Below are 110,000 nucleotides of genomic sequence, written 5' to 3'. Positions count from 1 at the left end.
TGACTGTTGGACCACCGGACCTTCCCCAAAACCCCCTCCTCTCCCACAGATGTGCAGCTCTTGTCCCAAGTTTCTTTGTTGGTGGCCAGGAGGGAGGAATTACACCAGGGATGATCCCGTATTACTGGGCCTGCCTGCCTTTCAGGTTGGGCTTACTTTTGTTGGCTGGGTCTGGTCTTATCCTCCTCCCAGTGCTGCCTCCACTGAGCTGATCCCTTTGATGTCCTCATACACTGACCACCACATCGCAACAATTCACATTTTGTAACTTCTGAAAACTGGAGGCATTGTGTTGGATTCTGTAACAATATGTAACACAGAGGGTGAAAAAACTGCAGTCATGAAACGAGGAAATTAGCAGCAATACGAAGTGAACCAAACTGCACCTTCTGCGACAAAAACACTGCTGGGTGGAGAAAAGCTCACTTATTTCGTTTCAGTCTGGTTAAACAGTGGTGTGCTTCATTTTCTGTCTTGCTTGCTTTAGTCCCTCTGACCTTGTTTAACTATTTCTTCTAAAGATGAATGATAACATGTAAAATGTATGTATTTCAGTTCTGTGTCCACCTTCAATACCACACCAACACAATGACACTTTTTACTAAAGCTTGAACTGAGCTGCGCCCTGCCTCTATAGCGCCCCCTGCATCCTGCAGCTGTCCTGTCCATTTAGACTGTATTAACCTGCGACCCACAACTAACCCCTCATCTTCCAGCTGTGTGTGTGTGTGTGTGTGTGTGTGTGTGTGTGTGTGTGTGTGTGTGTGTGTGTGTGTGTGTATGAAGTGAGGTGCCTTGTGTATGACCAGTGGTCCATACCTTTTATACCGTTCAGTGTGCACAGCCAGAGGGCTTGTGGGTGTGTATGTTACTACAAATGTGTGTGTGTGTGTGTGTGTGTGTGTGTGTGTGTGTGTGTGTGTGTGTGTGTGTGTGTGTGTGTGTGTGTGTGTGTGTGTGTGTGTGCGTGTGTTACGGTGGAGCAGGAATGGCCGGGGGTCTCGCTCTGACGCCCCTGTGTGTACTCATTCAGCACAGAGGTCGTGTGTCAGGGGTCAAAGGGTCTATGTGGGGAGGAGGTCGTGGTCGGAGGCGGTGACTGGGCGGGGGGGGGGGGGTGGAGGCCTGATATGGTGCACATGCCCCAAGGTAAGTAGACTATCTTAATTGGCCTCTGGAGACCTTGGGGAACGTGTGTGTGTGCTGTGGGTGTTAAAATGTGTGTGTGTGTGTGTGTGTGTGTGTGTGTGTGTGTGTGTGTGTGTGTGTGTGTGTGTGTGTGTGTGTGTGTGAAGATAAACCTGCAGTATCTTTATGGATGTGATATGAGATGTTGATGGTGGTGTGTGTGTGTGTGTGTGTGTGTGTGTGTGTGTGTGCTTTCTGTTTGTGAGTAGGAACGCATACAGCGCAGCAGAGTAGGCCTACAGGTGTACTTCTGATGCAGGACATACATATATATTGTGCTAAGAGGGAGGAGGTGGACAAACACAGAAATGACAGAAACATGTTTGAGATGTTTGTTTTCTGAGTCATACTTTTCATGTTTAAGGTTTATTTTCATATGTATTGTTTTTACAAATGTTAACTTTTGAGGTCTCATTTCATATCTGTCGCCTGTTTTATGGGTTTTAAGATGCAACACTGCTAGTCAGCCTTTTTTAGTTGATCAACTTTATTACAAACATACATGTATTTTATTTTTTTTCTCCTGAGCTGCACACTAACGTCCTCTTGATGTACGTTATGGTGTTAGTGGAACTGCTGACACTGACTGTGTTTTTTTTGGTATTTGCCACTGTGAATGAGGATATGATATAAACTGAAAGTCAAGAAACAGATTAATTAGAACAGACAGAGGAGGACGTTAAAAAGAAGAAGAAACAGATGTGAAGTAAATAAAGATAAAGCATTTTAAAAAGTACAATTTGTCTTACAATTAGATTTTGTAGTGTTGATTATATTAGTTGCTCTTTGCTGGTTAAACCTTGCTAATTTGGAATATAACTATACCAGAAAAGCTGATCCCAACGCCCTGAGTGTTTGTGTGTGTGGTTGTTGAAAGTGTGTGTGTGTGTGTGTGTGTGTGTGTGTGTGTGAGTGAGTGAGTGAGTGAGTGAGTGAGTGAGTGAGTGAGTGAGTGAGTGAGTGAGTGAGTGAGATAAAACACTAAACGTATACATTTCTTATTTACGTCCTTTATATCTTCTGTGTTGGAGAGCTATCGACCAATGTGTGAATGGGTGTGTGTGTGTGTGGGCTAGTATGGCCCTGTTTGCTCAGGGACAGTCAGTCTTGTGCCCTGTGACAACATTATCCACCTATTAAAGTCCTGCCATTATTTACCTTCCTCCTCTCAAAGGGACGGGCCGTGTCCGTCTGATAAAAGGCTGCAGTGTCTGTTTCACTCAAGGCTGGAGAAAACGACGACGACTACAGTCACTGAGTGTTGGCAGAGCAAACATTCCTGAGTACCCAGGATCACACACACACACACACACACACACACACACACACACACAATGCAAAGGAAGGACACACACGTACAGCTGGGAAAGAAATGATCTATAGTCTCATTAACGCGCAAACATGCACAGCATACATGCATGTGAAACTGAAGATATTAACTCATAAAGAGGACAATAACTGTCTCAGTGCTGTACTATGCAGAAGTAGCAGACCAAGCATAGTTTTTCAGGACAAGACAAGACATTTATTTATTTATAGTTGTTTTGTTCTGACAGGAAACTGACAGGTGTCAATCAAACTTAATTTTTAGAGTGCCACCTCCATACTAACTTGACAAAAACAAAGCAAAATATGATGAATAAGATGTCACTTATCTAGCCACCATTCACAATTTATTTCACATTGTTGCAGCTTTGAGCAGCTCTTCCTCTGTGCACTGCAACATCAACAGCACACTGGCAAATTAAGTGGACTTTTTCAACTATGCTTACCTTTGTTTTGCTTAAATGAGCATGCAGTATGGATCTGGGACATAGCTTGTGATTTGATACAGTGTGTGCACTGTCTACATGCTTGAAGCGCGGTACACTATAAGAGATAAATGTAAAATAAGGATTAAACATGGTTGTTGAGCTGGTCCTAATGAGGAATCCAGATTTCAAACTGGTTTGAAATTGAATAAAATGAGAAAGCTTAAAGTTGAAACTGTCACCTGGATTTTAAACTTTGGACCAACAGGGCTGGTGTTAATCTTAGAGGCTAAACTGAGACCTAAAGACAGGCTTCAGATGAGCCTTGTTTACTTCAATACTAAGTTTAAAGTTATGATGTAACGATGGAAGAACCATCAGATAAACCACAATTTTATCCAGATTTAATTTTAGTTGGTACAACCCATGCTTAAGGTCCCAGACACACACACACACACACACACACACACACACACACACACACACACACACACACACACACACACACACACACACACACACACACACACACACACACACACACACACACACACTCGGGCATGCCGTGGCCTGCTGTTGCTGTTGTCCGACGGTGGTGAAGCTGCTCTCTAGCAACAGTCAAACACTCAGTGGGCAGCAGAGCAACACTGACTGACTGGTTCAATATTTGCTGGTCCAGAGAGGAGGCGTGTGGAGGCTGCAGGAGGTCAGGAGGTCAGCGGGGCGAAGCAGTGGCCTTTCAGGCCGGACACGACTGACCTGCAGGTGAACAAACAGAGAGGCTGCAGCGGAGGAGGAGCACAGCGATGACACGAGAGAAGATGGATTTCACTTTAAAAAATTTTGCTTTGCAATATGTACGAATGAACAATCAACCCCACAAAAGCTTACAAGCTCAGCTTCTCTTTTAAATACAGCTGTGTGACCAGTGTTAGTAGAAATGTGTCAGGAATGGCCGGACTGAAAGACAGAGAAACGGACAAAACGGTCACACACACTGATGACTACAGTGCTTTGGTTTCATTCATTGGGCTCCTCGTTCACTCTCACACCTCCATGTGTGTTACACGTACATCAGTAAATCAACAAGATGCTCTCTAGACAACATATATTGTCTTCACTTTCCCAGACTTCACCCTTTCTGAGCTGTTCTTCATTCAGCTCAACATCTTCTTAAATCTTATTTTTAAACTCCTATTTGTGCAAAGGTCATGTGAAAAACAACCTTTTTTTGTGTGTGGAGCAAATGCGCAAGAATTCCTGACAACGCTGAAAATGTAACGTGGCAATTCCCTGGTCTTAATCCGACGTGATGTCAGGCAGGTTGAAATCGAAGTATTCTGGGAAAACACTGAACTATTCATTCAGATAAGCCTGTTTTACTGTTTAACTCCAAGAACACATGTAAAACAGGCTCGTTAGAAAATGCAAATCTAATTAAAAGTATACGCTCAGTGAAAATCAGATCAGGATTTCCTGAAAAGAGACAAAAGCTCACAGACTTGATCACTTTACCAGGCCTGTTGTCATTTCTGCTCTGCTCTACCACACGACGCTACAGAGCGTCAGCTCAAACATTCACACTCAGCCTCTCTGTGTTTGCTTTCGGTTTTAGCGCCTGCTAAGATACTATTGATGGCCAGTCAAGTAATGTCACCAGACCGTTTTTGGTCCGGCCTCACTGTGGCACTTAGACGATGAAAGCTGGTCCTCAGCGTCCCCCATACGGCAACAAGTGCAGCCTCCCGTCAGCGCCACCCTGCAGGATGAGGCAGATCAGCCTGACTGACGTAAGTAGTGTGGACAGATACAATTTCAGCCTGGCAACACAGCCAGGATCTGGCAACCCTTCACTGTGTTTACCTAAAGGCTAAGGCAGCTGAGCCAAGGCCTCACCTGCTGGCCTCACTGGTTGCCATGAATGCTCACATAATCCCACTAAGTCCATGCAAACCCAGAGCCGCTTCTTGTGCTAAAAGCTCCGAGTCCCTCCCTCTCACTAAGACCTCCACTCGATTAAGAAACAGTTTGTGCAACGATCACTTTTTCCATGGCAACTTTGCATAACTGCATTCTGCTGAGGAAAGTTCCCACCCCTCTCTTGTTACTTACACACACACACACGCACACACGCGCACACACACACACACACACACACACGCACACACACACACACACACACACACACACACACACACACACACACACACACACACACACACTTTTCATTTCTTCACCCACTGTTTCAGCCACACTTTACCTATCATCTTGGGGAGGCCTTAAAGTGAACTCCTGTCAGCGTCACAGTCTGTCTGATTTACTCTACAGACTCGATTCTTCTTGATATCTCATGTTTATGAGATGGGATTTAACCAGTATGAGTAAAAATGCATGTTTTAGTACAACTTTCTTGCTTGTTTCCAAAAGCATTTTTGACAACGTAAGGGTATTTTACCAAATCATAATCAGGCTTGGAAGGGTTACTTTAAAAATATATTCCAGTACAATTACTACTTGTTAAAATATGTAGTCAGTAATCCAAGTATCACAATATTAAAGTGCTGTTACTTCATTACTTTCTGCTACTTCTGGTGCAAATAAAGACAAGAGAAAACAAATAGGATGTTGTTACATTTATTATGCTATGCACAAATGCACATTTAAATTAATAGCAGTATACTAATATACTAATTATTAAATGCACTTTGTTAAGAATGCCAGCACACTTCACACTCAAACGTCAAGTGTATTTATTCCAGTTGTGTTTTTGCCCACACACCGTCCCATTCACCAGCATCACCATCTACTGTCTCCAAATACTTTTCAGTAGTCGTAGTAGTAGTACAGTAGGCTTGCAGTATTATAGACAGGTTAGCTGGCTAACTAACATTAGCTTTAGCCAACTGTGGTTTCTGTACAGCTAGCATTAGCTGCTGAATGGAGTGGCGGAAGCAGAAAATATTTGTACTTGAGGAAGATCCTCAGCAGACTGACCTATCATCTGTTTTGTCAATAAAATATAATGTAACCTGCAGACAGTGTGTGGGATTCTTTCTTCATTCATTAAAAAATATAAGTCAAATTTCTAGGATACATAATGTATGGGGTCAAATTTAGTAGTGCAGGTAGGGAAAAAGAGCTCCTTCATGCAGGTTTTGGCCGTTCCCACTGATGGCCAAACAATGATTGGGATGTGAGGATGCATTTTAAGCAGTGCTGTGATGACAGTCCAGCTCTTGTTTGTGTTTTTTTGGGTTGTGTGGGGTGCGACCCCGTGTCTGAGCGGACACCCTGAACCTTAGGGCATTAGTAGGAAAATATAGATCCACCATCAGGGATTTATTAATGGAGGTCATTTCCCTCCACAATGGGCTGATTCATTTATGACGTCCCGTGCCGTGAGACGATGAGGTCATTTTATGGATTCTCTCAGGGAGGACGTCAGACTTGAATGGTGAGAACATGCAGCGGTCCTGTGCCCGGCCACCCCCATGAAAACACACACACACAGATACAGGACCACCACAGGATTCACACGGTCGAGCCTCCTTCAATTCCTAACATTTAAAGTGCTGCCATAATTTATAGCTCACACAGAATAAGAACGGGGCTCTCTATATATGTGCGTGTGTGTGTTGGGTTTGTGACAAGAAGGGTCACTGACCTTTGTGACTTGGCTAAAATCCCCATGGGCCTAATTCAGCATTGGAATGGACCCCACAGCGCAATGGGAAGATGCCTCCAACATAATGAACACAAAGGCCAATTGTGACGCTATTCTCTGCGGGGCAGAAAGCAGCGGGCCCCGGGGACAGTAGAGGGTTTTGTTGGCTGAAACGGAGAAGGAAGCCTGTTGCTTCAACAAGCCTCTGATAAGATTCATCAGTGATGACTCAACAGTGGCAGTTTGTCTCCCGGGGCGCAAAGAGTTAGATTTACATCCACTGTATTTATCTGCACTTGTTGACTGAAGTGCTGATAAGTGACTCTCAGAGGCCAAATCAGTGTCTTTTATGTGTTATAGTGTCTCCTCAGATATCATGCAGTGTCTCTTGTGTACTAAGAGTACTCTCCATATTTGTTATGGTCAGTGTTCCAAACTGAGCCATTCTGGGATCAAGTGCTCCTTTTCTTCACTGTCTAATATAAAAACAAACTGGTGCTGCAGTGGTCTTTGCACACCAAAAACAAGAAAATGGCAACATGTGTAGTAGGTTTACTGTGCATGCATGCAAAGCAATAACTAGAAAGGAAAGCAAGGGAACAAGTACTGTTCAAATAAGGCTCATTCTTTTGGCAAAAGTGAGTGACATCAAAGTCATGACATAATCCTAGTCATCAAAATGTTATTTTTGTTATTATAGAAACCAAATCGGTTCCAACCAAATCAGCTTTTAAGTTCATTCAATACTTGTGACTAGAACTAGATATGCAACAATTAAAATGAAGCTTAGAAATGATTTGTTATGTATGAAAACTGTCAAAAATGATTAAATTGTGCTTCAGCATGTCTCGTGTCTTTTTTGATTTAAATACAGCAAAACTGATTGGTGCAGAGAAACACACTATCCAACTTCAAATCAGTGTGAGGAGCTCAGAGGAAACACGAAATACAGAAAGTCTCTCGTGAAATAACCCAATGAGTATGAACTTGCCCAGAGCAAACAGCTGATTGAGAACATATTTTTTTTGGACTTTAATCACTAATTTCCATCAAATTCTAAATTTACAGATAATGCGTGCACAAAGCGAGCAAAGGCTACATTGGATCTACTTTTAGAGCTCAGTACATCCAGATTTTCCAAACGTCACTCCACCTTCTCTTTTATATAATGTTAAAGAATAAATCTTTCCCTTTGTGGGCTTGTAGATGTCCTTGTTAGCTTTATGACAGGAGACCCTTGAGAGATTCAATGATCTTTAAACTGGACTTTTAATGGCCTTAGAGTTTTGGTGAACGTCCACCTGAGGATGCTTTAAAGCAGCTGTGCCGTGCCAAACAGCCAATTTGAGCCAGGATCCCATCACTTGCCGTGTACATTAATCTGGTTGCCAGAATCTCTGCTTCTCCCACAACCTCCGCCGACAGCTCGATGACAGAGGGAACAGAAAGACGAGAACAAAGCCGGCATGGCCAACAAGAAGGCAAACAAATGCTAACACTGCCGCTACTGCCAAAAAACGCCCATCCCCACAATTTATTGCCCTTTTCTAAGACTTATTCAGCGTTTTCATCATATACCGACCCGCCACACCCCCTGCCAAAAGACCCAGAATGTGTCTGTGTGATGAGGTGGGGGATTAAAAAAAAAACCCAGAAGAAACAAGATCGGCCCTTTCTTTTTCCTAAGAAAGACTAGAAATGAAGCTTTGTGCACGTCCGCTGCTGTGGCATATTTGAAAGGTCTGGCCCGGCTGCTTTTGTGTCACCAGCATAAAGGGGATTGAGGGAAAACACAAACTGAATCACTGTGCCGTTGTGGCTCTGGCTATTAGTCAACGTGACGGCCTTTGCAGATGCTAATGGTGTATAGTGTGTCCCTGCCGGCCTCCCTCCTCCCAGAACGTGGCTATCTGATAGCACAAAGGCCTTCAGCTGGAGGTTGACTTTTCCCCCTTTCTTTTCACGGCTGCTACAAAGTCATTAGGCTTTTTTCACTCCTTTTCCCTTGTTTTTCAGAAAACAGGGGAATATAATAGCCAGACAGAAAACAGAAAGTTGACATGAGGCAGTTATCTCCATGTGTAAAGCCTCAGGTGATGGTAGTGAGAATGAGGCCTGCCCCCCTCCTACATCCATCCCTCCCCACCGTGCTGCCCTCTGAGCAATGTGGAGATGACGTTAACAAACAGGCTCTTGTGAAAGAAGAGAGGATGCCCAGGAGTGGAGGACCTCTGGACTCTGACTTATTAATCAGTCAGGCCCTCAGCTGCCTGCCTTCCTGCCTCTCCCTAGCTGCTGCCTCAGGCTGCAACATGTCTTAAGCCTGCTCTGGGTTGAGATAACAGCCTGCAGAGTTAAATACTCTGAGGGTTTGCTCAGACCTGGGGCAGAGGCCTCATCACATCAGCACATCAGCACACAGGTCACTGCATCCTGAAGCAACCAGCTGTAGGATAACAGCGGGCCATGTAGTGGAAACACACGTACGTGCAAAACAACTCCCCAAGGATGAAAGTGAAACCATGCATCAAAGCTGATTACCTTTATCGAGCCAGGTTTTTATTTGACTGAAATATTTCAACTATAAAAAGACTGGAATGGAGTTTGTTCTTTCATCAGCCTCTGTTGTTTAGAGCTAATTAGCAATTGTTGGCATGTTGACACAAGATGGTGAACACGGCAAACATCAGCATGCTTAGTAGGTTATAATACTGCCATCATGAGCATGTTAGCATGCTGATGTTAGCATTTAGCTCAAAGCGCAGCCTCAGGGCAGCTAGCATAGCTGAAGACCCTTTGACTTTCAGTGCCCATTATTGACCTCGGAAACATCATTCTGATCACAGCGTCCATTTAGCAGCTGTTTTGGTCAGTCTCTTCACATGATCTTCATCAGTAGATGGAGTCTGCAGGTGCAGGTGACTTCAAATGTGCAAACAGGTTTAACACTGACTGCGATTGGACAAGCTGCACACGTCATGAAAAAGGTCATTTTTATTTCTGTCAATTTTATTTTGACTTTTTTCTCTTAAACACAAATTTAATAAATAAAGCACATCTGATGGGGTACACCATGCAAACATTACTTTCTACAACATGAAACATTTTTATGAACCAACTCACCGATTTTCTGTTACACAAGTGGCTCACTGCACACGTGCTGTACATGATGGCATCTCCACGACATCCCATTAACTTTACCTGTACAGAATGCACGGCATATTATATATTTATAGCCATATACACATAGGACTAACAGTTTCTCACCCCTGTTTCAGCCAAACAGACTGTTTTTCAAGATAGAGCGAGTGGATGCCTACATGGGCGATGGAAAGAGTTCCAATGACGGAGGTGCAAACAGAGGGGATGTGAGATCAGTGATTAAAGACGAGAATGAGGAAGAAGCACAAGATCACGAGCAGTGTGGAAACACCCAACCCTGGACAGAGACTTCTAGATGAATCAGTGAGTTGACGAAAGCATAAATTTTCTGTTTAAAATGACCCCCCAGCATGTTTGACATTTTCCTTTTCTGAACAACCATTCAATCGCAGGCAGAGGTGGACAAGTACACCTGTGCTGTGTAAATAAACATAAACATAACTGACCTGCCAGAAAGACAAAGGACATCAAACCTGGTGCAGAGTGGAAATCACCAAGAAAACCCACCTCCCCATGTGTTACTGGAGCAACTGGTCAAGCTGGACTGGATAGTACACTGGGGATAGACTAAAATCCAGGTTCACAAATGAGATGTGATGGAGAGCATCATAGCTTTTCAAACTCAAATGAAAAGCCGCTCTAATCTAGTCGATAATGTTTTTTTAAACCGTCATTATGGCAAACATTTCTAACTGATGATGCGATGTGGCTATTGAGTAATGATGAATTCACATGATCACATAATCAGTTAAAAAGCTGCAGCACTTCAGCCTGAATTTATGTTCAGTGACATTTTACATTTTTCTACTACTTTTTAGGGTGTCGTATTATTATTATCTGTCAGTGCAACAAGGGGGGAGAACAGATGAAACGTTAATGTACGATGATGGAAGCGCAAACACCACACACACACACACACACACACACACAGACAGAAACAAAAGGTAGGTTGTGTGCATTTGGCAGAAATATAATCAGAATTGTTGTAAAATAAAGCCCATTATATCAATATAATATGAAATACCTCTATAAATAATATTGTTTCCAACACCTTCAGAGCTGATCGTATCCTGTTGATGAGTGGTGTTACAATGAAGAGTGCTGATGGGAGGAAGCTGCATATTGATCCAGTTAGTTACTTTCTATTCTTATGGATTTAAGTTGAAATGTCTCTTTTAGGGCTACATGTTGAGTAAATGTAGAGTACAGCTGCAGCTTGGACAGAAAACCTAAGTGCTTTGGATCCAAAGTGCAACAAAAAAGAACTTGTTATCTACCAGGCAGGTATCATGGCGTATTTTAGGGGCACCAGGTGAGATAAAGGTATACAATTCTAGACTATGTGACCCATGAGGAACAGTGCCAATGGTATTTCTTGGTACAGAGATGACTGAAGACACACACTCTTACAATCACATATACACAGACACCATCAGCAGCAAAGGAAAAAAAAAAAAAAAACTGGCGAGATGAACATGTACACACTCCCCATTTATTGAAAATGAGAGGTCAGATGTCTGACAACACTGTGCAAGCTTCTCATCTTCCTCCTGATGTGGTGGTGTTCCGGCTCCTGTGCAGAAGTCCCAGGACAGTTTGCAAGAAAACAAACCAAAAAAAACAAACCAGGAAACTGGAGGCGAAAGCTTGAAAACTCCATCTTAACCTTCTGTTCAGGTCTGTCTGTCCATCAGCATCAGAGGGGAACAGGAAGCCAAGCGGTGGGTATTAAAATCAGATGAGTGGTGGAGCAGGGCCAGAGGGTGATGACGGTCATTTACAGATTTAGTTGTCTTTGTTCAGTGCATTTCTCTGTTGTGATCCATAGATTTACTTTCAATAGTTCTGTAAAGAAAAGGGAAGAAGAGCAGATCAGACAAACTTACGGTGTGCTGTTACCATGTCCCCCCCTGCCTGTGCTCATCATACTGTTATTTAACAATTGCTCAGTTCATAATCCAGCACTAACTGCAGGTGACTGTGAAGTTTAAATATACAGCACAGAGAGAGAAATACCTGGTTCTCTTATTTTTCCTTGTGAAGAGCTTCGATGAAGGCTTCAAGTTTCTCCTGGATCTCACGAACTTTCTCTGCAGAAAGCACACAAAGTCGGTTTGTTGATTCATAAATGCACATAATACTGACACAATGCAAACACAAAAACACTGAAACAACATGAATTAATGGATCAGTTGACCAACAGGAAATTGTCAACAATTCTGATACTTCATTAAATGTTAAAGTCATTAAAAAAAGATCAGAATTCACTTGTTCCCACTTTATAAATGAGAACATTTTCAGCTTTTCTCCTACGATAGTTACCTGTAGAGGTGAAACAATTAGTTCTTTGATGGACTGAAAATTAATCAGCAACTACTTTGGTAACTGAGTCATTGTTTAAGCATGTTTTCAAATAGAAAAGCCAAATACGTTGTGGTTCCAGCTTCTCAAATGTGAGGATTTGTTGCATTTCTGTGTTTTAAATCATGTTAAAGGAATTATCTTTTGGTCAACTTGGCCTCTGGGAAACTGCAATGGGCTTTTTTCCCTAGACAGGTGTATGTCTTTAGCTTTTGGGCTGTTGGTCTAAAAATGCAAGACATATGAAGATTACAAATTGGGATCGTGGAAATGCTTCTTTAGCGTGATAGAGAGCAAATAATTAATCAAGCCTTAGGAAAATAACTGTCAGGTTCATGTAACTGTTATACATAGTAACCGTTAGCTGTAGCTGTAAACATTTCCAATGATTTATCTCTGGTTGAGCAAGTTGCTAAAACACAGTAAGTGCTAAATGACAACAGCGAGATGAGTAGCAGGTCATAAATCTGCTCTTTAAGCAGAGAAACAATTAAACAATATTCCCATCCCTACTGCGTATTTGTACAGGTGGAAATTCCCTCACATTTTTCACAAAACACCAGATGGTCCCCTCTGACAGTGACAGCCAAACCTCAAGGCAGACCTTCACACATCTGATGGTGCAGGCTTGTGTACCCTTTCCCAGTTAGCACAGACCACATCAAAGCCCTCGCCCTCCCCTTTTCATGGCGTGTACCTCACGGGCACGTTGCTAATGGACAGAAGGAGATACCATAACAACAACTTTTCACATGAAGGGGGGGATCTACTGGAAAAACAGTCAGTCACCTCTCTTCATGATTACACTCCTATTGTCCAGAGACTGCATAAGACGAGCAATCCTTCCACCCAACATGTACTGTCACACGAGATGAGCGAGCCATCTAAAGCAGTCTTAATCGCTGATTAAACAGTGGCTGAAGGAAGTCTGTGGGCCAACACAGAGAAAAGGAAGCTGTGGCTCGCAATGCCAGCTGCACCTCCAGGCCTGGCTGGCTCTCCAGCTTCCCTGTCACCCTCACTAATCTGTCTGGATCTCCCCCAAGCACAAACTCAAACACCGGCTCTGGAGGACAAACTAGCACTGCTCCATCTTGATCAATCAGCCACACGAGATCCATAGGAGACCTATTGTGGATTGTTTTCCTACGAGGGGGCCCAATGAAAACACAGTTTTAAAAAGACTTGTATGTTTTCAGGGAGATAAATCATTGTGGTTTTGGACCTCGGAGCACCAGTGCCCCAAGTGTCCATTTCAGGTCGACACAAAGGTGATAACTATGTGCGTGCTTTGGAGTGAAACTAAATATCGTACTCAGGGGCTTGTGTGCAGCCCCCTTTTGATGGGAGCACGGCTGCTGAGGTATCCTTTTCCTGACGGATGAAAAGCACAGGGTTGTGAGAGATGCAGGCACACCCCAACACACGTCTTGAAACACTAGCAGAGCTGAGACATGCTGGATAACACACACACACACACACACACACACACACACACACACACACACACACACACACACACACACACACACACACACACACACACACACACACACACAGAACTGGAAAAAAAAAAAAAAATTAACTGACAGCCAGAGAGACACACAGACCCAACCACCCTGATGTCTTGAAAACCAGAAAGAGCTGTACAGTCATGCCACCTCCACCTCTTTTCACCTTCCTACACACTGACTGCTGGCAGGTGGGGAGAAAAAAAAGGCCTTTGATACTCTGTTAACACACTCAGGCAAAATGGCAGGGCGTTAGGTGGAGATTACAACACCTAATGGAGGCATTAAGGGGGCCTGTCGAGGGGCATGCTGACAAGTGACTGCAGCAGGTGTTGGGTTGAATGAAACATAACCCTGCGGTACGCCACTCCAACACACAGCGCACCGCAGGGCACAGCTCAAAGGCAACTGACAGAGCTCAGCCGCGTGGGCTGTGTGCCCTGACCACAGGACATCATAACTCAATCCAAGCCAATCAGAGCAGGATTACCAACATCTGTCTGACCTGAAGGAAAAAAGGACGTGCGGTGAGAAGGGGTGGAGCTTTGGTTGGCGTGAGGAAAGGAGGGCACTGACTGTCAGTTCATCAAAACATTGGAAATCCCCTGGCTCGAGCTTCAAAGCATCTAACTGGGTTTAGATGTGGCTGATGATATGGTGCTGGGTGTTTCTGATCCAGACCGGGTCAACCATTAAAGATCAACTGTCGGGCAGAAACAACAGGCTCTGCTAATTCACCAGGGGCTACAGTGGTCTAGCGGTTGGATTAGAGGGCTTGTGATAAGAAAAGACACAGGTTTGATTCCTCAGATTGGAGGGCAAAGCTTAGAGGCTAAAAATCACTTTTCTTCAACACCTGCTGCTGAGGCAACTGAAACTCATCATTGATCCAGAGCCTCAGTGGAAGAAAGGGCAGAACAGACATGGGGTTGTACTGACATTTTTCTACAGCCCAAAATCACACACACACACAAAGTCACACATTCGCCTCACAACATCACACTCTGCACAACCATGGGCCGCAGTCAGGTTCACTTTGGCACAGTGTGAAAAAAACGCTTCTCCCTTCATTTGAATGAGGCCAATCTGACGGCAACACAGCAGGATGTGAACCACAAAGTCCTCTGTGTGTGTCACAATGCTGAGAAAGTGACCAGCCGCCAATAAATATGAGTTTTACCTGTGCTTGGCTACCTGCGCAATTAGCTCCACCACAACATTTTGGAGAGAAGACGGCAAAGCCATCAACCAGCCCCCTGACAGCGAGATGCTAATGACTTATAAATGAGCCCTCAGCAGCTTTTCGGAGCCCAGGAGGCCACCAGTGATTGTGAATGGTGCCTTTCAGAAAAGCCAATATTCTGTGGATAAAAACTGTGAGAAACAGATATTTATTCCCCCCAGCACCATCTGTTTGCCACCAAAAGACAGCAGAAAGAGGAAGAAAAGGCCACAACAAGCCTTTCTTTTCACCGTCCTGTGGAAATGCAACAAAAAAAACAGTGGACAGAGTCACCATTGCCTGTTCCTCACTGAGCAGCAGTGGGAGTAGCGATCTAAAACTCCATTTAGGCCCCTGTTTACCTAAGAGATGAGCCCCAAAACACAGTCATTCAACTGCTCACCCCTTTATCTGGTCATGAATATTCCCATAATCCTCTGGCCTCTATCCCAGAGGCCCCTTCTTTAAAATGCTGGGTGCTGTGTGGGTTGGCGAGGGTGGAGGGACTCTCGCCCATTGAGGGAAGGAGAGGGGGGAGAGAGAGGAAGAGAGGAGAGCCCAATCCCCTCTTTCAAGGCCTTCTCTCGGCTGATCTCCACATGAAATGATATCTCATTCACTCTCACTCTGTAGAGTCTCCTAAGCCTGCTACGGCCAAAGCACCGGCAGAAGGAGGGCTGAGCCACAAAGCCTTTAATTGACCTGTAATTAGACTGTGAAACTGCATGGCCCTGCTGGACAAGTAGCCAACACAGAGGAGAGGGAGAACAGAGGAGAGAAAAAGATGAGAGGGAAAGGACAGAGAGGACAGGGAGGCCTGCAACTTACAGTGAGACAAAAAAAACTAATCCTCTTAAAATGGGAGATGGCCACTCCTCTGTAAAGGAAGGGTGGCTGCTATGAAGAAGTGGCAACAGAAAGATTTCAGCAGATGAGGTTTGGTGCCAAGGCCGAGGCTGCTTCAGCATGCTGCTCTTAAAATGCTCTCCTGACAGCCGAGCAGCAGCTCACTAGAGAGCGTGGGGCGGAGGGTTTGGTTCCTGTCCCGACCTGTCATCTTTCACGAGGAAACTTTTTATATCTCATGACTGCCAGGGTCACAGTGTAGGTGGGGACACTGAATGTTTAAAGGCTCTGCCGTTTCCTTCTTTGAAAGCCGATCTCTTAATGTAACAAACAGAGAGGCCGTTTTCCTCAGCATGCTGCTTGATTTGTCACTAAATCTGGATTGTCACGCTATAAAAACTGGACCATGGGAGACATGGGCCGAGGGAGAGCGGGGATGTCGACGGCACAAACGCCATGTCTGTGACAGGGCAATGAATCAGCCCTCGCACTCACGGCTCTTATCTAGAAAACAGATGCCTGGGAGAGAGCCGAGCAACCTGTGGAAAGACACACAAAGATCTCAACAGGTCAACGCTGGGGTCAGCCAGAGGGCAGACTAAACAAAAACAGCAAAGTGCAGGGAGAAATCCTTTGAAAGAGCCAGGTGACCACTCTTGTTGGCTTATGTGGTGCAGCGTTTATTGACAAGCATTGCCTATGCCTTTGAAGGGCCAGATATTTTGAGAGTTTTTAGTGCAGGGGGTGATTAAGATGAAGACTTAGCTCTTGGCCTGATGGGTTTAACTGAGGAAGCACTATAAATGTATTTGTTAATACAGTCCATTGGAGCAAAGTCAGGGGTCTGAAGTTTTCCAAGACTCACCTTTTTGAGTCAAATGGAGCCCTGTGCTGAGGCTAAGTGGCAATCAATCCTGAGTAGCCACATGGGCTTGGGGATGGAAGGCTGACAGGTCTGGTTTAAACTATGATCCTGTCATAATCCCTCAGAAAAACTCCCCTCTGCTGAATCAGTCACAGGTGTGCAGATCAAGTTAACTAATGCTGAACTCCGGACTGAGCAGACAGCACAAACACACTCGAGTTTGAAAGTGCATGCATTCATTCAGCCCCGTTGATACGTGGTCCTAAATGGAAAGGATCAGTTTTTAATCACCTTCTCTCAGTCCTTTCTTGACACGGCGCTGACGCCAAACCAGCCAATCAAACAAGACGACAGAGAGAGAGATAAGGAAGGTCAGCTCTCCTCTTCCTTTTGCTGCCCTAGGGTAAATATGTGTTTCCAGCTGCTCTGGACCCCACACACCGTCATGTCCGTAAAGAGACAGCAAACGCACCAGGAATTCCTTTGAATTCCTCGAGCAAAGGCCTGTTCAGGCCCACAGGCTGGAGCCACTGGACAGCAGGTGTTTTACTTGCAAGACAGACAAAGCAGTACCTATGCCTCAAAAATTACCTGATAAAGGTAACATTACAACACTAGAGATTTCAAAGACGTCATCTTCTCAACACTCAAGAATGCCAGCATACAACAAATTTGTACACTACATCAACCGTCATCAAATTTCCAAAGAGATTTGGATTTATTTGTCCTCCTGCAAGGACAGCTGTTTCCACCTTCTGTACAACCGCAGAGTACACAAATACATAAAACCGGACAGAATACATCAAACTTGACAACTACATACACGAATCCCACAACATACACCCACTCCCAGCACATCCTCAAACTTTATACACACAAACTCAGACATTACAGTCTGGATGTTCTCTTCAGTTCTGTTATTCTTCCATGCCAGCGACCTGTAACAGCAATTTTGGGCACTTGATGTATACATACATGCTTGTTTAGTATGACTGGACAATTTTGATGAAAGCCATTCCTAATTACTTTCATAACAGCATAGAGGAAAGACATTTCACAGCGTTTTCCCCCTCTTAAAATGAATAACTGAAAACAAAATTTGCCCTATCTGAACAACATAATCTTTGCCACACAACTGTTTTATAAACAAGATCCAAATTCTCCATCTATCAACTAGACAACAATAAAACAAAAAAAACCTCTGACAGCTGTGTGGTCATGACATGAGAAAATTACAAAGTTTGCATGTTTTCACCTGTTACACAGAGGGAGTATGTGGTTTTCCTATTACCTCATCCTAAGCAGCATCTGATGTCAGGTCTTTGTGTGTGTGTGTGTGTGTGTGTGTGTGTGTGTGTGCGTGCGTGCGTGCGTGCGTGCGTGCGTGCGTGTGTGTGTGTGAGTGACAGGAGAATCAGTGGGAATGGGTCCCTGGTGGCCACACTGTGCTGAAAACATGTGAACAGAAGCCTCGCTGAAGTTCCCCTCCCATCACACACCTCCTTCTCTTTCCTATTTTCCCACACTTTCTCTCTCTCTCTCTCTCTCTCTCTCTCTCTCGCTCTCTCTCTCTCCCCCCCGAGGAGAATGAAACATGGCTTCACATTCGCTTTCATAGTTTTATTTCTTAATCACCACTTCCATTATCACCTCTTGATCGCTTGTCATCACAAACACACAGCTCTTTTTCCTTGTTTTCCTCAGTCCTTAGAGTCTGGAGGATATCCAGAAACAGCCACATCACCTGCAGATTGTTTATCATCCAATTAAACTTTAGTGTTCAAGCAACATCACTAACATCCGATAATCAATCTCTACATGTTATCCACAGCTTTAAAGTTAGACATTTGGTGCATGATTAAATGGTAGAGAGCAAACACTGTGCGTAAGACTTACAGTTTTAGCACTGCACCAAACTTTTTCAAAATAGCTACTAAGCAAAGATACTTTAGTGCTTTATATAAGCCTGTTTCAACAACTGGTCATACTGGCCAGTGACCAACAGCTGTGTTATCAAGAGCTTGTCAATCTGAGGCTGGATAGCAGCGTGCAATACATGTCTGTGCCAAACGTCTTAGAGAGACATTCCTGGTTGTTGACATGAGAGGATGGATGGATGTACGGGAATGAAGGGGAGGATGCAAGAGAGAGACAGGGATGGAAGGAGGGGAAGAGATGGATGATGGGAAAGTGGAAAGCAGGTCATGTCTTTGGTAAACAGGGGCAGATGGCTGGTTGAAGCTTTGATGTAGTGAAGTGAAGAAGGAAGAGGAAGCAGAGGTGAGAGAGACTGATGTTTTACAGCTATTTAAAAAACACTGACAGAGTCTCGCAGAGTATAACAGACAGATGACAAATGTAAAGAGGAAGTGAATGCAGAAAAGGAACAACAAAAGAGAGAAATGACATATGGTTAACATGAGCTTCTTAAGATCTGTCTTGTGAGGAGAAAGGGATGAAGCCAGAAAAGAGATTCTGAGGAGCAATGAAAAAGTAGAAAGAGGAGCAAGTACGAGAGGGAAGCAAGCAGACAGCTGGAGGAATACAGTAGTAAAAAACTATATTAATAATGGAGACATCATATTTCTGAAATTATGTGTGAGTAATTTCAGAACAAGGGCAAGAAGAAAGACTATGTATAAGAAGCGGACAGTTTTCCTTAACCCTCACTAATCCAATAGTGGACAGAGTGCAAAGAAAGCTGTCATAAGATGAGGAAAAAGACACAAATGCTTTAGGGTGCCTTGTAATAATTTTGGAAGTCACTTCCACACAACATTAACAGGACAAGATCAGATAAGATGCGGGAGGGGCAGCTTCATCTGTGCCAGTGTTATGACAACTGTGGATCTACTGTTTGTGTACTTGATGCTCCGGGGAGAAAATGGATCATTTGGCAGCAACTCGGCAGCCTGAGGTTTCCTCCACCGTGGGAAAAAACAAATCTATCACTACTAAGCCTGCTTAGTTTACAGAGCAACACTGCTGACTAACTAGAGTCTGTTTTGTTGCAGAAAGAGCAAGAGAGGTGGAGAAAAAGAGGGGGCAAAAGAAAAAGACAGGAGCCAAGGCAGGAAAGACAAAGAAGCTCGGCAGCGCGTTAGAGGGAGCGATGTGGGGAAAGGCAACAACAGAAAGAAGCGTTGATGGAGAAACAAAACAACAGACGAAGTAATTCAAATTCATAAAGGTCATATTGAAGTAAGAGTGCATGTAAGGGCAATGGTCCCCAACGTGCCAAAGAGCAGACAGTCTGCCCACTATCTCACTGCATAAAACCACCCCCGCATTCCAAAATGCAGATCAGTTGACTCAGGCAGTGTCTACAATGATGTGGATAAATGTGAATGTCTTTTTTTCCTGTTTTGGCTTCTCATCCATAATGAGGTGGATTTTCAAGCCCTGGAAAGAGACTTTTCAAAAGACATTATCCCCAGTGAACGGTAATTAAGAAGACACTGGACTGTGTTGTAATGGATGGTGAAAACTGTCAGACACGCAAACACGATCAGGTATGAGCATCTAGCTGCAACGCTGAGAAGCAAACTTTCTGTGTTCACTCAGTTTGCATGTCAGTACAGTCAAAACGCTGTCTGACAAGTACTGTGGAATAAAACAGTGATTTCATCTGTGGTCTTAAGGCAGCAGGACAGAGGTTCAAGACAGTGTTCCTCGCCCTGGTGAAGCATTTGTAAACTGATCAAATCGCTTTTCTATACAATAACAACTGTGTTAATGTATGGATGGATTGGTTGCATTCCCTGCTCAGGGTGTTCAGACAGCTTACAGTAAAATACAGCCATTAAAGCAACAGAAGCCCTAATACATAGGAAACAGAACTTGTCCTTATTAAGTCTCACGTGCACAGAACACCTTAGGACGATACGTCATTCCTTACAGCAGAGCACTTCTCATTGAGCCCTCACTAATCACTCTGGAGGAAGCTTCTCAAAGGACGAGGAGGGGGAGGAGATGAAAGGGAACGAAGTGAGCGTGAGGCTGAGAGGGCATTCCGGTGTGCAAGCCCAGACAACCAGAGCTTTATTGTATTCTGCTTCCACATGAGAAAGGAAAAGGAGAAAGTGACTGCATGTGCAAACATGCAAACACTTCACACATTATCACTGTTCTTGAGAGCACCTTCTGTTGACACCTTTAATTCCTTAACCCTCAAACAGCCTCAACACAAATAATGACATCCATGATTTTCTGCACATTGTCGGTATTCATCTGTGGCAACAAGCCTACAGTGAAGATGGTAAACTTAGAGCAAAAAGGCTGTGTGTTGGCCATATAGTGCCTTCAAATCTAATCTAAGAGTGATTGTTAGGTAACATAAGTGATTAACATTTATAAGTCTGGAAAAACACTCTGTCTCTTCTGTGGCTGTATAGTACGGCACCACATGACTACTCTCGCCAGGATGCAGACGATGGAGGAGGCATGTGAGCAGACATATCCTCCATGATGTTCATGTTTTAGACAAAGACAACAATTGTATTTAATGTATCATATAACCTAGGACATACAAAGAAGAGCCTGTTTCTCCTTTAGATAAGTGGGGCGACAATAGGTTGAAGGAGAAACTTGTGATTTGTTTGTGACTCCTTCCGTCTCAGTATAATTTTAGTGTAAACTGCCTGCCCCGTTAGCCTGGTGTGTATGGGGTGACTTTTGCTTGTGAACATTAAAGAATTCTTTGGAACTAGAGACAAAAGACATATGATGTTCAAGCATTTGATTACCATTATCTCACCACCACTAGACAGCATCAGGTTTTCTAACTACACAACCGTCCTCACTCATGTTATAAAAAAAAAATGTTCTCATAATATTAAACAACAAAAAGAACACAGACATTCATACAGGTACAAGCAGAAGTAGACACACACACGTGCACACCCATATATACTGTATATACTCCATCACGGCCTCTCGCATAACCTCTTTCCCATGACTACGGTTCTGAAGTCAACAACTAACCTCAAACGTGCACTGAAGAAAAGAGCTGATGTAATAATGTATCAATACAAGCCATAGTGTGTGTGAGTGTGTGTGTGAGTGTGTGTGTGTGTGTGTGTGTGTGTGTGTGTGTGTGTGTGTGTGTGTGTGTGTGTGTGTGTGTGTGTGTGTGAGAGAGTGTGTCAACTTGCCAACACTCTAAGCAAAGTGAAAGGGTCACTGGTAGACTGAGAAACAACGAGTTACATACACAGTCCTGGTAATAAGGTATTAACTCAAACTAATACTGGAGGAATACAAACATGGTTAAAAAATACCATAAGTTGACATTTACCATTATATCCCACTACCAGTGCCTTTGAAAAGGGTTATAAGTTATAACTGTCCCATATGACCATAATTTGCTGACAAATCTTTTAGCAAAATGGCGCGGTCATGATTTATGTTCACAAACTTAAAGTGTCTTCAAGTCCGCAATATTAAATATGACATCCAACACTTCATAATAGAGCAGCAATTGTGGAAACACTCTGGTGTCATGCACGTGCTCAAATCAGGCAACACAGTACTTTCTTCCAGTAACTAACACACACACAGACACACACAATTTGTACGAGGGGCAATGAAGCAGCCAAGCGACATCCCAGTGGACTCCTGAGAGGCCTGAGCTTGAACATTAGGCCTGGGCTTTGCTCCAGAGACGGCACTGTGCCATCCAGCTGGTTTGGCACACGCTGACAAACACACACACCTCTTTAAAATGTACATTGTACCACTCATTAACAGTGCTTTCACGCTCTCACTCATTGACGCACACACCTGACCTGTATTTGTAACCTGAGCAATTCTGAGCCTGCCTGCGAGTAGAGGCAAATTGAGCTTAAACACAGGTGGCTCCTGGGAGCACATGTCTGCCTTTGTTGAGAGTCTTTCTCCTTTCTCCTCTTTTCCCTCTTTTCTTCTCCCCTTTTCCTAAAGTAGAGGTTGTAAGGTAAAGGTGGGGTCTCCAGTCAGTCTCCCTTTTTTTTTCTTTCTTTCTTTTTTACTCTCCATCTGTGAAGGACGGGTAAAGGGAGAAAGGGACGGGGTCAGCTGGCCAGAATTTGACAGAGGCACCGAAACAGTGGCAGAGATACTGCGAGAGGTGGAAAAAAAAGCTAGCTGGATCAAGCACGCTGTGGTATTAGCTGGCTGACCTGTGGGGTCAGGCCATAGTTTGGGCCTGAGGCAATCTGAGCTGCCTGTCTTTTAAAAGGCTGAAGAATGGGGGCGGGGGGGACACAACAGCTCTGAGGAATGATGATTTCATAATGCATCAAGGCTGCTTCATAGACAGACATGAACAAAATCCCTTTTCATTTGGAACACTGCCCGGCTGGACAGAGGTGTGTGCAGCTCCCATCAAAATTTAAATGATTACTGCACAGGCTGGTGTTAAAGTTGCAAAGACACTCCACTCTCAAGCCACAGGTTCAATGCCTGAAATGTGTTTCAGTATAACACACTGACTAAGTGATATGTTTGTCCTACATGTGACTTCAATTTTACTGAATCAAAGTTTCTGCAGACACAACTTTTTGGTATGAACTTTGTGGTTCAAAAGACTTTTGAACCCTCAGAAGCTCGCTCACTTTGTGCTTTGAGGCGTGTCAGCAAGCCAGCCCATCAGCCATGCAGTTCAGTCTAGACTGATGGACCCACATACCCACGCCCACACACACGGGTCTCGGCTGCATTACACAGAAAGGCCTGCGCAAAGTGTCAGAAAGCTAATGACCCAGATCCTCCACTCACCCACTAACTCAACCTGACAGACTGACAAAGCGAAAGCTCTGAAACATACATTTTCTGGGTAGGAGGAAAAGAAAAATCTGACATCACCATAAAATCAGGGCTAAGCGATATAGGCATGCTGAGAGGTATTTTTGAAGAATATTGCAACACTGCAGTTAAAAGGGAAAAAAAACAGTGGTGCTTTCTAAATATTTATCAGGGCATTTTCATGTATCTACTGGAGAACAGATGGCAGACACAGACAGGAAATGAAGACAGAGAGACAAGTGGAATAAAATGCCACAAAGGTCCCAAGCCAGACACAAACCAGGAATGTGATGGTTCACGATCAGCACCTTAAACCCGGACGTCACCTTGGCACACAGGGTGGTGCTAGGAAAGGGAAAATGGCTGAAAAAGTGACGTTTACTAGAGAGCAAAGTTGACATGTTCCCATGCTGGACCCCATTAGCCTGTGGGAGGACAGAGTGCGCATGCAAAGGTGTGTTTCTTCCCTATAGATCCCACGATAGATTCCCACTACATTCCGACATCTATCAGTGAGCAGTGAGTCTTTGGCGCTGGGAGGTGGGAATGTCATGCCTGTTTGGGGAAGTTTGGGATCGCCTTGCCTTATAGGACTTGCAAGGCCAGGCAGGTCTGGGCATTCCTGACGGTGTGTGGAATGGAACGAGGACTGTGTGTGTGTGTTCCCTCCTCTCCCCTAGGCTGGTGTCACAGTAAACCTGACTCCACTGCAGGGAAAGTGAAAACAGTCCCCTGCAAAATAGAGTGTGTGTGTGTCTTTTCTATGTGTGTCTCCGTGTTTGTCTGAGCCTTTATGTACTGGTGTGCTTGCTGAGATTTGCATGTGTGCATATGCGACTGTGGACTTATAGTCCCCTGTTTGTCTACTCAAATGTACTATATATGTATACTATCAGGGTACATGTGTGTGTTTACACTGGTAGTAAGATCAGGAAAATTCATTGAAGGAGTGTGTGTGTGTTTTCTCAGGGCATAAAATGAGTCTTGGTCCATGGTCACTCAAACCCAACACACACACACACACACACACACACACACACACACACACACACACACACACACACACACACACACACACACACACACACACACACACACACACACACACACACACACACACAGACCAACCACTCAAAGCACTGCGTCACTCATTTGTCGGACCTTCCAACATGAGTCCCCTATCAGCAGTCAGGAAGTCCATGTAAAGGTCGAAAACAATGTGGGTTGTGTGCACTTGTAAGAGTTGAATAAATGCAGGACAACCTTGCAGGGTTAATGTTTGAATGTCTGAGTCCCCAGCAACACCCATCAATTAGATTCTGTATATAAAAGCCAAGAATATCTGGCAGCAGGAAGTAGACAGCAGGATGAGATTTCTCAGGGCCAGAGGGCAAAACACTGCCAAATGAATCCTGTCACTACATGGCCAGAATCGGAAACATACCTAATGTACACGTCACAAGGTGAGGGTGTCTGTCAGTGAGGTCAGGTCTATCAGCTGCAAAAACACCTTTTATGATCCTTAAATTTCATGTTGCATTGGATGTAAAACCAATTAAAAAATCAAGTGCCTATTACTGATTGAGAATAGCAAATGAAAAGCCCTGAAAATGTAAACTTTTAAGTATACTAATACAGACAGGCTTGTGTGTTGAGTTCTCTAGAATCAGTTTTTTTATAAGACAGCACAGATCTACATTTTCCTGTCTTGTTTCAATACACATATACTAATTCTTTAGATCAAGAAAAAATTGAACACTTCCTTCCTGAAAGAAGTTTTCTAGATGTAGTTGAGACTGACTGATTGACTGACTGACTTGTTAAGGTTAATGTTTTTGTGGTCAAAGAATATTTACATGAATCATACCTTAATGTACTGAAAGCGTTTTACTATTCTTAAATCTCTAAAATTTAGATCATGGAAGCATTTTCAGGGGTTGTAAGGATTTGCTGGTGTATATGAGAGAACAGTGTTGTGTCTGTGCAACTTAAAACTTTGAGGAAGGTGTGTGTAAATTATGGCTGCCAGTATGTGTGCCTTTATGGTGACAGGAACTGTGATTATGTGTGTCATACAGAGAGTTCTACAATGGCGGCGAGCCTCACGTGCCGCTTTGTGAATACATACTTTGCTTAACAGGCAGATTTTTGCTGAGTAAGGCCAAAGCTGGGGACAGCTCAGCCCTCATTGTACTAGCTGTTAACAGGAGCCTTCAGCGAGCAGACAGGTAAAAATTAGCGTATGTATAGAGCCCACCCCCAAGAAAAGTCTTTCAAAACTTACTGACAATGCAGACAGTACATGTGTACAGTGTCATTGTACAAACACTACATACATCCAATAAAAATGGAACAAACAGCTGTACATTCACTGATTCTGAATCCATTATGTAAATTTTAACATGGGCAAAAGCACAAGTTTGCCACAGATCACGATTAGGGAAAAGGAAATCTGCCATAATGGCCTCTCCACAGATGGTTTCTGGCTTGAATCCAGTACCAGCAGGGAAAACTTAGGCAAGAAATTCTCACGTATAACACTCCCAACTCCTGCTGTCAGGGGGTGCTAACAAGCAGTCTGTGTGCCTCAATCTCCTCTCTGTAGATAAATCATGATGTAGATATCCATGGAAACACCAGACAATATGTACAGGTCTGGTCATGTCACTGGTGGTACCGTCCAGGACATGAATAATAGGCAGCAGCTAGAGGGGTAGTCTATGGTGCGTGTGTGCCAAAAGCAAAGAAATCTTCTCCATCCGTCTCTGGTTACCATTAACACCAGACGCAAACTAAGACCAGAGCCATACTGGTGAGTCTGACTCATAGAAGCCTCATCCCACCCGTACACAGAAACAATGAGCACACCAGGCATATGGGATGTTGTGTGCTTTGGTCCGTTCATGACCTCTGAAAACACAGGGATTTTCCAAAATATGATTCACTTATTTCTAACAAGTGTGTAACAATATTTTCCTAAAAAGTCTGAAAAACAAACAAATAATTCCACTAATTTCACGAGTCTCTTTGAAAGTAGGTGTTGATCATTTTAAGTGGTGGATATCTGATTTGGGATCCAGATATTTTCACGAGTTTGCAGTAACACCTCCAGGCTCATAGCACGTTTTAGGCAGCGTTTTCCAATCTGAAGTGACTAAAAACATTTTAACAAGTTCAGAGACATGCCATTTGGTAAATGGCAATGGGAGTGGGTGTCATTCTAATGTATGCATTGTAACTGAATAAGTAACTCTGATGCTCAGATGTGTGTGTGTGTGTGTGTGTGTGTGTGTGTGTGTGTGTGTGTGTGTGTGTGTGTGTGTGTGTGTGTGTGTGATGGATGGATGGATGGATGGATGGATGGATGGATGGATGGATGGATGGATGGATGGATGGATGGATGGATGGATGGATGGATGATGGAGAGAGAGAGAGAGGGAGTGAGAGAGAGCAAGTCTGGGCTTGTCTTTTAGGCATGTGGGCACTCTGCAAATAGCACTGTGTTCAAGATTGTCTCAAACACACAAAAGCAATTTAAGACTTCAAATGTCTAATAAAAGCACTTATTTGCGGAATGTCATCAGGAACAGTTACGTCAAGTATACACAATGTTTAGTGTTTGTTCTCATGGGACCAGCCAAACATACATAAGACCATAAGATGATAACTTTCAGATTTTTACACCAATGAGTCACCTTGTGAGGCTAGTGCAAACCAGCACACATCACCTTGTTCACGATGTGGCAGCATTACTGTTTATTATATGAAGTCTTGCTACCAAGTGTCTAAGAGAAAAGCTGTGAATCCACCTCAAGAAGAGGCTTTAAAGGCAGTTTGCTGGTTCACATCCAAGTTATTTTATCAGCTGGATGGTTTAACTGAACACATGCTGCTGTATCAGACTAGTCAATACCATTTCCTTGAGCACTACTGCCACCTACTGACAACTTCAACAGCTCCTATAAAAGAACTATTTCCTAAATACAACATACCACAAGTTGAGCTATGGAAACTATAAAAATCACAACCAATAGGACAAACTGCCTCCTTCGTCATTTTCATGTTGACCTTCAAGTGTATGCTTGTGTTTTTTTATCATTAACTTAAACTTAAAGGTCTGATGTTTCTGCTGTAAGTTTGTTTGTCTTACTGAGGTCCTCGGCCAGCTGGACTCGGCGGCCAGTGATGAGCTGGGTCTTCCTTTCCATGTCTTCTCCGAAGTCATCCAGCACCTCCTTCACATTTTTCTCCAACCGGCGCACTTTGACGACAAATGGAGGAAGAAACACAGACACACACACACAAAGCATAACAATCAATATTAAGTCAACAACAATGCATCTCATTTTTCCCTCGATGTTCCCATTGATGATATGATCAACACATTTTTTAATCAACATTAAAATGGCTGAGAGAGCAACTGTCTATTCTCACAACAGATGCTTTCATGATTGGATGGCTATCAGTCAGCTGTGTTACTGGTTATGGATGGATAAACTAAGTGCCCAATCCTTACCCTCAGTGTTGGTGAGCTGCTGTCGGAGAGTGTTGGCTGTGATGACCAGCATCCTCTGGATCCTCCAGAACAGAACCACGTCATTGCACTCCAACTGGAAAACACATGTAGTCATACAGTTTAGCGTTTCACATACTGACCTTGAATATAACTGAGAATAAGGTGGAAAAGAAGAACAACTAAGGATTACTCATCTTCTCTCCTTACCTCAGAGTCAACAAAGTGTCTCTGGTAGTAGTAGAAACCTCTCTTGCAGAGGTTACAGTGGGACAGCGCATTCTGTAAGAAGTGTCGGCGATACAGCTGGTGCCACGTGTCCTTGATCTGTCCAGGTAAGGAAGTCAGTCAATTAGCAGTTCATGGATGGTAAGACGTAATGAAAGAGGACACGCACACTGAAGGTACAGCTGTTAAGATTTTAATTGAAAAATAGCAAGCTTGTGCTTTAAATTAGTAAAGACCAAGATGTTGGAGCACTGGATTTTCACTATTGTCAGTGTAACATTAGCATTTTTGTCCCATCTCTACAAGCTAAGAGACACAAAAGGTATTTTGATCTCACCAGCACAGGGTCAACTTCAACCCCTCGTCCCTCCAGATTCTTCCTCACTGTGGTGACCTCATCGTTGGCCAAGTAGGCTGTGTGGTCATCGTGTAGCTTCAGCAAGCGCTCCAGCTCATTTTTTGTTTCATTACGAATGTGCTAAAAGGTCGAAGAAAATGAGGTGAGCACGGTTCTCATGGTGAAAAATGGGTGTTTAGATGTAGATGATTATTTAATGCTCTGTGTGCATCTCAGACTCAAATAACTGTGCATGGGGATCTGCACTTATGTGGAACAATGCCCATTACAGAAGTCTAAGAACTGCCTGATAGTCCTCTATGGTGCCTCTAAAAAAAAACAGCACAGTTGTATCCAAACCTGATCTGGTGTGCGATTCTTCCAGTGCAGCCACCTCTGCTTCCAGTCTGGACCCACCATATCTGTGATTACCGACTCCGCTGTAAGAGAGAAGAGCAAAGACACCAAAGAGATTTAACCTTGACCTGATTATGTTTGAACACTAACCTTATAGCCCAATGGGAAGATGGGGAAAAAATGCCAGACAGAACCCATAAATGCTGGTGGAAAAGGCACCGAACACTGATGCCAACCATTCTGCCCACAGATGTGTATCTTTGTTTTTAACATCTTAACATGACAATAAATTCCCTTGAACTGAGTTATCTACACATCTACTGTAGGCTTTGAAACATTTTTGACAGGCATGGTTAGTTAGCTAAGTGACACAGCATGAGCTCAGCATAGCTGACGTACTGTCTTTGAGGCGAGACTGCAGGGTTTCCTCCATGAACTGAATGGCTGCGTCCCACTGGGGCTTGTCTGTGATGGAACGGTCTTCGAGGGCATTGTGCTGGATCACCCTCTGAGACACAAACAGGGCAAGAATAGAATCACATTATTGAAATTGCATATTAAATTCTGTACCAGATGTGCCAGCTGTTAGCATCACTGGTTACTTGCATCAATGTGAGCAAGACCAGTTTCTTTATATTTATCACACGTGATCATGAAATTGTGTCTGCTTCGGGAAGTGTTAAATCAAACAGTGTGTGTGCTCTCTACATCCCTCCAGAGTGAGTGGATTTACTGTGTGTTTACCAGGCTGTCCATGGCCCTCTCATTCCACTTGTGCCTCTTGATGCTCTCCTCCTTCACGGCCTCCTTCAGCTTGTCAAAAATGTCGTCTTGGTCTTTGCCTTTGTATTCAGCCATGAAACGGGCAAACTCTTCCTGCAGTGTCTCCCAGGCAACCTAAAGTGAAGTGGGGAAAAAGAAGACTTGTATCATAATAAAGCCATTGCCTGATTGAATATTTCTTGTATTTCTGCAGTTTGTGACACAGAAATTGAACCAAATATAAGTAATAAAAAACAATGAGAACATTACAGTGCTAAATTATGGAATTTGAATGTTGGTAAAATACAGTAATAACTCGTTTTTGGAACATCATGATCTAATTCTGAAAGAAATATAACCACATGGACAGATTCATACTTAAAAATTTCCTCCTGTCAGCAGCCGTGCAGAGGATCTGATTTAACGAAAATCTGATGTGATTTCAAATAATAGTCAACCTCTCTCTTTAAACAAGATGAATTATGTAATTATACATGAAGGCAAACAGTCTGGATTACCTCCAGTGCTTTGTGTGGAAGCTGCTTGTCGGTCCACTGCTTGAGCTTGATGTCTACGGTGGTGTTAAAGGTACCGGAGTCAATAGTTTGGGCAGCAGGCAGGTAGATGTTCTCAATCACATGGGTGGAAACGCGTTCCCACAGCTTCTTCTGCAAAATGGACTCCCTGGGAGAGTAAAAGATAAGTCCAATAGTCCAATAAGTGGAAGGAAGAAGGTAACTTTTCACTGGCACCTCTTGCTGTTGTGACTTGTGTTCTGACTTTTAGTACTGTAACATGGCAAGGGTGCGTTGACCATACCTCAGATATATTTTTAACATTCTAATCATTATTTTTACTTTGTTTGTAACACAGTTGCTGTCAGGTGCTCAGTTCAGTGACCTAGTGGAATGAGAAAACAATGAGTGATTCTTGGCTGAGATGCCTTCACTTATACAGTCAGAACTGCTGCAATTGCACTTGACTGTAGATTCCAATACAGCTCAAGTCTGACCCTGTTAGCAGCTACCAGCCTCCACACTCCATCTCTCCATGGCTGTGTGGCAATAGAACAAAACCCTCCCCAAGTCCCATTAGACCAGACCAGTGTTGTGCCTCTCTCATTTATCATAAACGCACACTCATATTTCATTAGGCTCCCCTTTTGTTCAGGCTAGCACTCCTCACTGTCAATAAGTGCTATCTCCAATAGTGCTGGCTGGCCGTTGGCCGGCTAACAGGGCCACCCTTGTTCCCGTCCATGGGCCATTCATCAAGGTATTGATCTGGGAGAACTGATGGCACGCACACTGGGGACGGCCACAACACGATGCCGGCACAGGGTTCCCACTTCTATCTAGAGATCATTTTCCAGGACTTTTCCAGGACTTTTTCAGTGATGAATCTAGCTGGTAAGACAGACCGGGTGCGCGCTCTACATGAATATATTCCTCTTTAAAGCTCTGTTTTAATATTGTTATTATTTTTTTTGTAGCATTTCGTCATTGTAATTTATTTTGTTTCTTTTGGAAAACTGTTTGTGCTCTATGCTTGCCAAGCGCTATGTAAACAAAATTTATCATTGTCATTATTATCAATATATAATCTGTATCCTTTTTTCTTATGAATTATATTAAAGATGACTAATTATGAGTTTCTGATGTGGTTTTCCACCAACAAAGTGAAATTGAAAAATATTCCAGGACATTTAACTTTTTCTCTTGTTCTCTTCTCTTTTCTCTAATATTGGACTTAAATTCTGTATTACTGAAAACTTTTCTGATTGCTATTCAAAATTAATATTAACAGCGTTGATGTTTTTATGATGGCAACATAAAACAATGAGCCCTAAATATGAGCTCATTAGTAACTCACCAGTGTTGTGGGGTCACTTGACTCAAACTAATGACTTCATCCAAGATTTCATTTTTGGCCTTTTCAAAAAGTTCATTCTGCAAAAACACAAAAATAACATCTGTCACAATTTCTGTGGTGTTCTTCTATAAACAACATTTATGACAACAGAGCCACCAATGAGCTCCCACTTTAGTTTTTCCTTCCCACTTTGGTTTTTGCAGAGCCTCAAATAAAGAGTCATGTAAAAGTTTGTGTGTCTCACCCTGTCCAGCTCTCTCAGACGAGGGTAGTTGTTCTTCCATTCTGTTTCCAGGTTGAAGCGCGATGCTTGGGTGAGGAGGGACAGAGAAAATGAATATTTGACTTCAACAAACCTTTGTAACATCAATATAAGCAACCTCTAACTTTATAACAATTATACCTGACGATCAAAGGTTACAGAATGAAGCCTTGTTAGAAACTTACTCTGTAAAACCCTTAAAATATCTAAAGAAATCTAGCTTGATGTGTCATTCAGCAAGTGTTCATTCTCAAGCCTGCATGGAAATCATCTCCTGCATGTGTCTATTGCTTTTACACCTATGATGTTATGCTCCATCAAGCAGTAATTCTCTACAATCAACAGGCAATGACCATACATGGACATGACTGGCTTTGTTTTAACTTGGTATGATATAAAGGCAGCTTTCAGACTGCTAATGGTGCATATCCTTTAATAAAGGTTGGTGAGGACACACTCACTGTCTTAACTGGTCCCTCAGGAGGAGAGAGGAAGGGGCCAAACACACTCTCTTTATCAAAAGTCAGAGTTTTAGTTCTCATATACGCACACACAAGGACACACATGCACACATAACAAGCCTGCTGTCCCTTTCCACAGATCCCTATCCACAGTGGAGATTAGGCTAATTGCTGGTTTGTGGGGCCATGGTGGCGCCAAGCATGGAGGATGGAGGCCGGCTGTGTGTGATTTGATGGGATATGGATCGATACACCACACAATAGGCCTGTGGGAATTGCAGTCTCACAGCCATAAATCTCCTGTGCTGTTAGCAATAGGCTTGTGATTGTCTAGACTAATTGCAGTTGGAAGGCAGGACTGTGGAAAGGTGTAGCAGGGTGGGCTGAGTAAATATAGGGAGGTGAGAGAGTCAGAAGAAGAGGAGTAGCACCTGTTCCCTGTACAGTTAATGGATAAAATCCAACCGTGTCCGACTGTAAAAGGTATTGCATACAAACATTGTGCAGGCATACCTTTGAAGACATCAGCCTGCTGCTCAACAGACTCCCTAACCATCTTCCAGAAGCAGTCAGAGACGGCCAGACTCAAGTTCTTTGTGGTTACCTGGTGGGCCTTCAGCATGCCGTCCCTTGTTGCATACAGCACATACATTCACTGTTAACTTCAAATTCATTCATTTGACGAAGCATTAAAGTTTGGTGAATAAGGTGTAACTTACCTCAGTAATCTGGAGTTCTGGAAGAAGTCTTCCTCGTAGTCCTTAATGGAATCTATGCTTTCACCGCTGCTCCCTGCAGCAAGACAACAGAGCAAGTATGTCATGACTCATTTACTGACAGATTTATAGTAAGTTGGAAAAACTCCAACTAGATCCTGACGAGAGGTGTCATGAATGGATGAATAAGGACATGATCACAACCTGAAAGTCCTCATTAAATAATGTGAAATTACATGTAGCGCAATATATTACTCAACAGTACTTGTTACCTTTTCCTGTGACTACAGCAAAGTAACCCAGAGCCTTCATGGGAAACAGCTTGCCTTCCACTATTTGTTGGATCTGAAAGAGAAAATTAAATTATTAAATTCAATGAAAAATAAAATAGTCTCATGCCAGCCCACTTTGTAGTACGCGCTTCTTCAACACTGGCTCATTGAGAGGCGATAAAGTTAAAACAGAAGTGCTGAGCTCCCTCTTGTGGAGCGGCTGCATATAGCTTCACTCACAGACACTTTATCCACAGGTTAGAAGAAATCTGCAAATGTAGCTGTTTTACAGATTAAATTCATCGATAGGCTAAACCTTTTTGATGATTGTCAAGAGACACATCTAAGCTTTGGATGAAATAAGTGACTAAGTGCCACAGCATTAATACTCAGTATAAAGTCAGTATAACTGTTTACCTGTTGTATTGGATTTTTGAGACAGTAAACTTGTCTTACTCTGCTCGGGCTGGCCAGGTTCTTTTCAGCCAAGTCCACCTTTGTCAGGACGAAGATGGTCCTCTTCCCCTGGGGGTCCATTTGGCTAACCAAGTCTGTTACAATGCTCCGCTCTGCATCCACACTGCCATCTGGAGGAAGACAAGGAAGGTCACAGTGCATGTGATAATGGTGTATGTACTGTATCATCATAATGAGGATGGTAACGAGTACAAAAACACAAATTTGGTGTTTTGCCTAAGAACACAACAATAATTGGGAGATCCCCCCGCTCACTATGACAAATGCTGCATTTATACAGGATTATTACAGCTGCTAATAGTATACTCACCCTGAATACAAAGGATGATTGCGTTGGGGTTCTGCATGTAGGCTTTGCTGATGCTGAAGATGGTTTCCTTAGTATCTGATGCCATGCCTGCAGTCACCGTCTTAAAGAGACATAAAAAAAAACTTTGAAAAGCTGCATTTGTATTACTGTGCATACAGAAAGAAGTTTGGACTGTTGGCTTTTACGTTAAAGAAAATTCAAAATGAAACCAGGATAATAAATCACACAAACATAACACATACCTCGTTAATACCACAAAAAACTTAGAGCAATGATGAAAGAGCAAAATAAAAACGCATATGCTTCTAAAGTATTGACAGTATTCAGAACACAGTCAAAAACTTTTGCAAACATTTCCATCCTTATTAATTTAAGAATGCATACTCACACTGATGACGCCTGGCAAGTCAACGAGCACCATCCTCTGGATGCCGGGGCCTTTCACACTCAGGGATATTGTCTGTCATGCAAAAAATAAACAACGTTATTCTATGAAGCATATCGGAAGTGAATCAGAAATCTGAATGGAAACACCATATCCAACCTCAGAGCTGACTGTCTGTCCCTCTTTCACGCTCTTCCTCATCCTCAGCTCAATCTCATGCCTCAGGGCAGCCAGCTGCAGGACAGAAGTAGAGATGCCAGATATAATGGTGTATACACGTAAAAACGTTACTGCTGAAAGTCATATTAGATGGACTGAGTGAACGACTTTGTGACTTACATCCTCCTCCTTGGTAAGGTCAAACTCTCGGCCACTGTCCTTAAACAAGGCAACATGGTGGGGGCCTTCGCTTAGTGTTACCTGCAGACAGAAGATGAATATTGTCAAGGCCTCAAATACAGAAATGCATCAAAACTGGGTTCCTGATAATTTTCCACTCCCAAAAAACCTTAATTATGCATTTTTCAATTACATAACAAAATTTGACTATATGTGTGCACATATATATATGGAAGGCTTTTTTTCCACAAGCATCAGCCAGTCTGGTCCCATGTACCTTAACAGGAGAGCGGGTCATCATTTCTCCTGAGCCCCTGGGGAAGATCCTAGCCTGGGCTATCATCTCCAGCACACTGGTCTTCCCTGCGCTCTGATCCCCAACGACAACCACCTGAAACAGAAGAGGAGGAGATAGGTGAGGAGAAGAGGAAAGGAGGACGGCTAAAGTCAGTTGCATTAAGACAAAGTGGAGAAGGAAACAAGAAGTATTAAATGAAACAAAAGAAACTCTACCACAAAAAGAAAATAACAAGTGGATTAGCATTTTTCTTGCCCGATCTGTATCAGAAGCAAAAAACTGGTCAAAAAATAAATCCTTCTGACGTAGTGTGAACGGACAGCAAACAAACAAACAAAGGCCCTCTTTGATACAAAGCCATTTCCCATGAGTACATCTGAGTGCGCCTTACCCTGGGCAAGTGGTCTTGTGTGTTGTAGTTGGCATCGTAGTCAGACAAGATGTCCAGAACTTCAGAATACAAGTCAATAAGGGATTTCTACACAACAGCACAGAACAGTGATGACTATTAGTGAAATCTACCTTCACTTTGCAATTAGTTTGACACTCTTATCCACAGTCACAAAGACAGCGAGAATAACTGAAAGGACACATCTGCAGAATGATCATGTTTGCTAAATCAATCCAAGCCTCAAGGAAAAACTTTAAAATGAAATTTTAGTATTTTCGTGTGTTTACTTTGTGTGTGTGTGTGTGTGTATTGTGTGTATGTGTTCATATGTGCAGCCCACCTTCACTTTCCTTTGGTGAATGCCCTTGTCATCTTTTTGCAGCACCACCTTCCTTAGCTCTTTGTTCTCCTTCTCCAGCCTCTCTAGCATGCGCTGATATTTTAGCTATGGGATAAACAGCAGAACACAATCAATCAGCATCCAGCATCAGCAGCAGTTCACATCCTAAAGAAATTTCTGCTGAAACCTGCTGGCGATATGTGATCTAGTGGCGCAATTGCAAACTGAGCTAACAGTATAGTACAACTAGGTATCCATGTAGGTCCAGCAAAGATCTTAGTTGACTTTTAGGCCAATTTGATGAGTTTTAAGGGCAATTTCATTTCACTGTGAAACACGAATTGTATTACTGCAAAACTCTGGACAATAAAATTGCTAAAAATTGGGATTACTTGCACGACATAACAGTTCTCTGTTGAAAGAAAATCTGTTTAAATTTCATGAAAGGTACCACTCAAGCTTCTGTACTGTACCTGTGTGCGGAGCAGCTCTTCTTGAAGCTGATCTACCTTTTCTTTGTCTGATGACTAGAGGTTGAAGTAGAACAGAAAAAGAGCAACAGCAACAAACTGAGTTAATGCCTGCTTTCAGTCTTGAAGATAAGGGCTTCCCGTTACTCTCACTGTGCAACTTCACAAGCATGAAATCCCATCAGCACCATGAAGGCTTATTACATGCACACTGTATTACAGAGAAAATCATTGTTGAGAGTCAAGTTAATGCATAAAGAGAGAGAGGAACAAAAATCAGATTTCAGGCAGACACTACTCGTTCTGGTATTACTCAGCTTTGATCACCAAGCTATTGATTCACAAACAGTCACAAATCACAGAGCAAGCCCAGAAAAATACAGCTGAATATAATCACAAAATCATTTCGTCATTATAGCTTGATTTTTTTCACAATTGGGCAAAACTCATTTGACTACATCTCTTGTACACTTGCAACATGATTGTCAGGATGAGAGACAGGACGCAAAGCAGGACACACAGCATACATGAACAAAAGGGATTGGCAGGAGAGGAAAGGGAATTTAACAAACACGCAAACGCACCAAACTTTATTTTATCAAAAACTATTTCTGCACTACACTACGCAACAGGGACAAAACATGTGCTGTCAATTACCTTCTCACAATATGTGCCAACAGTGTATTGAAACATTTTGAAATTCCTTAATTCTTTAGGCCTTAGAAAAAGCTTAAGGCTTCTACCTCATTGTTGACAACATGGCCAACTCTCAATTTTTTATATAGCTGGGTACATTCATGGTACTTTTAGAAAGTGTAGCTCACACCATGCAGCGGGTTGCCACTCCACTCCATGCAATGTCTGAATGGAATGCTGCTGATGATTTCCATCCATTTGCATGAGAGACTGAGCTACAGTGCATCACTGTGCTTCTGGAACCAGGTTACGAAGGTCCATGCATGCCTTCTCCCCACAGCTGACCGGTAGAGCACATCTTAATGAAGCCTGACAGACTATGGGGTGATTCGTGGAGGCTGCTGTCGGGTAGTGTCGGGGACAGACTAAAGTTTGGAAGGCCAACACATCTGGACTACAAATATTGTAAAATGAGCTTAAATTATTTAGAAACACTAACGCCATGGCCAGCAGAGGGTAGACACAAACACCTGTAAAATAAAATGCAATCCACTACAGTAGCAGTGTAGAGAGGAGTTTAATTTATCTGTACTATGTTGCATTCTATTTTAAGATGTTGCCATCGATGTGGTGGGTAACATAAACATTCAATTTCAAGAGAAATGGAACATTGCCGGCATAACAAACATTACAGTCATTGTGTGGCCACAGCACTGCAGTGTATCATAGTGTTAATGAGTTATTTTGTAGCTGCTCATGTTGTTGTGTCATCCATCCCCTGTAAATTAGGGAGTAATGGGCTGCCACTAAAATTTGGATGTTCAATTGTTGTCTAAAATAGTTTCATTTGAGTTTCTAAATTGCCAGCTTTATACTTACAAATTAAATTAGCGAAAAAGGAACTTAACATCAGCTGAAAACCCAGTGATTTACTTTGTCAACCCGCTGCAATAGGTTGTTTGTCACATCACTTTTTTGTTGGGACATGAACTGAAGATAGAGGGCTGAAAGTGATTTTCTGTACAGGAAACACTCAAAATGCTGATGTTTTGCATTGTTTACGGTTGCTTGGATCCATCAAACCAAGAAACCAAGAGGAGCTTTTACTGACTACCAAAAGCTGTTGTTCATAATGGTGAAAAACTCGAGAAATTGACTGAAAAATTCTGGAAAAAAGGGCTTGTTAACTGTCTGCGGTCTGGAGGAGCCCAGTCGGATAACGGTGGAAATGGTGTAACATTAGCTGTTGTTTTAAATCTATGGTGACAGATTTAAAATAACTTTCAGTTCAGCTGGAAAATCGCTCCTCTTCATAACGTTATGGTCATATGCAACATATGATCTGATTTTCTGTTTATACCTTTCTCTTGTCATTCCATCTAAACTATTCATCTCGTCCATTGCAGTTCACGTCACTTCCGGCCTGAATTTAATGTCACATGACTGCAAACAACCTATTGTAGTGTTGAGGTATATCAGTCCACTGCAACACAATTGTTGGATGTGCTTACTGGTGCAACAGACTTTTTACCAGCGAGTGAAGTGAAACACTGCTTTTCAGCCTGGTGTTAAATTACTATCATGTCAGGCGGTTGGTAGAAATGAAATTCTCCAAGAACATATATTCTGCTTCTTTTCTGCAGCTGTGATCTTTTAGGAGGCGTTGGTGGGATAGGGCGGATCTAAGTGGGTTGGGACCTTCACCTTGCGTTTCTGTTGAGGGGGGCTGGGGTTCGGAGGCGGACTGGGAGCAGGCTCTGGCGGTGGGGGACGCGCATTATGGACTGCTGCGGCCCGCCGGACCTCCTCCTCGTGCCGCTGGATCTGCTGCTGAATAAGAATGAGCTCGCCAAGCAGACCCTGCTGGGGTACGTCATAGTGAGAGACAGGTAGGAGCAGCAAGAAAGACAACACCCAGCCTCTGCGCTGGTCAGCCATACAGGCAAATGCTGCACCCAAACACAGGGAGGAAACCTGGCCTGTGTCTCAGTCACTGGCATTGCTGCTGGAGAATCATGATACAGTCAAAGCTCTTTTTAAACAGAAACAAGGTCTTTGGCTTTGGTAATCTTGCCACCATCATCAGTGTGACCCAACAAAGTCAGTCTCTCTCAGACACGAAGGGGAGATGCCAAACTTTGCCAGACTGAAGGCAGAGGAGGTGACTAATACCACAACCAGCACCTCTCGGCAAGTGGCACCAACAGTGACTCTGTTCCCTTTCCTAACCATCACGCACCACTGTGGATTAATGACTGCACGTTCACCATGATTCAGACAACACTACAAAGGATTTTCATACTTAAACTTAGCAGAATAACATAAAGTAAGAGAGTGGAAATTCAGGTTTTACTGTAAAGGGAAAATAATGACCAAGTTCAGAACACAACGTTTTAATGTGCCGCAAATGCATATTTGACTGATGAAGCTGAAGATGATGATTAAATAGGCTGAGCCAGCACTGGGATATTTCTCTACCAGGGATGAAGCACAAAGCAGAACATATAGCAGGTGATATTTGCTGTAGTTCAGGGGTCCCCAACATGACATCAGCATTTAACTTTGTGCCATATATAATACCTGCTGAATGGAATTTGGAGTAAAACATTAACTTGTAAAAGTTGTGTTCTACTGCATGTGTTCATGTTGGAGACCATGACTTCAGACTAGAAGCAAGGCACAGGAGAGGAAAGCCACAATCTATTTCTTTTCAAATTTTCTTATTAATAATAATGGTCAAACCTTCACATGTTTAAACTTTAACTTTGCACAGTGTTAAAAACAAACACAAAAACATAAAAATAGAACAGAGGGACATTGAAACTGGTCACTTTGCGGAAAAGAACAAAACACAAAATGAACAAAGCAAAGAGGACAGACCAGAAATGAAACACGTGTACACTAAGTGTTCTGCAAGAGACTGCTGTGTGAAATAATTTCAGAAAAAGCAATGTTCTCCATGAATTTGATTTCTGGAAAAAAAAAAAACAGCTGAGAAGAATAAGCAGTAGAGGCTCTTTTGAAGCGATGATCAGCGTGCATAAAGACTCAGGTTATACTCTGTCGGAGTGCCAGACAGTTCGCCCATGCTGATGGTAAAATGTTATAAATGTCTACATATGTAATACCACACTCAGGAACAAGCTGCTCTGTAGTGAGACTTGCACTAACCATACCTTTAGTCACGCTGTTACTGTATGAAGGTCAAATGTGAACCATATTCTTACTACAACACTGCCACATGGCCTCAAAAGCTTATCTTGATTACACTGTAGGCTGGCAGCCAGTCTGTAACTCACAATGCACATTCAGCAGAGTTGACTGATTCAAAACACACACTGAGACATTTCATTTCGAAACATTACGAAACATATGCCACTTAGAGGTCACTTCCATTCAAAGTGTTTTCTGAGAGCATATGTTCATATCATTAATTTTAAGTGCAACTTTTAATAACTTATGTGAGGCAACATGAGGTGTCGCATCAATCACTGCTCGGTCTTTGAAGTCTCCTTGCTTTTATGCCTTCAACCATACATGCTCGTATGTATGTTTCCTGGATTAGATTTTCATTCAATCCACTGCAGGTTTTGCCGAGCTGCAGACAGGAGCTGAGTGAGACTGGTGGCAGAGCACAGAGGACAAAGCTGAGAAGTGTCAGCAGGTTTTGGAAACTTGCCTTTTTGTACTGCTTGTCGCTGCCATCTTGCGTGGCTGCAGCAGAAGAATCTGTGGCTTTTAGTGCCGGATCGCCTGAGGTTTCTACCAGAGGAGACACAACAACACAGAATGAGCTTACTTGTGAAAACGGATCTTTGGCTATTGAGTGCTGAATATAAACAAGTTCAGAGAAACAATAATGCTCAGAGCGAAAAGATAACCATCATTGAAAGCATGCCTATGCATGACTGGAAAAATGAAGACCAAAGTGATTCAATTTCAAATGTTTGGAAAATCCTGCACATGTTTATGTATACATACATATATATGAAATATAGTGTGCAATCTAAATTTGACAACTGACTTCATTTGCAGCGACTTTACTGTGACAGATTTTTGTTAGAATATGGCAGAAATTAAACATCTAAAAAAAAAAAGATTTTTGGTGTTTTTGTAACTTTAGAATGAGCTCTAAGAGGGAAGAGGGAGCAGGTCCTCTTCCACAGAGTCTGCCATGCTTCTACAGTAGCCCAGAAAGGACAAACCAAAACTGTCTTGAAAATTTCGTGGCCATTGAAGGCTCTCCTTGATACGCGGAGAGGCAGGGTGAAGGGACGGATATTCAGCTCGTTGCAATCCAACACACTGGTCCTTTTAATAGTGCAGGCCAATGGAAAAAATACAAATGTGCAAAGAATGTAATGCTACTTATTGCGGAACAGTTCCAGTCAGAGTGGAAAAACATGTTAGAAAACATCCAGGCATCCTGTTGGGACACTGCTTGCTGAAACTGTAATTAAAGGCATCGTGGCCAAAAAAGCAGTCACTGTAGAATGAGACAAAAATCTGACATGAAGCACAAAGAAAAGTATCAATCAATGCTAAAACACTGTTCTATGTCTTTATGTTAATTCACAATGTTATTGCCATGTACAAAGCAAAGCTTGCTTAGCCATATATATGAAACAGCTGTTTACAAAGGCACTACTTTGTAATGGCACCTGCATAGTCAAATGTAAGAAGCACAACAAAAGTAAAATGAAAAGTATTTTCTATAGGTCACAAAAGGGTGTGAAGCTGAAAAAAGAGGAGTCAGAAACACCCCTTTGCTTATTGTATGACTCACAGCAGAGGTGTGGTCCTGTCTTGCCTGGCAACTGCCTTTGGAAGATTAGGTCTTTCCTTATACCACTGTACATGAGTGTAATGTAGGGTTATATTATTACTCACATTACAATAATTATTTCACCACTGCTTAGCATCATTTAAGAAGAATATGTCAACATCTTGACTTGACTATTACAACTTCAATAGGTATTCTTTGTATCATTACTTTTGTGCACATCTTCCAAACATTTGAGAGGAAATAGCTAAAGACAGAATGAGAACGCCCCAAAGATTAGTGAAAGTTAGCATGATTAAAGAAAGCAGCCCATACAGGCCAGGGGAGAGAGAGGGTGGAAGTCAAAGGAGGCAAAAACCACACAGGTAGGACAAAGTACAGCCAAGGACAGCCAGGTTAAAGAAAGTCAAAAGGGAACAGGGGACATACTAAAGGCGAACACGCTGGATCTGTATTTAAGTCTTTTCACTCGGTCATGTTGGTGTTATTGCCTGTATTTAACACTTTTCCTTCACTGCATTTTGATTTCGACTTGGGAATAATATCTTCTCAAGCTCTCCAAGAATTCTCAAGTAATTCAGAAAGAGGGAGAAAAACTTTAAGACTGAGGCTTTTAATAATCCCAGTGACCAGATGTCAGCCACAGGGTAAAATTGGAAGTCCACATTGATAAGCATACTCCTCTGAATACCCTGAGTACAACATGAGACCTTCTCACCATCTTAGTGACAGGTCATGTATTTCACTGAATACAGAACCTGCGTTAACCATGAACCCTGCCATCATCGACAGTGGCGCTGGTCTGCAACATGGAAGCCAACGTCCTGGGAAGATGCTCTGCTACCGCCTTCAGAGCCGAAACATGGCAAGCAGGAACCCACAACCATACCAATATCGTGGCAAGGTGGTGATCAAACAGCGACGGAGAGAAAAGAGGAGGGGAGTTGGCAGCGCTACTGAATGCGGGGTTTACACACCTAACAACAGATGCAGACCAGAAGCTCCTTTGACTTCACTACCCAAACTCACACCTGTGAAGAATGTTGAGGAGGACAGGAGGGTAGGGGTGGAGGAGAAAGGAAGAACAACACAAGATAAAAATCATAAAAGACAGAAGCAGAGGGATGGTGGTCAAAGCAGGGACACAACTACATGAATGATGTGTATTAAAACAAAGCCATTGTTGTGCCAGAGCTTCAATCAAGTAGCCACTTAATAAGAAACTGGTAAAAGAGACAAGCACATCCCAAACTGGGCCTGATCCTCAAGGAGCCCAAAATGTCAAAATGTGTCAAAGCCAGCCAATCCAGAGGTTGCTCTATTTAAAGGTGTTACATCTAGTGGCTTCAGATCTGAAGGCAGAACTGTTTGTTTATGTTGCATTATGACATAAGATGTTATCGCCTCCACCTCATGACTTGATGAATAAATGATGTCAAGTGTTGTTGGACCAAAGAGCTGAATTAAAAAAAAATGGACTAAAAACATGCTATTGGGGCAATTTCAGTTATTTGACATCTTTTTTTTAGAACTCTCAACAAGCTGACTGTTCAGCTGGAAAAGCAGAGACAGAAACCTCTTTGCTGAATAATCTCAAGAAAGTTTCAACTGACATAAAGGGGAGTGGATAACATTATTCTAGTTGTCCCTTTTGTCAAACATTCTTCCATACAGTTGTGATATGAGCGCCATGGTGTGCTGTTATCACTTGAAATCAAAATGTGGCAAAAAGAGGTATTAAAGTGATGCAAAGCAGTTTTTTAACTAAACTAAGATTTAACTAAGATAAATAACTGCAATATGACAGTGGTGAAACTTTGTTTTAGTGCTATTTAATGCACCTAGATTACACATAACCTACAACTAACAGCTTTGTGTGCTTGGTAAAAGCAATTTAGATGAGAAAGCTGAATTTATCAACATTCCTAAGTAATGTTATGTTATGTGGACATACTGCACACCTGTATAGAGTAGGAGGAAGAAGGCCAGTTTAGGATTAGTTTTGAATCCACAATTGAGTCCACAATTCCACAACTTTCTCCATCTGTTGAATGACTGAATGAGGCTGACTCATGTTTTTGTCCATGCTCGATCACTGTCCCTTTTAGATATTTTTCGTTCTTCGTGATTTTTCTTTTTCTCCCTGCTGATCCTGACCTACAATCAGCCATAACCACAATCACATCAAAAATACAGTTATCTTACATAAAAGTCTCATGCTGCTTCCTTTTAACCGGCTAATGTACTACTCAGAGATACTTTGGGAAAATGTAAACATAGGCTCTTCCCATCTGCATGCTGTGAATCATTTCATCTGATTTTGCAGAGAACCGAATCCAGTGACAGGCATTAAGACTAACTATGTAGCAGATGGTCTCAGTTGCTTATGTAGGTCACATAGAGGCATTAGTATTAAATTGAGACTCATTCAGTCTGTAGTAAAAAAAGCTTCTTGTAGCTGCTTTAATAAATATATTGCAATGAACATAGATATGGACAGTCAGGGTGCTCAGCAATGTGCACCTGGTCCGATTTGAATAAAAGGCTGTTTCCAACATCATAGTCCAAGTATTTTAGCCAACAAACCTACTGATCCAGGATATATTGGTTAATGGTTGTGTGATGTAAGGGAGGGCTCCTTTGCAACCACAATTATAAAGAGGGGTATTGCAGAAAAAGCAGTAATTTAGAGTATGAAGCAAGCCATTTCCTCACATTTCACTACTCTGAGTCTGAGCCAGCTGGATTGTTAGATATATTACCAATAAAAGCAGAGACCAATGCAGATGTGGAAGACAGGTTTGCTTGGGCACAATCACTGTTATGAAACCTAGACAATGGACTGGACAATAATGTCTGCAAATGTTTTGATGATGATGATGATTTTATTCTTGGTCTGATGCAGTAACTTTATGAAGACATAGCAGAGATTTTGCACACTCACCAGAGGACAGGAGGCTTTTGAGGAAAGTGAAGTTCTCGCCTATCTTGTCCAGGTCAGGTAGTAGTTTGGCTATCTCCTCCATCTCTGGTAGAGCTTTGGCCAGTTTATCTGTAGATACAAGAGATAATATGTCAAGTGGAGAAGATGGAAAGGTTGATAGTCTTATCTCATAATGTGTAATTGTGCAGCCATGCTTCAAGTATAACACAAAGAACAACTGTCTCTATTTTGATGAAATCAGGAATTCTCTACAAGTAAGACGAGGCCAGGCAGAAGCAGATTCAGTTGAATAATGACCTTAAAAATGAAAACACTTGCCAAGATCAATTTGTTCACTCAGTTCCCAGACAAAATCAGGAATGACCCAGTTGTATTCACTAAAATCCGGCAGCATGTCCTTCCATTCGTCATAGGTCTGAGAAGTGAGAAGTAAGAAGGCTTCCGTTATGTTCACATGAAAAATGGCTTTCCCTTTACTGTTTTCAATGATATGCCATCATAGCTAGAAAAGGGAGGGGACAGCTCTTTAAAGGTTTTGTAAATTCTATATTTTTTCTTAAATACTGACCTTTTTCGCGGTGTACCCTCCTCCCACTGCCGAGCCTAGCAGAATGTATCGGAGCCTTAGCAGCCGGGCAGCGAGGCGGGCCACCCAGAAGCTGCGCTGCTGCTGGTAGCTACGGCCCCCTGACCCTGGGGGAGGCTTGGGAGGCCGCATGGGCAACCGTGACATGGAAGTGAAATAACGGGCTGCCGTGCGGTGAGGGGCTCGCTGAGGGTTGGTGTTCCCCGAGTACCGGTGATGGATGGCACGGGACAGAGGGTGCAGCTTCTGCAGCGGTATCCGAAATCTCACACCCATGTTAGTGGAAACCAGGTTCCTGCAGGCCATGCTGAGATAACAAGAAAACTGGACAATAAACTACTCAAGTTCACCTTCCTCCTATGCCTATAAACATCATAACTCCTGAATATATATTTAATCTCAGTAGAAGCTTCTAGCCAACCGATCAACGCTGTCCCTGACGATGCAGGTACTGGCCAATGAATAACATAATATCAAATCAATACAACACGTAAATGAATCCATTAAGTTCACTGTCCATTATTACATAATTAGCTAAGCAAACAGTATTAGAGAATAAAACACAAGTAAACTCAAATCACAATAGCCTGTAACGTAATTTGTTGTCAAATAACGTTAACAGCCTCTGCGAGATAACTTCGCTAAAACCATCCACTGGTTAATGTTAGCTAGCTAACTGAACTGGCTAAAGAAACGTCAAAATCCACAACAGCTGCACAAACTGCTTTGCAGCCAATAATAAATGTCAGTGACTGTGTGGAGAGTGTTTATGCATCTATTTAGCTATGAAATATGTGTCTTAGAGTCTCTTTACCAGGACGACGTATATTTATACGAAGCAAGTAGCTAGCTTCGCTGTCCTCAGCTGTCAAAATGACCAGCTATCTGTGGTTTCCTCACACCACAGCTAACACAACTAGCTTCTGTTACCGTTACCTTTACTACATTCTAACTTACCAGGTAGTTTTAACGTTGCTCCCGACACGCAACATGGTGCTGTAATCAACAGCGGGTAAACGCAAATTTCTTTCTAATTCACTCTTTAGGCACGGTTTAATTCATCTTTCCAAATGTTACACATTTGCTTGCCTGTTATGGCAGCTAACTAGCTCGTTAGCTAACAAGGACACAGCCAGAATGACAGTCGACTTCCGGTGAAGGGTACAACCTTAAAATCAGCACGGACAGAAAATGCACCATAGAATTACTTCCTATGCAATCAAAACAGTGTACTCTCTAACTGAAACCCCAATCTTGTACCACTTTTGCGCGGTCATCTAAAATGTGTAGAAGCCGTGAATTCTGTATACGGGACAGCACTTTGTTAAATGACTTATCTTGGCCAGAGGGCTTTGTAATGCCATCAGATGATAAATCATGTTGACAGCTTCATTCAGCAGAGACATTGGGCATTGTGCTTGCTACAAAAAAAGTCTATGCACACATACACTGAAAATGACTTTCTCTGTCTTGGGACACTATTCTGAGTGCTACCTGTCAGATGGGACATTTAAATTGGTAATGCTGATAACATGATTGATAAAGAGTGCAATTGAGATTAAATTGATGAATAACAGGCAGCTGCGCAGTAACATTATCAAAATAAGGAAGTTAGCAGAGTGACCTTGGCAGTGTTCATGCAGATGTAATTACTTGTTGCTCAGGAAAGATTTTTTTGCATATCAGACAAGAGACACCTCAGGTTAACACATTAGGTTAGTGGGTGTCAAACGTCCAGTCTAGAGTTTAATTTTCACAAGAATTAATGAGATCAAGTGTTTTTAAGTGTTCATTTGCCTCCTGATATACACAAGAAATTATTTAAGCTACAGTTGTGTACTTTAGGGCGAGAGGAGGAACTACACAGGAAGCTGTAAAAATCCCAATTCAGGGGCTGAATCCTCCAAAGGCCACAACTCTAGAATAATGATTACTATGTAATATATGGGCTGACAAGGCCTGTAACATTAAACTGTTGGATATCTTATGTCTGAATTTTTAAACAGGTTCTGCAGCGTTATGATATCCCATTCACGCCCAGTGGATACAAGTTAGTCAGAGACATGCAGTTGACTGTTTCAAGAACATTTATTGAAAAGGAAGAAATCAAGATAAATCTGAATTACAATCCTCAGGGAAAAAGAAATGAAAATAAATAAAAAATAAATTATAAAGTACAAAAATTTTCCAAAAAATGTACATCTCTGCCAATATAAACAACACATATATCCCAGATGAGCCTCTTGCTGAGGTGTGGGAGCTGCAAATAAAAAGCACACCTGAAAGAGCTGACATACAGATGGACTGTAATACAACGTTTTACCAACAGTATATTTTCATTCGGTTTGGGTATCAACTTTTATTATTTTCTTGATGATTACAAATAGACACATTTCCCTGAGGAAACAACATCCACGTGAGGCTTCGTATACTCAGTGGCTGACTCAATCTAAATGCCATTCGATGGTTTGCTTAAAATACATGACATGAACATGACGAGGCCAGTGCTAACTGTCAGTCGGCAAATGTTGTACCTGTATAAGAGCATCGAGGTTTCAGCATTAAATCCATTGCTTTGACATAGCTGTGTCAGAATAAAAGGCAAAACTGTCGCGTAGAAGAAAAGCAATTGTAGTATTTACACTTTGCACGTCATGAAATGGATGAATTTTCTGGGTCCAGGTGCGCAGTTATGACACAGGTGAGACTGAATCGTTTTGCCCCTAGCAGCAATATAATCACTTCAACAATAGACGGCTGACATCGAGCAGCAATACACATTCTTTTGCCAATTACATTTTAATTTGACATGGATGCTAAATCTTTTTAAAAAGTTCTAGAAAAATAAAGTAAAATATGCACATTTAATGAGGAGACAGAAAAAGGACAAGATTGTCAGATGTTGGTCAAATTCTGAGTTCGCTAACACGAGGCGCCGAATACACGACATCAGTCCAATTCCCTTCTTGTGTCAGATCCTTGGTTTCATACAAAGCATTGAGACGAAAGAGAAGCAAAAGAAAAGCTGAGAAGAAGAAGCTGCAGAGACAAATCTTTCCCCTCCAAATGGTTTAACTTCAACTTCCTATAAACTTTACAGTAGACATGTGCTGCATTATGTTTACCCAAGACAGAACAAATATTGATCCAAGTGCCCGATCATACTTCACAATGACTGATTCAGATTGTGAGATAAATGCCCATGATACATGCCCTAATAAGGAAGATCCAATCTAATGCAACTCCATAACAAAAATTACAAAATAAATCCAAGACAGTACAAATCAAAAGTAGACAGACAACTGATTGTAACACAGTACCAAAATAGTAGAAAAACACACCAGCCCTTTGATAATCCAAAAACCATACATTTTTTATATCTAAACCTTTTGACTTTTATGCACGCTCTAGAAATGTACATCTCATATATACAGATAGAATCCAACCTCTAATATTATCATCCACTTCTGCTGAGATTTGACAGAACTGCAGGTGACTATAAAACTTTTCTTCTGTTTTTAAAAGAACCAATACAGACGTGATGAAGAGTCTTTGGAAATAGAATCAATAACCACAGTATTGCATGAAATTTTGTTCTTTACACAACATTCAATTTTAGCCTCAGTAGGTATCTAGGACAAAGAAATTAAACCCTGACAACAAATTTAAAAAGAAAAAAAAAAATTACCACTGCATATTCAGAGGCATAGAAACTCGTGTGTTGGACATCAGCGATGAAATCCAACAGAAATAAGTCATTTTGACTTTTGTTTTTGTTGTTTTGTTTTTTTTTTACAACATATGAGAATCTTCCTGAAAATTGGCACAAGAATGTCAATTTGAGCCATGTTATACATTTCTCACCAGTTTCATCTACAATATATATATATGTATATATCCTTCTCACACTGAAAATGTACCCACAAAATACTACAACAAAATACTATAACTTTCCTCATCAAATAAACAACGAATCCATTCCTAACTATGGTCACATACCACTTTTGAGCTTGTCATTAAAAACAGTATAGATCCCAAATTTCATATGCATTTGTAATATCATTACAAGTATCTCAATAGACAATGGCTTTTAGGAAGCGAGAAACTTCAGATTCTTCAGATATGAAGGAAAAATGATTTTGTTTCTACGTGAATAAAATAATAAATAATCAACGGACAAGCTAAATGCAAAGTCATGTGTTCTACATGATTAAGTGCCGGATAATACAGCGCTGTCACCAGATGTCTCACATATAACTTGCTTCATTTGGAAACACAATGTTACATTTTGTTTGACATTCTTTTGACATGGTGTCTTATAATCACTTATCTGCAGTCTGAAAATAGTTTGGGACAGACTACTTGAAATCATTAGCATTAAACCATGCAATTCATTAAAGGCTGCTATGCAGAGTACACTTATACTGACATTGTGTGTTGGTGTCTTTGCTTTAAAGTGACACTCCACCTTAAATCTGCCTTTTGAGCATCAATCAGAAAGGTTGCATTAAAGGTGGCTGTAAAGAGTTTTGTTTTCTCTTTACAGTCATCTTGAAATCAATCTGTTATAATATTTTCCAATGGCACCAATTTTCATGGCAGCTTACACTAGTGCAGTGTAAATAGATTCTCAGCAGACTGCATTTCACTGTCAGGTTTTTATTAAGAAAGAAGCTTCAAAGGTTTACAGCCACCTTCAAAGTTCACAGGGAGGGAGTGAGTATCTGACACAGACTTTGTGGAGTATCACTTTAAATGTCAAAGAAAGAGCAGTGAACATAAAATATAGCCCTTAACTCTCTATGCAGGTAGCCTATGTGTAATACATGAATACAAGTGTACAGTATATGGTAACCAGCAGCCATATTATGCAGTGTGTATTGTTGCACGAGTGCTCTGAATGTGCCAAGAACAGTGAGCTGATGGGTTGCACAATGCCTTGCCTTGATTTACGATTACGTCAGTCTTCCATAGGAAGAAATTTTGTTTTCAAAAAAAAAAAAGAAAGAAACAAATACAATTAGTACAGCTGGCTTTCTGGAGCCAACCTGACACGTGTTAGCAAATGTAAGACGCTTTGATTTATATGGTCTCATGCCTGTGATTAACTGTCCACAATAACCAGCCAGATTCATGCTGTTTTTTGTGCAGATTTTTTTTTTAAACACAGAGATGTGAATGGAAATGTTTCTTAATTCTACAGTTATGCTGTATTCATAGTAATATTTCTAGTATTGCAACCATCAGAACATGATGATATAGGGAGCTGGCTTCATGCTAGTCATGGTATGCTCTGTCTCCTGTCTGATGTCATCAGATGCTGACAGCACATGGCTCATAGATGCAAAACATAAGACTAAAGGTTTAGAGCCATACTGGCAGCCCATGAGAGGGTAATGCTCATTGCAGGCAATGATGGACGCAGCGTAGAGACAAGTTTGCTGTTGGTGCATCGTTACCACTAACGGGGCAAAAAGGTTTGGCCTGAGGGGAGCGCCAGAGGAAAGGCCATGTTGTTCCCTGTCATACTTGTTAGCATGATATGTTAACACTTGTCATGTGAGTGTGACATGTTAACATTGAGTATGTTAGCGTTAATCTGAAAGCACAGCAGAGGTTGATGAGATTTCAGACAGGTGAAATTTGACTTTTAGTTTTTGCTAGTCTTCTTTGAATTTTTGTACAGAACAATATCTTTGTTTCAAAAACCCTACAGTTAAACTCTGACAAACACAACGGACATCCTGCCACAGGTCCCAGCCTATGGTTGAGAGAGGGCGACCACGTGTGTGTCTCACTGTTCTCCTTTACTTTTAACATGCCATAATGTTTTGAAGGGGTATGAAAGTTGTGGCCAAATTATGAGAAAAATGCAAAACAGATACAGTTTTGTGGTTTCAATCATCGATCTGTGGTACTGTGTTATCTGCCTGGGGTGTGCAATTGAACAAGTTGACTGCAGCCATTCCAAGATTCCCAATCTTCCACAGTGTGCTTGTAAGACTATTTGAATACTGGTCTCAAAAGAGTAATTTCTTTCATCCCTGGGGGTACATGATACGCTTTAAAGCATTTCCTTTTGGTTATGATTCTATGCTCACTAATGAGTGCTTAGGGGCCAGGGAGTGATGCTAGCTCATTCAAATAACTCTCTCTCACTCTCACTCTATATATATGTGCACTAGTTGTATAAGCCCACTACATAGTAGCAATCAGAGCCTGCACCACCTACAATAGGTTAGACTTGTGAAACAAGTTACTCACTGTGTGAATGTCCTAAAAGTGAGGTGGTGGCTGCTCAACAATATAAACATGGAGTGGATTTGCAGCAGATTTTAAAAATTATGATCAGATCCTACACAGTTGCTCAGTAGTCACCAGCCGCATCCTTCACTCCACGCACCCTTAAACCTACAAATCTCCATCTTGAAGTGAAACTTGTTTATGAAGCAATGCTCTAACTCGTCATTCAGTCAGAATGGGTTGTACTTTCAAGGGCCAAAGCACAACCCCTCTTCTAGGCTAGCATCGGCATCATGCTATACTGTACTTTTCCAGGGATAATCCTGAAAGGCTCAGACATGAAAGTAGGCTCTTTTTTACTCTTTGTCTAAAACTGACAGAGTACTGTAGTTGCTCATGAAATTTGAAGACCTTTATCTTGACAATGGTATAAAAGCAAATATTTTCAAACACGTTCTATGAAATTTCTGACAGCACGTCAGAAGCTAGCACTGAAGAGGAATGGGACTTTGGCTCTGTCTTTTACCCCTTTCACACAGGCAAACAGAAGGGATACTACGCTGTCAGCCTGGGTTTGAATGTTGCTCAGCTTTGGTGAACAGAGGACACAATAGGGAATGGGAATTACATTTGATGTTACTGATGTTTAAATGACATTTAAAGACAAGCAAGAGATACCTGAGAGCACGCGAGTGGGCGAGCCAGAGAGAGCATGGGTATTGAAAGAAACTGAAACTTTATTTGGTACTTATGTGTAATGCTTTTGCAGCAATGCCTCTGGAACTACAGTATTAGACATAAGTCTCTGAATGGTGACGGCAATTATCCTATGACAATTCTGCTTGAATGGGTTGAGTGTGTGTTCAATGAACACGTGCTGTATGCATGTCTCCTGTATGAAAGGGGTAGATTAGGGGTGGGTGCTAGGAGTTGATCATGAATTGATAGGTGGAACCGTTTTCTGGGCGGGGCTTGGCTTCAGTGGTGGTGGCTGGCTTTGGAGGCCAATCGGGGTCCACACTGAGCTCCTGGGCCAGATGCATGTAGCGAGCCTTGGGTGTCATCTTGCGTGGGCAACACAGCCAGGACAGACACTTGAACGCCCGCCGGTCAATGCCTTCCTGAAAATACCATAGCCCCAACAACAAACAAATAAATGAAAGGAAAATGACAGAGAGAGGAGGAAAGGGAGGGATGAATGGTTCCATGAACTTGTGTCATATTTTGCTCAGGTTTTCGAAAACATTTTCAGTAATAAATACATATTGGCACAGTGGCATGCTAATAAAACATCTGCATGCAAAATACAAAACTGGAGAGGAGCCATTAGCGTGAGGTAGGCACATGTCCTTACACTGGTATAGTGTAAGAAGTGTGCATGCATGCAAGTCATTCAAAACAAAATTCGGCATGGTAATAGTTTGAGGGAGTTGGCAGGAGATACCTTAAAGAGTGAGGCCACTCCTTAAAAACAAGCTCATGGAGTCAAAGATCAAACAAACAAAAGGATTTCACAGCAGATCTTTAGAGAGTCAAAAAAATAAATGAGTCAAAGTTTCTCAGTAAAATTATAATGGAAAAAAAAGTGAAGGTAGCCTGTTTTTATTTTAAATATACTGTACTTGTTAGGAACCACTGACAGTGTTGACTGACATAGCTATCTAGGACATAGGGAAACTAAGAGATAAGTGCAGCAAGTAGAGCTTAGCAGGGCCCGCAGGCTGAAACTGGAGGTGCAGTAGACGGAGGGAGACGAGGTGGCAATCATCAGTATCCAAGGCAAGTGTTAATAATAATGATGATAATAATAATGCCACGTTTATATATGAATATGCACTTTGAAGTACTTGTAGCTGATGTTTTCCACAACAACGTGTCTGGCACATATCACTCTGCTCTAATATGCTTTTCAGTCATCATATTGCATTGTGATGTATGTCACCACCTTAGGAGCCTAGTTTACAGATTGAGTGTTTAAGTTGCTTTAAATACTAACATGCCTAATAAATTTAACACGTTGACAGCTGAGTGTGGTTATATGGTGGTTTCAAAAGGAGACGAGAGCAAATATTTCCATCATAAACTCATCTCTGTGTAAATGTGTTAAACACTGACCACCAGTTGCCCTAAATTTGAAAATGCAGCAGCTTCAGCAAAAATATTCTCAAATAAAATACTTGCCCATAAGAGCAGTTATGAAGCTCATCTCAAATGGAGCGGCAGAACAGAGTACAACTGTTAAACCCCTGAACAAAAGGCCCATCAGGGGAATACGAGAAGGAGAGGACAGATCAGAATGAGACGGACGTCTCGCACATGCATGTCTCGGTTAGAGGTTAGAATAGAAAGGTGCGGTCTGTAGCATTAGAAGAAGAAGTGGGGACAGAGAGAGGGAACACCACACAAGAGGAAAGATGAAAGGGCTTAAGAAGAAGGTGTCAGATATTCCCAACCTGTGGTGTCGGGGCGGCAGGAGTGACGCCAAAGCTGCCCTGTTTGTCTCGGCTGAACACAAGCTTCCATAAGATGATGTCAAGGACGAAGGTCTATGGAATAGCGCAGTGGGCAGGGGAAAGAATTACAGAGAGGCTAATTTGATTTCACATAGCGTCTGCTACTGTTTCTTGCAAAGAGGCCATCAATTGTTTTTGCAGAGCCACAGTGTGTCAAAGCTTCAAGTTTGCTTCCATTAAGCTGTGTGTTAATACATGTGAGGTTAAAATTTAACTAAACAAATTAGTAAGAAAAGAGCGCATGGATACTATTGTCTCATAAATACTGGAAATTCTGGATTATGCGCAAAATCATCTTCGTCGATTTCATTTTTTTATTCACTTAAAAAGCTGGAAGGGATTTGGGCCGATAGTTTAGGAAATAGCATCGTCTGGGATGTCTGCTAAGCAGTGTATGTATACAAGGGCAACAATCTAAAAAGGAAGGCAGAGGCAGAGTGATACTGCTCCACCAAATGTGGCAGGCCAGCATAATCTATACATTGTCATGCAGCTGTACTGTAATCCATTATTTTCTTAAAGAGCAGCTGTCTGTCCAAAAATTAGACCAGACAAACGTATGCTACTATAGGAATTTCAAAAGCCCCCAAAATTGCATACATTTCACCAAAGATAGCCACATAATTCAAGTGCTAACTGTTGCAGATACTGTAGTTTGTCTCTTTAGAAGACAACAACATTTTCACTTTACAACATTATTTCTTCCCACAAGACTGATCCTGCTGTTGAGCTAAATGAGACAAAGATGAGCACACTGCATGAACAAACGAAAACTGAACATGGGAAAAACGTCTGCTGTTACCATATGTTGAAGTGTGCATCTTACCTCCACCAGAACAGACACAGCAGCATTGATGACAATGATGAGGGAGAGTTTTACTCTCCACTCAAACGGGACACAAACAATCTGTGTGGAAATAGGGAGAGACAGATACTCCAAAGCTGATCATCGGTCAGTCTTAGCTAGAGAGCCTCATTTTAAGGTTTTATGTGACAGCAGTTTTTCAGTTATTAATCAATCAAACGACAGACTGGGTACTAAAAGTATTAAGTTCGGCAGAGCTGAGTAAAAGTTGTAGCTTTCGTGAGTGTGACATCTTACCTCCAGAAACTCATCAATGCTTTCGACAGGGTGGAACATGATGAACAGCAGGAAAACATACAAACTCAAGGCAGACAGCACAAACGGCCCTGAGGAGAGGACAAGCAAGCACAAACACGCATTTGTAACACATACAAAAAACTTTGTCACTATTTTAGGACAGATTCATTCACATTAAGAAGCAGGTTTCTTACAATTCTTGTAGCTAGGCTGCCTGAAGGGTTTGCCCTTTGAGAAAACTATGGCAACAATGAGATACTGGAAGCAGGAGACATAGAAGACGCTGGTATTCTCGAAGTTTTGGATGTTGTGGTCATCCACCTCTGTGTCGTTATGGTCAGACACATTAATGTGCAATGACTGGTTGCAGACACTGTGTGAGAAGAGAGTTTGATTCATGAACAGTCAGGAAACATTTTCAGTTTGGCCAACCCAAATCTGACTGTGTGCATGACATTATTTAAAAGATATGATGAAATGATTCTCAAATCTTATCTCGGTACTCACTCTGTAAGTGGTGTCCAAACTGAGTACCAGGGCTGCTGTCGGACCCAAAGGAATGTTATGGTCTGGAAGCCCAAGCAGATGAGGATCTGGGTCAGCACAGAGAACAGCAGGGGCCCTGAGATCAGACCTGATGGGGGACGACGTGACACCAGTTCTTTCCACGCTGGGTTCAGACTCACTGAAGAGGAGCAGGAACAGGAAAATTATAAGGAAGGAAAATACAAGCGAAACACATAACCATGGTAAAAAAAAAACAAAAACAAAACATATCGCCTTATTGTGGTTAGGTTTCTTATACTGACTGGTAAAGACAATAAGGAGGATGATGGCAATATCGATGAAGAGGAACTGGAAGTCTCCCAGGTTACTGAGGATCTAAGAAACAAAAACAACAGACAGCACAGGTCAGAGACTTTCTCATCCATTCTTCAGCTTCTACTGATTGCGGGAACAGCGTTACGTACAGAGTAGAGGAGAGTGACGCTGATGTACTGGATGATGCTGTAGAGGGCCATGAACTTGAACACACAGAAGGAGGTGATGAGAGCAGCACGACCCTCCCTGTAGAAGCAAGAAACAGTTATCACTCATTACTAAAACAATGAAAATGAAGAATGAAAGCAAAAACTAACCACTAAATCAGCACAATTTTCCAATTATTACTCAATAGTCTATGCCCTCATTAAAACAACTACAAAGCAGTATGCAATGACAATAACACTATCCACCCTGGTGCTTCTGAGGTGAGGTGACACAATTTTGAAAAGACAACCTGATGAGACTGGGGACACAGGAGATGTTGGGGGTCCTGGAGGTGAAGGGAGAGGCTACCGAGGCCTCGAGCTCCGACAGAGAGATGCCCCCATGAGCCCTCTTAAGAGCCTGGGTGAGGAAATTCAGAAATATAGGGTATGTACATCCAGACTGCAATTAAGTAATGCTCATTTTAATCATTTTAAAGAGGCTGTACATACCCCACAGTCATTTGCTCCGTCTCCACACATCCCCACAAAATAGCTGTGAGCAAATAACAAAGAACAGTGACTCTGTGCTCGATGTGACCACATGAACCTTGACAAATTCCATAAAATCAATACTTCACAGTTCCGGTTGATGGCAAATTCTTCTTCTGCTGGCAAGCAGCATATATAGTGGAAGTAACACAAACTAATTTTGACTTAGTAAAGTTTTAAAGCTACGATGTGCGTTTTGACTCACTCTACACCTTGCAGCGCCTCGATGAGCTGGGTTTTCTGGTCTGGAGCCATTCTGGCAAACACTGTCCCATGCAGCACCAACTACACAACACACCATCATGACAGAAAAATGATGTATCATGGAGATAACTATATCCATTGATGTCCACTCTCATTCAAGAGACCTCATACCTTTTGAAGCATGTCGGGGAAATGCTCCTCAATGACGGCAAACGATTTTCCATTCATGGCAAAATGGTACAGCTCTTGTGTTTTGTGCTCATCTACATGACACACATCCTCCAGACTGATGTTTACTTCCTGCCACAGTAAAGAAAGAATGAATTAGAGCCAACTCGTTTTATGATACCAATATGAGTTAGCCTCAATAATTACTATGGAGTTGAACAAAGTCTGGATGTGGAGCCAGAAAACCATTTCATTCAACATATCGGCTCTAATTCGTTTTTCCATCCCTTGGTGTATGTGTGTGTACGCCTGTGTGTGTGTCTGATTGCGCAAGCTTTTTCATCAGTTCCTACTTTTCAATGAGTGTGCTTTGTGCTTGAGCAAGTAACCATGTTAGCATTAGCTCCATCGCATCACCTCCAGGCGAGATGTCTTGCTCGGCTTGTCTGCATATCTCCAGGTGATTTTGGCGGCTTGTCCATTATGGGGAGGGAGGGCATCAGCAATGATGACGGTATCTTGGGGAGGGATCATTCCACAGTCTCGGGCCACGGAGATGGCTGTCAGCATGTTGTCACCTGGATTGGAAATAGAGCACACATTTCTAGATTAGAACATTAGAACCACCAACAATGCAGAAAAAGATAAAATCTCCAAAGACGTTATCGTATTATAGATGAACCGGCTGACGGTATCTAGCTGAGACACAAATGTATGTTCTTACTCTGAAAACTTCTTTGTTTTATGTCACTCTCTTCACCTCATTTTCTGGCAAATACACATGCAGCACAACTATGAGTTTCTCTGGTCCATTCCTTGACAACCCATATTAATATTTAAAAGCGTATGAAGGAGAGGATGTGACTGATGGGGGGGACGGTGAATGGAAACAGGAGCCCATCATAAAGACAGACTGTCTTTCCTTCAAAGGCCTGTGTGGTGACCTTCAGAAGACAGATGACAAGGTCAAAGCCAAGCAGGAAAGTAAAATCCCCTGGTGGATATTGGGAGTTAGTGTGTGCCAGTTACACTGAGCAGCCTAGAAAATGTTATTAGTTGAGACTACAGGTACAGCTGAGTAAATACAGAAGGATTAAGTCTTTTCAGTGCCAATACACAGATTACCAAACTCATTATGCTGCCCGTGTCACAGCAATGCAAGAACTTTCACTAACTACAGGCAGAGAGAGGAAGATTGTGTGTTATGTGCACTGTATATTTGTGTGTGTGTGTGTGTGTGTGTGTGTGTGTGTGTGTGTGTGTGTGTGTGTGTGTGTGTGTTTGCTCTCTTCTGTGACTATATTGATGCCATTGCTGGCTCACTTAAGACTTGTGTGTGTGAATGTGTGTGTGTGTGTGTGTGTGTGTGTGTGTGTGTGTGTGTGTGTGTGTGTGTGTGTGTGTGTGTGTGTGTATACATGGTCTCACCTGTAACCATAACAGTGCGGATGTGTGCTCTGTGGAGGTCCTGTAGCACCCCTGGGGTTTCTGCCTTCAGCTTGTTCTGCATGATGATCAGACCCAGGAACTCCATGTTTGCCTCTATGAGTTCCCTAATTCAAAGGACAAGACGCACAACATTTGCATTTGTGTGAACAAAAAACCTAAAATAACACTGCAGTAATACTGAATTACTTTTAACACAAGAACATCTTCACCTAGTTTTCTTATTTATATATCACAGACAAGAGGAATGCAGGTGTGACAGTGTAACATCAGCAGGGGGAAGTAACATAGTTAAAAAAGCAGCAGCAATCCTCAGAAGTTTTCTGGATCGGTTTAAAATGAAGGTCAAATCAATAATAAACAGTACACTACCTGTTGACGTTCTGGACTTTGTGCCAGGTGAGTTTGGATTCAAGTCGACGATGAGCCAGAGCTATGACCCTGAAACCCTGTTTAGTGTAGCCCTCCAAAACCTCGGCAAAGCTTTCTGGCACTGCAAAACACACAGACATAAAAGTTAAGTTAGAGACAGACAGCAAGAAAAGAAGATACACCAAACACACACATAAAGCGTTTGGATTTAGCTCGTTCATAACAATTCACTGTTAGCATCAAGAGCTCGTATGTGACATATACAAGGAAGCAGCAAGTTCCTGCACTTCTGCAAGTTTGTGTTCTGCTTGTTCAATGGGTTTTAGTACTGTCTCTTGTGGATAATGAGCAATGTTGTCATCGGCTCCAGTGAAAACATATGCTGTGGACCATCATACCCTCTGCTGTGGGCTCTGCTACATTGCTGTCTGTTCTCTGTGTGTGGAGCTGTAAACAGGCAGTGACACAGAGAGCAGAGCAGCAGGGCTCGGCTTTCAGTGGTGTTCCTCATCTACCGCTTTGCTTCGCTTTATTAATAAATTATTGGTTGAAATTCTATCATAAGAACAAGGTGTAATTTTCTCTCGGACTCCAACCGATTGTGCATTTCCAGTGCTGTTCAACACCATAGCAGGTACAGTACCGACACCTTCGACATCTCACCTGTCTCGTTCTTGCAGAGACTTGCCACCACCTCTGGTGCCCCCTTCATGTAGGCATCCATACGTTTCTCTCCCAGCCGACGAGCCACCACACTCATCCTCTGGAGTCCTGAGGAAAAAGGAAACTGGCGCACGATACCGATCTCATACGCTGACTGCACACACACACCCACACGACACACATAAACACAAATAACGGTCTTTATCATTTATGACAAGGAGAAGATTAAATGAAACACGGATAATGCTAATCAGAGACTAATTACAACGTTACTACTAACTTAAATGCTTGGTTGACAAAATCATGACACCTATTAAGAGTAGATACTTTTTTTTTATATTGAACAATTAACAAATTAATTAGCAAATTTTAGGAATTTCAATGAACAAAATGGAATTTACATTATTTATTATTTCTATTTCTGCTCAATTATACTGCTCTTTAAAATCTGAAATCTCAGTTTCACAAAGGTAGAAGGCTACTTACCGAGAGCTCATAAAGTTCCTAGAATGAGAAAAAGAGTCCGTGAGAAACAAATGAAGCAATCACTCAGTGTAGTCAGTTGCTCTTGTTATGCTGTGATGGTAGTGTCTACTGATTTATACTGAAGCTGGTTTTAACCGCAGCCAGTAGTCTGTGGATTTAAGCAACCAAGACTTCACCCCAGCTCTAATATTTCATTTGTATTGTTAGACTGATAGGTCTGTATATACTGTGTGTCAGTTTCAGTGTCTGTAATGACATAATATATCTTGGGTTGCTGTCCATACCATGTCCTGATCTGGTGATGCTGCAGGTTCTGGGGGCAACAGCTGTTTTGGGGGTCGAACCACCGTGGGCATGATTCGGTTGTGGAGAGATGTTTCTTCCTCAGTGGCCTCCTCCAGGATCTGTGCAGACAAAGATTTAAAGAAGACAAGGATCAAGAAAAATGTCTATGCAACAACAGTAGGTATGTAAACATATCTGACACACAGACATAATTAATGTCTTTTAGATGCCCTCTTTCTGTCACACACTGGTGGTCTACACATACCAAACAGTAAAATGGATTCCACAAAGCTTTTTGTCTCCATGTACGTTTTTAAAGGTGGTCTGACTCATCACATTACCACATTCCCAACATTATGCTTTTGGATGGATGCATAGCAACTCACCCAGCCTGTAGCCTCAAACATTTTGAGGTCCAGCGGGTCTCCGGACAGCTGGCCCTCTATTTTGGTCAGAGAGTGGCAGGTGGCCATACAAGCCACAAACTGGGACTTGACGAGATTTTCCTTGTAGGCATTTTCCTCTGACAGGTGGAAACTGGAGAGGCAGGAGAAATGGGAGGTAGACAAGGAAAGCTTCCAGAGGATTTCACGGACAAATCCATCATATCACTCATCATTGCAGCACATGACAATATCTGACAAACAACTATAAAAATTACTCTGCAAACTGACATAATAACACATTTTCTGAGTGGATACTGGTTGGCTGATTATAGATATCTTCTGGTACTTAAACGGTTTCCCTTGGGCTGTTAAAGCACAGGGATTTCAGCATTTACTGAGATTTGGCTTGGATTAAGCCAATTAGACCTACAGAAAAAGATATTCCAGTATATTTTAAATCCTTTCCACCAGTCAATCAGCAAAGCAATACCAGCTCAGCAACAGCTAAACTAAGACAATGGATTTGGATTTCTTTTTTCTTTTTTTTGGGGGGGGGGGGGGCGCTCTTGTAGCCTTTATGATATAGACAGCTGAAGAAAAGACAAGAAAGGGGGCAGAGAGAGATAGAGGGGACGACACACTCAACACATGGCACACCCTACCAGCTGAGCTACAGGGGCACCCCTGCATTTGGATTTCTAAGGTATCTTTGGTATGCAGCCACAATGCATTGAAACACTGGTAGTTCTATGTTCGATAAATTAAGAGTAGAGATGAGCTTACCTGCCATTCTCAACCCTCTGGACTCCCCATAGGTCTAATCCATCTTCTGTAAGAGTTCCAGTCTGTACGTACAGAGAAAGTAGAACTTAACAGAGTTTTACTGAATCAAATCAAATAGAATTAAATACATATTGATTACCATAAGATGTTGGTGCCATCAATTTTAGTTAAGTGGCAATAATCTAAAGAGCAAAAACAACAGTCATGCAACCACTAGTCGCACCTTGTCAAAGCAGACCAGATTTATTTGTCCGCAGATATTGATCCTCTGTGGGCTGATGCAGAAAATGCCGATGCGTTTGAGGCGTCGCTGGGCGTACACAATGCCGGCTGTCATGGCTGCCGGCAGGGCCGGTGGCACAGTGATGGTGATGATGTCCAGGGACTCAATAACGATGGTCTTAGCTGGCACCTGGGGCAGGTAGAAAGGAAAAACAAAACTTTTGCATTTTTTGAAAATCTCTTGTCTTTGATTGCTGGAATTCACAGCTCCAGCACGCTCAACTGCTAAAATCCAGGTTTGATAGTCAAATATGTGGCATTTCAGTGGTACAGCAAAGCTCTAGGTTTTCTCATTTGATTATTCATGTTAACAACAAATCCAAAGCAAAGATCCAAAATGGCTGATCCTCTAAGTCTAAAGGTAATCCCACAACAAGCCTATAATCACACAAGTGTTACAGAAAAGGGAAAACTAAATGTCTCAAACAGTTCACATTCAGCAGCACAGTGATTCAGAAATGTAGTACCATGCTGTGTGTTGTAGAAAAAGCATTTGCATAATATTGCACCAAGGGAATGGCTAAAATGGCTAAATTGCTAAAACAGCAGTCAGTGACTTAACAAAGAAGAGGACTCAGTTGGGATGCTGTGCAACACTTTGCTAACATGTCATAAAAAACCTGATGGGGCATCTGTTACTGAGCATCTGTTCTGAAGCGATTCTGTCACAAAAATCTCTTTATTTGAGTTTCAAGCTTCAGCCAGAGTGAGAAAAAAATCCACCTTGCATGAATTCTGTTTTAGAAAAAAAAAAAGTTTGCATTGTCATCAGGGATACAAAGCAGAGCAGCAAAGAGAGCGAGTGTTGCAAAATTTGATTTTCTTCCAGTTGCACATTCATTCACCTTTACTTCTAAAACTCTGAACCCATGTAACTCAAAATAAGAGATTCATCTGCTCGTCACCTCTTAGATTACCTTGTTCATGATGCTGAGGACAATGGAGTAGACAAAGCCAATTCCAGCCACAGCCACCAAACACAACAGGAAGAGGTAGGCATCGCGGTACAGCTTGAAGTCGGTGGGTTTTGGGTAAAGAATGGAGCGCACAAGCTGGCCTTTGGCTGTGCTGAAACCTGGAAAAAACAAGATGTGAGAAGTTTTGGGTGAAAAAGGTTTTCAATATTTGATGAAACACACACATTTGAGTCTTCTAATAATGTCTCCAATGTTAATTTAATATTTAGTGGAGCACATAATGTGGTGGCTTCCTTAGTGAAATGGGTATTTCTGACCTCTGCAAATGCTGCAATTCTCATGAAGTGAGTGGCGTCTTAGTAAAACTTAAATGTATAAAAGCACATTTGAATAGCTCTCTCTTTTAGGACCAAAGTTTCTTCACAAAGCATCAAGGAAATTTAAACCAATTCAATGATCATCGAAACATTAACAGAATTAATATTTCTAAATACATAGAGTATCCCCTGACCCGCACCTACCTGTGCGGACCACCACAGCTTTGACCAGCTCGCCTGTGTAGAAGCGGGTCTGGATGACGTGGGTGCCACAGAAGAGTGTGTGTCTCTTATGCTCCTCTGTGTTGTAGGCACTGTCAGTCTCCTCCCCACTCTCCCCTGGCGCTGGGTTTGGGAGGTTAGTCTTTGTCACAGGAACGCTCTCACCTGATTGGGGGGGTAGACTGATATTAGGACTGGAGATTTACAAGAAGAGTATTTTGCTGTTTGGAACCTCCTGCGGTCACTGGTTATGTTTACCTATAGATATCAAATATTCCAACAGCTTCTCTCCCTTGTTAGAGTTAGCAGACTGAGATTTCGGCTCTAACCTGTGAGCATGCTTTCGTTGACGATGCAGGTGCCGCTGACCAGCACGGCGTCACATGGCATGATGGTCCCATTGCTGGGGATGACCATCACATCACCGGGCACCAGATCAGTAGACAAAATCTCTTCGATATCTGCCAGGAAGGGGGGGTGCAATGGAGGAGTGGAAAGAGTAAATATGTACATTAATTACAGACAAGTGGAGAACAGTGTGGTTAACAAAATAAAAGACAAAAAAATCACAAGTGTGGATAAAGGTGAAAAGTGTGCCAATGAGTCAACAGCAGCAGATGGTGGAGAGGGTGGGGGTGAGAAAGGAGATATTTTGTGTGTCAGAGCCCCAGAGTCTTGCTCAGCACATCTCTCATTACTCACGGCTCTCTAGCTAGCAGGAAAAAAAAGCTGAGGCATCACAAGCAGGGGCCAGTGCAGTAGATGAATGCATAAACAAAAACATGAGAGGTACGCAATCTTCCACAACAATGCTTCTAACTGATTCTGAACAGGAGTTTTATTAAGTGGCTACAGTTAATCAGACACCTGATGAGACTGTCAATGCTTATGCATCACTCCTGCAGGCACAATTACCCATTTTACAAAGCATCCAAACATAAAAAAAAACAAGTGTAGAAGCCTTAAAGAGTGTTTTTAAATGCATATACACATGCTACACCCACTGTCTAACACACAGACTCTCTCTCCAAGCCTGCATTGTCCCACCCTCGCAGCCATCTGGAGGACAGCCAAAGCAGGGTGACTGTGTAATTGTGTCTGGCCGAGCACAGACGCAGAAAAATGTCTACTAGGCTTGGTTAGGAAAGCACTCTTCAGAAAAGCAGGAAACCGAGCAGAATAACACATGCAGTGTATTACTATTAAAATGACTCTACTGAGGCCATCAGCAAAAACAAATAAATAAAAAAGAACAACACCAAAAACAAAAATATCTACAAACCATTGTTGGCTCGGCATACAGACACACGGACAATACTGTGAGCTGCCACCATATCGTGAAGCATGACGTATTGCTGGAAAAAAGGAACAAAGAAAACCATTGAAAAACTTTGGACAGCTTCTCAAATCCCATGAGCACCTGTGTGACTGTGAGGGTGTATTTGTCAGAGTTTGTTAATTTTGAAGTCAGGGGCAGCAGACAGTGGTCAGATGAGCCTTTATGCTATCCTGAAAACCCTGGAATAGACACGAGCGGGGCAGTGAGCGTGTGCTGTTTTTAAGTTTGTGTTCCTGAGATTCTTTTTTGTACTGCTTAGTACATTCTGTACAGTTTCATTCAGCAGAATCACACTTTTGTCAAAGCCAATCTGAGATAAAAACAACACAATAACATATACTGATATAATGTGCATGAGATATAAGACATACATGACATATGAGATGCAAATGATCTGGTAATGTAAGTCCTGGTCTGGTCGCCCGTGGCTAATTTTAGAATTACGGCTTATATCTGCCAGATCCATCGCCGTCTGTCTTGCAGCTTGAGCAGGTCCATGGTTCGATTTCCTACATGGCTGCTATCTAAAGAGCAGTTTTAAACTGTAGAGAGCTTGTCTGACTATTACTGGAGTAGTAATTAACATGTTGTGGTTAATTATGGTCTTGACTGAGACTGCTGTGACATAACAATTTTTCTCCAGCCATCATACAATTACACCAAGTAATCCTGCCTTAAAATAAAACTACATGAATCATATCCCAGTCACAAACTGTGATACAGTCGTATGAAAAAGTTTGGGCACCCCTGATCATTTTCAAGATTTTCCTTTATAAATCATTGGTTGTTCGAATCAGCAATTTCAGTTAAATATATCATATAGCAGAAAAACACAGTGATATTTGAGAAGTGAAATGAAGTTTAAAGGATTTACAGAAAGTGTGCAATAATTTCTTAAACAAAAGCAGACGGGTGCATAAATTTGGGCACCCCAACAGAAAAATTACATCAATATTTAGTAGATCCTCCTTTTGCAGAAATAAAAGCCTCTAAACGCTTCCTATAGCTTCCAATGAGGGTCTGGATTCTTGTTGAAGGTATTTTTGACCATTCTTCTTTACAAAACATCTCCAGTTCAGTCAGGTTTGATGGTTTCCAAGCATGGACAGCCCGCTTTAAATCACACCACAGATTTTCAATAATATTCAGGTCTGGGGACTGAGATGGCCATTCCAGAACGTTGTACTCGTTCCTCTGCATGAATGCCTTAATGGACTTTGAGCAATGTTTAGGGTCGTTGTCTTGTTGAAGTATCCAGCCCCGGCGCAACTTCAACTTTGTCACTGATTCTTGAACATTGTTTGCAAGAATCTGCTGATACTGACTGGAATCCATGCAACCTTCAACTTTAACAAGGTTGCCAGTTCCTGCACTGGCCACACAGCCCCACAGCATGATGGAACCACCACCAAATTTTACTGTGGGTAGCAAGTGTTTGTCTTGGAATGCTGTGTTCTTCTTCGGCCATGCTTACCGCCCCTTGTTATGTCCAAATAACTCAATTTTAGTTTCATCAGTCCACAGCACCTTATTCCAAAATGAGGCTGGCTTGTCCAAATGTGCTTTAGCATACCTCAAACGACTCTGTTTGTGGCGTGTGTGCAGAAAAGGCTTCTGCCGCATTACTCTCCCATACAGCATCTCCTTGTGCAAAGTGCGCTGAATAGTTGAACGATGCACAGTGACACCATCTGCAGCAAGATCATGTTGTAGGTCTTTGGAGCTGATCTGTGGGTTGAGTTTGACTGTTCTCACCATCCTTCGCCTCTGCTTATCTGAGACTTTTCTTGGCCTGCCACTCCGGGCCTTAACTTGAACTGTGCCTGTGGTCTTCCATTTTCTCACTATGTTCCTCACAGTGGAAACTGACAGCTGAAATCTCTGAGCCAGCTTTTTGTATCATTCCCCTAAACCATGATGTTGCACAATCTTTGTTTTCAGGTCATTTGACAGTTGTTTTGAGGCTCCCATGTTGCCACTCTTCAGAGAAGATGCAAAGAGGAGAACAACTTGCAACTGGCCACCTTACATACCCTTTCTCATGATTGGCTTCACCTGTGTATGTAGGTCAAGGGTCAATGAGCTTACCAAACAAATTTTGAGTTCCAATAATTAGTGCTAAAGGTATTCAAATCAATAAAACAACAAGGGTGCCCAAATTTATGCACCTGCCTACTTTTGTTTAAGTAATAATTGCACACTTTCTGTAAATCCTATAAACTTCATTTCACTTCTCAAATATCACTGTGTTTTTCTGCTATCTGATATATTTAACTGAAATTGCTGATTCGAACAACCAATGATTTATAAAGGAAAATCTTGAAAATGATCAGGGGTGCCCAAACTTTTTCATACCACTGTATATGAGGGGCTAACTGCTGTCTGTGTGTGAACATGTGGCAGGAAAAAACGGCTGATAAAGAACATTTTGCGGAGCTCACCTTTTTGATGGTGTACAGAGAGGTAGCTATGGATATGACCGACATGAAAACAATGGCCACAGCATAGTAGTAATACTCATCGGCACTCCACAGGATCACACTGAAGAGCTGGAAGATGTAGAAAGGGTTGAGGACCTGCAGGAGGAGACACAGATAGAGAGATTAGTGTGGCACATGCATAAGAGCATGCAGATCCAGCTACAATACGTTTAAAAACAGAGACTTCTACTTAAGGACATGATCAAGCTGTTACCAGGACAGTAAGGGGTGAAAGAATGTGCTCAATATAAACGATCAAATTCCCATATGTCAGCATAATTCTCGCTGATACAATGTATATTTATTACATGTAATTAGGCATTAAGTAAAATGCTAATAAAGCAGGGTGGGATTTGATATACATGACAATTGGGTGGCGTCACCACAGTTGTCTGAATGTGATTTGTGACTCACATTACTGTGTTGGTCTGCAGGGGCCATTACCTATAGCACTTGTCCAGCAGAAATATATAGTAAGAAGATATCCCAAATAGTTTACTTTAGGTCTCTACATCTATGAGCTGAGAAAGAGTCAAAATTAGAATGATAAGCTAACAAATCATATTTGAGAGGCCAGAATATAAAGGAGCTAGTGAATATTTTGGCATTGTTAATTAAAAATGACATACAATTATTGATTATTAAGATGACTGCAGATGAATTTTTTGCTCAACTAATTGAACAGTTGACTAATTATTTCAGTGCTTCTTGGAAGCTGAAATTTGTACTAATAAATAGTTTAATTAAATAATTGAACAAATGGCACATACAGTTAATTAATATGCTTCATAAATAATCAGTATTTCTTTCAAGGCTAGTACAAATGAATAGCATACAGTCAGAGATCTTCTAATCATTAACAGTTGCAGAAAAAATGTCCACTGTACATAACATGTACTGCTTAATGTTCTCATAATAGAACCATTAATATCTGGCATAAGAAACTGTTAATTGTGCAAATATCCTTGCAAAAAAAGGAAAATTCTGACTGAGTTCAAGAAAATGCTGCATCTGTTAATGCAAACTGGGCCGTACCTCTTTGATAAGCAGCTTGAAAACAGAAGGCACTTTCACTGCAATTTCATTCACTCCGAAGAACAGTCTCCTGACAAAAGGTGAGAGGCACATTCATCAGTATTTTTGAACCACACCGTCACATCTAAACATACACACAGACACGTGCACACAATATATAGAGACACACAACAATGTACAAAGGTCAACAGGAAGCTGGTTTTAAATTATCTGGGCTCTGTACAGCTATCATTTTCAAATGTCCACAGAGACGTCCTCTGGCCACTTCAGAGGAATCCCTGTGGACATCCGAACTGACAAAACCAAAGACAATGGAAAATGTCCTCCTGTCTGACTGTTTAGACTTGTGGGCTGTAAAACCAATCCTTCAGACAGGTAAGATGTTACCTGTACTCCTGCTGGTTCCTGGTCAGGCCTACACTGTGCTCCGTGTGGAGGGTGGAGCAGCTGACCTGCAGATCCTCCACGCCGCTGTGAGGGTAAAACGAGTTACTAAAGCTGGAAGTGCAAAGGCTTGTTTTGCTTGTTTTACTTTACAGAGGGATGTATCATTACTTACTTACTCCAAGGGAAAGTACAAAACTGCTTCAAAAATAGCTCATAAAACTTCTGCAGATAATCAAAGAACGCTTACGTTAAAACTTCAAAGTTCTGCACCTCGTCGTTCCAATAATACTTTGTGCTGTGGAAGGTAAAATAGCGAATCTAAGGGAAACAGAACGGGGAGGGGCAGAGGGAAGAAGCAGAGCTGGCTTAGACTTTTGACACATCAGGTATCATGGAATGAATGTGGTCAATTTGTGATATCTCAATATCATAAATATGGAGTATAATAACACTTGATTAAAACATGGAAACCATTCAATCCACTTGCACTGGCAGGTGGCTGCCAATTTCAAAGGCGGTTTATGGTTTCCATCCCTGGTGTGTCGACAGTGTGCATGTAAATACAGTGTACTGGCCAGACATGTGCCTACCTGTGTAGGCTGGTAGTCTGCAAATCTTCTGATGAGCTCCTGAGCGGGGCTGCCATCGGAGGGGTGGGGGGTATGTCCATTGGCCAGAGGGGGGGAGGCAGGGGAGGAGAAGGGGCAGGTGGGGGAGGAAGAGGAGGAGGGGGAGGTGGTCTGGGTCTCCAGGCTGTGGAAGGGGTTGCTCCCGGGGGCCAGCATCACTCGCACCCTGGCCAAAAACCAGCGCCGGAACTCATCCTGGTCAAACCAATGCACACAAAGTTGTAGTGCCATGTCTTTAGTACATTTCTGCCAAGGCAGCCTCTAACATGAACATCCAGATATATATAACATGCGCCCTCATGTTTCCCTCATGTATCCACCTTAAAATACATTTGGTGCTCGGCAGGTGTTATTTTGAGACCCTGACTTACCCCACCTAAACCTAACTCTAACCATAACCCCAAACCATATTCCTATTTCTGAAAAAGCCTTGTTACAAATGGAGCAGTTGCAAAATCTCTCCACATGAAGGTTGCTCCCAATACTTTAACTCTCATTCAACACCCACAATCACAAATTTGGCTTCATTCACAGGCATGTATACAAGCACATGGACACAAGCATGAGACCAACACTGAGAGAAAGGAATGTACATGCACACACACACCCACACACACCCACACACACACACCCACACACACACCCACACACACACCCACACACACACACACACACACACACACACACACACACACACACACACACACACACACACACACACACACACACACACACACACACACACACACACACACACACACACACAGATGTTATGGACACACTGTTGGGCACATGCTTAAGTATCTGTACTGGTGTGACTGTCGGCAGGAATTAGTCAGTCTCAATGTATTTACTGTGCTACTACAATAGATCTGCTGTATTCACACACAGTTCAAAAAGCACATGAGTTTGAGGTCTATATCTTCTTCCATATGCAAAGCATTTGGACTGAACTCTTCTGTGGTTAACTGGTTTGGGGGGGGGGGGGGAGAACCCTGAGAGAGTTATATGTCAAACTGGCAACTGTATCAACTGTGCTTGCTACATGTCTGAAATCAGTCTATAGATTAACAAAACAGGCCTGAAAATTAACAAATATAAAATAACTACAATTTAAATTCCTTGACATTTTGGTCTTTTCATTCATCACCTGTGTTCACTGCTTTACCATCAATTCAATATGGCTGAAAATGGCTGAAACAATCAATCAATTACCCAAGTACTCACAAATTCCATTTCCTGTTGATGGAAAAAAAACTGATTAAGCAGCTCTACTTGCAACCTACCGTGGAGCGCAGCAATACCACTTCGGCATCACGTGCTGTGGTACGAATGCAGGTGGATTTGACGCACCACTCTGGCATCCAGTAGAGCAGCAGGAGGAGGAAGCCCCCTGTACACAGCACCCCGAGGCCCACCAGGGCCATCCGCCAACGACACAGACGGTAGCCCTGCAGCTCCTAAAGGGTGGAAGGAGACAAGTGGGTGCAGTCTGATAAGTCAGAAAGCATGAATACCAACATTGGCACTGATGTAACATGAAAAACAGGCATACCATCTCCTCCTCTTCCCCTTTGTTGAGGACTTTTAGGTCTTCCTTCTCCATGCTGCAGAACAGTTTGCCAAGCCCCTCCCTTAGTCACTGCAAACAGGCAAAATGTCAGCGTGAACAATGTGGAAAAAAATGTCTTCACTTGTTCTTTTCTGTCCCTTTCCTTTGTCTGCCCACAAGATTTTCTTTCACTTTAGCGCACAGCACTTTAGCTGTGTGCGTCGTGCATGCCATGCGTGTTCTCCAGCCTTTGCCACCTTTGTCATCAAAGAAATCCAGGGAAAACCCGGATAGACTTCACAGTTGGGGTTTATAAACTGAAACACTGTGCAGCCAATTACCATATATAGAAATCTGGTATCATAATCTAGTGGCACAGTGGTGGTGTAGAGCCAAATGGGTGACATGTGTGGCACTGGTCACCCTTGAAATCGGATTAGCCAGCCTTGCTCCCACTCCAAACGCGCCACTGATTATTTAACTCGGACTAACACACTGAAACAATCTAAAATGTAAGACTGCATTATTTCAAGTAACAAAAGCAACTTCTATGACAGAGGTGGAAAGTCGTCACGCTGGCTGCCCACTGCAAGAGGAGGGGGAGAGAGATTACATTGTGTATTTCAGTGGTGCTTCTAGACTTACTGTAGGCTACTTGTTGCATTGCTCCTTGGGAGTTCATTGCACTGCTCTATTGATTTAACAGACAATATAAAAGCATGACAGAATTAGAAACCAACAAGATTGACTTTTTTTATGTGTGTTGAATTATTTGCTTTTTTCGGCTCGACCTACATTTAATTTTGAATCAATGAAAGTGACGTGAGCAGAGCTTCCCATTAGTGCATCGTGGAAGATTTTAATGTTATGGACAAACGCAAGAAATTCCAATCAAATATTATCTGTAATTATGGATCCGATTTTGCAATGTTTTTGTTTTCAAGTGACTAATGGAGACAACAGTTTTTGAAATTGGTCCAGTATTGAACGAGAGGACTGCAGCTGGCAGGTTGCAATGTGATCCCTCTGGATGTTTGCGCACTGTCAATGTACGTCCACTAAAAGTGTTTGTTTTTGCCACTGGCAGCATCACCTTTTAGTTAAAGAGTAAGATCCTCATTGTTTCACCCGGAACAGCCGCTATATTGCTCTTGCCAAAGCCACCAGACTCCATTTACAGAAACCTTAAAACCTTAAAACATATCATCATAAAACACCCTTCATTCTAACATGACAGAAGCAAAATAAAACCCACCACAACCGTCTCAGTTTGTCTTTCACCATCTCAACAATCATTGTCAACTGCTTTGGCTGAAATAAACTCTTAATTCACCAACTCGGGAGAGGAGCGAGAGAGGGCGGACATCAGAGAAGCAGCCAGAATATTTTCGCATCCAACTCAGGAATTATTTTCATTGGACACTATAGATAGATACAGATTTAAAAATGTCAGACTTACACAGATTTTCCCGTTTTTTTTTTTTTTTAAAAAAAGGTATTTACTCGATAACAGAAACTCTGCTGCTTTTTTCACAATCAAATATTATTTTTCACAATCAAATGTCTGGATTTTTTCCCTAGTACACAGTATAACAAATCACAGGCAGGGTTTTATAGTAAACAGTTACAACCAGATGTGGTGACAAGGTTCACTCAACAACCACAACACTGCTTAACTGAATTGTGTCTAGTGATGAGAGTCCTGTCCTGAGACATGCAACTTCTACATGTTGCTGCTCTTGGTAAGAGCCTTGGCTCAATGTCTGAAATGCTACCTTACAGTTAATAGTCAGTAAGTATATAGGTATTATCAGAAACTGGAGGTGAATGAGATTGCAATGCATTTAACCAATCACTCTGAAGAACCTTGGCATGAAATATCAAAATTGTTCAGTTTCACCTATATTAATGTCAAGAACAAGCTTCAGTGAGGAACAGTGAAGTGTGAACTCTTTAACTGTCAATGGCAAAAAAGCTATAACGAAGGAAGACATTATCGTAACAGAGGTTGGTAGCTCATAGGAGCGCATGGGACACGCTTCAACTACAAGAATGCACGGCACTTCCCAGACAGCTGCTTGACCTCGCAACACCTGAGATCGTATCGTGAGAGTGTCACACAGTCTCACACAGATCAACTGAGTCATCAAATATGTGTGTTACCCAATATCAAGCTCGTCCCCATTTCCTCCTCTCAGTTGTCCCCATGGACTAGCCACCTGCCAAGGAAGGCACGCTGTCACTTTGTGTGTGTGTGTGTGTGTGTGTGTGTGTGTGTGTGTGTGTGTGTGTGTGTGTGTGTGTGTGTGTGTGAATTCTGCATCGATACTGACAGAGAGGGGCATCTAGACCAAGAGATGAACAGGCTCTTGGAAACACCAGTTAGGCTGCAGATAATCTGTCTATGTGGCTAAAAGCACAAGCAAGCTCCTGCAGGTTACTGTGCTATCTTGTTGTTCATGTATTGTACTACGGAGAAACAGTGAAGCTGATTGTGTGCAGAGTCAAACTGACTAAGTAGTGTGACAGAGAGGCTAATGGCTTCAAAGTCAGGGGTTGATAATCAGTTAATAAATCAGATACATGACTTACATCAAATGTAAGGGACACAAAACAGAAACAAACGCAAACAGGAAAGAACACAAAAACAACATGGAGTGACACAATCACAGGGAGAGTCAGAATACTCTGACCCCAAGTGTAACTGAGGGGTGCTTGATGTGTTAGGGTGCCCATATGGTCATCCTGCTACTGCCCCCACCACCCTCGAATGCTCACTGATCCTGTATCACTGCTCCCCACACGCAGATTTTATCTGTCAGCTGCACCCGGTTGGACTTTTTCTCTGGCATACAGCGGGATATTTTGCTTTGGACCAAGCCCTTCCTAGTATTTTACAATAGCAACCCCCTGGCCGGCGCTAGGCAGTGGGTGCAGTGCAACAAGAACATTCCCTCCTAAATGTGTGCTATGACTGGAAATGCCGACACCAGTGCATCATGGATACACTTTTTGACAAGAATGCTGTGTTGGCGTGCTGACTCACAGATAACACACCAATGAAAACAACACCCAAAAAGGATTTTAAAGTATCGAGCTCATGTGGTTACTGTAACCGAGGATTGTTAGGTACTCTGTCATGTTGGAATCATCTGTTCAGATAACAGAGGGTTATGACCTCAGAAAACATACAGGGTTCCATAATTACAGGTTCCAAACAGACAACTGGCCAAAGTTGAAACTTGGTGGCTGGCAGGTCAGACATGTTAACCCTGTTTATGGCTCAAGCATCAGTATGTTACATGTTAACTCAGACAAGTTAGACTTTCATTCAGGTGAACTTATGTAAGAGCAGAGATGGGGAACTATTGCAAAATCAGTGCTTATTTGTATAGATAAGTGAACACTGTGAACATAGCGTATATCAGAGACAGAATAAATGAATAAACTGATCACAAAATAACACATAGTAAGCTCCAAACCCTCGTTTAGTTAATTCAAGTTGCTGCCAAAGTTACTTTGCATAGTTTGTTAATATATTTGTATTTCAATCAGCTTTGGGGGGATTGCCACTATGTCTGGCCTTTGAGGGTGGACTAATGTGTATGATGTGGCTGAAGATGGTGATCATACGTAGGTAAGACTACAAAAAGTGGCAGCTCACTGCAATGGCCATGAACATATTTGAGAGACAAAAAAAATGTAATTAGCACAAGCTCAGTTTCTCGTTGGTTGGTATGCTCCTACCTTGAGAGCCAGGGACACGGTGCCCCAGGCGGTCCTCCTCCCCGCAATTAGCTTGCTCTCTCACCACACCAACCTGGAACCCTGGGTGGAAAAAATAACAAACAAAAAAGAAAATCACAAAAAATGCAGATTACAAACACGGCTTCCCAGAACTTCACATCTTCCCAATAAATTGGCTTTATAAAGCATGTACTCATTGTGTGTGTGTGTACTATCCAAAAAGTTGAGAAATTAAACGGAAATGGGTGACCTGTCTGAAGTTCAGTCTGAAGTAAACAAGTCCAACAATAAAGTGGCAGCATCATGGAATACTCCACAAGAGAGCATCAATATTGAGACCATGTCTACACTAAAGCAGATTTCAGAAAATATCTTGGGTGAGTAAAATGTTTTCCCGTCAACTCAAGTTCAGATTTAGCTGTTCCTACCAGCTCCTGTGGTCTTCTACTAATCACTGTTATTCATGTCGCATGCCGACCCCGTTCATTTTACGCTTCATTTCCACTGATTATTTCCCACAGTGGCTAAAGAACCTGCATGCTGTAGGTGTCAACATGATAAGTGATGCCTTGAGCAAATAATCATGACCTCACACAAAAATGGCTGCAGTATATGAAGGTGACTCCTCCCAATCCGGCTTGGTGTAGCAGTCCCATCCCCATGCCAATGACAATATAATATACACACATATATATATAATAACTCTCCCACCTGTTTTTTTGCACAAGAAACCGTAACTAGAACAAAATAAAAAAAAAAACAGAGTTATGTCTCCTGTTGTGAATACGAGGATGACAAGAGAAATCAGTGTTTTCACTGAAGAATAGACGACCCTGGTAGGGCCTCCAAGAGTCAGCGTGACTTCAGAGATATTTATAGACTCGTCCAGCCCAGCCTAAAGTCACATTGTTGTCTCTCATTTGATTAGTCTGCTATTGTACTAATAAGAAATGCTGGCTTGGGAAAAAAACAAATGAGGCAACTGTTGATCTTTTTATTAAACATGACAATCATCAGTGTTCCTGGAAAGAAACTGTAACCTGTCAGAAAATAAACCACCAAGTATGTGTATATCAAACCACAACAGTGGCACAGCCTGGTCCTGTGATCGGGCACAGCGTTTACACAGCAGCACAGTCAAATGGTACATGTATTATGAGATGATTATGTAGAGACACAATTAATTGCTCATTTATCTAACTATGCTATGGGCTCTCTGACTCCAATTCATCAACAGCTGTCAACCTACTATCAGCAATAAGTTCATTAACATCACATGTCATAAGCACCGTGTTCTGTTTTCACCTTGTGAGTCTGTGTGTGTGTGTGTGTGTGTGTGTGTGTGTGTGTGTGTGTGTGTGTGTGTGTGTGTGTGTGTGTGTGTGTGTGTGTGTGTGTTTGGCAAAATGTGGTCCTGGAAACACGTAACACAACCTATTATGTGAGTGGTTTTGAGTACTTCAGCAGGTTTTTCTATGTCTGTCTGTGGACAAATTTTGTCAACACAATGGCATCACAACCATGAAAACTGCAGTCAAGAAACATCAAAGGTGCGTAGTGGAGATCAAAATGAAGACCGCGTTCGAAGATGGGTATGATCTGAGCAAGGGTGCTGGAAGTACAGGAGGTAGGAAGTCGGGACGGGAGCACTTTAAAGCCCTGGCCCACATTCGTTTTGAGTTGCACTTTATCCCAGGTGTGGCGTGATCCCACTGTAAGATGCCACTAGTCTTCAAATTACATTTTTTGTCTGACCAATGATCCAAAACCGTCACAAACAAAGAAAGGCAGGTACGTCAATAGTAGCATAACCTACAGTAAGGATTTATGTCCCTTACATGTATGGTAGTGTCTCAATATCCATCCATCCATCCATCCATCCATCCATTTTCTATACCCGACTATCCCTTTCCAGGGTTGCGGGGGGGGCTGGAGCCTATCCCCGCTCGCCAGTCGATTGCAGGGCAACATACAAAGACAGACAACCATTCACGCTCACACTCAAGGACGATTTAGAGTCACCAATTAACCTAATGAGCATGTTTTTGGTCTGTGGGAGGAAGCCGGAGTGCCCAGAGAGAACCCACGCATGTACGGGAAGAACATGCAAACTTGCCCGACCCGGGGATCGAACCGGCGACCTTCTTGCTGTGAGGCACACGTACCGTGCCGCCTGTCTCAATATCCACATTTGCTAATTATCACTCACACAGATCACTTTGGAGTGAGGCTGACTCACATTACATGTATCTTAATAGATCCTGAACATGAGCAATGCAAAAGTATACAAATAAATAACTCCAAGGAAGCTGAGACTCGACATGCTCTAGACACATTCCCCTTTCCCTTTCTGTCCTGACAAAAAGGGAAAAAGTGAACAATGAGCCATGACCTAATGACAGAAGTTCATAATTCATGGAAGCATTTAGAGGAAAAAGTGTTTTGTTGCCATCACGCTCTGCTCAATGTGCTTTCTTTATCACTTCCCCTCCTACTCCTGGGGTATTATAGCCAAGCTTTGTTCCCCATCATTGGTCAATCAAGCTGTATCACTGTGGCCACTGGCTAAATAACTATGAACACCTGCCTTTCCCCTGCTGTCTAAACAGCTAAAAACTCTTCCTCAGCCAGTTTTATGAGCCCACCACAACTGATAACATAATAAACCTATTTTATAGCATTTCATATCATATTCATGCATACAGAGGCACTGCAGCAAAGAATACTTCCAGTTTCATACAGAGAGGAGAGAAAAACCTACAGTAGTAGGGCAGATACCCAACTGTAAAAGCTTTCCTGCTTCTCAAACTTAGTTTCTCTAACTATGAGTCACCTACTCAAACTCGCCTATCGATACAGTGAACATCCCCACCTCTAATACAGAGAATTGGCCACAAAATACATTATAGATATTGTGGTCTGTATGTTTTGAGATGACATATACACTCTAGATCATGAACAACTAAAGAATTAGTAACATTACAGGCTCCTATGGTTGAAGCAGAGGGAAAGGGGAGTCGACATGGATGAGATCGGGGAGTGGAGGAGGACAAAAAAAAAACATCTACAGGACTGTATGTGAGTCTGTGAGAGCTCCAATCCTGTGAAGAATCTATGACAAGAAAAATGGAGAAAAAGGGCTGGGAAAAAACAATAATCCTACAGATCAAAAGTGTGCTGAGTTTTAAGTCAGAGCACATGCTCTTGGATTAACAGTGGCATTGCTTGACAGTCTTTGAAAAACTGCCACTCTGCAAGAGATCAAAACACATTTTTACTTCATTGAGCGGCTTATTGGTACATAATGACCCTTGGTGAGAAATAATATTTCTATACGGCTGCGGCAGGTTAGTGAATTATTCAATGTTCCAAAATTGAACTTGTAAATTTTATTTTGTATTGGGGCAAACCAAGATGAAACTATACAGCAGCTAAAATTTGTTACAATCATGAGACATAGAAACAGAATTCAAACTATGTCCTGGCTGCCTGCTCTCAGTGGCAACATGGCCCTGAGACAGTTTATGTTCCCATAGAGTCCCACAGGGCTGAGATGCAGTCAGACAGGGATTACTGTATCTTTGGACTGCCAGTGTCTGGTAAATGGTAGTTATTTTGAAAGCAAAAGCATGCTTTTTGAGTTTTTTTTTTTTTCTTCATCAGTTTCATATGTCCACATAGAATAACAGTTAGATTTGCAGCAGTTGCTTCTTGCTACACAGCTTCCCATCCAGTTTTGCAATGGCAAAACAAGGCCCTGTAGGTCTCTGCAACAGGTGTGTGGCTGCATAACTGCTGTAATGCCAGATGGATTAGTTGTGTCAACGGCAACTATGGTGTTGTCATCTGTTTTGCATTTTTACCAGGTGTGTGATAAGGATGAATGACTCCATTAATGCCATCTAATCTCTTGAGCTGCTCCATCATCATCATCATCATCATCATCATTGTTAGTATCATCGTAAGGAGGCAACCTTTCCAGAGCTCTACCCCCAGCTCTCTGTCACAGGCTGCCTCTGACAGCAGTTCAACGTGCTGAATTGTCCAAATGGCTGCTGATAACAGCGAGTTAGAGCCAACAGAGTGGGTCGTGCCACAAAAACTATGAATTATAGTCAGATATTCATCTCAGACTAACTGTCCTGTCATCCCAGGGACAACAGAAAATGTGTTGCTGCAATGAAAGGGCTTTATGTACGTATGTACGTAAAGAGCTAAGCTGCAGGTTAATGTAACAGTAAATACAGTACTGAAGTATTTCAGCTCAGTACAGGTTGGAGGTGAAAGTACTTATAATGCTAATACTTCAAATAAAAACTACAGACAATAATAACAAAGTAAAGAAACAACATTTTGACTTTGGGACTGTTTAATTCACTTTTGGACAGTTAAAATTGTTTTTCAGGATGGTTCCGGGACAGTGGTGAAAAAAGGAATGCCGACTACGTGCAGATTAGTAAGGTAAGGCAAGGCAAGGTGAATTAAAGTTATTCATATAGCACAATTCACTCACATCAGCAAATCAAAGCGTTTTCTGTATTATAAGAAAATTAACACAGTTAAAAGAACACATGAAAATAAAAAAAGGAAGAGTGCATTACATCAGCGAAACGAATATAGAAAGTTGGGGGAAAGAAGGAGATTTAAAGATCAGTTTTTTGGGAGTCAAGCCAGCAAAGCCTTCAGTAGTCCACAGCAAAATCTTGAAATAGATTCTAAAAAAAAAGGAAGTACCTGAGTGTCTGGATAGTCCTGATTTATACTACGATTTAAATAAGAGAGGGAATTTCGATGAGCGCTGAACTCCGTCCATCGGCGATTTATTCATCTAACTGCACAACTGCATTCTCAGGTTTGCATTACTGTGTAAAATTTCACAGTTGTTTCTATTTTCATTTGAGGTGTTCAATTTCACTTCCACTGATGCGGGCCGCTGTTTTGTCCTGGTCTTGTTGGAGGCAAACCGCTAGCCCGGCACTAGAAAGATCTGTTTCTCTATCACACTGCTCTGGGGCTCCCACACCAAACAGTGCTGGGCTGACGAGAGGACTTTTAACATGTAAGGATATTTCTCATCCCCACTCTGAATCAACACTGGCAGGCCTTCCATCACAGGCTGCTGTCTTAAAGCTCACCTGTGAAAAATCCTGAGGCACTGGCTCAAAAGCCTGTGGAATATTGGCACCTCACCTCTTAAAATGAGACTAAACTGCTTCCAAATCCAGTTTGGACAAGACCTCAAGATCTCTCACAGAGAGGAAGAAAGTTCAAAGGTGAAAAGGGCAGGTTCAATTTCTTGACTACAGGAATCCAGATGATTGTGGATATGCAACAATGATGCTCTCATGGCTCCAGACAAAATAACAAGAATCCTTTAACAATAAAGAAACTCACTCAGTCGCCCACCTAGGGCTGGGCGATATGGCTGAAAACTGTATCACAATATTAGTGTTTAATATCGGTCGATATCGATAATTATTGATATATTTATTATCTATTTAAAATAAGGTCCAGGAGAAAAATACATTAAATTTAAACATTTTTTATTTTAAATTTAACTGAGCAGACTTTCCCTGTTTTATCAACAGTTTCTTCGCTCACTGCAGCACTCTCGTTCTATTTCTCAACTCACTCCTCACAAAGCATCAAAAACGAGACAACGAGATGGCGCAACCGAACTTGATACTGTTACGTGACTGGCATGTTAGCGTGTCACTCCCACTGATCAGTGATTACTCCCTACGTTGCTCGGATTCCTGAGAGCGAGTGCCTTTGTTCATGCAAACAACCTTGCTTTGCAACTGTTTCTTCCAACGAAGAAAAAAATTATCGAATGTTTTATCGAACGCATTTTTTATTGATCTTGATTACATGTCTATCGCGAGACATATCGTTATCGTTTTATCGCCCAGCCCTACGCCCACCAGTCAGTCAAATTTTTAACCACAAGACAAATATCATACAAAACCCAAACATAAATACAGACCATGCTAACTGGTCCTGGGACAGGGCTTACTGAAGAAAGCAACCACAATAAAAAGCCCTTGGACAGATCTTAAGGCAGTCCAGCTTATCTCTTAATAGTAGACTTAATTCCAACAGAAGAAGGAGCCACTCAAACTAAGTGGTAAAGCTGCTACGATTCGTTGATTATTCAGTTAAGAGATAGAAAAATAATCGGCAACTGTTCTGATAATTGTTAAAGCAAAAATGCTAAATATTGTCTTGTTCCAGCTTCTCATTTGTGAGGACTTTTATGTCATTGTAAATTTAATATCTTTGAGATTTGAGCCATTGGTTGGACAAAACAAGGCAATTGAAGATAACACCTTGGACTCCGAGAAATGGACAGACATTTTTCACTATTGTCTGACATTTAATAAACTATTCATGGAGAAATAACTGGAAGATTAATCAATGATGAAAATAATAATCAGTTGTTGCCCTACTAAGCAGCATATGTATCTCCCTACTTATGTACTGCTCTAAGCTCAAAGCAGTCTAACCTCTGCAACAAAAAAACAGCTAATTAAAAACAAATCAATTCACTACAGTTCAAGATATCATGTCCCTTTTCTAAAAACACGTCAGGTCGAGTAAAGATCCCAAACTTTTCCATAGATCAAGTCAGTTTTTTTCCTTTGTTTGCATGCCTAATGAGGAGTGATCCCAAACGACACACATTCAAATAACATAAAATATCCTAAAAGTCCTCTTGTTTTTTTCCTCTACAAATGACGAACAGACCAAAAATTCATCATAGAGATACTGTAATAATCACAGAGACATTTCATTCAGGCTATGGTCCCAGTTCATCCCAATCTTTTGTAACATGAGGGTTAAATCAATATAGAAAAGTCTCCATATTGCCTCTGAATCCTACACTGTGTGGTCAAAGCCTGCACAGGTTTATGCTTATGAGTGGGAAACTTAGAATGCAACAAAACACTGTGTGGATAGCATTTCTCTCAACTCAAAGGTCACACATTAAAACACAAAGAGTAATTATCTGCGGAGTCTCTCTGTGTTAGGCACATGTGCCAGTCATAATGTTCTGTTAATGTATAAACAGAAAAGGGAAAAAACATTTGTCCTGAGCTTCTCTGTTTGACTTTGAATGACATACTGTACAACAGCTTTTATCCTGGTGTTTAATCAGTTGCATCTTTAGGGTAGATTGTCAAACATAGAGCTACAGTTCAAATTAACTCACAAAATATCTTGGCATTTACATACACTATGTACATATATATAGTTGTTTTTCTATTCTGTATCTTGTACACTTTTCTTTTATAAATCTTGACCCTTTTGTGCCACTGTGGCTGTAACAATTTAATTTCCCCAGTGTGGGATGAATAAAGTCTTATCTTATCTTGTCTTATCTTATCTAATCTTATCTTGACTACTGTTTGCCAGATGGCTTGTGGGAGATTCTGAAATAAAATGTAGTGTGGAAGTCAGAGTCCAGACATCATCACACCGTTTACTAAATTCAGACAACTTGTAAAGATTTGTTTTCTACATAAAACTTGTGCTATGAATTATTAAATTGTTCCATCAAATTACAAAATTAGTTCCCCTAAAATTACAATTTCTTATCCTCAGTTAATTTATTTCATTAATTTACTGTGACTAGACCTTTCAGTCAGGCGCAATCTGAATTAGCCACAACAACTTTCCCATACAGTTCAGTTTTGATGCTACAGTTGGCATTTTCACCAATTCCTACTTCTCTTCGTATCTCTTGTCGTTGCTGGCTGGGTTTGACTTGTACATGCATTCATGCGGCTGTGTAACGCAGCACATAGTAAAGGGTGAAAAGTCGTGCACAATCTAAATATGTTGGTTGTCTTTCATAAAGTTACTTTGGGTTTTAGCTGTTGAACACTTTTACAGTTTTCTCTTTAATGTCCCTTAAAAGTATGTAATGGGATGATAAAGTAAATTGTTTTTATCTTGTTAATTCATGCTCATGAATGCAATGGACATAAAGAGAGTTAATAACATCCACAGTGACTTAATGTGGTGAAACAAACAAGGGCATAGCCTTTATATGTAAAGGAGCTATTTGTTTGTATCAGGTGTGTAAATCACATGCTCTCATTCCCTGCCCTGGCAGGAGTTTTTGAGCATGAATGATTAAATTCACACTTTGTCAGGTAATGGTGGTGGTAATGGTAATGGTGATTTCATTAAGCTGGCCAGCTTGACTTGTGTACATTAACGTGCATCTTTGTCTCCTGTAGACTCGACCTGAGTGACAGGTGTTAAAGAGGAATGAGGCAAAGCGAAGAGAAAGGAAGTGCGCTCGCCAGACGGTTTTACGGGTTCACTTAAGCTCTTTAATATAATGCAACTACTGCCTACAATAACTGAGTAGTAGTAACACAAATAACTGATAACAACCACATATAAAGAAAGAAAACTAGTCAAGTCTTAAGCCAATTTAAAAAAATACCCATATCACATACAGTATATATCATGTGTAACCGTCCCGACTCTACATTGTAACATGATAAAGGTTACTGTTGGTTTAAGTTGGATATATCTTTGACTGGTTGGTGCTTAACATCTCTAACGACACTGGCTAGCAATAAATGTCCGACTGCTGACCATGAATCATGGCTACATGCCCCTGGCAGCCAGAGAAGCGCTTTATCGGGAAGACGAGAAGACGTCGCTGGATGTTGGCTAGCCGGCTAATGTTAGCAAAGCTTCAATGTTGGCAGCTAATTGGTGACTAGCTCAGTAACAACGTCCATGCGTCTCCCACCGGTGTTCGAGATTTCGGTTTCGGACACTGTTCAGGCGAAACGACGTTTCAGTCGCAACCCTCACCGGTTTTCCGCACACGCATCAGTCAGCTAACGTTAGCTTTAGCCCCGCTAGGTAGCAACTGACACATGGGTGATGATGACAGCGATACAGACAGACCGCAAACACATATCAGAATAACACACTCACCCAGAACCACCTGGACACTCTGACGATCACCTTCGAGTCATAGTGAGACGAGAGTAGCTGTTATCTGAAGGAAAACGTCGTTGAAGGGATAAACGGACTAAGTTTAATAGAAAAATGTTGCCGCAGCAGACAGGCAGAGTGGTTGGCTGCTGTGTGTTGACAGCTCCGTGGGACTGACTGAGTACTACAGCAGTTGTGAACTGGCCTGAACTGGCTGTCTGACGGCAGGAAGTGACGTGCCGTGACGCCACGAGAGGACTACGCAAGGTGATCCGCGCGCCCCTCACCCTTAAGTAAATATTGTTATAGCTATAAAAGGCTCATTCACTCTCATGTGTCTCAGCTTTGAATGGCCACAGAATGGCACATGACGGTGAGCTAATAATTAAGTAACGACTGATCCTTTGAAAAAGCTCAGTGTGATGCAGGGATGAAAATAGGACATTAAGAGGAAGCGTGGTTTTGTATTGGTTCATTACAGATCTGCACCTGATGCGGACTTGAGTCTCCCATTGTGTGTGTTCCTTGTTTGTTCCTGGCCAAAATTGGACACTCTGTTTAAACTGTTGGTGAATCAAATATAAAGCACATGGCCTGTTGAAGGATTACCACAGACTGGTATCTGTTCAGCCAGGAGACCGGCACGGTGGCTCGTTGGTAACACTGTTGCCTCACAGAAGGTCCCCGGTTCGAATCTCGACTCTCGCTGTGGGTGCTGGTGCCTTGGTGCCTTGGTGCCTGCTGCTTGAGGAAAGATAAGGGGCCTTTCTGTGTAGAGTTTGCATGTTCTCCCCATGCTCCATAAAAATACCCCCACTAAAAACATGCAAGAAGCATGGAACTGGTCCCCGCTGGTCGACCGGCAGCCCACCGCTCCTGGTCCATGGATGGGTCAAATAGCGGGATGGAATTTCACATATGCATGGCGTGTACAGTTTCCTCCTCAACTGCATGTTGTGTGTTGTGACGAATAAAGGAAATTCTTCTTCTTCTTTGAAAACCATCTAAAAACAAAAGTGTTGGTACCATAGTCCCATTAGGTGGCTGCTGCAGTCAACATCTGTTTCTCAAAATTGACCCGAACCCCAACTCTGTGATTTTTTTTTATTTCTCAATGAACATTTATTAAAAAAAAAAAAAAAACATGGATTCAGCCAGAGCTGGCATTTCCTCATTTCACCCCCACTTTACTTGACTAACATTGTATTGTTTTGTCTGGAAGCTGCTGTTCCTGTGGCATGATGAGAGGGGGTGCTCAAGAAAGAAAAGGTCAAGTCTGGGTCGAAATTGCAGCTAAAGCTTTGCAGGTGCGTTTGTGTGTGAGAACAAAGGCAAAGTCTGAATTAAACCATTAAAAATCAAAGAAAAGCCATGACTGCTTTTATATGTTCAGATGCATAATGTGGAGGAATAAATGAAGCCTTTAGTCAGGCAGATGAACTATATCATATTTATAACAGAAGAAATTTACAATCATCATTATCATGGCTAGACTACCAATTAGAGGAAGCAGGCAGCAGCTCCAGAGCCCCAGACTAGTAGTGGCCTCAAAAGCCCAGCTTCACTTGTATGTTTTTTGGTAATTCTTTTAATTGACAATTTTTCACAAATTAACACCACAATATCAAGGTGTCCTGCTATTATGTGACCCTGTCCTGTAGCGGGACCCTGCATTGCCCTGGTATCTCGCCTGACTTGGCAGGCCATGAAGGGCTATTCTGGACCTTAAGCAAATAATGACAACGTCATGTAACCTGTGTGCAGTCCTTATGCAATGCACAGAGAGCAGAAGTCGGGGGTAGGGAGGTCAGTAGATTGCAAAACAATTTTTACCCTGGCAGGGGACAGTTTAAACCAGCTGTGGTCAGTGAGCACATTTACAAATTTGTAGGAAAAGCCATGGGCACTAGTTCATTAAGCTCTCCAGTGATTTAGTACTGCATTTCCGTGGGGGAAACCGTAAACAAGGTTGTCAAAATTGATGCAGCAGTTCCACTTTTTGTCCCTAGAGTGGGTCAATCTTCATCAACACTTTTTGCAATGCAGACTCTCTAAGGAATTCAAACTTTCATGCCCAAGTTGAGACATCCTCAGGGTTTTTCTTCAGATTTTAAAAGCTCTTCCAGAGCCACATAAGACAGTGTAGAGTTGTTTTCTCAGATTGTTAGTGCCCGTAACAAGAAAACTGACCTTTAAGTGTCAGATCAGTGGAATTCCCTTTCCACAAACTTCTGAAGCAACTCGCTGTTATATAATCATTTATTCAGTAACAAATAGGTATTCAGTAGTCAGCATCCAGTTTCTGATTTATTGCATCCATTGCATTGCATTTATTCCATTTATTGCAGCTATTCGAGATTTTGTGTTATTCCTGAGCAGTTTAGCCTCTCCCTCTGCCCTTTCTGGCCAGTATACAAGGTGAACAAAATGTCCTGCAGGCTCAAATCATCCAGCATCTTCCATGTCCTCTGCAGTGGAGCGATCACTGACGTACACGCCAAGAAAAACAGAAAGGCCCGTTCCCCACTGCTGCTTCAGATGTGCTAATCCATGCTCTTCATCACCTCTGCAAACAGAATTCCACCTTTTTCTATGGGATGCGCAGTTTGTTTTCCTTTGGCCCAGTCTCAGAAGGGACAGAGATGAGGCCCAGAGATAGCGCGTTCATCATGACATCAGAGGGCATTAATAGAGTAAACACATCATTTTTCCTTTTGTTTAACAAATGTGGAAGTAATGAAAAACTGAAAACCATCGTTTCAGCGTCCACAAGATGGAAGTTCTCAGCAGGTTTAAAACAACCAGACAGATGAACTTATTACAACAACAAAGTCCGTAGCAAAGTTGAAGACATATTTTGCTAAATGAGCTCCAGTCAAACTGTCTCTCTGTGTAATGTTTGATCTTACTCAGCAGCTCATGGGACACATTCATATCCATCAACTACATTAGACTGGCTTAGGCAGCAGGAAGCACTGAATGGCTTTTTATTGTTGGTTCATTAGTCTCGTCCCAAATGTATTAAATGCAAAACAGTTAAAGAAATAAATACATATGAAGGGCTGACTTAATTAAAGATGTCAAAAGTATTTCCACTATCAGCAGGTCTGGACAATATTACCTATGTCTAGTAGAAAATTACATATAAATGAATAAAATAGACGTTGAAAGCATTTTTTTCAGTGTTCTGGAAACATGAGACCTAATTTTTCATATGAGTGTAAAAAATGTACAATAATTTCCACTTACGTAATATCAATTCAATCATTAATCATTAAAGAAATAGGCAAAACATTAACATAAGGTCATCTTGATATGACGTTGGTGATATTCAGTAAACAACATTATCAAATCATCTTGTTTACAAGATGAACAAGATGTTAGGTTTTATTAATTTCTTCTGCTGATACCAGAAATTGTTTAGTTCCACTTAATTAGCCGTTTCCCAGTCATTTGTCTCAGACATACATGTCATTTGAGGATATGTAACAGGGAGGAGTAAAATGTGCTTCATAACTTTCCTCTAATCTGTGTATTGTTCCATTATCAGGTTTTAGGAAGTCCCCTCAGTTAAAAATGCCCTGGTCTATAGCTCCAGCATAATCGTCTAAACCACGGAGCAGGCAGATGGACAGAGGTCGGCGGGATGATGGAAAGGACGGAGGAGCCCTGGCCTTCTAGTCTGGGGCTTATCTTCTCCACCGGGCCTTTTCCCAGTCCAGCCCTGATAACCCGGGTCGACTAACAAAATACAGGATATGACCCAATAACCTTGCAAGGCAGCAGGGGTGCAATATTGTTTTATTAGGGGAGGTCTTTTCTGTAAACCTTGGCTTGATGAATGCGGTCAGGACAGAGTTTTCACAGTAGCTGTAGCTGTTCTGTGCACTAACAAACAGCAATACGTTATAGACAAATCTGCACAAGTAGAATGCACCACCCAACATTACCAACCAACCAATGTTCACCATCATTTGCAGTATTATTACACACACAGTAGCTCAACTGTAAAACAACACAGATGCCAGGTCAGCGTTAACACATTTTTTATTCCCCCTCAAACAAATGCACCAGATGTATCACAGTACAAATCGAGAATGACATTTCTTTGTCATTTTGCTGAGCTTGCTGAAGAGACACTCTCACCCACTTCTGTACCAGACAGAGTTTTCTGTGAGAGTCCAGATGAAGCACAGGTGCAGATGTTAAAGGGTTTGGGGTTTGTTGGCCACTCTTGTGGGGGAAACTGTTGTTTTGCTGTTGGTTCACTCCACTGGGCATGTGCCTCTTCAAAATCCCACTGGAAAATATGGAAGGTCAAAATATTATAATGGAGAATTACAGATGAAAGATTATGATATGTAATATTCGATAACTCTTAAAATCATTGTTCTATTTCTTTGCAATTTCTGTAGCAAAGGAATATTTGTTATCACTTTTTCTAATGCCCCGACTTCCTCATGCCATTTGAGACTGCTATTTGTAATGTTAGAGATCCTGGCCAGAAGGCATTACACAAGAGGCCATAAACATCTCCCAAAATAGCAGAGGGTAACACTGGCCCCCTATAGACAAGGCAACCACTTTTGCACTACTTCCTAGGCAGACAGGCCCAACCCAGTGCTGGTCTTTAATCAAAGATCCTTTACAGCAGAACAATTGGGCCACAAGGCAAATCTCAAACAATTCCACCCCTCACTGTACCCCTCAGCTCCCCCCACCCCTCACCTCCACCTCAGTCTCACCCCAGCAAAGAACCGGCACTCAGCAGAAATGCACAAGCGACACACAGCACAATAGACGATTCAAGCTGCTGGCTGCAGTGAACTCTCCCTGCTCAGTTTATGCAGGCAGCACACTCACAAGTATTATGTGGTTTTATCATGATCAGCGATTATGGTTGTGTCATGTAAAGGAGGCAAAATTTATGTATAAATATATCTAAAATTGTTCCCCAGCACTGTGATCTTTTCCTTTCTGCGTTCAGCTTGCTTTGAAACAGTTTACAGTCGGGTGACCTCTGGGTTTAATGTACTGGAAGAGTTCTGCAACCAAATACAAAGTGGCAGTTTTAAAAGAGCAGTCTTAAAGTCATCTGGAGTTCTGTGTACTGGAGATTAAACATTAGACACTGCGGCAACTTGTATGGAAAGTATCTTTCCATTAAATCACCAAGTAAACAGTTTCTGTTAATTCTAACTAGCAAGTGGAAAAAGTGCCAGAGAAGAGGAATTTATCTACCTGCTGTTGTCTTTGTTTAGAAAGACTACAGACTGGGCATTTGTCAAGCACTGAGCAGCAAAGATTAGCTGTTATTATCAGGAGTTTAGAGATTTGGTTTTACAGACTCGCAGACTAATCTGAGCTGCCCCCCAAAAACACAAAATATTTGGAAGCTCCTATAGTGTTCAGGGTCCCACCAGCCAATGAGAGTCGAGACTGGATTAAGCTGAAGAGGAGGAGTTTTCACACGGCCAAATAAACTTGTATGCTAAACCACATACAGCGTGTACACACAGTACATTTTTAATACTTTGTTAAAGCCGTCTGACTTCTCCAACACACCGACTGTGCTCAGGGTATTCGCGTCATTTGCTTTTTCCTGTTTGGTGAGCAGTATCAAGCTGCAATTGTTTGTGCGCACACCATTTGCCTTTGTTTGTGATTAAATGACATCCTCTGCAGCTTGGCGTTCGACGGCAGCACAGTAAGGGAGTTTTCCTTGTGGCTGTGAGCGTCAGGGCCTGAAAAGGAAAAAGCTTGTAATTTCATTCTCCCTGCAAACTCAAACTGTTATTTTAAATGTGAACTGTCCTCTAAAATGAGACCAGTCTTTGCTTTGTAGCCAATATTTAATTCTAGGCACAATTGTACACTGCTGAATGAAGGCACATTCCACTTTACTTATAATTAAACCCTGCTGTCTCACACTTCCATACACATTTACCCACAACACTGCATGCACACACAGGGGTCTCTCCAGAGTCTGACTCATCAATCCTCCCAGAATATGCTGACTGTTTTCTCCTAAGAAGATCCTCTGACTGCTGTCTGACTTACTTCCCTCAGAGTCACGTGTGAAAAGCACAAAGCCTGCTTTATAGCAACTCACTGTCCTTAGTTTTACTTCTTCTTATGGGTTCTTCTGAGCACATTTAATGTCATCTGATCTCAGAAATCTCATCTTGACACAAACATTCAAAGACAATATATTTGACGTTTTACTTCAACTTTACTCATCAACATATGCTTATTATGTTTCAAACATGTTTGGACAGGAGCAACTAATGACGGAGAAGTTGTGGAATGCCCAAAAAACACCTGTTTGGAACATTCCACAGGTAAACAGGCTCATTGGTATGAGGTGATAGTATCATGATTGGGTATGAAAGGGGCATCCTGGAAAGGCTCAGTCATTCACAAGCAAGAATGGAGCGAGGTTCACCACTTTGTGAACACATGATTGTATAAAGGATATTATTACTGCATGGGCTCAGGAACACTTAGTGAAGCTGTTGTCAGTAAAGACAGTTTGCAAATGATTCCACTCATTTTTTATTTATGTTTTACACAGCACCCCAACTTTTGGGAAATTAGGGTTGTAAAAAGATTTAGAGATACTTGTTGTAGGTTTGGCTCAAAGATGGACAAAAGAACAAATGATCCTGTTTCAGCCCTTTAAATAGGGTTGGTGATTAATTCAGGAAACTGCAATGTGACTTAAACTTCAGTCTGTGGACATATCCAAAACAATGATTTCAACCAAACACTTAGTTTACCATTAAGGCACAGAATCACATCTGGCTCTGTGAGACTGCAGGGAAACTCAGCCCTCACTATACCCAGGGAAACAGTGATCTGGTTAAAGCAACATATCCCAACAGTTAGTCAAACATTCATCAGACAGTGTGAGTCTCGACTTTAACCACTTCATGAACATCAGTGCCATGCTGTGCATGGGAAAGCCAGCTGTACAGGCCATTGTAAAAAGGCAATAAACTGGACAGAGTCAAGCTGATGTAACACAGGGTAACATAGGTTCAACGCAGTGTCATATTAATTCACAGCAATCCTCTGCCTGCAGACCCATTATGTCAACATGCTGTCAGCACCTAGTGGCACACTAGGAGAAGTACACCTCATTGCTCAGATTGTGCGAGATCAAGAACCTTTTCCATGTCTCCCAACTGCAAAAAAGCAAAGCTATTCCTGACAATATGGTAATAAATGTAATAAATGTCTCTTTAACAGTGTAAATTTGATACTTCTTAATGCAATATCAAGATAATGGCAACTATATTTTATGGTTCTCAGATGATTTAATGTTGCTACAGTGCTGATTGAAATCACATACACGTAAAATGTTACTATCAGATTATTAAATCAGAGGGGTGAATAGGATTGTTGATTTGAAAACCAAAAAACCCAAAATGAAGTGATAACAATTTCTCATGCAGCTGCTGACCTCAGTATCAGTGACTGACACTGATTGGTTAGCTTGCTCTCATCCATTTTGTGAAAAAACATCATACTGTTCCTGTGACGTAATGATCAAAGACTCTTGAATTATTTTACTGAAGTAGTTCGACCCACCTCCAGATCTGAACTCATGAGTGAAGAGTCATAGGACGTATCTGAGGAGCAGAAACTGTCGACTCTGATCACTCGCACCTTCCCGTTGAGAAGCTGGTCCTCCACCTCCTCCCTGAACATCACCTCCTGAAGGCAAGTCTGAGGAGAAAAAAAACCTGAAACTAAAAAGCCATACATATTCCACTGATTCATTTCATGTCAAGAATGCGCTGTTGTTTGAACAGATTCCTCACTTACTTTTCTTGCAGGTTGGACACTGACATCCATGTAACGGCCCACCTCAGTCATCTTCTGGGCATTTTTTGTCTTCAAAGAAAAGGTGGAATGAAGTTTCACAGTGATTAAATTCCTATATTGTGAGTGTTTAACATAAAGCAGTTAGTACTTTATTTACTCTTTGAGTCTCACTGAGATCAAGATCTCATTAACACGAAGAAATGCAAACAGTAATCTTGTCCATACAACAGATAAGTACGGTCCTACAGTTTAAACATAAAACATGAGAACTTGCTTTTTGTACCGATGAGTGAACTTGTTGTTTTCTCTGGCTCTTCATGACAGCTTTATCCTCAGTGCACGAGCCATCTAAAAGGCTCTCTGTGTCGGGAGAACATCTTGTAAGCTGCAGTCTGGTTCCTTTCTTGCACCAATGGATGACGAGAATCTGACAATGTTGGATTAAAGGTCAACAGATTGACACACCTGGATAAATGTCTGTACAATCCACATACGTTCAAGGAGAATATTGACATTTGGCTCTTTTTCTTTCTGTGCAGCTGTGGTATCTATGGTTGCTGCTGCTTCTATGTAATGTATGTAAAAATGTACTACCAGAGAGAGATTAGATCATGAAGAAGCTTTCATAGGTGGAATCAATATTGTGTTACAGATGGCACCAGTGCTTGAAGTCCTTAGCCTGATGGACTGAGTAAAATGCAGTCACATTGTGAGAGGTAAAGATACAAGGAGGTCCAGGATGACACAGCATATTGCTGACAGCAGCCACGGCATAACTCTCAGAAGGAACCCAAACTGAGTGTCGTAGAGGAGTATGGCAGCTGCATAGAGGACACCAGCCAGTGAGCACAGCAGTCCAGAGAACATGCAGGCCCAGGTCAACATCTGTCCTCTGTACTAAGGGGAAAAATGAAATATCATTCCCTTGAAAGTAATTTAAAGCAGTAAGAAGCAGTTCTGACACCCAAAACACTCATGTGCGGTTTGTCACTTACTGCGCTGCGGACAGCAGGGAACCTGGAGGTACAGGCGATGGCAAAGGACAGTAGGCCGAGTATGTAACCCAGGATTTCAGTGTTGTCCTGAGAAAATTTTTAATTGTTATAAAGTCAGATAAAGCACAAAGTATTGACATTTAGTCTAAACAGACGCAATATAAAAAAACGTGAATATCAATCCACACTGCAGATATTGATTTAAATATATAAAGTCAGTACAGTTCAGTGTGAGTAAAGTACAGATGCACAAACTCAGATTGAACACACTGCTGGTGAAATATAAATATATTGATCTATGGAACTCCACTCAGTCATAGCCACAGTGATGGTTTGTGCTTACTTGGAGGGCAGCGTGCAGCAGTCTCCTCCCACTGAGAGGCCTGTCTGCTGGGCCGTTGGTGACCCTTAAATTCAGAAAGCCACCTGCGACCACCATCAGTACACACACTGCAAGGAGGTGCTGCCTCCTTCGCTTCCTCATCATCCTCAGCCTCCTTTCTGAGGAAGAAAACAAACACAGACGCACATTTTTGCAGCTGGGAACGGCTGCACACATCCTCTGCTTCATTTGTTTGGTTATCTGTGGAGCGTCTGTGATAAGTCTCCTCACTGTTTTGCCTGTTGGCTGCCATCGCCTGTGCTTACCTTTACCTTGTCTGAGAATGACATGCTTTGCATTATTTAGTTATGGCATCTTTCGAAACTTACCTGCCTTAGAGTTCCTGCACAGGAGCTCAGGGAAACAGGAGGAAATGAAGTGAACAGCATCCATGGCAGCAGCAACTGCACCCATTAAAATCTGCAGAGGAGGGCGCAGAAATAAGTTACTACTGCCCGCAAAAAAAGATGAAAAACACCACGATTCAAATGAATTACCTGAATATGCAGCTGCCTGGACAGAACGGCTCCAACTATGCTGCACATGTTACCGAGCAGGCTGTAGCACAAAGTCAGGGTTTCTCCGGGATTCTCCCTCAGACATCTGTACCTCTGACACACGAGCCTTTAACAGTTTACACGGGTTTAACACCACAACCTTTGCAGTGAATTACTTGATGAAATGCTGGAATCCAAACCCCACTTACAGACAGCAGGAGAGCAGCAACAGCAGCGCAGATACAGAGCTGAGACCGATAGAGACGCAAAGTTTGTCTGCGTCGTAGGAGAAACAGGTAGAGACTGAATCCACGCAGAAGTCCACCAGACTGGAGAGAAAAGACCTTGGATTTCCTATTCCCACCATATTAACTGCACATATGTCTACATTTAAAGACGAGAAACGAATCCATGCAGCCGACGCGCAAACGCACGCGTCAGACGCTCAACGGGCGTTTAGAAGGGCCTGCATATTTCAGGGAGGGGCTCACGTGCGATGGGCTACACCTGAGGAAATACTGTACGTTGTCGGAAATAATAAGTTACAGAGATGTCGCTTTTGAAAGTCCATTTGAAACGAATGCCTTTATTCCTGCAAAGTTCAAACAAATGTTCTATTTTACCAAATATTCACTTGTCATATTTGCATCAAATGTTCAGACGCGCGGTGCCGCCTACCTGCCCGCGAGGAGCTATGTCTCACTTCAGGCTCTGAAGGCTCCGAAGGATGAGGCCTTCAGGGGTGGTGCTGATAATACAGGGATGCTCTCTAGTTCTAGTTTTTACATGTTGTGGATGAGAGAGAGACTCTTTGCTCCCAGGTCTTTAAAGGGGAGCTTGCAGTTAGTGGTTACTTATGCATTGATCGGGCATTAGTCCAGGTAGGACTGGGCTCTATATGGACATCCACTGATCAAACAGCAACAAAAGGACAATATTCACATGAAATCTAAATGTTTTGGGCTGTCATGTGATGTGATATAAATTGTACTGTGGAGCACTGACCAATGCTGACCTCATGGAGTACAAAAGTGAAACACCAGCATGAAAACATTCAATTTATTTCCTAATCTTAGTTACAACAATCACAGCTGTATGTGGATAAAAGCAGTATCCAACATACAGTACATGATCTGGTAAATGAAGTCTTTTAAATGTGTCTTTTGAAGCAGCTTCAAAATAGAAATTGAAAACGTCCTTTTAAACATCTCATAAAATTCACACCCTCTGGATGTCGAGTCCATTTCCGAACACTGTGGTGAGACCTGGCGTACAACTGGTGATCCAGCTGATGGAATGCATAGCACCAATATAGTCTTCTAACCAGCGCAGTACATGACACATTATGCACCTCATTTGTTAATATCAAGACAGCCTGATGGCTCCATGCTCAGGGGATTAAGGGGCCTGAATCTACCTGCAGATACTGCTCAGCATTAAGTCCGTGAAAATGATCTGTGATTAGAAAGTGCTTCGATTTCTGGTCATGCTCAGGCGTCCAGGTGTTTGTTAAGACGCCGCACTTTCTCCTTCTTGTTCCTGTTGCCATGTTTTTTCCAGGGTTTTCCTTCTGCCACCTCCGATCCAGCTTTTCCTGGACCGACGGGTCCGCTGCCTGGTTTGTAGCCCATGACGGACTGAACCCCCTTAGAGAGTGCCCGCACGTTCTCCTGAAGACAGAGATCCCATCAATACTCACAGAATCAACTACTATCAACTACTATTCAGGAATTTTGCTACAACAACCACAATTCCAAAACTAACATACCCATTCATGATACTATCACCTGTTACCAATGAACCTATTAACCTGTGGAATGTTCCAAACGGGTATTTTTGGAGCATTCCACAACTTGAGCTGATGAGCTAAAACATTAAATATATTCAACTTTTTTGGAATCGAGGCTGTCATAAGAACACCGTAGGTGTGTCTTACCTGATGGAAGAAGTTCTTGTCAACCACATTTTCAATTCTCTTGATGTTCTGTTTGCTTGTTGTTGCAGAGGGGTCACAGCAGTCTGAGTCTCTATTCAGGAACTTTTTGTGCTGCGGCTGGAAGTCTTCAGCATTAATATGTGGAGGCGGATGGCAGTACAGAAGCTTGCCCTGTAAGGAGTCAACGATGTTAGTGTGCAGTGAGCGCGTTAGGGCGAGGATGTTCTCTTTATGATGCTTTGATTTAAAGTTCATGTATGGATGGTACAGCAACAATTGGCCAAATAAATACTTGATACCATGATTATGTGATACACAAACAATTCCTGTAACAGCTACTATAATTTGCAGCTATAGGGCCGAAGGTCTCCACTGTCCATTTAAATATAAAGCAGAAGCACAGTAGATTCACAGTTACTGGAGCTAATGCTGCAATGACCTAAAACACGCAGTATATATAATTTCTGCTGCAAGGGGTCTCTCACTCAAAACAGTAATAAAAGACCGGGTTCGATGACGCTGTGATGTAGCAGGGGATCATGGAAGATGTCTTCATTGTTACAAAAAAACTACAACTACAAATGAATAATTGTGTTCCATCAAGAGTGAGCAACACACTCTGTTTCCACTGTTTCCCCAACAACTAGAGGGGGGAAAGGAGAAATCACATCATGGACAGGCGACCAGAAGAAAGGTTACCTTGAATAAAATTAAGGATTTCTCTTGGTTTGAACATTGTTAGAGCACACCACAATAAAATATGTAACATAAGTGTGGTTGCGTTTAGACATTTTAATAAAGAAATGTCACATATTATAGCTTTAACTGACTTGTGGCAACTAGTAAATTAAAATGACTTCTTGTGTTTGCACTTACGTTGACATAATCCTTCAGGACGTATCGAGCTGATCTGGACTGATCAGGCTGGCCATGAGTTGTCATAAAGCCTCTCATGTCTGAAACAGAGGGAAACATGACAATAAACATTATAAAGCTCTTATGTAAAAGCACAGGCACATTACACAGTGCTTTAAAACACAGTTATTCTCTGGAGAAACACTCTAACTGTCTGATAGTCTCACATCCATAAGCCATCAGCAGCTCCTCAGAGGTGGGGTGCCTGTCGGGGTCTTCATCCTCTCGGGGTCGGATGATGTTGATGCCGTAGGTGCCTTCTAACACATGCCGAGGGATCGTCTGACACACGTGATAAATGTGTTAAGGACTGCACTTAGATCAGTGCCAGGAAGGTCTTATAGCAGGAGATGCAGGCCTTTAACTTCCTGCATCCCATTGTGAGTAATTCTACTTTCACCTTCTCAAAAAGCATGTTATCATGACTCGGCAATGTCACATCTCTTCACATAGCAAACACAGCGGTCGTCAACACTTCTTTCCTCAAAAAAAGAACTCTTTACAGGTGCTGTGACAAAAAAAGCACACAAAGGATATAAGGGAGGCTGCAGGTACGTGATCTCTCATCTGATCAATGGGCAGGATCCCAGAGCAGATCATCTCAGCTTTGGTGGAAACAAAGGAAGGCATGACCAGGCCAGGGCAGTCACAGAGGCACAGGCCTGGCTCCACATACAGAGTCTGTGACACATGTGAAGAAAAGACAACAAAAAGCGTCACACCCTTCAGCTTCCTGCCGATGGAACGAATGACTTCAATTCATATCGAGATGTTTAAAGAGTAACTCTGTACCTGAAAGTGCTTCGTGTGTCCAGGAGTGGCTGAGACAGACACCTTCTTGTTCCTTAGAATAGTGTTGATGGTGGAACTCTTTCCCACATTAGGATACCCAACCTGTTAAGTTCGCAGGCAATAAAAATAGAATTGGTTTGCAATCACTCAAAACACTTGGTAGTGCTTGTTGAGCAGCCAAACTTAAATACTCTGCATGGTATATGCCAAATGCAGTTGAGCAGGTAAATCAGAAAACTCTCTTTTGTGGTAGATTATGTAGGGCTAACTTTTGACCCACCAGTCCCACTGTCAGCTGTCCGTCTTTACACCGGGGCCCATTGTGAACAGCCTTGAACATGTCCAGCAGCTCATCCTTATGCAGCAGACGGCTGGAGTTGTGGAAGGATTTTTCACTGGATGAAGAAGCAGTCCCTTCCTCTTCTTCACCCTCATCTTCTGAACAGGTGTACCAGTCCTCCTCTTCTACATGTATATTTTCTTCATGCTCATCCTCTTCACTGCTCTCGTTATCCTCCTCACCTTCTGCCTTCACCTCCTCCTCTCCATCTGCCCCCTTTTGGTCCAAGTTTTCATTGTCTGGCTGTCCTTCGTCTTCTGGGTCACTCTTGTCACACTCTGGATCGTCCACTTCCATGCCCTGTGTGAAGAGACCTTTTACACTTTGATGCTTAGTTTAAAGGCAGCGTCAAGTCTGAACATGCTGAAAACTATTCACAAGCATTTCACCGAAATAATCAGAAATTACAAACTAACAATATGCACCTCCCCATGATTGGGGAATTCGGATCCTCGTGGTTTTCTGCTCCAAGAAATGTTAGTAAATGTACTAACACATAAGCACTACTTCCTCACCTTCTCCTCGGCATCCAGTCTGTCGCCTTCAGCTAGGGCAGACCAGAAAACTGCCCTGAGCCCCTCTTTCTGGAAGTGTCTGGCCCAGGCTCGCCGCTGCTCCCGGGTCAGCAGGTCTGCCTTATTCACCAACAGCATGTTTACCTTATGCTCGGACACTTCCTTTACGTACAACTCCTGGCAGCACACAAGAGACAAGAGTAGAAATGTTTGAGAAAACCTTGAGAAAAGGAAAGCAAAACTCCGCGTCACGTACTTACCAGGTCAGGACATCTGAACAGCAAAGGATTTCTGGCATCAACAATTTGAATGACGACGTCACTGCAGAAAGACATGAAATCAGTTTTTCCTTAAGGATTACATAAGGAGAACATGTTCCTCGTTGAAGACAGGTGTGAGCTGAGAGAGCATACAGCTTCAGGTTTTACCTCCTCTCGATCACTCTCCACAGTTGTCTCCAGAACTCCAGGTTCCTCTCAAATGGGGTGAGAATCAACTTCTGTTCCTCTTCTAGCCTTTAGAAGGTAACACATATTACACATATTACAAATGCCATTCTTGATTTTGAACACAACTTTTTAGGTAATACACATGCCACAATAACACAAAGGCGACTGAGTTTACAGAATAAAACATACTGTGCAAGTTCTCGTCTCCACATTAAGAAGCTGTCTTTCTCTGCTTGCTGAAGAGCGTCTGGACTGGTGCTTTCATCCCAGTGGGGGCTTTAAATTGGGAGTGAGATGTCACAAAAATTAAAAATGTAAAACATACAGTACAGCAGCTTCATAAAATTCACTCGATCTGTTCTACTTACCGTCGGGGAATTCTGAGGAAGTGTTTGTTGTCTTCATGCAGCTTCATCAGCCTGTTTCTCTCCTCAGCTGTTATTAAGCCTGCTCTGGCTTCCGCTGGTACAAACTTGATGTTCAGTTTCTCTGAGAAAACAAAGCATGAAACAGTCAGAGACAGCAGTGTAATCAAAGGACATACAGTAGGACATACAGGCGCTTCAATTAACACAGCAGTGTCACTCTGAGTCATCCCAAGCAGTGAGGGTGAGACACGCTGCGACCCTGCCAGCAGTCGGTCCATTTAATACAGAGGAACCAGAATGGACACAATGCAGCAGCATCCAACACTGTTCCAACATGTTTAACCAAAAATTTGCTGTGTGGCAACAAGTGTGAATTTTGGTTTGAAAGCCGACAATTAACTGCTCTATGTGTTTGATATGGTGTTTACATACAATACGGGCATCAGAGAATGGCTTGTGCTGGAGTATGAATATAACCTGCCACACTTGGTAAGTGAAAATGTAAAACATGAAATTCAAGCACTATACATGAGCACAAGGATTGAGTGTTACTTACCTGCAACAAACTCTGTTCCCGCCAATTCAGCAGTGGCCAGAAAGTCATCCATCGAACTCTGTTCTGTCACTGACTGCAGGTTCAGCCGTCCCCAGTCATAACCATCATTCAGCTCACTGGTGTGGAGCTGAAAATATGACAAAAGGCTCAAATGAGGCATACATCAATAATAAACTACACATAACCATAAGGTTACAGTGAGTGCCAGAGAAAAAAAAATTACAATGCACACTGGCTGTCATGAGGACATACAATAACTCTGCTGTGTTCTGCAAAATAATGGTGATGGTAGTTTGTTTTCCCATGAAAACGTACATAAAAATATACCATGTGTAATAATAGGGCCTATGAGTCAGTTCTCACAATCTCGAGACTTCATGGCAAAAATAATGTTCGTGTATAATTTACCTCCATGCCGAATTTACCACCGTAACCTGTTTATTGGGAACTGTTATTAATGTATGTACGTCAGGCTCCCGATATGCAAAGCGACGATAAAACTAGATTTTCTTAAGGGAGTTCAAACTCAGTCATACTCCTCAGACCTACTCACAGTTCTGCTGAACCCTAAGTGTAGCGAGGGACAAGGTCAACGGTAAACTTTAATGTGATAGTATATTACGAACAGCCAAGTAAATATCTTCTATTGTTTATTTAAGCATGTTTTGTGCAAGTTACTTGTTAGCATTTCTTACCCATGAGTCTCCCCTCTTGTTTCGTCGGCCTGCCTGGAGTTTCTCCTTTATCAGAGCTCTGCCCAGTCCGCCTCCTCCGCCTGCCTTCTTCTTTCCCATACTAACTTCTGATGTTGTCACTTCACACAAAACACTCTAGTATAATATATCGGAAGGGTCTCAAAAAAGATATCTGTCACTAGGAAACGTGCCCCATGTGCACTACGTTGTTGTCGTAAGAACCGGAAGTGGAGCAAACCAATAGAGATTCATATCCTGACGAAACAATTTCAACTGTTTGGAGATATTAATTAACATATTCGATGAAAGTAGTTACAATTCCGTATCATGTCGAAATAGTTCAAAATTTTACAAAACTCGAGTCAATACCTACTTTATTGTAAGCAGCGAAGCAGTTTATATTGACACAGCTATGGTACGGTCGACTTTTCTGTCCAGCTATCAAAAAGGCTCTGAAGAAACTGGAACAGTACCAACACTAGTTCCCCCATGACAACCCGCAGTCCAATTGACAATCAAATAAAAATAAATCAAGTCTGAATACATATAGTTCTAAAATAGATTAAAATTCACAAATTCACAAAAATACAAAAAGTTAGTATTGAGCAAAGTATCAAGTAACTTTTCGTCTATCAACATACAAACGCACTTCTGATGTGAACCAAAAGATGGCAGCATAAAGCAGCAGGAGCCTATTTCAGACTGACTCTCCTACCTTACGTCCACATAAGCCAATGTGACCAACTGATATTGTAAATATTTGCCTACTTCATATTGAATTTCTAGATTTCTCAATGTTACGTAAGATCTGTGCGTTTCACTCAGACCACATTCTATTTTTATTGTTAAAATTGCATTTAAGTGCAATACAAAATATTGCTGATGTTGACTGTGTTGCATGGTTTCATCTCAGATGTAGAAACTCACTCAAAAGTCCTAGGTTATTTTTTTAATAAGTATATAAAATGTAAAATTACTTCTTTTAAGCTTCTTCTTCTTCTTCTTCTTCTTCTTCTTCTTCTTCTTCTTCTTTTTTATAAAGAGACAATGCCAACACATTTACAAACGAGCCTTGATTTTGGTGGGGTGGCAATGTGGTAGACTAAGTATGGGTATAATAAAGACATTAAAATTACACTGATTGTTAGAAAATATATACATGTATCATGAATATGATATAACTATATAATTCCATAATATACATATGGAAATCATACAAGGTTATGCTACTAAATGGCATTGTGAAATTGTTGCATTCAGCTAACAAGACAATATTATCCTTTATATATTATTATTCATGCCTTACTTTCAAATCATTAATATTAACTGCGTTCAAAATTGTGCTGCAGGCATTTGGAAACAGCAGGCAAACGTGAGAGTTTTGTGTCAATGAACGCAGTCAATACAAACCAGCACAGAGCTCTTCTCATTTGGTTCAGTCCCCCCCCTATAGTCACACTCAAATGGTTTCTTCCTCAATATAAGGCTTGAAGCTCGGCTCATCACAGCAGACGTTATCCAGCCTTACATTTGGAAAAGACCGGGGACACTACAATGGACCAGAGGACTTCAGGGGATGAACAGATGAAGTACGATGTCTTTGCGTTCAGTTCTTATAGAGTAGCTCATAAATGACCTGACAGGACAAAAACACTTCTAGGATTTAGTAGTAAAACAACGTTTATTATTTTTCTTTCTCTCTCAGTAGACTTTGTTGCTGTTGACTGGAAACAGCAAGAAAATGCTGCCTTGGAAGAAGAATAAGTTCGACCTGATTGAGGAAGACAAGCAGTCCAAGCAGAAGGGCTATGCGGTGAGTCTCAACTACTCTGCGCTCACCTCCTTCGCCAAGTCCTGCCCAGAGAGCGCACTCAACAGGGTGGGCAGCATGTTCAAGTCAAAGAGGAAAAAGGTGAAGATCACCAGCGAGGACCCCACATATACGGTGCTCTACCTGGGGAATGCCACCACCATCCAGTCCAAAGGGGACGGCTGCACGGACGTGGCGGTGAGCAAGATTTGGGGCAAAAGCGAAATGGGTAAGAATGGCACCAAGATGAGGCTGACCATCAGCTCGCAGGGCATCCGAATGGTCCATGTGGACGACAAGGCCAGAAGGCCCGGACACTTGTACTTGCTGCACCGGATAACCTACTGCGTCGCGGACCCGAGGCTACCCAAGATTTTCGCCTGGATTTACAGGCACGAAATGAAGCACAAAGCCGTGATGCTGCGCTGTCACGCAGTGCTGGTGTCCAAGCCGGAGAAGGCAAAGGCCATGGCGCTGCTGCTGTACCAGACCTCGGCCACGGCCTTGGCTGAGTTTAAAAGACTGAAACGGAGGGACGATGCCAGGCACCAGCAGCAGCAGCTCATAGGGGAACAAACCATACCGTTGGTCCCTCTCAGGAAGCTTCTGAACGGACAGTGTTACTACAAACCCCCGGTGGAGCGCAGCCGGAGCGCGCCCAAGCTGGGCTCGATCACGGAGGACTTGGTCGGGGAGGAGGAGGAGGAGAAAGCCATGCACTTTGAGTGTGAGGACATTCTGGACACGGAAGATGATTGTGTTGCCAACGGTAAACAGGAGTTGACTCAGATTATTAATGACTTGGGAGAGATGAGCATAGGAAACGACGTGCAGACTCTGAAAGCTGATCTCAGAGTCACCAGACTCCTCTCGGGAGAGAGTACGGGGAGCGAATCATCCATAGAGAGCAACCAGGAGCCCCCTCTGCTCACGAATGGGTTTGAAGAGGTAAAGGTGCAGGAAATTGCCTGAATAATTTTAGGTATTTCTGGGCGCCTCTGACGTATTGTTTTGTTGTCTCCACAAGAAACATTTCCTCTGTCGTCAACCTTGTTGTTGGAGATTGTTTGTCTAATCTGTGCCTCCACGACTGAGTGGGATGATCCAGAAAAGATCCTCTCAGGTTATGGGCCGGTTGCCGCACATGGACGCAAAATTAGGCTGCCGAATGATATCTTAAGAGTGCATAAACACAGAAAACACATGGGAAGAACAAGTGCATGCCTATATAAGAGATGGCTGGTTGAACCGACAAAATTCCAATGCGCCTTAGGACGCACGGCACTAATTCCATCTCTTTTATTTAAGAGGATTTTGTTGTAGCCTCAAGCTTGTTTACCTTGAGTTTTTTTTTCCTCTCTTGAAAATGGCATTTTTCTGTTGAAAAATGCTCATCAAGATCCAAAAAAACTTGCGCTTTTAAAGCATGTTCTTTTCTCCCATAAGTGGTTCAGTGGGTGCAAACAGGCACCCTTAACTTTCCTGTCAGGGCGCTTTTGTAACAGTATGTTCTTTTGTTTTATTTTGCACTGTTGTAGAATTCAATCAAGTATTATGTTGACTACATGTACATAATGTTTGTCGGTATGTTGTCTGAAACATAAATGTCATATCTTTGCTGTGCAAAAGAAAAAACCCTGTTATGTATTAAGATGTAAAGTAAGATGTTTTAAGTATAAATCTGTTATTTTCTAAAGAATAAAAATTATGGTTTGTTATGTGAACCTCATAGAATTATCAATAAAAAAGGAAATGAGATAAAGTTGTTGAAGTTTATGTGTATATCTGTGTTGGAAACAAGTAGGTCGTGATTTCCTTTAGTGCTCCTTAATATGAGTGGGGATTTACCATGACAGTCCCAAATTAGGTCAGATTTGCAACACTGACTAACAGTCACAGAGACACAGAAAGACATCTCTCACCTGTATAGTTTCATATAGTCACCACCCGAGTGTCTGTATAGTCTTTGCTGGATCTTTACCCTTTTTGGTGGCATTGCTTTGAGGGAGCAAGCTGTCCAAGTTATTGAGTTCAGGTACTGAAGGCTCATTCATTCTGACTGGCCTCAGGGAAGCTAGGCCACACAGGAGGACAACACCACAAGCACAAGCAGTTAGAACATCACATGGGTCCTTTAATGACAAGGCAGCAGAAGCACCCAAAGCCTTTTAACGCTGTGGGTTTTGCATTTGCTGTTACGTCTGTCTGCCTCTGGTGAGACACTTTAAAGAATCTCTAGAGGGTTAAAGCAAGTCCTGTAAATCTGCATACTGTAATAATGTGTGTGTTACATGGGCCAGCATATACATTTCACTTACATTTGCCCTTACTGAAATCAGAATAGCTGCATTAGTACTGTCCAAAATAGCAGTTAAAAAACAGAAATAACACCAATAAAAGATTAGATCACTTCCTTCTATTAGATGTCAGTACATCAGGTTTGACACTTGATAGTACTGTACAGATGAAAAAAGACAGAATCACCTCTCATGACAGCACATGTGACCGGCAGTCAGAAATGGATGTGACTTAGCTGCGGTGACACCACTTATCTTGCTGCTCTAAATGTGGAAGGCCTGTCACTGTCACTTCCTTTCCACGCGCAGCAACAGGCCCACGCTCATGCCGCACAGTTCTCGCCAGTCATTTGGCCTAGACAGATGTAACAGCATCGACTGGAACACACAGATGCTGATGGATTGATGTATGTAAGCCATTAGTGCTGTGCGTCTGTCTGCCAGGACCTCACCCCAAAGCCCCCACAGCATGCAGGGATGCTGCTGCAGAGCCAGGCATATTCCCACTAACACCGGCAGCACTGATGCTGCACACTAACAGGACTGAATAAGACATGCAGGAGGGAGAAAACATGTCTGCTGCTACCCAGAGGAGGTGGATATGGGGATTGTTATGTGGACAGACAGTGTTTCACCAGCTGACACAATCCCGTTGGCCAGGCAGAGATATTCATTGAAAACAAAAACACTCCCACCATGGATTTAGAGATCCAGAGACACAGGGTTAATGTATTTCAGCCAGCGGGTGGTGAATCCTACATAAAGCTTCACAGTGGCTCATTATGAATTGATGTGCTTTCAGGATGCACATAGACTCACTCTAAATTAAGACTGTTGTTCCTGTATTTGTGGCTTGTCGAATGGTAACCATGCATGTGGGTTGAAATAGCAACTTGAAAGTAGAGATGCGGCTTTCTACAGCTGCATTTACAGTCAGATCTTCCTGACCTACATTCTCATACGGCCTTTCTTGTGTCCCACCTCTGCAAAAGCAATCATGGTCTCGCAATTTTCCAAGGTTACCTGGATATCAGCCACACGTGCAGCAAGCCTCCTCACACAATTAAAGTTTTCAAAGTGTTTGCTGACAACAAGTGGCTGGAGAGCACGTTTCAAGCTGCCAAGCGAGAGAGCGGAGTTCCTCTCAGATAAGAGAGAATAAGAAAAAGATGCTCGTTGATATTCACGTCATGTTCACTCTTTTTGCTTTGAACAAATGCTCAGGTGATTGCTTTACCCACTGTCTGGCATGTGTGAGTCACCCAGAAAAAGGCTGCACATTCAACAAGAAAATAGTCAGTCACAGTAATAAAGTGTGATGCAGTTGCTTTTAATGCTTCCTCTTCTTTCATGCTCTTATTAAACGTGCTATACAGAGGAAGAATTCATGCTGCAGCAAATGATTGTTTTCATATTGAGTAATCCGCTGATTCTTCTGATTAATTGGTCTGTAAAATATTGGAATATAGGTGACGGTGATGTCTTTAATTTGCTTGTTTTGCCTGAACAACAGCCCCAAAGATTTTCAGTTAACCATCAAATAATACTGAGATGATGAGACCAGAAAAGCTTTTTTGTTATTTGAGAAGGAGCTAAATGATTAACCATCATCAAAATTTGTTGCAGATCATTTTTCAATCAATCAGATAATTAATTAAAAGACTAATCTTCCCAGTGCTACTGCTCTTAGGTGCTCTGTGACAGCAACATTCAAAGTACTCACCATGCAACATGGCCCCTTTCAGAATATGAATATTGTTGTGTATGCTATCATGTTACTTATTAATGATGTTGTGATTATGTGGACACTGTAACTATTTTCTAAACTGTTGGGAAGTTAAATCTATGAAAATGCATCATATTTTCAGATCATGATCATTTGTTTTATGTGTAAAATGTCACTCTGTAAAAAGCACAGTATTTTCCTTGAGAGGTAGAAAGTAGCATAAACTTGAAAAACTCAAGTAACTTGAAACTGTACTGTACTTGAGTAAATCTACTCTCTACTGCTGTATATACATAAGTATACTGCAGGGTTCAACGAGCATAGAGGACTCTCTGGGTACCTACCACTTACTGCTCTCTGTAATGATGCCCTGAAACATCCTTAAAATGAATCACACTAAAATTCATGAGAGAATTTGCTCCGATTACAATTTGAAGTGCATTTAGTCATCCATCCTGGCGGTCACTGCCTGGTCTGACACAGAAGCAGAAGAGTTTCCTAATTATCTGCAAGTGGAGCGCCGCCCTGGGCCATCACTGTACCGGATCGTCACCAGTGTCGGGCAGACACACAGCCTCACTCTGAACCATGTGAAAATGTGTTTGTTTATAATGCATGAGGATGGCTGGGGAAGCACCGGAGCCGTTAGTTACTGTGCCTGGATCTGATTACACCAGCAGTTCTAAGATGTCAGAGGGGTTGAATCAGAGCACAGAGGGCTGGTGACCTTCTCTTGGCTGTGGAAACATATAGGTGAATCATCTAGGAATAGCAGCAGAGAGCAACATGTCCCAGCATGCCTTGAAATCATAATTAGATGCTTTACATAGACAGTGCGTCAGAACTTGCGGCAGGTGAGGAGGAGGTGGATGCGACACTACTATTTGCAGCATGAAGGTGTATAATTAACATGCTCTTCCACTTCAGAAACCACTGCTGAGGGTCACTTCATTCAAAACATAGAATTAGAGGTGTTGCAGTCCTTATAGGAAAAGTTGTGGAGAACTTTGTTGGCCTTCTTTTCTTTGGAAAGGAAGATGTATTTTGACCCGTCACAGGCAGACAGTGTCAGACAGTGTCAGTCCACCTTTGACTTTACCAGGACGCTGTGAATGTGAGAGAGATGGAGACAGACAGACAGCGAGAAACAAAAAGAGAAAAAAAAATCAATTTTGACAGCAGTCTCAACTCTCATTAGTTTGACGCTGACAGCTGTCCTCCAGGAATTGTGGATATTTGTGTGTCTATGCATGCAAGTGTGTAGGTACAGGTCATTTTCATGCTCAGCTTTTCTCAAACATTTCATGTGCTGTGTCCTCTAAGCATCTCCAGCTGAAGTGAAGGGCAGATACATCAACGGGGCAAAGACAGACATGTTTTAATTAATTATTGAGAAAGTGCTTCCATTAAAAGCAACCACGTCTGCAAAACATTCAGATAGATGCACGGCCGGCTGGCGTGCTGGTTTATGGGATGTGAAATGAACAACCTGGCTGAAAAAATAAATTCAAAAGGAAAACAAGAGCAGACTACAGCCATGCTTCTAGGCATAGCAGTGCTTTGAGCAAAATGCTAATATAAGCATGCTAATATGCTCACAGTGACAGTGCTAACATGCTGGTGTTAAATGAGCGTAGCATGTTAACCAAGTTGGTTTAGTGTGTTAGCATGCTAACATTTGCAAGTATAGCTGAGACTGATGGGGATGTCATTTGTTGTGCAGACTTTTAGTAATACAGTTTTGAACAAATGAAAGCTTTTGACCCAATGATGTCACTAGATGAAAAGTCAGGAAATGAGCAAAGTTATTAATTCTACACAGGAGGATATGAATGTCTGTACCACATTTAATGGCAATCAATGCAATAGTGAATCTCGTGGCAGCACAAGAGGAAAGATCAGGGGATCACCAAAGTCATTTTAGGAATTCATCCTTTGGGGACTGTGAGGGTCCAAAAGTTTGTGCCAACTAATTAAGAAGATGTTGAGATATTTCACAGGATAATGAAAACTTTGATCTGCTGGTGGCACTGAATCAGGTGATCACCGACACCGTTAGGATTCATCTGGACACTGTGTTGCACAGAGTTTAATGGCAATCCATCCAAAAGTTGTGATAGTTAAGTCTGGATCAAAGTGATGGACAAAGCAAACTCGTACGCCACAGAGCCACACAGTCAGCGTGGCTAAAAATCAGGCAGGAAGCAACAATGAAAACAACGTGGCAGAATAGGTTTTTTGGGATTCGGCGTTAGTTTCCTTCAGCTGCAAGGATCATAACATCCCCTCCCTCAGTTCACCACATACACAGTTGCAGGTACTTACAGAATATTTCATCACTGTGCACTCAGCCATCATTCAGCTTCAGTCCAGCCTACAATTTTCCCCCGTGAATCATACATGCTGAGTGTCTCACACGACACTTTTCAGTTGGTCTCCATACAGTCTGCTCATGTAATGAGCCGTGTCTGTGTCTATGGGCTGAGCCCCATGAGGCCGTGAAACTCTAGATCTCGCACTGTCCCATTCAGCCACTGCTGCTCTTGTTTTCCACTTGTTCCAACACAAAAGCTTTGCCCCTGGAGAGCCATAGATTTCAGCAGGGTTATTTCGGTCTTTCCGTTCACGGGGAGGAAATGGAATAATAACAGAGGGGAGAGAGAAAATCACGGGTGACCCTCGGACAGACTTGCTATCTGAGCAGAATCCAAAATGGGTTTTGTGAGGCCTTTTAGTGTTTTTAACGAGACACCTGTCAGCACGTTGTGCAGGACAAGACTTGAGATGCATGTCCCCAAAACACTCGCTCCTCTTTGCTTTTATTGTTCAGTGGCAAGAGAAAAGTCAGAGTGGGTTTTGAGCACCTTTGTACCCGAGATACTGTGGCCTACTTTTCAGATTTGTCTAAATATGAGGAAACTATGGTGAAATCCACATGTGTAATTTTCCTGTTTCAAATACAGGCCGGAAACAGATGCAATGTCCAACACCTCAGTTCTCAGGCTTGTCCCATAGGATGCACATGTTTCTGTGTGTGTGAATGAGCGTTTGGAGGTGCTTTTAGCTGATGACAGGAAAGTCTGGGACACCAGTGCCAGACCTGAAGAATAAAATACAAATATATATCATCCTGAGAAAACCTTAAGCCAAAAATGGTAAAGGATTTAGCTACTATAAAATTCCTTAATTGTATTTATCTGCTTTGCATTTAACTGTGCTTTTATGAATGGTCTCTACAAATGACATTCTTTTACCAAAGCTATGCAGGGTGCACTCTGTGCTGACTGTTTTGAGACTAATATAGATTATTCTTAAATGTCATTACCTTACACATCAGTGAAGGTCCTCTAGTTTCATACACAGTGGCTTATTCACTGGGAGGTTCCTAGAGCTCAGGGCCATTGATTAGCTGAACAAATTTCAATTTTCCATTGGTGGCATGACCTGTAACAGTCAGACCTTGTCACTGATAGATACGTCCCGACCGCTGTATTTAGATCAATTCTGTGCAGGGCATTGTGTACAAGCATGCAGCCGCCCGGTATTGACAGACTGATGGGAGGGTTGTGAAGGGATGAGGGTCCGGCTGTTGCTGGGCGGGTGTTCGAATCATTAGCATTTTAATAGCACGTCAGTTAGCAGCCATGAATAGGCGTCCTATCGACAGCCCAGCTGAAAGGTAATCAACAGGTGGCATGGTCGGCTGGGTGAAGTTAACTTTAAACTCACAGAAAATGCATTCTTTCCATCCATTTACGCATGTTAGACTGGATGACAAGCTAATGTGTCAGAAAAGAATACTGCACTGCTGCTACGATTCATGAGCAACATACTTTCATGTATATATCATACAGTATGCTGTATGGTGGTCCATGATGGTAAAAAACTAGGAGTGTAGAGATTTCAAGAGCTTTAGAGTTTAAGCATCAGATCATGTAATCTCTCGCCAAAAACACAACAAAAAAGGCTGACCCCATGCGGCTCAGTAATGACCCATAATGGGTCAGAGGTGGGAGGAAAATTTCTACATTTCCTCAGTTTTCTATGTTCAGTGCAGGACTAAATATGTGCGCTAATGGCTCAAAGGATGCACAAAAGCTTTGACTGGCAGCTGCTCTGGATTTCCATGTGTGTAAAGCTTGCCGCTTTTCGGCAGCATTAAACCAAAATATCTACAGTACAGAGCATGCTTAGCGGAAATATGATGTTATAACAATTCCTCCGCTTTTGTATTATGTATGTCCTGGAATACATCATGGAGGTTATGTATTTGTATTTGAATGTATTTTAGGTTTGATTCTGTGTATTTTCCTCTGAAAACCGAAGACTATTCAAATTTCGACAGAGTTTGAGACGAGCTTTGCTCTTTCTCAGCAGTACTCTGTCGAGTCATTTTAGCATCTTACCAACACTTGTGTTTTGGTGGTCAACAGAGCTTCCCCACTGGGGGCTACGTGCTTTGCTCATGGGCACTTTCCAGATGAGTGTCTTTTCCCTGACAGTTTGATGTCAGTTGCAGAAGTGAACACCAGAAGAAACCGCAGGAGGAGAGCAAAGCTGCATCCAGTGCTGAGCATCTCTGCTGCAGGCTGACACTTCAAACCATGTGCCTCTCTGCAAGGGGAATGTAAACAAAACAGACTCTTTTGTTCACAGAAATCCCAGCTATGTTTATCAGTTGTTGCTCTGTCTGAGAACCGCTCCTTAGAATCACACGAAGAAGAACGAGTAAAAACTTGCTGTAGCTGCATAAACCTCAGATG

At 42.1% G+C, this 110,000-nt stretch overlaps 5 protein-coding genes across 10 annotated transcripts; 1 reads left to right on the top strand and 4 right to left on the bottom strand.

The window, feature by feature from the left end:
- Positions 1-9,591: 9,591 nt before the first annotated feature.
- opa1 (OPA1 mitochondrial dynamin like GTPase) lies at positions 9,592-46,255 on the bottom strand. Of its 4 annotated transcripts, XM_070960043.1 has the most exons (31): positions 46,050-46,213; positions 45,075-45,399; positions 44,825-44,921; positions 44,507-44,614; positions 42,540-42,593; positions 40,459-40,541; positions 38,484-38,639; positions 36,147-36,200; positions 35,674-35,778; positions 35,334-35,420; positions 34,922-35,035; positions 34,645-34,725; positions 34,465-34,539; positions 34,309-34,380; positions 33,921-34,020; positions 33,590-33,720; positions 33,134-33,206; positions 32,865-32,937; positions 32,659-32,774; positions 31,667-31,731; positions 31,423-31,499; positions 30,069-30,234; positions 29,533-29,685; positions 29,188-29,296; positions 28,792-28,871; positions 28,432-28,572; positions 28,077-28,193; positions 27,870-27,963; positions 27,504-27,614; positions 11,782-11,855; positions 9,592-11,610 (listed from the first exon to the last, which is right to left on the bottom strand). In XM_070960043.1, the coding sequence occupies exons 1-30, from the start codon at positions 46,082-46,084 to the stop codon at positions 11,791-11,793; spliced, it is 3,117 nt and encodes a 1,038-aa protein (XP_070816144.1). In that variant the 5' UTR covers positions 46,085-46,213; the 3' UTR covers positions 9,592-11,610; positions 11,782-11,790. The 4 variants fall into 4 exon arrangements, with proteins under 4 accessions (XP_070816144.1, XP_070816145.1, XP_070816146.1 ...); XM_070960044.1 differs by lacking the exon at positions 42,540-42,593 and having other exon boundaries at positions 46,050-46,255; XM_070960045.1 differs by lacking the exon at positions 38,484-38,639.
- Positions 46,256-47,161: 906 nt separating this feature from the next.
- atp13a3 (ATPase 13A3) lies at positions 47,162-83,313 on the bottom strand. Its single transcript, XM_070960406.1, has 34 exons — positions 83,135-83,313; positions 74,171-74,251; positions 70,427-70,513; positions 70,158-70,331; positions 68,833-69,066; positions 68,490-68,560; positions 68,243-68,326; positions 67,856-67,925; positions 66,782-66,916; positions 64,284-64,356; positions 63,331-63,462; positions 62,984-63,166; positions 62,463-62,620; positions 61,487-61,675; positions 61,264-61,325; positions 60,481-60,631; positions 60,094-60,213; positions 59,810-59,827; positions 59,324-59,477; positions 58,661-58,781; positions 58,271-58,395; positions 57,260-57,420; positions 56,846-56,974; positions 56,676-56,755; positions 56,432-56,474; positions 56,230-56,339; positions 55,922-56,018; positions 55,760-55,832; positions 55,458-55,635; positions 55,145-55,323; positions 54,951-55,039; positions 54,675-54,755; positions 53,789-53,881; positions 47,162-52,456 (listed from the first exon to the last, which is right to left on the bottom strand). Exons 3-34 carry the CDS (start codon positions 70,475-70,477, stop codon positions 52,259-52,261), a joined length of 3,816 nt encoding a protein of 1,271 aa, XP_070816507.1. The 5' UTR covers positions 70,478-70,513; positions 74,171-74,251; positions 83,135-83,313; the 3' UTR covers positions 47,162-52,258.
- Positions 83,314-87,245: 3,932 nt separating this feature from the next.
- Positions 87,246-93,205, bottom strand: tmem44 (transmembrane protein 44). Its single transcript, XM_070960102.1, has 10 exons — positions 93,048-93,205; positions 92,839-92,965; positions 92,671-92,761; positions 92,303-92,460; positions 91,960-92,046; positions 91,691-91,861; positions 91,239-91,391; positions 90,965-91,033; positions 90,728-90,865; positions 87,246-87,434 (listed from the first exon to the last, which is right to left on the bottom strand). Exons 1-10 carry the CDS (start codon positions 93,203-93,205, stop codon positions 87,246-87,248), a joined length of 1,341 nt encoding a protein of 446 aa, XP_070816203.1.
- Positions 93,206-93,881: 676 nt separating this feature from the next.
- lsg1 (large 60S subunit nuclear export GTPase 1) lies at positions 93,882-99,633 on the bottom strand. Of its 2 annotated transcripts, none has more exons than XM_070960830.1 (14): positions 99,405-99,633; positions 98,710-98,836; positions 98,154-98,274; positions 97,975-98,061; positions 97,765-97,851; positions 97,597-97,657; positions 97,337-97,513; positions 96,762-97,121; positions 96,482-96,583; positions 96,227-96,370; positions 95,857-95,980; positions 95,651-95,730; positions 94,775-94,945; positions 93,882-94,508 (listed from the first exon to the last, which is right to left on the bottom strand). In XM_070960830.1, exons 1-14 carry the CDS (start codon positions 99,501-99,503, stop codon positions 94,329-94,331), a joined length of 1,920 nt encoding a protein of 639 aa, XP_070816931.1. In that variant the 5' UTR covers positions 99,504-99,633; the 3' UTR covers positions 93,882-94,328. The 2 variants fall into 2 exon arrangements, with proteins under 2 accessions (XP_070816931.1, XP_070816933.1); XM_070960832.1 differs by having other exon boundaries at positions 93,885-94,508; positions 95,857-95,971; positions 96,218-96,370; positions 99,405-99,620.
- A 1,280-nt stretch (positions 99,634-100,913) lies between these two features.
- Positions 100,914-102,976, top strand: fam43a (family with sequence similarity 43 member A). 2 transcript variants are annotated; one of them, XM_070961734.1, is made up of 2 exons: positions 100,914-100,993; positions 101,113-102,976. In XM_070961734.1, exon 2 carries the CDS (start codon positions 101,146-101,148, stop codon positions 102,184-102,186), a length of 1,041 nt encoding a protein of 346 aa, XP_070817835.1. In that variant the 5' UTR covers positions 100,914-100,993; positions 101,113-101,145; the 3' UTR covers positions 102,187-102,976. The 2 variants fall into 2 exon arrangements, with proteins under 2 accessions (XP_070817835.1, XP_070817834.1); XM_070961733.1 differs by having other exon boundaries at positions 101,110-102,976.
- The last annotated feature ends 7,024 nt before the right edge of the window (positions 102,977-110,000 follow it).

This window comes from Chaetodon trifascialis, chromosome 4, assembly GCF_039877785.1.
Source record: "Chaetodon trifascialis isolate fChaTrf1 chromosome 4, fChaTrf1.hap1, whole genome shotgun sequence".
NCBI lineage: Eukaryota > Metazoa > Chordata > Actinopteri > Chaetodontiformes > Chaetodontidae > Chaetodon > Chaetodon trifascialis.
The sequence above is the reverse complement of the archived record's forward strand: the minus strand, read 5'-3'. Positions and strand labels throughout refer to the sequence as shown.

Excerpts from the sequence above, each read along its gene's own strand:
- opa1 (XM_070960043.1), bottom strand. The coding sequence starts at position 46,084 with ATGTTGCGTGTCGGGAGCAACGTTAAAACTACCTG. Across the intron at positions 44,922-45,074 it reads GAGGGTACACCGCGAAAAAG|ACCTATGACGAATGGAAGGA; the intron begins GTCAGTATTTAA and ends CTCACTTCTCAG. Across the intron at positions 28,194-28,431 it reads TTGAAGTTGACCCTGTGCTG|ATCAAGGACACGTGGCACCA; the intron begins GTGAGATCAAAA and ends TTACCTGGACAG.
- atp13a3 (XM_070960406.1), bottom strand. The coding sequence starts at position 70,477 with ATGGAGAAGGAAGACCTAAAAGTCCTCAACAAAGGGGAAGAGGAGGAG. Across the intron at positions 64,357-66,781 it reads CTCTGTACACCATCAAAAAG|CAATACGTCATGCTTCACGA; the intron begins GTGAGCTCCGCA and ends CCTTTTTTCCAG. Across the intron at positions 55,040-55,144 it reads GCAGCCTAGCTACAAGAATT|GGCCGTTTGTGCTGTCTGCC; the intron begins GTAAGAAACCTG and ends TCCTCTCCTCAG.
- tmem44 (XM_070960102.1), bottom strand. The coding sequence starts at position 93,205 with ATGGTGGGAATAGGAAATCCAAGGTCTTTTCTCTCCAGTCTGGTGGAC. Across the intron at positions 92,047-92,302 it reads TGCTGCACGCTGCCCTCCAA|GACAACACTGAAATCCTGGG; the intron begins GTAAGCACAAAC and ends AAATTTTCTCAG. Across the intron at positions 91,862-91,959 it reads TCCCTGCTGTCCGCAGCGCA|TACAGAGGACAGATGTTGAC; the intron begins GTAAGTGACAAA and ends TTTTCCCCTTAG.
- lsg1 (XM_070960830.1), bottom strand. The coding sequence starts at position 99,503 with ATGGGAAAGAAGAAGGCAGGCGGAGGAGGCGGACTGGGCAGAGCTCTG. Across the intron at positions 97,122-97,336 it reads GACTGGATGCCGAGGAGAAG|GGCATGGAAGTGGACGATCC; the intron begins GTGAGGAAGTAG and ends CTCTTCACACAG. Across the intron at positions 96,584-96,761 it reads GACAGCTGACAGTGGGACTG|GTTGGGTATCCTAATGTGGG; the intron begins GTGGGTCAAAAG and ends CGAACTTAACAG.
- fam43a (XM_070961734.1), top strand. The coding sequence starts at position 101,146 with ATGCTGCCTTGGAAGAAGAATAAGTTCGACCTGATTGAGGAAGACAAG.